This window comes from Oncorhynchus keta, chromosome 19 (assembly GCF_023373465.1).
Source record: "Oncorhynchus keta strain PuntledgeMale-10-30-2019 chromosome 19, Oket_V2, whole genome shotgun sequence".
In the NCBI taxonomy this organism is placed as follows: domain Eukaryota; kingdom Metazoa; phylum Chordata; class Actinopteri; order Salmoniformes; family Salmonidae; genus Oncorhynchus; species Oncorhynchus keta.
The window spans coordinates 56,928,773-57,072,951 of record NC_068439.1 but is presented as its reverse complement, the minus strand read 5'-3'; the positions used below and the strand labels follow the sequence as shown (position 1 = coordinate 57,072,951).

Below are 144,179 nucleotides of genomic sequence, written 5' to 3'. Positions count from 1 at the left end.
GAAACGTCCCCTTGTGGTCATTGAATGTCACATGGATAACTTCCTATCAGAACCAATTAGGAACCTATTCCTAATGTTCCCTAATGGACATCAAAATACCATTTTGTATAACATTATACTGCAACTTAACCGGGACCTGTACTGAACGTCCTCTTGTGGTCCAGAGGTTAACCTCATGTTTTAATGTTCCTAGAACATTCTCAGAACATCAGTGTGATCATGTCTCACCAAAACCCTAAAAGGGACCTAATGGGAACGTTGCCTAAAGTCCTTAGGATGGCCCCTGTTTGCTGGGAACTTACTATGCATGTCTCAAGCCTACCCCTTAGAAAAGCTTTCAGAGGAACACAAGATTTGAACTAGGATTGTGGTAGTGGACAGATACTTTACTCTAGTGACTGATACAGAGCTTTCCATAGTACGCATGTCAGTAATGAAAATTGATGAAGAAATCCAATAGTCAACTGAGTATATCTCACTGCTCCTGTAGCAGGAGAAGGAAATGTGATGAAAGGAAGAAATGTGACAAGGCTGTGGTGAATCTTTTTGTCACAGGCAATGGAAAGCACATGCTGGCATATAAGAGGGGCGATGGCTCCTTTCAGTACATGCCAGAGACAGAGGATCTCCTTTCACAAAGGGACTTTTAACAACACATCTGTCCATAAACCATAAAACCTAACGGATATGTGTATTTCGTTTTATCAATTATCCATAACTCAATGACACTAAACTTAAACAAGGCAATAGTAAACATGTCTTCCCGCACAAATGATGCAGAGCCTCACCTCGGACCAATCAGTGACAATTATTCAAACGTATGATGTGTGGATTAATGAGAGAGAAAACCTTGATAGCTCACAATGGACACGATGTCAGAGAACCAACTCCACTGCTTGATAGGGAGATGCATTACAGGAGAAAAGCAAAGACAACAAACTTCATGGCGTGTGGGGAAATGTATTTATTTCACAGGCAGAAATGTAATCAGAGCGAAATAGTGTTTATACTTTTTGGGTCCAAATCTCAATATCTGTTATCAAAAAATGTAGCTGCAACCAACAATTCCAGGGGCCAAGCACGCTATAGACATATTGAAGCCACCATGTGGTCAATCGGAGTGACCTATCATTGTTCAAAGTTTTGTGACAGAAGTTCAGGCAGCTTTTAAAATAATATTTTTGTAATATACACTACTGTTCAAACGTTTGGGGTCACTTGTATTATACAATGTCCTTGTATTAGAAAGAAAATCACATTTTGTTGTCCATTAAAATAACATAAAATTGATCAGAAATACAGTGTGGACATTGTTAATGTTGTAAATGACTATTGTAGCTGGAAACGGCTGATTTGTTATGGAATATCTACATAGGCGTATCAGCAACCATCACTCCTGTGTTCCAATGGCATGTTGTGTTAGCTAATCCAAGTTTATAATTTTAAAAGGCTAATTGATCATTAGAAAAGCATTTACAATTATGTTAGCACAGCTAAAAACTGTTGTCGTGATTAAAGAAGCAATAAAACTGGCCTTCTTTAGACTAATAATAATAATAATAATATAATAATAATAATAATAATAATAGACTAGTTGAGTATCTGGAGCATCAGCATTTGTGTGTTCGATTAAGGGCTCAAAACGGCCAGAAACAAATAACTTTCTTCTGAAACTCGTCGGTCTATTATTGTTCTGAGAAATGAAGGAGATTCCTGCTAGAAATGTCCTAGAAACAGAAGATCTCATACAACGCTATGTACTACTCCCTTCACAGAACAGTGCAAACTGGCACTAACCAGAATAGAAAGAGGAGTGGGAGGCCTCGGTGCACAACTGAGCAAGAGGACAAGCACATTAGAGTGTCTAGTTTGAGAAACAGATGTCTCATAAGTCCTCAACTGGCAGCTTCATTAAATATTACCTGCAAAACACGTCTCAACATCAACAGTGAAGAGGCGACTCCGGGATGCTGGCCTTCTAGGCAGAGTTGCAAAGAAAAAGCCATATCTCAGACTGGCCAATAAAAATAAAATATTAAAATGGGGGAAAAAAACACAGACACTGGACAGAGGAACTCTGCCTAGTAGGCCAGCATCCCGGAGTCGCTTCTTCACTGTAATAAAATGAATAGAAAATGGCTGAAATATTTTGAGTCTGTAAGTATTCAACCCCTTTGTTATGGCAAGCCTACTGTAAATAAGTTTTTTGGACTCGTTCTGTGTGCAATAATAGTGGTTAGCATGATTTTTGAATGATTATCCCATCTCTGAACCGCACGCATACAATTATCGGTAAGGTCCCTCAGTCAACTTGTGAATGGCAAGCACAGATTCAACCACAAGGATCAGAGAGGTTTTCCAATGCTTCGCAACGAGGGACACCGATTGGTAGATGTGTGTAAAAAAAGAAAAAGAAAAAGAAGACACTGAATATCCCTTTGAGAATGGTGACGTTATTAGGCTTTGGACAGTCCCAGTCACTAGAAAAAGGCACCCTTCCTTACTGTTGGAAGGAAAACACTCAGGGATATCACCATGAGGCTAAAGGTGACGTAATTTAATGGCTGTGATGGGAGAAAACTGAGGATGGATCAACAACAATACTAACTTCAGTGAACCTAACTGAAAAGAAGGAACTCTGTACAGAATAAAAATATTCCAAAACATGCATCCAGTTTGCTATAAAGTAATACTGAATTTTTTGGGGCAGATAAATTATATTTTTGATCATGAACACAAAGTTAAACGTTTGGGGCAAATCCAATACTGAGTACCACTCTTCGTATTTTCAAGCATGGTGGTGGCTGCATCAGTTTTGACTTAAATCGGCTTGAAAATCTATGGCAACACTAGAAACAATGGCTGTCTAGCTATGATCAACGACCAACTTGAAAGAGCTTGAAGAATAATGCGCAAATATTGTACAATGCAGGTTTGCAAAGCTCTTAGAGCCGCACAGCAAAAGACTAACAGCTGTAATCCCTGCCAAAGGGGTCTCTAACATGTGTTGACTCAGGGAGGTGAATACTAATCTAATCAAGATATATTAGTGTTTATTTTTCCTAAGTTTTTAACAAATGTTAGAATTTGTCTTCAACTTTGATATTAGAGTATTTTGTGTAGTTCGTTGACAAAACAATGACAAATCCATTTTAATCCCACATTGAAACACAAAAAATGTAAAAAAAGTAAAGGGGTGTAAATACTTTCTGAAGGCACTGTATGTACGAAAGAGCATGACTGTAGCTCAAACGGGGCAGGAGATAAACTTCTTCAAAGTTTGGTTGGGGACAAAGTCCAATTTTCAGAAAGTATAATGGGCAGTTTATAGGTCCTTATGGGAAACTTGTTTTCTCATTAGGAGATGTGTTTATAACATGTTTTAATTAACTGCAGCTAAAAAAAGGAAAAGGAGATACAAAGTGTGGAATTTCAGATTATTACTATAACGCCCTCCTTGGGCCAATCATTGTAATATTGTAAATGCCGGATCTCTATGGCAAGACGCATCATTCAGCCAAGTGTTGTCAAAATCGGGCCAGTGGTAACGTTTGTACTCACGTACAGTGCATTCGGAAAGTATTCAGACCCCTTGACTTTGTTGAAGCACCTTTGGCAGTGATTACATCCTCGAGTCTTCTTGGGTATGACGCTACAAGCTTGGCACACCTGTATTTGTGAAGTTTTTCCCATTCTTCTCTGCAGATCCTCTCAAGCTCTGTCAGGTTGGGTGGGGTGTGGCTGGGCCACTCAAGGATATTCAGAGACTTGTCCCGAAGTCACACCTGTGTTGTCTTGGCTGTGTGCTTAGGGTCGTTGTCCTTTTGGAAGGTGAACCTTCTCCCCAGTCTGAAGTCCTGAGCGCTCTGGAGCAGGTTTTCATCAAGGATCTCTCTGTACTTTGCTCCGTTCATCTTTCCCCCGATCCTGACTTGTCTCCCAGTCCCTGCCTCAGAAAAACATCCCCACAACATGATGCTGCCACAATCATGCTTCACAGTAGGGATGGTGCCAGGTTTCCTCCAGACATGACCCTTGGCATTCAGGCTAAATATTTAAATCTTGTTTTCATCAGACCAGAGAATCTTGTTTGTCATGGTCTGAGAGTCTTTAGGTGCCTTTTGTCAAACTCCAAGCAGGCTGTCAAGTGCTTTTTACTTAGGACCAAAGATGGTTGTCCGTCTGAAAGGTGCTCACAGAGGAACTCTGGAGATCTGTCAGATCTGAGATCTGTTCACCTTCCTGACCAAGACCCTTCTCCCCTGATTGCTTAGTTTGGTCGGGCGGCCAGCTCTAGGAAGAGTTTTGGTGATTCCAAACTTCTTCCATTCAAGAATGATATGAAATATGTGACTCGTTTCAGGAAACTAGGCATATGCCGAGCATCACTACTTCACAGGAGAGCCATTTGAGCATAAACTTTTTTTTAAATCAAAATGCGTTTTCTGGCAGAAATGCCTTCTGGAAAATGTGAACTTTCATGTGCCTTAATAACAAATTTGTGCCTTAATTTAACAATAACGTGCTGTTTTTAACAACAGCAGAAATAAATTATGCTCAACTGGGACCACTAGCCGAAGTGATTTATTTTGAGAAAACACAACGCATGGAGAGTACATATACATCTGTTACACCCAGTGGGTAGTTCATCACATTAGTTGATCTTTCATGTCTAAAGCGTAACGGCGCATACCACAGTAGCACCAGAGCTTGGACCTCCTGATCCTCTTCAAACTCTGGGGTGTGACTCAACTCAGACCCTGACCCTTCTGACAAAGACCCCACCTGTGGAACTCAACCTCCCAGGCCTATGTGGCTTAGCTACGGGATGTGTGCAGGCTGGCTCAGGAGAGGCAGAGGTTACAGAGGGCCCAACAGGAGGCACTATAAAGGAACCTCCAGGGGGTGCTATAGCCAGTGCTACAGGTGAGATTGCTACAGATGGCCCTACACAGGGTGCTAAAGGGGGCCTTACAGGGGGCTCTACAGTCGATGGTACAGGTGGCCCTACAGGGGATGCAAGAGCAGGAAGTGTGGCAAGTGGCAGCTCCCTAACAGCAGGTCCTGGTGGAGGCAGTACTAGGAAAGGAAGTGCAGTGGTACAGGTAACTGGCAAAATAATGAGAACAATTGAGTAACTGAGATATCCAAAGTATATTGAAAGCAGGTTTTTCCACACAGGTGTGGTTCCTGAGTGAATTAAGCAATTAACATCCCATCATGCTTATGTATAGAAATGCTGGGCAAGCCATTATTTTGGCTACGCCCCATAGGAAGGCAATGCCCCTATCCACAAGCCCCGAGTGGTCACTGAATGGTTTGATGAGCAGGAAAATGATGTAAACTATATGCCATGGCCATCTGAGTCACCGGAAGTCAACCCAATTGAACATTTATGGGATATTCTTGAGCGGCGCCTGAGACATTGCATTTTCCATCACCATCAACAAAACACTAAATTATGGAATTTCTTGTGGAAGAAAGGTGTCCATCATTCCAATAGAGCTCCAGACACTCGTAGATATGCCAAGGTGCATTGAAGCTGTTCTGGATTGTGGTGGCCCAACGCCTTATTAGGACACTTTATGCTGGCGTTTCCTTTATTTTGGCAGTTACCTGTTCCTGAAGGACAGTGATGCTGTCTCATTGCAACCTGATGGGGCTCCACTGGTTCAGCTGGCGGATGTTCTACTTCAGCATGACATGGGCGGAGATTGTTGCGATGGATGGTACCGGTCCGACCCTCCCTCCCTTCAGGGCGAAGTGTATAGCAAGCACTATACCTCAATCATTCATAATAGAGTCTTTGCTCAGTTCATAGTAGGTGATTGTTCGTTAATCAGTTTGTCAAGTTAATCAGTTCTATTCATTCTCAGCCTATGCAAATTAGTTAATCTTTCATATCAGACGGTAAGAGCAAAACAGTAGATGTCATTTGATAAATATTGTTGATTTACCAAAATAGATTTCAATTGCAATATTTACAGTATTTTTTTATGACCACTGTGGAATTTATTCTGATAATTGGGTATATTCCCTTGGAAAGGTGACTTCCATGTATTTCTGATCACGGAAACAATCAAGTATTTTTTGGTGGGGTGGGGAGATAAACTTTTTCCTTAAATATGGGTATGAGTGATCATCAATCATGCAATAGTCCATTTGTCCAGTAATTTAATGGTCCAAAAATTACTAATCGATTGTATTCATTAGGATGTGTAATAATTACATAGTTTCCATGTTTATGTGTTTCCACTTTTATGTGTCCAGCATTCCTGGATAAGTAATAATTGTTGATTTAGAATGTGTGTGTGTGCGTGCTTGCTCTTCACTTCAGACAAACTCCTCATGAGGGCGCCAAATAACTTTACAGAGCGCCAAACTACTATGGCTGACCCTGTAAAACAACACATTTCACAACACCACACAACCCAAACAAGTGCATTACTCATGCAATGTACTGATGGCCCACATTTTTTCAAAAATAATCTACATTGTGTACATCTACATTTTATATTGGAATGTTTGTCAAATTCGATTATGATCAATCATTAGATTAGATTAAAAATGTATATGGTAGAGGCAGACGTTCTAGTCTTGAAACACATCTGAGAAGCAATCCATTCTGTATCCATGATTGAGAACTACATTGTTCGGCATTATAAACTTAGCACGGTATGTAATTACAAAACCTGTCAAGGTAAAGGAAACTAATGATCAACTGTTGATTGACAGATGAACAGCCCACCTTTTCTGCATAATCCATCACATGTGATCCATCCAGTACATATACTGTGAGATATGGGAGTCTGGTTCCACTTCCAGCACAGTGGTCTACTCTGTGAACTGAGGAACGCCACATAATTTAGTATTTATTAGGATCCTCTGACTCTGTCTTTACTAGCTCACAGCTCATTTCAACTAAGTAAGATCAAATCATAACGGTAAGTTAGGAAGCAGACATTTTATATACGTGCATTTTGATATATTGTTTTTAAATGCTCCTCTGTGATTCTCTCCAGTGAATTTTACAGATGATAACACACAATAGATGTGGATTTATGTGACATTGCTGTTGTTTGGTTTTACTTGAGTTGAGTGCAACACATATCTATGTCATTTCACATTCTGGATTGTTTGGTGCAATCTTTATTATGCTGCGCTAAATGTGAATGTAGAGATAACAATTTCATTGCAAATGTGGTCGAATTATCAAAAATTCCTATAATTGCATTCATATAACTGATATATAAATCATACAATTGCATGTGTGGTTGAACTATCATATAATACGTATATGATGATGCCTCAATTAGAGTGTTATATATTTTCTTCCTACCTCGTATGATTCTTGTTATTTGTTGCACTGCACCTTTTCCCCCATTCTCCTTCAAGTGATCAAGTAAAAACAGTTTGAGAAACCATGAAAGGTCAAGCTATTTAGAAACCATTACCTGAAGGAGATTATATGGTAAATCACTCTTTTTTTCTTCCATACAGTAGAATTTTATGGGTTGTTACTATCTTTACAATACATACCTGTGTGTTACCTTTACATCATAGCAAAATACATGGTTTTATTTCACTCCTGTGTGTTACATCTTTACAATACATACCTGTGTGTTACTATCTTTACAATACATGTGTCATCTTTAGCGTTAGTACTATCTTTACAATACTAGTACAATTTTGAAATGAGGACTATCTATTACAATACATCACCTTTACAGATGGGTTACTATCTTTACAATATATACCCTGTTACTATCTTTACAATATATCCCTGTGTGTTACTATCTTTACAATACATACCTGTGTGTTACTATCTTTACAATACATATGTTACAATATACTTTACAATATATCTGTGTGTTACTATCTTTACAATACATACCTGTGTGTTACTATCTTTACAATACATACCTGTGTGTTACTATCTTTACAATACATACCTGTGTGTTACTATCTTTACAATATATCCCTGTGTGTTACTATCTTTACAATACATCCCTGTGTGTTACTATCTTTACAATACATACCTGTGTGTTACTATCTTTACAATACATACCTGTGTGTTACTATCTTTACAATACATACCTGTGTGTTACTATCTTTACAATACATACCCGTGTGTTACTATCTTTACAATACATACCTGTGTGTTACTATCTTTACAATACATACCTGTGTGTTACTATCTTTACAATATATCCCTGTGTGTTACTATCTTTACAATACATACCCGTGTGTTACTATCTTTACAATATATCCCTGTGTGTTACTATCTTTACAATACATCCCTGTGTGTTACTATCTTTACAATACATCCCTGCGTGTTACTATCTTCACAATACATACCTGCGTGTTACAATACATACCTGTGTGTTACTATCTTTACAATACATGCCTCCTGTGGCTTGATTATTCCACCGAGTCGATGATGAGGCTGCTTTAAGATACTTGAGGAGGTTGTTGTTGACCTTCTGTCTTGTCGCGGTGTTCTTGTTCTTTTGTTTTCCTGTTGCCTGGGCCCTAATTCTATCACCAGAAGGTTGGAGAGTCAAGCATCTCCTGTGTCTTCACTGAAGGTTGTGATGCATGCGTGTGTGTGTAAGAGAGGGAGAGAGGAAGTGTGTGTGTGTGCACGCACGCATATATGTGTGTTAGAGACCATCTACCAGGTGCATAGGATTAGGCTCTTGGCAGCCATTCAAAAATGATCAAATCAGCGTTTCGCTTAATTGCTAATTAACTCAACTAGGCTTACTTTGTGCAGTGCACTTGAGTCCGAGCCGGGTCTTTGTGGGGTTATTAGAGGTTGTGTTGTCAGTCATTGGGATCATGCTAACTAAGGTGGCAGTCCAATTGACTGGCAAGTACATGTCCTTCAAGGTGTAATATTTCAAAGGTATCAATCTACTAACCATGTTTAATAGGTCATGTTTATCTTCTGAGGTGGTTAGCATACAAGATTTGCTGTTGTCCTAGGTTTGAATTAGACATTGACTGTTGGATGTACTAATGGACTGAACCAATGCTTACCCACTCACGGGGTGCCGGCGCTAATACTTTGATATTTGTTGGGTTTCTGTCATTGGTCATTCACTTTGTGAATGCCTATCCCCCCTGAAAGAGGTTTTAATACTGATGTTTTAATTTGGTTTCATTACGATAGGAAAGAATGAAAGTCGACTATCTACAGAACGTGCCTTCATCAGATACAACCAGAAGCTACACCTTCACCAGCAATGAGGGGAAGCGCTGTGTGGCATGGAGACGCTATGATGGGTCTATGTATTTCACTGTTGAGCCTGAAGAGTGAGTATGCCTCAACCTTACTATAGTATGTTTCCATATTACAGTATTTTAAGTACACCATAAAGGAGTAATCACCTAACCATGGATCTGTTAAAACTACCTCGACAACATCCGCTGAAAAGGCAGAGCGCAAAATTCAAAAATATTTTGGGGAAATATTTAACTTTCATACATTCACAAGCGCAATACACCAAATTAAAGCTTAACTGCTTGTTAATCTACCCATCGTGTCCAATATCAAAAAGGCTTTACAGCGAAAGCACACCATATGATTATGTTCAGAGCCAAGTCAGAGCCAAGTCACAAAAACACTTACAGCCATTTTCCAGCCAAAGAGAGGGGGCAAAAAAGCAGAAATAGAGATAAAAATGAATCACTAACCTTTGATGATCTTCATCAGATGACATCATAGGACTTCATGTTACACAATACATGTATGTTTTGTTTGATAAAGTTCATATTTATATAAAAAAATCTCAGTTTACATTGGCGCGTTATTTCCAGTAATGTTGTGCCTCGAAAACATCCGGCTAATTTGCAGAGAGCCACATCAATTTACAGAAATACTCATCATACACTTTGATAAAATATACAAGTGTTATGCACAGAATTATAGATATACTTCTCCTTAATGCAACCGCTGTGTCAGATTTCAAAAAAGCTTTACGGAAAAAGCAAACCATGCTATAATCTGAGTACGGCGCTCAGACACAAAAACAAGCCATACAGATACCCGCCATGTTGTGGAGTCAGTAAAAGTCAGAAATAGCTTTATAAATATTCACTTACCTTTGATGATCTTCATCAGAATGCACTCCCAGGAATCCCAGTTTCACAACAAATGTTTATTTTGTTTGATAAAGTCCATAATTTATGTCCAAATACCTCCTCTTGTTCGCGCGTCTAAAAGTTCTATTATAATTGATGTATAGAATCAATCTTTAGGATTTTCTTAACATAAATCTTCAATTATGTTCCAACCGGAGAGTTCCTTTGTCTTTAGAAATGCAACGGAACGCAGGTCGCTCTCACGGGCGCACGGTCAGCTCATGGCCTTCTGCCAGACCTCAGGTTGAAACAGCTCTCATTCTCTCCCCCTTCATAGTAGAATCCTGAAACAATTTTCTAAAGACTGTTGACATCTAGTGGAAGCCTTAGGAAGTGCAATATGACCACATAGACACTGTATATTCGATAGGCAATGAGTTGAAAAACTACAATCCTCAGATTTCCCACTTCCTGGTTGGATATTTCTCAGGTTTTCATCTGCCATATGAGTTCTGTTATACTCACAGACATCATTCAAACAGTTTTAGAAACTTCAGAGTGTTTTCTATCCAAATCCAAAACTAACAATATGCATATATTAGCTTCTGGGCCTGAGTAGCAGGCAGTTTACTCTGGGCACGCTTTTCATCCGAACGTGAAAATGCTGCCCCCTGTCCCAAACAGGTTTTAACTGAAAGTTTCATAGCTACCATAGCACTTAACTCCTCTTGAATACCCAGCCCTACATCAGCAAGGGAGTAACAATTGTCAAATCAATGTTGACGGTCAATCGTCTGTGAACTGAAAAAACTGAACTGAACAAAATTTGCCAGATTAGGTACTTGGCTCTTCTATGAGTGTGAAAGTGTTTGTCTGTGTGCAAATGTCTATGTTATATTCTTTGCATCACTTGTTATTGAATACAACTCAAGTAGAGAACCTGCACATTAATTTTCTCTATTCTCTTTGAGGCTGGTCGACCCGGTCGTCAAAGCCATTAAGGGTGGTGCTGTGGGTGCTCTGACGGAGATGGTGAAGACTGGGAGAAACCTGACGGAGAGGAATAAGTTGGGGTGGCTGCCTCTGCACGAGGCCGCAACCCATGGGAAGAAGGAATGCCTTGATATCTTACTGGAAGGTGAGCCACAACATTTTGGGATTGTGCCAATCCCCATACCATCACACCCTATTAAATATCAAAACTGTTTTTGGGATTCCTGTTGCATCTGTTATTAGTCCCCTTCAACCAGGCATTGAATGTAAATAAATTAGCACTAGTGTCGAAAGAGACCTTTCAACTCACAATACTTACTGCATTAATTTCAAAACGACTTCTTGCTGAATAACCATGAGGGATAGGCTAACGATAATGTATGAAGGTTTACTGTGCTAATCAAGTGCCATGCCAGGTTTTTGACTTGACACGGTCTGATTTCACAGTATCTTCTCAATTCTGCAACGTCTAAATGTCTAAATGCCATGTGATTCTTAAACACCCAAACATTTTAAACTGTCATTATGATCACACTTGCTCACACAACTATTAATCCTGTCCTGTCATTGAATCCAGCCCACCCTGAGGTGATTAACAGGCGCACAATGAAGGACCAGACTCCTCTCTTCCTAGCTGTGGTGGCTGAACATGTGTCCTGTGTCCAGTGCCTGCTGGAGAAAGGAGCTAACCCCGTCATCGCTGACAAGGACAGGGAAACCCCTCTATATAAAGGTACATACCTATGCATAAAGGACACCCGCATGCCATTCTTTGAGACAATGATTGCAAGTTTGGGTAATGTGAAGTTATTAAGTCACATAACCAAATCTTACAGTGTCCATATTAAGACAGCATCAATCAAGCTCATTTCATTTTTTAACATTCAGATTTATAGCCATAGGATGATCGGGCTGTATTCAACAAAACATGTGTTCACTGTTTCTCTCCCTCTCTCGATGACGGGCTCTATATGTCCCGTTCAAAGCTTGCGAGGGAGAGAATGTTGAGATGGTGGCAATGCTTTTGGGCTTCGGGGCCGGGGTGAACAAGCATTGTATTCAGGGCTGGACCGCCCTCCACGAGGCTGTGATCCGCAATAACATGGAGATATGTGTGCTGCTGATGAAGGCGGGGGCTAAGCTCAGTCCAGTCAACATGTATGGTATCACTCCCCTGTTCGCTGCAGCCCAGACTGGACATGCTGAAGTCCTGAACTTCCTCATCACCAATGGTAACCAGTATGCTGGCTTGGGCGTTGATTTGTGTGTTGATTGGCTTAAGTGCAGATAAAAGCTTTTGTCATAAGCTTTATTAGATATGTGATTCCTATCACATTCCAGGTTGAATTTATTATATTTTTTGAAGTATTCTTTCTCCCGCAAGACAATGTGATTGTGTTATTAAACCGAACGGCATGCCACTGAAGTCGTACATCCTAAATGCTAAAGAAATTTCCTAGTGACATTTGTCTCGTGTAAAACGTCTGTGTGGGCCCTTTGATGATACAGGTGCAGACAGTAACAGCCAGGCGAACGATGGGGCAACACCGCTCTATGAAGCCTGTAAGAATGGACATGGGGAGATCGTGGAGCTCCTGCTGTCTCAGAAAGCAGATGCCAACAAACCCACCAAAGCTGGACTTCTGCCCATTCATATCGCTGCCCAACGTGGATATGATGAGTAGGTGGAAATATCATACATTCTCATACAATAATTACATTGTTACGACAATATGAATGGATTTGATGGCAATGAAATCGTCATTCAAAGATTTTGTGGGAGTAACGGTATCTATTATCGTCTCCCTTTTCACTTCATGGTGTTATGTGTAACGCCACTAACGTTTGTGAGGAAAGACCACACCTTGAAACATTTACATCTCCTCCCCTCTCGACAATCAATGGCTGTACATACAGTGCCTTGCGAAAGTATTCGGCCCCCTTGAACTTTGCGACCTTTTGCCACATTTCAGGGTTCAAACATAAAGATATAAAACTGTATTTTTTTGTGAAGAATCAACAACAAGTGGGACACAATCATGAAGTGGAACGGCATTTATTGGATATTTCAAACTTTTTTAACAAATCAAAAACTGAAAAATTGGGCGTGCAAAATTGTTAGACAAAGCAGAATGTGCTGTAGATCGTCACCTTACCACACTAGGATTCTTTGAACCTCTTCGCTAATCTCCTATCCCGTCAACTATTCCCTATGCTTTTCCTATTCAGGATAGTGTCCAGACTGATCCAAGTGACCAGCAAGTCCAGAGTGCGACGCAGTGGCATCAGTCCCCTCCATCTTGCCGCCGAACACAACAAAGACAACACCCTGGAGGTTCTGATCGAGGCAGACTTCGACGTCAATGCCAAGCTGTCCACCGACCGCTCTTCCATATACCAGGATAGACGAACCACTGCACTCTATTTCGCAGTCACCAACAGCAACGTTGATGCTGCCGCCATGCTTCTTGAGGCCGGCGCAAACCCCAACCTGGACATCTTCAACCCGCTACTGGTGGCTGTGAAGCAGGGTTGCGTCCAAATGGTGTGCCTACTGGTGGAGCACAGGGCAGACGTCAATGTTAAAATCCCAACTCACCCCACCTCGTTCCCGGCAAGTGTCATGTTCTGTATGAAGTATCTATCTCTGCTCAAGTACCTCTTGGACAATGGCTGTGACGCCCTATCCTGTTTCAAGTGTGAGCATGGCACCAAACCACACCCACCAATGAGGAATGTATACAAGGATGACCTGGGTCTCTGCCACGAGGAGCCAGGTGTGCAGGTAGGTCGGATTAGCAGAAAGATGGTTATTTTGTGGTTTGAGAGAAAATATGTTTGGGCAAGAGTTAGAACAGGAAATGACGTGCTAGGTGGTTGGTTGGGGGTGGTCGACATGGGAATGTCAATAGTTTGAATCCAGGCATATTTAGTTTTTTACTGTTTTGTTTTCTAACCCTTACCTTAACCACTTGTTTGCATGACAAAGTAGAACCTTACCCTAACCACTCACCAGCATGCCTCAACATAACCTGTTCACCTTGCATGTACATTTCTGTCATTTTGAGATTCAGAGAATGAGCGATTCTCAGGCTCTTAGAATTCTGTGTTTGTTGTGAGATCAAGTTGGCCACTCGTTTATTTAAATTTGATGGTAACGGTAACCACTGCACTGGCCCCCCAAAACCAGAGACTAGGGAGCAGTTTTTCCACAGAATTTGAATAACTTAGTTGCAGTTACGTTTGTGGCATCTTGTGGCATATTGCTTCTAAATGCATTATGTATAGCATTACTAGATTATGTCAAGGCTCAGGAGAAGACCCAGATGCAGACAGTTTCGAAGTAACAAAAGTTTAATGCAAAAACAGGGGGGGCAGGCAAACGACAGGTCAAGGGCTGGCAGAGGTCAGTAGTCTAGAGCAGAGTCCAAAAGGTACAGAACAGCAGGCAGGCTCAGGGTCAGGGCAGGCAGAATGGTCAAAAAATGGGAAAGCTAGAAAACAGGACCTAGAGACACAAAGAGGAGCATTGGGAAAAAACGCTGGTTGGCTTGACGAAACAAAACGAACTGGCAACAGACAAACACAGGTATAAATACACTGGGGATAGTGAGGAAGATGGGCGACACCTGGAGGGGGTGGAGACAAGCACAAAGACAGGTGAAACAGATCAGGGTGTGACAGATTCCTTTTTCTACTCTACTGTCAGTTCTGTGACATGATCTCCAGTCCCTCAATACGTCAGTGGGCAGGACCCATCATAGATGCACTTCTAGACTACGTCGGTAATGTGCAGCTGTGCTCCAGACTCATTGAACATCTGGACAGCTATGAGGCCTGGGCCTGTATCAAGGAGAAATCGAGTGAGTACCTTCTTCATCAGGGTCCAACTGTCTAAACAGGTTAGATATATTTGCACAAGTTTGCAACAACCTTCAAATGTGTCAAAAAGGACATCTAAGGGTGACATTTTCCTAAAGTTCCCCCTCACAGAAATTGTTTGAACAAAGTCACAACATAAATTGCGTTGCAGACTATAATTTCACATAGTTTACAGCGCAGGTGGCTTTGCGACAGGACAATGTTGCCCTAAGACATTTCCTAGTGAGTACAGGATTTTCCTTCTTCCATATGCTTTTATAACACTGCAACTAAAGATTATTTTATGGAGAACCTATACTTGTGCATGCCAATCCTTTATTCAACAGTACCCCCACGGAGCCTTTTGCAGTTGTGCAGGCTGAAGATCCGACAACTGGTGGGAGTCCACAGACTGAGGCAGATCAGCACCTTACCCCTACCGGGAAGACTTGTCAACTTTCTGAACCATGAGGAGTGATCCATAGCACAATAAGGACACTGGCATGGAATTCAATACTGTAGAATTGCTAACATTCTGTGTATGCATGTGATTGTGTCTGGTTAAAGGTAAATTCTATATGCATGCAGCTAATTGTAATATAAGGATTGACAAAGCTCATATGAGTTTACCACATCCTGAATCAATGCAGATTTAATCGTTATTCTTTTACATTTTGGTTTACACACAAACATTTAGGAAACAATGTGGTAAGCCACCGAACGTTCCAAACAAACCCCTATATTCAAAGAACATTTAAGGAGCATGACAGGCCTGGCATTCTATTTAAATGCAGAGCGTGCAATCCAGACTTGTTTGAACAGGAAATCTTGCATTTTGTTACAATTGGTGCTCTTACTTGATTTCACCCTTTTATGAAAAATAGTTTTTTAATCTTTATTTCTTAAAGTAGAAGTGAAAAATGTATGTGTCAGTATTTTGTTTTTGTGTATGGAGTGAAACTTCTATTCAATACTTATTGTGTGAATGCACATGCCTAATAAGCTCCCACCTTTATTTGTCTATCCATGTTACATGTACCTACACAGTGTCACATTATAAATTAGATTTTTGTTGTGTTATTCATAAGTTACTGTTGAATGGCTTGCAGCTTTAAGACTTTTGGTGTAATCAACATTGGGAAGTTGCATATTCATAGGAAATAAATGAACTAACACACATATACATCCCCCTTAAGCTCTACAGCCCCCTCTCCATTCCATTTTCACAACAGAGCCTAGTGTTTTGAACACAACACTCCCTGTGCCCTTTGACCCCCAGCACTTTCATGTCCCCTGCACCTGCCTCCCCTAGCCAGTGTCTCTCAGAAGGTCAAAGGGACTATGAGGCTCACAGTAGATGGAAGCAGCGGCGGATATGCTGGCTTTGCATATCATTGTGTTCCCCCATGAGGACGGCTAAAAATACATGGGCCACTATAACCACCACCTGCCAGAAGAGGCCGGAGCGCTGGTTCAGGGTCAGATATGATTTTTAATCCTCCTGATGGTTAAAGTTAGGATTTGCGGTTTGATAATCTGATCCTGGATCTGTGGTTAAAGGATACTTCTACCTCGAGCGAGTGAGTTTTTGGTACTGATGGGGAGCACAGACGGGATAGTTCGGAGCTCTCTCTAGAACTGAACCAGTCAGAGAATCTGTAAGAACAGAGTTTGTCAATGACAGTCCTGGGTTCCCAATGAGTATGCAGGTTTATGGAAGGGGATTGCTAGTTCAAATCCCAGGTCTGATGGGGAAAATCAGGCAGAATGTAATCAGCTTCCCTCAAACTAAAACCCTTTCTTAGGGCTAAAAATCAAAACAGATTTGTGGACATGGACCACTTCATCATAACAAATGTCACGGCTTGAATGGTTGGATCATAGTGCTTATCAAACTAGCGTGAGGTTATGGGTCTGAAAATAATTGTGGTTAGACTTGTACTGCTTTTTAAATAGTTATGTATGGATTATGAATGTGTTAAGAAGTCCTTATGTTGGTACCATTCATTAAACTGTTACCCAACATGGAATACAGTATGTGTTGACTTTAAATCACTGTGAATGAAAGTTTCTGCTAAATGTACCAAGTAACACCACTGATTCCCTACACTAGGGCTGCCCAAACCTCTTCCTGGTGATCTGCCATCCTACAGGTTTTCAGTACAGCTGATTCTACATATTAGCAGCTCACCAAGACCTTAGCTAGCTGAATCAGATATGTTAGGTTAGGGTTGAACTGAAAACCTACAGGATGCTAGATCTCCAGGAAGAGGGATGGACAGCTCTGTGCTACACCAAGGGAAAACAACCACATGTAGACCTTACTGAATATCTACACGCCACTAGGTGGTAATATAGCTCCACTGCATTTCACAGAGACCAGCAGTAGCATTCAAATTGCTAACTAACAGAATAATATTCAATCTTATATCTGCAAGTTGTGTCGAAATTTAAATTGTTCCTTTTTCCTGATGCTATCTTGATCTATGTTTTAGAAATGAACACTTGGGATGACGAAGTACATAGGCCTAGACCATTCTGAAAATATTGCATTCTTGGATGGCATATAAGCCTTTGCACCTCGTCAAATGAACTATTAATTAAGCCTTTGCCAATTTCATTTGACATATTTGACATAAGGGCACTGGAACAAATAAAACCAAATCAAATGCAACTTTATTTAGGGCTGTAATCAATTCGCATTGCGTCAGCATGCTTCAGCAATACAGATTGAATAGAGCTCTTAAGGAGCATTTAAACATATCAACACACTTTACATTCAAATTAACAAAGTAACACATATATATTTTTAGATAAGACAAACTGTTTTGTTGTAAAAAAGACAGAAAAATTATATAATAAACAACAAAAGAAGACAGTTTGTTTTGGTTCAATTAGCCAGACGAGGAAACTCCTTTTGGCACTCGGTTCAACTGGCCAATCATCTCACAATTCCAACTGTAGGCTGCAGTCCCTTTGTGTGTCCCAAATGACACCCTATTCTCTCTATAGTGCTCTATAGTCCCAACTCCCAGTTGCCATTTGGGACACAGTCCCGACTCCCAGTTAGTCACTTGTGAAGTTGGGCTTGTGTCAGAGAGGTCAAGAAAGAACATGAATTATCTCCAAACCAGTGGTTAGGACGAGGCTGGATTTATTACCCTTTCTTTTGGGAAAAAGACAAATAATGCTGACCAAAGGCAGTCCACTGCAGGGTAGTCTATCACATTCTCCTGAGTGACAACAACACTGTTGTACAGGCCTGACTGTTGAAGTTGGAAAATTGTTTTGTTGAGAATAGACACTTGTCTGTGTCAGACTACAACAGCTTTAGGATTCATTTTCAGCTCTAGGACCAGGGAATAATGGTTACACTTTCAATGAGCCACTTTTTTTGTAATGCATTAAAGATGATACATACTTAAGGATTCATATGGAATGCGCCCAAAATTACATCCATTTCCCTTCATAGTGGACTACTTTTGACATGGGCCCACAGTCCCCACCTCGAGGACAAAATATTTTAGTGGCCCCTCTTGGTGGAGGAGAGAAATTGTGCTGCAATTTTACAAATTTTTCCATGGGGCAGAGAGAACATTATTTCAGGTGATTCTACTCATTTTGCCATGGGATGGAGAAAACGTGCGTAATCTGTGTATAATGTAGGTAGAGGAGCCTCTGATCTTATCTGTAGGGAGCCTCATAGAACTCACGGCCCCAACTGTTCGCCACCTCTGTCACACAATTCCCCCGTCAGCCACACATGACGGAAAAAAACACCCTTGCTAGGGAACATTCAGCACCCTGTCTCTTTCTTGCTTTTTCACACCCGTCCTTGTAACAGAACGACGGATGACACGTGAATTGACAACATGGGGTCTTTCTCTTCTTACACTCAGGAAAAGCCCTCCTTTCTTTCACCCGTCAGCCACACATGACGGACAAAACGCCCTCGCTCGGGAATATTCTGCACCTCTGTATCTTTCTCACTTTCTCACACCCATCCTTTTAAAAGACCGACGGATGACATGTGAATTGACAAAATGCGGGCTTTCTCTTCTTATAATCAGGAAAACCCCTCCTTTCTGCATGTGTTTTTGGTTGTTTTTGCTGTCTTTTGTTTGAATAAGGATGCCGACTTCTGTTGGTTGGGGTGTGTGGTGTATTGGGGGCCGCAAAGGGACCCCCTGTCAGTTGTGACTACTCTGTGGTTGAGTGAGGTAGTGTGGACTGTCAGACTTTGAAAAGTGGCCCGACACCCATTTGACTTATTCACTGACCCGGGCCCACGGCCCACTGCTTCCATGCTGTCAATCACAGGAAGGTGAAATAAGGCTGTATTTTGAGCTACCAAGGCTCTCTCACAAACACGTACTGTATGTATTAGGTATATATACACACAAGCATACATGCTGATGTGAACATTGAAATTCAATACAATAGAGTTCAAATTTGAATACAAACCCTGCGTGGGAATGTGTCACGTGACATCAAAATGATGTCATTTCCTGGTTGTAAACTATTTTTGGGGGTTTCTTTTGCAAACAGCTAAAGATGTATTTTCATGATGAAATTAAAGTTGCAGTTCTCTGCCTCTTCCACTTGGAACAAGTTACAAAATAACATACAATGACAGGAGCTTTGGTTTACAATGGAGTAATGAAGCAACACAAACATAGGCACAGACACATGCATACACACACATGATGACATATGCGCTATACACACACGTACACATGGATGTTGTGTTGTAGTTATGTGGTAGTGGAGTAGGGGCCTGAAATCTGTTATGAATGTATTGTAATGTTTTAAAATGTGTATAACTGACTTAATTTTGCCAGACCCCACGAAGATAAAACTTTCTCGTTGTTATCTGGTCAGACAACCATATAAGAAAATACAGTGCATTTAGAAAGTATTCAGAAAAATGTTGTTACGTTACAGCCTTATTCTAATCAATCTACACACAATACCCCATAACGACAAAGCAAAAACAAGTTTATAGAAATGTTTCCAAATGGATATAAAAAAAAGGAAATATCACATTCATAGAAGTATTCAGACCCTTCACTCAGAACTTTGTTAAAGCAACTTTGGAAGCGATTACAGCATTGAGTCTTCTTGGGTATGACGCTACAAGCTTGGCACACCTGTATTTGGGGAGATTTTCCCATTCATCTCTGCAGAACCTCTCAAGCTCAGTCAGGTTGGATGGGGAGCGTCGCTGCACTGCTGCGTTCGATCGGGTTCAAGTCTGGGCTCTGGCTGGGACACTCAAGAACATTCAGATACTTGTCCCGAAGCCACCCCTGCGTTGTCTTACCTGTGTGCTTAGGGTCGTAGTCCTGTTGGAAGGCGAACCTCTGCCCCAGTCTGAGGTCCTGAGTGCTCTGGAGCAGGTTTTCATCAAGGATCTCTCTGTACTTTGCTCCCGTCATCTTTCCCTCGATCCTGACTAGTCTCCCAGTTCCTGCCGCTGAAAAACATCCCCACAGCATGATGCTGCCACCACCATGCTTCACCGTAGGGATGGTGCCAGGTTTCCTCCAGACGTGACACTTGGCATTCAGGCCAAAGAGTTCAATCTTGGTTTCATCAGACCAGAGAATCTTGCCTTTTGGCAAACTCCAAGCGGGCTGTCATGTGCCTTTTACTGAGGAGTTGCTTCCGTCAGGCCATTCTACCATAAAGGCCTGAGTGCTGCAGAGATGGTTGTCCTTCTAGAAGGTTCTCCCATCTCCACAGAGAAACTCTGGAGCACTGTCAGTGTGACTATTGGTTTCTTGGTCACCTCCCTGACCAAGGCCCTTCTCCCCCTGATTGCTCAGTTTGGCAGGGAAGCCAGTTCTAGGAGAGTCTTGGTGGTTCCAAACTTCTTCCATGTAAAAATTATGGAGGTCACTGTGTTCTTGGGGACCTTCAAGGCTGCAGAAATGTTTTACCCTTCCCCAGATCTGTGCCTCGACACAATCCTGTCTCAGAGCTCTACAGACAATTCTATCGACCTCATGGCTTAGTTTTTGCTCTGACATGCCCTCTCAACTGTGGGACCTTATATAGACAGGTGTCTAATCATGTCCAATCATTTGAATTTACCACAGGTGGACTCCAGTCAAGTTGTAGAAACTTCTCAAGGATGATCAATGTAAACAGGATGCACCTGAGCTCAATTTCAAGTCTGATAGCAAAAGGTTTGAATAACTAAATGTGGAAAAGGGGAAGGGGTCTGAATACTTTCCGAATGCACTGTATGTAATTTTCTTGTTGCAAAAAATATGTTTACAAAACGTCCTGTTACAACTTTGACATCATTGCAGCCATTTTTACCAACTGCGGCTGGGAACAGAAAAAATTACATTGAAAAAGTAGTGATTTCATCCTGCACTGAAGACTGGAAGACTACACATGTCTACACAAGACCAAACACTCCACATATTGATGTAAAATAACAAACAAACTCTTCAGCCATAACACCCCACATGAAAGAAATACTATGGTATATTTATATACTATACTATTCACTGAAGTGTTTTTGCAGACATTACTGTAGTATTCTATAGTATATGCAGTTTACTATGGTATAAATACTGTACTAAATACTTCTTTGACATAGAAGTGGGGGTTTTCTCCTTGAGGAAACCTACTGGACAAATAAGTTTGATACCGGAGCTCCGAAGCATGCATCAAAGCAGCTGACTTCGAAGTAGTGTGCCGGTGCGTGTATCACTTTAATGGAAGTTCTGTTCTGTGAAGGGAGCAGTACACAGCGTTGTACGAGATCTTCAGTTTCTAGGACTTTTCTCGCATGTAATGGCCTTCCTTTCTCAGAACAAGAATAGACTGACGAGTTCCAGAAGAAAGTGATTTGTTTCTGGACATTTTGAGCCTGTAATCGAACCCACAAATGCTGATGCTCCAACTAGTCTAAAGAAGTCCCGTTTTATTGCTTCTTTAATCAGCACTACAGTTTTCAGCTGTGCTAACATAATTGCAAAAGGTTTTTCTAATGATCAATTAGCCTTTTAAAATGATAAACTTGGATTAGCTAACACAACATGCCATTGGAACACAGGAGTTTTGGTTGTTGATAATACACCTATGTAGATATTCCATAAAAAAAATTGCCATTTCCAGCTACAATAGTCATTTACAACACTAACACTGTCTACACTGTATTTCTTATCAATTCTATGTTATTATAAAGGACAAAAAATGTGTTTTTCTCTCTAATACAAGGACATTTTTAACTTTTGAACAGTAGTGTACGTCATCAATGACGTCCAAAGCTTTGTTTGATTACATGCTTTTTCAAACCGTGTGTTGCAAACTCCCACTGATTTTGCTGTGGTCCAGGTGCTTTCACCGTAGGTATAATTCTGATTGTATATTAAAAACTTCTCCTGGTAGCTTAGTAAGTACAGTCGGGAACTACGGAACATTCATGGATGTGAGGGTATGAGGTAGAATCCCGTTGAAGACGCGCTGTTTTGGAAAAGATTTATGTGAAACCACACTTTTTGCACTGTTGTTCAAATTATTTGCTTTATTTAGTATAGTATAAGCTTTCATACCCCCTCCTCTCCCCTGTAACTATTCCCCAGGTCATTGCTGTAAATGAGAATGTGTTCTCAGTCAACTTACCTGGTAAAATAAGGGTAAAATAAAAAAATAAAAAATTCTGTCTTAAGCATCCTAAATAATTCCATAGATTCTGTTATTTTTTTTAAATATTAAACTGAAGGCAAAAAATGGAAGCATGATGTAAGATGCGAACCTACTCTAGCCTTCCAACTGAAAATAGTCTACTAAAGCCAACGACTTACTGCTGCACTACATAGTTTTTCTGAAAACAGTGTATCTGAAAATCACACACCGCTATTTATTGCTGACAAGCAGATGTCACTAATGAAGCTCAAATTAGCCCCAACGCCTTGGTAATCCTATCACTAACAAATACTCAAAGAACACATTTCCCATAACCTGTAGGTAAGTCTGGCATCTGAACAGAGAGTTCAGTACAGTACTCTATAACCTGTAGAGAACACACTATATGGTCTATATTTGGGATGTAGGTTTCTCTCTAATGGGTGGGACAAATTGTGATGATGGGGATGGGTGGGGTATATGGAAAATGAAATACTGTACTGTTAGTATAGTTTTAAAAAACACATTTTGCTTGACACTGTGGTGTATTTGTCGGACTTTAGTTTAGTATTTACAACAGTATTTCTTTCCGGATAATACTCTAGTATTTACTATAGTATTCTTCAGTATTCTACAACATTCAATGGTAACTACTACACAAGATCGAAGAATACCACAGTGTGTAGTATAGTGTTCTACAGTATGCTAAAGTTAACTACCAAATTCTATAGCAAGTACTATAGTATTCGATAGTAAACTGTAGTATTGTTTCATGTGGAACAGTCTGGGGATGGCTTAAAGTGCTATTTGCTTAAGTTGTTGTTAAAGTTATTGTTGTTGATGACTCACCCTGACCAATAAGTTGACCACAACAAACATTAGTGCATTTCTTTTGGTCGGGAACTAGGGGACTGAGATCACACAGATATCCAGCAGATTATTTTGAAAGGGAATTACCTGATGACCATGCTTCAAAGGGGGAAAAATGTCTATAACATCATCATTTGTAAGTGGAGGTTCCTCCAGGTAGGAAATTGAGGGTGGTTCTCCTTAGCCCCCACTGAAGTGCGTACATTATGCTGTAAACTCACAGACCATCATGCATGTACACACACACACACACACACACACACACACACACACACACACACACGCACGCACGCACGCACGCACGCACGCACGCACGCACGCACGCACGCACGCACACACACACACACACACACACACACACACACACACACACACACACACACACACACACACACACACACACACACACACACACGCTCGCACACACACACACACACACACAGTTGTATTTGCCTACATCAGGACATCGTTCCCCTCCTTTTTGGAGCTTCTTTAGATACCTCCCATCTTAGGCTGGAGCTATTTCAGTTGGGTCATCCAGACGACTAGACAAGGGTCTCCCTCTCCCTGCTTCCCTCGGACGATTTAAAGGCTGTCACTTCCCCTTTGGTTCCCGCGCCCATCCAGCCTCCCTGGCAGTGCGACCGATGCATGAGTGTTCAAAATGGCCCAGACCGTCTAATCGCATTATCTTCAAATTGCACATCTGAGTCGAAGAGGTTGGAGCATGGTTCAGAGCATTGCTCATTTGCATTCCTTTGGTCGCTCTTGTTCTCTACTGTAACCCCCCCATCCATCCCTTCATCCCTCTCTCCCTCCCTTCCTGACTCTATCACCACTTGCACATATTTTGTACACTGACTGTGTCACTTGTGTGGTGATAACTTATGCAGTACATCACGTGTGCTTGGTCTGCTTCACCTGATATCAGATATGTGTGTATCATACATTTCTGAAATGTATGATAAATGTCAGTAAATAAAATTACTTCCTGGGTATGATACATTTGTTCCTATTTCCTTCTCTGGTATTGGCTGACTTAGTATAAGTCCATACAATACATGGGTGGGACATACATTTGAAATCCTATTCAAAATCAGTCCTAGGCAAAAAGTTAGCTTTCATTTTTAGAGGGATCCTGGTACACACACACACACACTTTTGATTGGCATGTAGACTCGCAGCTGTCAGTTTAATTGACCTGCGGCGGCCCGTAACAACAAACCATCTTCTTGCCGAAGGCAGCCACATGATTGACAGCGAAGCTATCCTTCCACTGAGGAAGGAGCTGCGGGTATGACCGAGCAATCCATCAGCACTCCACGACTTTTGGGGGAAAGCCACAACGACTAATGAGGACGTGAATATTAAGTCTGGGGTCGGCTCACGTTGTTGACACTTTGCTGATAGGATGCTTGATTTGTTGTGCGAGGCGCAAAGCAGAAACACTGGCTTGGTGTAATTCAAAACTGCATTGCTGTCTCTATTGCTTTGACACAGCTAAATAAAAAAATCCTTTACATCTAGGGAGTCCTGAATAAAAAAAACTGATTTGCCAGTTTTGACCAAAGGCGCGTTGGAGGAAGGAGTATGTTTTGGTTAAGACCATTGGAAGTGAGAACATGGAATGTGCCATTTCCCACAGCATGAAAATATTCTTTCAAATCTAAAAGTATACAGTCAAGTCCCCTGTTTACCCTGCTGAAACATACATCATAGACCAGCATAGGCTGGTGACCAGCCTTCATTGTGTTTTTACTGGTGACCAGCCTTCATTGTGTTTTCACTGGTGACCAGCCTTCGTTGTGCTTTCGCTGGTGACCAGCCTTCATTGTGTTTTAGCTGGTAACCAGCCTTCGTTGTGTTTTCGCTAGTGACAAGCCTTTGCTGTGCTTTCGCTGGAGACCAGCCTTCACTGTGTTCTGGACACTAGGGACCAGTATAAGCTGGTCACCAGCGTACCAGTATATACTGGTCACCCGCAAAACCAGCATCAAGCTGGCTTACAAAGTGATGTCTAATTCCTATTGGAATCCAGCCTGAGTGGGGTAGTGACGTGCAGCTTATGAACAATTTGTTATTTTTGAACCACTCCTTTTACTGACTCGAGAGTCATGATTAGTTTTTTCTGATTGACACATTTTTGTCATTCTTTTGACCTGCTGGCTGCAATGAATTCTACAGCAGGATTAATACGCAATCCTCCACACCGGAGATGTATTCTGACCAATACCTGGCTGTCATATATGCTCTCAAGCAAAATAGATAATGCTGCAGGGAGCATAGAGGAGAAAAATACATGTTCAGAACTGATAATAGATCTCATTAACTAATGTAATTAATGTATTATTGAGTGTTATGATGGAAACATCTTTGTAGAACCAACTAGTCCAGTTGCGGCCACAACTATTTATTTTTATTTTACAGTTATTTTACCAGGTAAGTTGACTGAGAACACGTTCTCATTTACAGCAACAACCTGGGGAATAGTTACAGGGGAGAGGAGGGGGATGAATGAGCCAATTGTAAGTAATCGTTAAGGACTGGGAAGTTTTTCAGGACAAAAAACAACTGAATGGAACTAAGCACATGCAAAATTCTAGCTTTCTACCAGACACTTGGAGATTAATTCACCTTTCAGCAGGACAGTAACCTAAAATACAAGGCAAAATCGACACTGGAATTGCTTACCAAGAAATGGCTGAGTTACAGTTTTGACTAAAGTCTACTTGAAAATCTATGGCAAGACCTGAAAATGGTCATCTAGCAATTATGAACTACCAATTTTACAGAGCCTAAAGTATTTGTAAAAGTCTAATGGGCAAATGTTTGGCCGCCTTTCCTTCCAGTTCTCTGCTGCCAATAACTGGAACGAACTGTAAAAATCACTGAAGCTAGAGACTCATATCTCCCTCACTAACTTTAAGCACCAGCTGTCAGAGCAGCTCACAGATCACTGCACCTGTAAATAGCCCATCTGTAAAATAGCCCATCCAACTACCTCATCCTCATACTGTTATTATTTATTTATTTTTTGCTCCTTTGCACCCCAGTATCTCTAATTGCACACTCATCTTCTGCACATTTATCACTCCAGTGTTTAATTGCTATATTGTAATTATTTCGCCACTATGGCCTATATATTGCCTTACCTCCCTTATCCTTCCTCTTTTCCACACACTGTATATAGACTTTTTCTATTTTATTATTGACTGTGTGTTTGTTAATTCCATGTGTAACTCTTTGTTGTTGTTTGTGTTGCACTGCTTTACTTTCTCTTGGCCAGGTCGCAGATTGAAATGAGAACTTGTTCTCAACTCTGGACGGCTCTGATTTTTACCTGCATCCTCCCGCCTGCCTAGCATCACTACTCTGGACGGTTCTGACTTAGAATATGTGGACAACTACAAATACCTAGGTGTCTGGTTAGACTGTAAACTCTCCTTCCAGACTCACATCAAACATCTCCAATCCAAAGTTAAATCTAGAATTGGCCTCCTATTTCGCAAACAAAGCATCCTTCACTCATGCTGCCAAACATACCCTTGTAAAACTGACCATCCTACCAATCCTCGACTTCGGCGATGTCATTTACAAACAAATTGGATGCAGTCTATCACAGTGCCATCCGTTTTGTCACCAAAGCCCAATATACTACCCACCACTGCGACCTGTGCGCTCTCGTTGGCTGGCCCGCGCTTCATACTCATCGCCAAACCCACTGGCTCCAGGTCATCTACAAGAGCCTGCTAGGTAAAGTCCCCCCTTATCTCAGCTCGCTGGTCACCATAGCAGCACCCACCTGTAGCACGCGCTCCAGCAGGTATATCTCTCTGGTCACCCCCAAAACCAATTCTTCATTTGGCCGCCTCTCCTTCCAGTTCTCTGCTGCCAATGACTGGAACGAACTACAAAAATGTCTGAAACTGGAAACACTTATCTCCCTCACTAGCTTTAAGCACCAGCTGTCAGAGCAGCTCACAGATTACTGCACCTGTACATCTATAATTTAGCCCAAACAACTACCTCTTCCCCTACAGTATTTATTTATGTATTTATTTTGCTCCTTTGCACCCCATTATTTCTGTCTCTACTTTGCACATTCTTCCACTGCAAATCAACCATTCCAGTGTTTTACTTGCTATGTGGTATTTACTTCGCCACCATGGCCTTTTTTGCCTTTACCTCCCTTATCTCACCTCACTTGCTCACATTGTATATAGACTTGTTTATACTGTATTATTGACTGTATGTTTGTTTTACTCCATGTGTAACTCTGTGTTGTTTTATGTGTCGAACTGCTTTGCTTTATCTTGGCCAGGTCGCAATTGTAAATGAGAACTTGTTTTCAACTTGCCGACCTGGTTAAATAAATGTGAAATAAATAAAAAAATCTTTAAAAAAAACTAGCCTACCTGATTTAATAAAGGTGAAATAAAAAAAATGTAAAAAGAAATGTTGCACATTCCAATGACTTACCAAGAAAGACTCACAGCTTTAATTACTGCCAAAGGTACTTCTACAAAATATTGACTCAGGGGTGTGAATACTTATGTAAATGATATATTTCTGTATATAATTTTCAATACATTTGCAAAAATTATATATGATTTGTTTCACTTTGTTATTAGCGGATATTTTGTATAGATGGATGATAGAAAAAAAATATTTTATCCATTTTGAATTCAGGCTGTAACACTACCAAATGTGGAATAAGTCAAGGGGTATGAATACTTTCTAAAGGCACTGTATATCCACACACTCCAAATTTGGGAATGGTTAGGGTACATTGTTTTAGACCATGCCGCCAAATATGCTAATGTGCCCCCACCAGCACATTGTTCCTTCCTACATTTCAAAGTGCAGTGAAAGTAATGTAAACAATCATTCATTTTACAACAATAAAACCTTAATTCAACTGTAAAAATACAGTATTTTTACTGCAACTCAGTAGCTGGTAACTTACTATCAAATTACAGGTAATTGTTTACAGTGTCTGCCATACGCACATATACTATATACTATAAGTATAACTGTAGAACCTGTAAATGGTCTACCTGGAACCAGGGGTTCTTCGTGACAGGGTTGGAACTCAAAAGGGTTCCCCTACAGGGACAAATCAAAGGGTTCTACATGGCTCCCCAAAAGGTTCCTCCATTCGGGACAAATTACATAACTCTGTAACCAGAGAGTTCTTCATGACAGGGTTCTATGTAGAACCCAAAAGGGTTCCCCTACAGGGACAAAATGAAGAACCCACGAGGGTTCCTTGGGAGAGGGTTCTAAAAAAAAATCTAAGGATTCTACGTGACACCCAAAAGGGTTCCCAAATAGAGACAAATGAGGGAATATCTGTAGGTTCTAATCTTTTAATAATCTTTATTATACTTTCCAGCGGTGTATCAGGACATTCAGTTTACTGGCAACAGAGGTTGTGAGGTTAATAATAATAATAATAATAATATATATTATTGTGGTTGTGAGGTTGGCTCCCAAATAGTCCGAATTTTGCTGGTCTGCAAAACCACGGCCATCATTATGTGAACAGGAGTTGAGAAACATGATTTATTCCTTTCATATTCTTAAGAGAATGCGATTGCGCGTTTAGGGACCTGTTGTGTAGCCTAAACATGCAATTTCTTTCAGCAACATGACAGTATATCATTTTCAACCACATAAAATACACCTTCCTAATATTGAGTTACACCCTCTTTGCCCTCAGAACAGCCGGGGGCCCTAATCGGCCGCTTATGTTGCTTATGCCTGGAGCCAGCCCAGATTATACTATATTTAGAAAGCATATAAGTCATTCCAAGCCTTATTCATACAGTTTTGTTGAATAGGAAATACATCAAATGAAATATATCATATTTTCATCATATACAACTTTCACCATATACAACTGTGTACTTGAACTTGTGTCCTCTAAAGTGACTACAACTCAGCAATTTATATTTAAAAAAATGTCCAGAAAGGTTTAAACCTTTCTTAGAGTATGCAGCATTACTCGTTATTGTTTACTGCCTCTCATGATAAATAATTACTTTTGGGGATGACGTACATTACATTTTAGATTACATTTAGTTACATTTAACTGGTTAACTCCTGCGACCTGTACAGGTTTCTTTGAAGTGCTTTAATGCAATCAGTCGTAAAGCAATACAAAGCCTATATTGTACTATGCAAAGGAATAAAGCTTTTTGTTGTTGTTTCCCATGTCATTTCAATGAAGTTACATTGAACAAATGTGGAATAGACGTTGAATTGACTGTCTGTGCCCTTCCAATGTCGTGTTCATCAAGTTTTTCAGGGCCAAATCCCAATTTGAGATTTTTGGGGGGTTTATTAAATCATGCATTGATATCAGTGAGAAATGTGCACAATGCATTTTCAAAGGGTTGATCCCCGATTGATTGGAAACAGTACAATCCCTCCAACAACGATCCACACAGTCTTGGATTCATTGAGGAAGCAATATGGAACAAACTGACAATAGATCATATTCAATAGTACAATTTTATTGAAAACTAAAAAAAAGTCAGCAGGTTGCAATTTAAATTAGTTCAATGCACAATATATATATGTATATATTTATTGTTTTGGTATGTGATGCATACATTGTGCAACAACCTTTTAATTACTCAAATATACATGAATGGCTTGTTCCAGACACACAACAACATTTACTCAACTCAGACTGGTAGCATTTCAACATCTTGTTTCTTAATATTTAATCCTATAAACGTACAGTATTTTATTTACTCTGTACACACGAGAAACAGTCAAGAAGACAAGTCTTAAATACTGATATTTACATTCATGCTATTTTTGTTATACTTATTTTGTACATTATAATACACCACTATGTTCATGTAGTGGAGTTAACTGTAGGTATAGACTGTATGGGCTGTAGGTATAGACTATGCAAATAGTGTGTCCAGTATGATTTCTTTTGTAGCATGAAATGAAGAAGGACGGACAGCTTGGACATACAGACATACATACCTTTGTGTGCAAGATGATGATCTATGAGCTCTGTTATCATTGTGTTTTACTCTTCTTCTGATGTCAATAAATGTTTGATTTTAATGTATGTTGAATTTCAGCATGTTAACCCATTATGACCCACTTCCCTACAGCCCACTAAAGCTGTGTATCCTTAGGGAGAGGGGGATTGGAAGAATCACTCTTCAGAAGAAATATAACTTTTTGATCTAACCACAGGCAGATCATTCGGCAAAAAAAAAGGATACACCTCAAAATGTTCCCAATGTTTACGTAGATTAAAGGGATAGTACAAATAAATTACAAAATGACATGTTTGTTTCCTAACCTTCCTAACCGTAATCAGTTTGCTTATGCATCTACTGACCACTATTGGCTTACAGCATTTTCCAATCAAATGCAATATTAGCAATGGCTTCTAACCAGGTCAATGACTTCTCACCAAGTCACATTTCTACACAATCCCTTTTGGAGACTTTGGGATGATTTGAGCATGACATTTAATTCATGATGATATCGGGTACATTGACTTTGAGAAATAATCAACCATGTTAGCTACAATGCTTTTAGGAAACACACCTTGAAAACAATGCAGTACCAGACATATTGTAGGTGGAGTAATTTACTGTGGTAGCTATTAGGGACTGTTCGAAAATTACTGCATGGGAGGGGGGTTCCAACTCGAGACGTCATTAAAAAACTTTTAAAATGCACCCCCCTCCCCAACGTAAAACATATTTTCACACCCTTGTAATTGAAAATAATTAAATACCCTCCCCCTTCATTGAATTAACTCAAAATAATGATTACAACCACAGTAATAGTGATAAAGTAGTCCTACCTCCTTAATACCATCAGGGGGTGCATATTTGCAGGTCAGATTTTTAAAAAGTACCTTTTAAAAACACATATCATGCAATTCTAGTCAATGTACATGACTGAAGATATTAGCTAAATGTATTTTTTATATATCATTTTTTCTGAGCTAATAGTCGTCGGACCAGAACATAATATAATAGCAGCCCGATTCATAGGCCTACACTATTTTGAACACCATTTTTGAACACATCTTTTTAGTACATCACTAATTCAATGACAATAACATACTCGTTTAGATAAACGTCTCTACTCAATCTACATCGTGGAAGTTCAGCTTTACATCGTGATTGAAATGTAAAGGCAATGTTCACGGTAAACTCTGCATTCGTCAGCTCAATCGGAAAATACCTTTACATTTCTATCGCAGGATCTGTCACGCTTCAGCGTTGATTGGGGAAAAACAGGCAGCCCACCCTACTTTTTATTTGCTCAAAACAATCAGCTTGGTTGCAAGAGAAACTGTCGCTCCCAACATGTCCCAAAAGAAAGGCCGATTTAGAAAATAGAAGTTTCAGGGAAGAATGAACAGAGAGATATGTATTCATTTTTACCACATTTCTCCGATGCTAAACCAGTGTGTCTTGTTTGCAACCAAACTGTCGCTGTTTGCAAATAATTAAATCTAAGATGTTATATGATTCTAAGCATTGTAGCCTACTTGCCACCCCAGACAGAAGCCCGACGCAGAAAAATGTAAGCTTTAACTGCTGGCTGCTCTTCCATGGCTTCACCCAACAAGAGACAGTCACAAGTGCACTCCTAAAAACTGCCTGGGTTTAAAAATCTTCCCTTTTAGAGAAAGTGAATAGCTCAATTGGTAGCGACAGAGTTACACATTGTAGGCCTATTAGATTACTTCCCAAGCAATGTTCTTTTCAAATATTCTCGGCTATAAAACGTCATAGCTCAACCTCTGAATGACAGAGACAAAGCAAAGATATTCCCCATATGCATCGGAGTTGCGTCTTTGGGCATTTTGCAACTTGTTTCTAGCATAAAGCATCGGGGAGAAAAACCTTGTTATAAAGTCACTTTATATATGCAGAATCCGTTTTAATCTCTTCAAAATCTTAACCTAACAAGGGGTATGATTTTGCCAGTTTCTTTAACAAGAAACTAGGCTATGGCATACCCTCACATAGGCCTACTCCTTCAATTCGAGCACTGGTTTTAACTTAACAGACCAAGCCATTCACGGACACAGATGTATTTAAGGAGTGGTGACACTATTGGAGGAATTGGCCAACAAATCTATGGATAGCCTTTAGTTTTGTCTGTTAAAACAGGTAGGCCTACCTTTTATTTCTTAAATAGGAAGAAATCGGCTTCAACACATAGATCTGTTGTTGTTAGTTAATTGGCATAATTTCATCCTCCTGATTGATTGCACCGTGGCTTTCGCTTCACGTTTTTGCACCACAAAGCTTTCATGGAAGCACTCGAAATCTGGCTTATTCTGAAAAACATGTTGTTTTGTGGCCTTTGGAGTGGCAAATATCATGAATAAAGTATATAGGAAAACCTGCAAAACAGCAAATATAAAACAGGGGAAAAATGCAATACCCTCTCCTGTGCCCAATAAAAATCTACACAATCCTCCCCAAAGCAAAAAAAAAGTTACACACCCCTCCCTTATTTTGGAGCGCCCCTCCTGCGCAGTCATTTTACAACTGTCTTTTAGATATGTATCCAGTAGACTATTAGGGTAGAAACTGCAGGTTAGCCATTAATGAAATGCTGAACCCTGGCTTTGTTAAGGGTGGAAAGCCCATAGGCAAAGCTAACATCCAAAGTTTTCAGTGCATTTAAGGTGTAGGTCATTAACCCAAATCCAGAAGACTGAATCCTGGAGCCAAACTTTACAATAGAGACTTTGACAAAAGAGTACAGAATGCAATTTTGGAATGCATTTTCTGGGGAAACATATACTTACAAATAAAAATAAAAAGGTTAATTCTACCTTTCTTAAAGGTAGACTCAGCAATATTGCATCATCATACACAGCGGGGCAATAACAAATGAACAAACTTGAAAGACTGCCGCTATTGGCTCTTCCCAATTTGATCCCCCTCTTGAGGCATGCCCACATTTCTGTAAGCAGGAAGTCGCTCCGCTGTGCATCATGATGTCATATTGCTAAATCCACATTGAATATAGCCCCTGTAAAAAACTCTTTGAGTCACATATGTGTAATTCTATGGGCTGAGTTCTCCCATTGATTAATATAGTCTAGACATACAGATCTGCGTCGGAAAGCACTAAACAGGATCCATAACTGGTCGGCATTGGATACTCTCATGTCCTATTTTCATAATAAGGAAACAACCCTTGGGAACATATCTCATATCCTTTCAAATTGCATAGTCAGAGACCAAAAGCAATACATTGAACTCTTCACGATGACAGTTCTTCTTTTGTCGTATTTTGGTGTACAGACCACTGCAATCCTTGTCCATCAACATGATTTTGTGTTTCAAGTAGAATGTCAATTAACAAAAGGCGTCATCAAGGAACCTTCAGAGGCAGGAGAGGAAGGGGAAGGGGGGACAAGACAATGAAATGTGGAGGTTTGCGGAAAGTGCAGAAAGAGAAAGACAGAAATCATTGCATTCAACAGAAAGTGCATGCGATTTTTTATCCTCTGTATTTCGTGTCGCTTCTGTCCACTTAGGGGTCTCCAAGGTGATGTATGGACTTACAGATTTGGCCAATGTGCTGGCAGCTGTTATCGAGTGCCCGCTAGACATCGAGTCCACACTAGACGAGCCATCCCGTTAAGGCTTCCAGTGCTAAGCCCTCAAGCCCTGCGTGTGAAGGAGTCAGCTACTGAGTTCCAAACCCGGATTAATATATTTATCAATGCTATTCTCTTTCACAGACCTACGGCCAAGCTCTCTTTCATATGGTCCCACAATGGTCTGAAGCATGATTTGCTGTTGGGTTGCAAGTTCATACTCTCCCTCCTACCAGCCCCCCTGCCTTCTCAAAGTCAAGGAGGGCTTCTTGTCATTTCTAGTGGTTTGGGGTTGTGGTTGCCGTGATCCTTCTATCTGGGCACTTCCTACACCCCTGTGTTGTTGGTGTCCACCGTCTTCTTGCTGCGCGAGCTCATGGCGTACTCCCCTCGGCTTGTTCCATTCTCCTCCTTCCGTAGGGGTTTCCTATGACACAGGTGACAAAAATAATCAGATGTCAACATGTGAACAGTACTGCTCCTGTGACTACATCTGATGCATACAGTTGTTCTATGTCTTGCGCCTGTGTCCTTTAACTCCCTTGTTGGTTCATTTGAAATCAATTGACTCTGAAGAGTATATCCACATTCACGGTAGAGAAGACAAGCATTGGCCAATCTGTCGCAAGTCAAAAGTGAAATGTGCATGCACCCTCCACAAGATTCAAAGCATTTATGCTTACGACACAAGTGGGGAGAATATTATTTTGACTGCAGATGGATACAATGAAGCTAGCAATCTAGCTAGATAGATAGGTTCAATTTGTTTAGAATTACTTATAGCTATTAGCTTACTATTACTTCAGCTACAGCAGCTAGCTAGCCTGCCAACTTAGAGACATTACTGTGCAGCCGTCTTCATCGACCTGGCTAAGGCTTTCGACTCTGTCAATCACAACAATCTTATTGGCAGACTCAACAGCCTTGGTTTCTCAAATGATTGCCTCGCCTGGTTCACCAACTACTTCTCTGATAGAGTTCAGTATGTCAAATCGGAGGGCCTGTTGTCCGGACCTCTGTCAGTCTCTATGGGGGTGAGCTTCAATGCCATACAACTCTCCTTCCGTGGCCTCCAACTGCTCTTAAAACTTCTTAGGGCTGAGATTCCGCTAACGGGATTGATATGACAACAGCCAGTGAAAGTGCAGGGCGCCAAATTCAAAACAACAGAAATCCCATAATTAAAATTCCATACATAGAAGTATTTCACACCATTTTAAAGATATGCTTCTTGTTAATCCCACCACAGTGTCCGATTTCAAATAGGCTTTACAGCAAAAGCACCACAAACGATTATGTTAGGTCAGAGCCAAGTCATAGAAAAACACAGCCATTTTTCCAGCCAAAGAGAGGAGTCACAAAATTCAGAAATAGAGATAAAATGAATCACTAACCTTTGATGATCTTCATCAGATGACACTCATAGGACTTCATGTTACACAATACATATATGTTTTGTTTAAAAAAATCTAAATATACATTGACGCCTTATGTTCAGTAATTCCAAAAAAATCCCGTGATTTTGCAGAGAGCCACATCAATTTACAGAAATACTCATTAGAAATGTTGATGAAAATACAAGTGTTATGCATGGAACTTTAGATACACTTCTCCTTAATGCAACCGCTGTGTCAGATTTCAAAAAAGCTTTACGGAAAAAGCAAACCATGCTATAATCTGAGTACAGTGCTCAGACACAAAAACAAGCCGTACAGATACCCGCCATATTGTGCAGTCAACATTAGTCAAAAATAGCTTTATAAATATTCACTTTGATGATCTTCATCAGAATGCACTCTGAGGAATCCGTTCGATAATGTCCATAATTTATGTCCAAATAGCTACTTTTGTTAGCGCGTTTTGTAAACAAATCCAAAGTCACGAAGGAGCAGACGAAATGTCAAAAAGTTCCGTTACAGTCCATAGAAACATGCCAAACGATGTATAGAACAAATCTTTAGGATGTTTTTAACATAAATCTTCAATAATATTCCAACCGGAGAACTCCTTTGTCTGTAGAAAAGCAGTGGAACAGAGATCGCTCTCACGTGTATGAGCATCACGAGTTCAAAGCATTCTGCCAGACCTCTGACTCATTCCCCTCTCATTCGCCCCCACTTCACAGTAGAAGCATCAAACTAGGTTCTAAAGACTGTTGACATCTAGTGGAAGCCTTTGGAAGTGCAACATGACCAATATCCCACTATCTTCAATAGGGAATGAGTTGAAAAACGACCAACCTCAGATTTCCCACTTCCTGGTTGGATTTTTTCTCATGTTTTTGCCTGCCATATGAGTTCTGTTATACTCACAGACATAATTCAAACAGTTTTAGAAACTTCAGAGTGTTTTCCATCCAAATATACTAATAATATGTATATATTAACAACTGGGACTGAGTAGCAGACAGTTTACTCTGGGTACCTCTGGGCACTGCAAAAATCACTAAAGCTGGAGACTCTTACCTCCCTCACTAGCTTCATGCACCAGATGTCAGAGAAGCTCACAGATCACTGCACCTGTACATAGCTCATCTGTATATAGCCAATCCAATCTACCTCATCCCCATACTGTATTTATTTATTTATCTTGCTCCTTTGCAACCCAGTATCTCAACTTGCACATTAATCTTCTGCACATTCTACCATTCAAGTGTTTAATTGCTATATTGTAATTACTTCACCACCATGGCCTGTTTATTGCCTTACCTCTCTTATCCTACCTCCTTTGCACATGCTGTATATAGATTTTTCTACTGTAATTATTGGTTGTATGTTTGTTAATTCCATGTGTAACTCTGTGTTGCTGTATGTGTCAAACTGCTTTGCTTTATCTTGGCCAGGTCGCAGTTGCAAATGAGAACATATTCTCAACTAGCCTACCTGGTAAAATAAAGGTGAAATAAAATAAATATTTAAAAAAAATAGTTTGCCAGCAACACTCGTCTTATTAGACAATGCTAGCTAGTTGGCTAGCCATGCACAGAATACTACATATTGCCTATCAAGCCATTAGCATTCTAACAAATGCTAGCAAGGAAAGTAGCCAAACTGGATGGAAGTGAGCAAACCTCAGTCAACCAATCATACCATCTGACACTCATTTCAGAAATGAGGAGGTGTGTAACATCTTCCATTGCCCTCCACTAAAGCCAATGCGTACATCACTTGTCTTTTCTACCAAAAATCTGTCTTAAGCATAGGTAAAAGATCTGAATATCTTGAGATCAATAGTTAATAGACTCCAAGCTACTGTATACCTACTATTATGTTGAAAAGCACTGTGATTAAAAGAAAAAGCACAAAGGAGTTGGTTATGGAAGCCATTTGATATTATGATTGTAGAGGAAGGTCTATCTAAACCATAAACATACTATTGGGGAAGTTACTGGCTACGCACAAGGATTTAGTCAGAGTTTAATGCATGTGACACATTAAACTCATCTAATAAAAAAAGAAGAAGAATGGAATCTAAATGGAAAAAGTGACACTTCTCCCAAGAGGTATACTTCCCTACAGATAGATAAGATGTAAATCCACACAACAGCTTTAATTTGTAATTGTGAATAAAAAATGGCCACCAGCGTTTAAGAGCTTAGACCTGGAGAGAGCTGGGCCTGGTATAATGCAGCCAGTGAGCAGTATATTGCATTGGCTGATTCACAGCTGCTGAGGGTCATCAAAGTGAGTTATCCTGTTCTCCAAATGACTTTCTGCCGCCTTTAATGGCCCCGTGAGCGAACACAGTGGCCTCCTTCCCTAACTCAACCTACCCATCCTGTCGCTCCCCTAATTAAGAGATCCAAGATATGTGACCCTTTCAGGCAAGGACCCAAATAACTCAATTATGGGTCCCTGCAGGGATGGCAAGACTGGGCTTGATCAATGTGCCCAGGAGGTCCTGGGAGGGCTCTGTGTTTGTTCTCCCCATAATGTCACTTTTAGATGATGTGGACCGTCGTGCTGTGTCCATAATGGTAACAGACAAATAAGATGGACATACAGATCTCTATAAGATCTCTTGGCTTTTTCAACCAGAATAAAGTCTGGATATGCTGTCTGCTTTTTCAGGGAAAGACACTGAAAATGGCTATATGCTCCTCATACGTAGCTGTAGTGTGAGACAATCCCCTTTGTTGGCATTATCATTTTTCGCCCCATACTTAATCAGCATATCAGCATATGAGGTATCTCAACTTTGCATGGTGACGGTTTTGGGATACAAGGCCTCTGTCTGTCTGAAACTCTTAAAAACAAACAAATGGGAAACTTTCTCAGTTCTGAAGCCACTCAGCCCATACACATTAATCCAGTCACTTTCCCCAGAGCCACCTCTCTCAAAGTTTCAGCAATGGTCGGGAATGCTTTTGCTCATTTGTGGTGATACTGTAAAAACAATCTGGGTCCCTCAAAGATGGGTGGATGAGACACATCCTGTAGCCAGGCCATCTGTCCTCCAAACATGATTTTGATTGAATATGGCCCATCCTCAAGGACTTGAGGATGTGCACTCATGAGGGGCATAGTACCATTTTCTGTTTATCATTGAACATCACATTCGAGTAATGTGCGCACATCCCGACATCAACAAGCTCTGTAGCAGGATAGCTAATGCTGGGAACTTGACAAACTTAACAGTGAGCGAGTGATGACCATGAAAACATGCAAAACTGATGGCTATAGCTATGTTCAACAATTATATTATTCTTCTATTACTCTATTTGTGATATTTCACTTTGCCTCGCTGGATTTCTAGGTAATCAATCCTCTGATGACATCTGTAATGTTGTAGACGATAAGCATGTGATTACGTGTTTGTTAACTTGCACGAGCTGCATTTGAAATTGCATGTGATCATATCCACTGCTAGGTACACAAAGAGGTTTTGGAGGTGCACGTGGAACTTTTCATGATACGGACAGGAAATGGGTCTGTACGAAAGAGCATCCTTTATGATATCAGAAGAACATTTTGTTCAAATGCAGTAAGCTCAGTCAGCCATTTAAAAGGTCAAATCTTTTGTGAAGAGACAATCTTTGCAGACCGCAACAGCCTCCTACCCTTCACGCCCTTCTTCACACACCGATTTCAGGCATGGTACAGTACCAGAGACTGACAGCAAAGAAATTCACAGCACACGAATTGAGGGCCCCAGATGCTTTCAAACATAGTCTGCTGCTACAGGCTACCAGCCATCCAAGGGTCATTACCATAATACATACAGTACACCAGGGTCTATCAGAGAAGACAACATGGATCATTGCTGAATATGAGTCAGGGCACGAAACTCCCAGTCTTTCATTGTCAAGGCTAACGCTAATTCCTTATGCTGACCATATAGTCATTCAGTGGCAGAGGAGTCAGTGACACAACCACAGAATAAATATTCTCAAGTAGAAGCCATGGGTCTGTGATTCATTTACTATAATCACACCATCACTCCTGTCCCTCTGCTAGTAAGCCCTCTGTCTTTTTCAAGGAGTCATCCTGAGCAAGTGAGCGACTGAGAACTATCAAGCCCCAAAATGGCTTTTGGGGGGGCCAAAAGCCACTCCTCTATTGGTTGTCCCTTCTTCAGTTACAAAGTAGTGAGTCAAATGTTGTAGGGCCTATATCATAAGTTGAAAGTCACTGTGCCTCTGTTAGAAGTAGACTAAACTGCCTGATCTGTTTCAAAAGAAGCCATTTATGATCCAAGTTCCTTCTCAAGATGAGTAGGCTATAGGCAGCAGTAGAAGTTATGTAGTTATTTTGATGGCTGTAGTAGTCTTTGTTGTTTTGGCCACTGGTCAAGCCATACTCATTGTAACTGGCAGCTCTGTGGTGGCTCTGCTCAGGGCCTTGGGGCCTTACATAATGTGCCAGGGGGAGAGTGAAGAAATTAGCTTTCAGCAGAGTCGCTGTGTCACTCCTTTCATTTCGGCTGACTCAGCTGGCAAACACACACAAACACGCGCGCGCACACACACACACACACTCAAACCTTCCTCTCCTCCTTCTCCTGATGGACAGCAAAACCTTGAGACTGAGGTCTGAGCAGCGACCAGACCCTTTCCCATGGTCCTTAAGAGGACTTGGCGACTGCCTGGGTTGACTGTGTGTGTGTGTGTTTGTTTGTGTGTGTGTGTCTTCACAGGGAAGTGGTAAGGCAAACATGTCTTCCAGTCACAGCAGTGACTTCAAACACCATTACCAGCAAATGGAGATCAAGTAAACATTTACAAGTACAGCACTTCTTATCTCTATGTACACAATGATACACTATGCAGTAAATACTACTGTGACCCAAAACAGAGACTAATGTTTCCTGGAGCTTGAATGTATAAACATTTTCATTAATTAAACAGATGCAACTTTGAGCGTTACTCAAATATATATTTTATTTACAGCAGCATAAAAAAAGAAGCATAAAAAAACCTGACAGCATGACACATTCAGGATAATAATTGAAATGTAATCTTGGTTAAACCAGAACTAAAGTCTTGTGTAATTGGTCAGATGCTCAATTAAGTTCTGGGTCCATATGTGTTAAGAGAAGAGGAACCGTAACAAAGAGCACCACCCTCTCCCTTTGCGATTCACGGGCAAGTCTATGGGCCAAATGTCCCCTCCCCTTTCCGAAACTCAAAAGATGCTAACACCTGTGAAATCGTGATTTGTCCAAAGCACCGAAACTAATGCTGCTCGTTATCACACGCATCCCGTTGTATCATGACAGATCTACGGTACCATTTATGTACTGTAGGACGTCCACCAGAGATGAGCTGAAATTCAAATTGGGATATTGATATGGGTGAACTGTAAAACACCTCTCAAAGTGTGAGTTCAGAAAACGTTCAGGAGTTCAGTGGCATGTTTTTTGCAATGTAATGGTAAGTTCCCATGGTTCTGGTGAATTCCAGAACTTCCAGATGAACTTTTATGACGTGGGTGTCCACATTTAAATACATTTTTGAGCAGACAAACTGTTTAAGATGGTTTTCTTGTTGAGAAAACATAATATAATCATATTTACAACCAACTTTACCAACCAACCACGGAAATATGTCATATTATGGTTGTCTATTTTGATCAACCAAAAATTACATCAATAAGATGTGTCAGATTTGCCTATTGGGCTAGATCCCTGCCAACAACACTTCATACTCAAGGAGTACAGTCCTACCACTGACCTAGAAAACCCAGTGAACTTCTAGGTCTCAGGGCGGGTGACGTCGTCACCACACAATGTCTGCTACTAACGCACACAACGCTAACTACAGATAACTGGGAAAAACTTGATTAAATTAGGGATAAAAAGAATACAGTACCAGTCAAAGGTTTTCCATTATTTGTATTATTGTAGAATAATAGTGAAGATATCAAAACAATTAAATAACACACATGGAATCCTGTAGTAACAAAAAAAGTGTTAAACAAATCAAAATATATTTCCTATTTGAAATTCTTCAAAGTAACCACCTTAATGACAGCTTTGCACACTCTTGGCATCCTCTCAACTAGCTTCACGTCCAACTCATCCCAAACCATGTCAGTTGGGTTGAGGTCAGGTGATTGTGGAGACTAGGTTATCTGATGCAGCACTCCATCACTCTCCTTCTTGGTCAAAAAGCCCTTACTAGGCCTGGATGTGTGTTGGGTCATTTTCCTGTTGAAAAACAAATGATAGTCCCACTAAACGCAAACCAGATCGGATGACGTAACTCTGCAGAATGTTGTGGTAGCCATGCTGGTTAAGTGTGCCTTGAATTCTAAATAAATCACAGACAGTGTCACCAGCAAAGCACCCCCACACCATCACACCCCCTCCTCCACGCTTCACGGTGGGAACCACACATGTGGAGATCATCCGTTCACCTACTCTGCGTCTCACAAAGACACAAGTGTCTTCTTCTTATTGATGTCCTTTAGTAGTGGTTTCTTTGCAGCAATTCGACCATGAAGACCTGAGTCTCTTCTAAACAGTTGATATTGAGATGTGTCTGTTACTTGAACTCTGTGAAGCATTTATTTGGGCTGCAATCTTTAGGTGCAGGTAACTCTAATGAATTATCCTCTGTAGCAGAGGTAACTCTGGGTCTTTATTTCCTGTGGTGATCCTCATGAGAGCCAGTTTCATCATAGCGCTTGATGGTTTTTGCGACCGCACATGAAGAAACTTTCAACGTTCTTGAAATGTTCCACATTGACTGACCTTCATGTCTTAAAGTAATTATGGACTGTTGTTTCTCTTCGCTTATTTGAGCTGTTCTTGCCATAATATGGACATCGCATTTGACCAAATAGGGCTATCTTTTGTGTACCAACTCTACTGTCACGAGTCCGACCGAGGGTGGCTTCCCTTCCCGGTCGGGTGGCGCTCGGCGGTCTTCGTCACCGGCCTATTAGCTGCCACTGATTGTCTTTCCTCCCCCTCCTTGTATGTTTATTGGTAGCACCTGTTTGTGTTGATTAGTTGGGCTTCTTTAGACAGCCGGCCCGCCTGTTTGTTGTGCGGGATTAATTATTGTAACCTTCGGCTCTGTAGTAGAGGAACGTGTTTGTTCCTGGTCGTGAATTTTCAGTTGTACATTTTCATTCCCCGTGTTTGGGGCCGTTATTATTGTGAGCACCCTGTGGTGCGTTGGTGCAATTAAAGAGCACAGCATTGCACTCTCTGTCTCTGGCGTCTGACTCCACACCCACGACACCCAGAGCATTACACCTACCTTGTCACAACACAACTGATTGGCTCAAACGCATTAAGAAGGAAAGAAATTCCACAAATTAACTTTTAACAAGGCACACCTGTTAATTGGGGCAGCAGGTAGCCTAGTGGTAAGAGCGTTGGGCCAGTAACCGAAAGGCTGCTAGATCGAATCCTCGAGCTGACAAGGTAAAAATCTGTTCTGCCCCTGAACAAGGCAGTTAACCCACTGTTCCTAAGCTGTCATTGTAATTAAGAATTTATTCTTAACTGACTTGCCTAGTTAAATAAAACATGTAAATGCATTCCAGGTGACCTCATGAAGCTGGTTGAGAGAATGCCAAGATGTGCAAAGCTGTTATCAAGGCAAAGGGTGGCTACTTTGAAGAACCTCAAATATGTTCGCACACTTTACTATATGATACCATAAGTGTTATTTCTTAGTTTTAATGTATTCACTATTATTCTACAATGTAGAAAATACTACAAATAAAGAAAAACCCTTGAATGAGTAGGTGTGTCCAAACCTTTGACTGGTACTGTATATTGTAGAAAGCAGGTGCTTCCACACAGGTGTGGTTCCTGAGTTAATTAAGCAATTAACATCCCATCATGTAGTGTATAAAAATGCCCAGTTGCCCAATAGAGATCCAGACACTTGAAGAATCTATGCAAAGGCGCATTGAAGCGGTTCTGAAGGCTAGTGGTGGCCCAACGCACTATTAAGAGACTTTATGTGGGTGTTTATTTTATTTTGGCAGTCACCTGTAGCTAGCAATTATAGTTAGTGAGTTTCTTTCTGCCCTTTTAGTCTGTAATTTACTGTGTGGGTGTACACTCACATTTCCCATTACCTACAGAGTATCCCTGGACAGGGAACTCCTAACCAATAAGGCCACTCTAGTATTTACATGTATATGTCCCCCATCCTAGCCTGGCCCAGTTTGGAATGTGCTGTACTAGCTCTTCCCCTTCTCTTTAGAAATGTATTCGCTAGCACCTGCAATCCCCATCCATCCACATAAGACTTGGAATGTGTGTGTGTGTGTGTGTTGTACGGTAGAGTGTTGTGCGTGCATGGTGGCACCATGGGGATGTTTCATTGCGGAGCTGAGTTCGGGGAGAAAAATATGCCCCCCCCCCCGTAGGGCCGCACACAGACGGCCCCTCAATGGGCCCTCGGCACACATGACAGGTGGTTCGTAACACATTGCAGGAGAACATAAATATTTCAAGACCCTTTTACGCAAGCCTCTCCCTTTGTAGAAACCGGATGGACTGTGTTTGTGGGATATTTGTTTTTGTACATTTGCAAAAGTACTGTCATTGGCGGTTGCTCCGGTAACAAGCAAGCTCACATAAAATAAGTACTACAGTTTACTATAGAATACTATAGTACTTACTATATAATTATATAGTACTCTGCAGTAAACTGTAGTATACTGTAGAAAACTACACTACACACTGCAGTATCCCTGGATTGCGTAGTGCTTAATAAATGTTTTTGTAGTATACTGTAGAATACTATACTCACACTGTAGTATCCCTCGATCGTGTAGTGCGTACTATAGTACGCACTGTAGTACACTGTAGTACCTTTCAGTCAATACCGTTTTTCTCAATCGCGTACAAGCAATCTGTGGATCTTTGTTGAAACGTATCTATAGCAGAACAGCACTGTTCAAATGCTCAAATACATTTACAGAACTTCTGATAATTTTCTTGCTTTAGTGAATACAAAATTCACTGTTAATTAAGTGTTCTGTTCACAGAATATAACACATCGCTTTCATCAAAAGAGAAATATGTGCAATTGTGATCAATGCTACAGAAAATCAGTAAAATATTACTGCACAACATTCTAAATCATTGCTGCACAACATTCTAAATCATTCTATCAGTGTCATATGTACAATATATGGAAAGAGGGGATTGTCACTGTTATGATTTCATACAATATTGCGGAAATGCTGAGATGCAGAGAATGCAGTTGGTCACTTCTAAGTAACTTTGGATTACTCCTAAGTCATCATCTTCAACATTGTGGGTACTGTTGCTGTGCACCAATGGAAAGTCTAAAGAACAATGAGCAAACCAGCCCTTGTATTGAATATATGGAATAGGATTGTGATGATACTGATGAATGAATCCTGCAGACAATGTGCAATTTGTAAGTCGCTCTGGATAAGAGCGTCTGCTAAATGACTTAAATGTAAATGTAAATGTTTAATTGTAAAAAATGATCAGGAACACAACTTAATTTGATGTGTATGAAATTGTTTGTTTGACTTTGCCCATAATTCTGTACCTTTGAATAGTTATTCTTCCAATTATGATCATCATGATTTAGTGACTGCAAAGAAAATGTATTAAACTACTGGAAATTTTGTCTGCTTGAACTCAAGCGATAAGCATGATTGCATTCATCTTTTCGCAGGCAGTCATGTTCTTTTGTTAAATCTATTTGTAAGTTTGATGGTATAACGTAGTTTTGATGAATGTATTTATGTTTCGAGAAGGCAAAAACATTTTGAAAACACATTTACTGTTTTGCAAAAGGCCACAGAATTATGTGTCGTGTGGACTCTGTTGTGAAAATTGACAACATTGTTCCAAAAATAATGCTTGTACCCAATTGTGAAAAACTGTAATACCACTCACTTACCATAGCATTTTGTACTACACTTCAATAATGATAAGTGAGAAAGTTACAGCGGGTCAAAATCCTACCCCCAAGACATTCTATCCTCCCCTGTTATTGGTAATGGTGAGAGGTTAGCATGTCTTGGGTGTATGATCGTTGTCCCTGATTGTTGTCCCTCTGTAACTTTCTCACTCATCATTATTCACAATTTATTCAGGATTATCCGTCATCATGGTTACATCCACATTCATGTAGAAGTGTTTGAAACATATTATATACAGTACTTATTTACAATGAAAGTGACTCCAAACTGATTTATTTTTCCCTCTACCTTTTTGAGAGGAAAAGATATTACTTGTTAAACAACATTTCTTTCTCTGAGCTGTTGAATTAGTGCACTCTTAGAAAAAAGGGTTCCAAAAGGAGTCTGCGGCTGTCCCCGTAGGAGAACTGTCACGCCCTGATCTGTTTCACCTGTCCTTGTGCTTGTCTCCACCCCCCTCCAGGTGTCGCCCATCTTCCCCACTTATCCCCTGGGTGTTTATACCTGTGTTTTCTGTCTATCTGTGCCAGTTTGTCTTGTTTGTCAAGCTTACCAGTGTTTTTTAGAATGTGGGGTTCGCATCCCACATCCTACTTAACCTTTTTACCTCCAGGGTCAAAAAAATGTAGGATGCTGAAGACAAAAAGATTATCATAGGCTATACTAAATATAAGGAATTATTTGAACAAAAATGGAAAGTTAGTGTGGCTTCACAAGTTATTTTACAACCATAGCCCGGATTCAATTTTGTGCCTATGCTGGTGTCTAATCTCAAATCCCGGTCCCTACCTGCTGAGCTGTTGTTCAGGGAACCCTGCCGATCCTTCACGACTGGACTACGACATAATCTGCTCGAGGGGATATGCCCATCTGCTAGCCGCAGCCCACTAGCTGTCTAGAGCATATTGGACTGTTAGCTGTATAGATCCATCGGCCAATTTCTTGGGCCACTATACCTATTTTGCCAATTGAAATTGGACCCCTCTGCAACTTGAAACCCTACTAATCCATCACGACTAGTCTATCGACGTCACCGCATGCGGAGGCTAAAACAAACTTTCCTCCTTTCGGCCTGCTAGCTGTCTGAATCGCCGTGTCTCCAGCCAGCCCAACCACTCACTGGACAACTATTGATCACCCGGCTATGCATGCATCTCCCTAATATCAATATGCCTTGTCCATTACTGTCCTGGATAGTGAATTATTGTCTTATTTTACTGTAGAGCCTCTAGCCCTGCTCAATATGCCTTAACAAACCATGTAGTTCCACCTCCCACATATGCAGTGACATCACCTGGTTTAAACGTCTCTAGTGAAAATATCTCTCTCATCATTTCTCATTGCCTAGGTTTACCTCCAATGTACTCACATCCTACCATACCTCTCTGTCTGTACATTATGGCTTGAATCTATTCTATCGCACCCAGAAACCTGCTCCTTTTACTCTCTGCTCCGAACGCACTAGACAACCAGTCCTGATAGCCTTTAGCCATACCCTTATCCTACTCCTCCTCTGTTCCTCTGATGATGTAGAGGTTAATCCAGGCCCTGCCGTGCCTACCTCCACTCCTACTCCCCAGGTGCTCTCATTTGTTGACTTCTGTAACTGTAATAGCCTTGGTTGCATGCATGTTAACATTAGAAGCCTCCTCCCTAAGTTTGTTTAATTCACTGCTTTAGCCCACTGTGCCAAACCGGATGTCCTAGCCTTGTCTGAATCCTGCCTTAGGAAGACCACCAAAAACCCTGAAATTTCCATCCCTAACTTTAACATTTTCCGACAAGATAGAACTGCCAAAGGGGGCGGTGTTGCAATCTACTGCAGAGATAGCCTGCAGAGTTCTTTCTTACTATCCAGGTCTTTACCCAAACAATTCGAGCTTCTACTTTTAAAAATCCACCTTTCTAGAAACAAGTCTCTCACCATTGTCGCTTGCTATAGACCACCCTCTGCCCCCAGCTGTGCGACATGCTTAACACCCCGGCCATCCTACAATCAAAGCTAGATGCCCTCAATCTCACACAAATTATCAATGAACCCACCAGGTACAACCCCAAATCCGTAAACACGCACACCCTCATAGATATCATCCTCGCCAACTTTCCCTCCAAATACACCTCTGTTGTTTTCAACCAAGATCTCAGCGATCACTGCCTCATTGCCTGCATCCGTAATGGGTCTGCGGTCAAACGACCACCCCTCATCACTGTCAAACGCTCCCTAAAACACTTCAGCAAGCAGGCCTTTCTAATCGACCTGGCCCGGGTATCATGGAAGGATATTGACCTCATCCCGTCAGTAGAGGATGCCTGGTTATTCTTTAAAAGTGCCTTACTCACCATCTTAAACAAGCATGCCCCATTCAAAAAATGTAGAACCAGGAACAGATATAGCCCTTGGTTCTCTCCAGACCTGACTGCCCTTGACCAGCACAAAAACATCCTGTGGCGTTCTGCATTAGCATCGAATAGCCCCCGTGATATGCAACTTTTCAGGGAAGTTAAGAACAAATATACACAGGCAGTTAGGAAAGGTAAGTTTAGCTTTTTCAAGCAGAAATTTGCATCCTGTAGCACAAACTCAAAACAGTTCTGGGACACTGTAAAGTCCATGGAGAATAAGAGCACCTCCTCCCAGCTACCCACTGCTCTGAGGCTAGGAAACACTGTTACAACCGACAAATCTACTATAATTGAGAATTTCAAGAAGCATTATTTTACGGCTGGCCATGCTTTCCACCTGGCTACCCGGACCCCAATCAACAGCCGTCCACCCCCACAGCAACTCACCCAAGCCTCCCCATTTCTCCTTCACCCAAATCCAGATAACTGAATTTCTGAAAGAGCGGCAAAATCTGGACCCCTACAACTCAGACGGGATAGACAATCTGGAACCTCTCTTCCTATAATTATCTGCCAAAATTGTTGCAACCCCTGTTCAACCTCTCTTTCATTTCGTCTGAGATTCCCAAAGATTGGAAAACTGCCGCGGTCATCCCCCTCTTCAAAGGCGGAGACACTCTAGACCCAAACTGCTACAGGCCTATATCTATCCTACCCTGCCTTTCTAAGGTCTTCGAAGGCCAAGTTAACAAACAGATTACCGACCATTTCAAATCCCACCGTACATTCTCTGCTATACAATCTGGTTTCAGAGCTGGTCATGGGTGCCCCTCAGCCATGCTCCAGGTCCTAAACGATATCATAACCGCCATTGATAAGAGACATTACTGTGCAGCCGTATTCATTGACCTCGTTAAGGCTTTCGACTCTGTCAATCACAACATTCTTATTGGCAGACTCAACAGCCTTGGTTTCTCAAATGATTGCCTCGCCTGGTTCACCAACTACTTCTCTGATAGTGTGAGTTCAGTGTGTCAAAGGGCCTGTTGTCCGGACCTCTGGCAGTCTCTATGTGGGTGCCACAGGGTTCAATTCTCGGGCCGACTCTCTACTCTGTGTACATCAATGATGTCGCTCTTGCTGCTGGTGATTCTTTGATCCACGTCTACGCAGACGACACCATTCTGTATACCTCTGGCCCTTCTTTGGACAATGTGTTAACTAACCTCCAGACGAGCTTAAATGCCATACAAATCTCCTTCCGTGGCCTCCAACTGCTCTTTAAATGCAAGTAAAACTAAATGAATGCTCTTCAACCGATCGCTGACTGCACCTGCCCGCCCGTCCAGCATCACTATTCTGGACGGTTCTGACTTAGAATATGTGAACAACTACAAATACCTAGGTGTCTGGTTAGACTGTAAACTCTCCTTCCAGATTCACATTAAACATCTCCAATCCAAAATTAAATCTAGAATCGGCTTCCTATTTCGCAACAAAGCATCCTTCACCCATGCTGCCAAACATACCCTCGTAAAACTCACCATCCTACCAATCCTCAACTTCGGCGATGTCATTTACAAAATAGTCTCCAACACTCTACTCAACAAATTGGGTGCAGTCTATCACAGTGTCATCTGTTTTGTCACTAAAGCTCCATACACTACCCACCTACCCACCACTGCGACCTGTACGCTCTCGTTGGCTGGCCCTCGCTACATACTCGTCGCCAAACCCACTGGCTCCAGGTAATCTACAAGTCTTTGCTAGGTAATGCCCTGCCTTATCTCAGCTCACTGGTCACCATAGCAGCACCCACCCGTAGCACGTGCTCCAGCAGGTATATCTCACTGGTCACCCCCAAAGCCAATGCCTCCTTTGGCCGCCTTCCAGTTCTCTGCTGCCAATGACTGGAATGAACTGCAAAAATCACTGAAGCTGGAGACTCATATTTCCCTCACTAGCTTTAAGCACCAGGTGTCAGAGCAGCTCACAGATCACTGAACCTGTACATAGCCCATCTGTAAATAGCCCATCCAACTACCTCATCCCCATACTGTATTTATTGACTTATCTTGCTCCTTTGCACCCCAGTATCTCTACTTGCACATTCATCCTCTGCACATTCTACCATTCCAGTGTTTAATTGCTAAATTGTAACTACTTCGTCACCATGGCCTATTTATTGCCTTACCTCAATTATATTTGCACATGCTGTATATAGACTTTTTCTACTTTATTATTGATTGTATTTTTGTTTATTCCAAGTATAACTCTTTGTTATTGTATGCGTCGAACTGCTTTGCTTTATCTTGGCCAAGTCGCAGTTGCAAATCAGAACTTGTTCTCAACTAGCCTACCTGGTTAAATAAAGGTGAAATAAAAAATGAATAAAAGAGCCACCTGCCAGGTGAGAAATACTGTAGAGTATTTAATATGTCGACTAAGCCTGGAAGTAGTATCCAGAAGAAGTCAAAGCTTTGTACGTCATTTATCATGTAGTAACTGCTTGTCAACTTTGGGTTTAAAGTAAACATTTTCAAATCACTTTTACATATTACCAAAACACTTTGGATCAATAATGTGATAACTAGGGACTGTACGTTATTTACAGTGCCTTCAGAAAGTAATCAGACCCTTTTACTTTTTCCACATTTTTGTTACGTTACAGCCTTATTTTAAATTATTTACATATTTGATTCCCTCATCAATCTACACACAATACCACATACTGACAAAGCAAAAATAGATTTGTAGAAATGTTTGTTCATTTATATATACTTATTATATATATATATATATATATATATGCTACAAGCTTGGCACACCTGTATTGGGGAGTTTTTCCCATTATTCTCTGCAGATCCTCTCAAGCTCTGTCAGGTTGGATGGAGAGCGTTGCTGCAGAGCTATTTTCAGGTCTCTCCAGAGATGTTCCATCGGGTTCAAGTCCGGGCTCTGGCTGGGCCACTCAAGGACATTCAGAGAGTTGTCCCGAAGAAACTCCTTCATTGTCTTGGCTGTGTGCTTAGGGTCGTTGTCCTGTTGGAAGGTGAACCCACACCCCAATCTGAGGTCCTGAGCACTCTGGAGCAGGTTTTCATCAAGGATATCGCTGTACTTTGCTCTGTTCACCTTTGTCACCTCCCTGACCAAGGCCCTTCTCTCCCAATTTGCTCAGTTTGGCCGGGAGGCCAGCTCTAGGAAGTTTTGGTGGTTCCAAACTTCATCCATTTAAGAATGATGTAGGCCACTGTGTTCTTGGTGACCTTCAATGCTGCAGAAATGTTTTGATACCCTTCCCCAGATCTGTGTCTCGACACAATCCTGTCTCTGAGCTCTACGGACATTTCCTTCAACATCATGGCTTGGTTTTTGCTCTGACATGCACTGTCAACTGTGGGACCTTACACAGACAGGTGTGTGCCTTTCCAAATCATTTCCAATCAGTTGAATTTACCACAGGTGGACTCCAATCAAGTTGTAGAAACATCTCAAGGATGATCAATGGAAACAGGATGCACCTGAGCTCAATTTCTAGTCTCATAGCAAAGGGTCTGAATACTTATGTAAGTAGGGTATCCTTTTAAAATGTTAATACATTTGCAAAAAATTCTAAAAACCTGTTTTTTTTTATTTAATCCATTTTAGAATAAGGCTGTAACTTAACAACATTTGGAAAAAGTGAAGGGCTCTGAATACTTTCCGAAGGCACTGTGTAATGTGTGATACCTGGAGAAAATCAGACCTCTCTGAAATAAAAATGGATAGCCCTCCCTTCAGTAAAATATATTTTTACCTGATCCTCCCTGAACGCTTGAAATAAACAAGTCACCCTCCCCTATACCCAAAATAATAATTAAAACAAAGTGGATAACAGAGAACATGCTTAACGTTGACCCTCACTCCTAGGACAGACCAGATCCTTAGATATGCAGTTTTAGAAACTGTTCTTCGTTTTGTAAGCATTACATGGCAAAGTAGCCTGAAGGTTGTGGATTCGCAGACCACCACGGACAACGATAGAGGAGAAAAGATATAAAAGCACTGCATGAATCCATAATCTAATTTGCGCTCCGAGAAAATATAATTTAATCTGTCAAATAGGTAGGCCTACCTCTTATTTCTTGAATAGGAAGAAATAGCCTCCAACACAAAAAGCCCTCTTGTTGTTAGCAGCCTAAACCCAAATTAAAATGAAGATTGTTTAAATGGATTATGCCTTCTCAAATTAGCCTACATTCAGCACCCATGCTCTGTCCATCTCCGTGGCTGCTGCTTGATAGTAATGTCAATTATGTAAATTACGAGAATATTTCTTATTGTGAGGTCAATAAGTGTGATAAATAGCTTCATTATGGGCAATGAAACATATTGTTTTTATTAAAATCAATTATAGCAGGAGCAAGCTTACCTCTGGTGCTCCTTCTCATCTTTGCGTTCTCCCTCTCAAACTAACCAGGAAATTAGTAGGCCTAGTCCACTGTATCTTTGGACAAATAAACAAATATTTTTGACTCAACTCCTGAAGTCATTGCTTAGGCAGCAAAAAAGTGTTTACATCAGCTAGAGCAGTGCAGGCTGGGGCTCATGATTAAGAACACCTATTCATTACAGTGTGTAATGCAGTGTAGCCTAGTTTCAATGGCGCCGGAGGGGATGGCTGCCGTTTTATGGGCTCCTAACCAACTGTGCTATTTTGTGTGCTTTTGTACATAATGTTGCTGCTACCATCTCTTATGACCGAAAAGAGCTTCTGGATATCAGAACAGCGATCACTCACCTCAAACTGGACAAATATTTTTTCTTTAATGAGTCCGACACGAAGGATATACTGCTTCTCCGAGGCCAAGCCCAAATCCCTGTAATTCGCGTGAAGACGGAAATACAAGGGGCGGAGATTGGGGTGCCTTGTTAGAATTCGAGACTATCTTACCAACGGGACATTAAACACTGTAATATCTTTTGTTTCACCGAGTCGGGGCTGAACAAAGACACAGATATATACATTTGGCTGAGGGTGGCTACTTTCAAGAATCTCAAATATAAAATATATTTTCATTGTTTGACACTTTTTTGGTTACTACATGATTCCATATGTGTTATTTCATAGTTTATGTCTTCACTATTATTCTACTATGTAGAAAATAGTCCAAATAAAGAAAAACCCTTGAATGAGTAGGTGTGTCCAAACTTTTGACTGGTACTGTATTTACTAGGTGGTGTCAGAGAAAGAATTGTCAAAGACTCCACTCACCTGTCATAGACTGTTCTCTCTGCTACCGCACGGCAAGCGGTACCGGAGCGCCAAGTCTAGGTCCAAAAGGCTCCTTAACAGCTTCTACCCTCAAGCCATAAGACTACTGAGCATTTTACAATTTACATTGACACCTCCCTTTTTGTTTTTACACTGCTGCTACTTGCTGTATTTATCTATGCATAGTCACTTTACCCAAACCTACATGTACAAATGATCTTGACTAACCTGTACCTCATTACAGCCTCATTATTTTATTGTGCTACTTTTTATTTTATTTTTGACTTTAAGTTTATTTTGTAAATATTTTCTTAACTCTATTTCTTGAACTGTGCTAGCATGCTCTTCATATATCCTAGACCTACAGACTATAGTATAGGCTACGGATCATTTCATTGAGACCACACTGGCACACTTGATGTTGCATGACCCTCCCCCATTTTCCTCCAGGTAAGAATTTTGTACATTTCGACCGCTCCATTAACAATAACAACTACTAGAGCTGTTTCATTTACAATCACTGTTGGAGAAAGAAAAAACATCTAAATAGGATCTCTCAGGAGTCGATACTAGAGTGCTGCGGATTTCCGGATAGATTACTCCTCCTTGTGACAAAAAGCTTCCAGCAGAGGCCGGCGCTCTGTTACAAGTTCGACACCTGTCAGATGGTAATGTGAATTGTTACTTTGATGCAAGCATTGATACGTTGTGTCAAATCAGTAGTGCTTTGAAAACTGCATCAGCGTGTCTGAGCTCTGGTATCAATCATCCCATCACTAGTGAATACTATAGTTAATACATATATTAATACTACAGTATTTATACCATAGACAGTAATTATACAATAGCATTATTTTATGTGGGAGAGTATCTCCAAATACCTTGATCAACATAGATGCTTAGATCATGGGTTCAATTAGCTCTAGGGCCATCCATACGAAACCTGTATGCATGATTGTAAGGAGCTTTGGATAAAAGCAACTGCTAAATGACAAATATTTGAAAAAACCATGTGAAAGGTTTGACCGGTTTAACCATGTATTAACGAAACCATAACCCTATCCAAATCAGGCATGGGCAATCCCTGCGAGATCAGGGATCGAATGTACTTGTCCTCTTGCTCAGTTGTGCACCGGAGCCTCCCACTCCTCTTTCTATTCTAGTTAGACCCAGTTTGCGCAGTTCGGTGAAAGGAGTAGTACACAACGTTGTACGAGATCTTCACTTTCTTGACAATTTCTCGCATAGAATAGCCTTCCTTTCTCAGAACAAGAATAGACTGACGAGTTTCAGAAGAAAATTCTTTGTTTCTGGCCATTTTGAGGTGGTAATCGACCCCACAAATGCTGATGCTCCAGATACTCAACTAGTCTAAAGAAGGCCAGTTTTATTTCTTCTTTAATCAGCAGAACAGTTTTCAGCTGTGCAAACATAATTGCAAAAGGGTTTTCTAATGATCAATTAGCCTTTAAAAATGATAAAATTGGATTAGCTAACACAACGTGACATTGGAACACAGGAATGATGGTTGCTGATAATGGGCCTCTGTACGCTTATGTAGATATGCCATTAACGATCAGCCGTTTCCAGCGACAGTCATTTACAACATTAACAATATCTACACTGTATTTCTGATCAATTTGATGTTATTTTAATGGACAAAAAAAATGATTTTCTTTCAAAATCAAGGACATTTCTAAGTGACCCCAAACTTTTGAACGGTAGTGTATACTTCCGTCCTTCTCCAGTCAGCAATCCATCTCCAGTCAGCAACAACTATCCATCATGTTGTTCATCTGCAATTTCACTGAATTCTGCAAAGCAAAGGTGGCCAGCGCAGGGACAGAAGGACAGAGCAGCATTGACTCATTCTTGGCCACCATAGGAGTCCATGTGCACAGCCAGGGCCCCCCCCAGGCAGAAGGCCATAACAGAAGCTATACTGCAAGACCTGATCATTTCCTGCAACCTGCCTATGTCCTTAGTGGACAACCCTCACTTTAGGCATTTCATGTCAGTGGTAGATGACAAATATAGGCCAGCAAGTAGGCCCACATTGACCAGGCGCCTGCATGACTTAACACCGAACACAAAGGCTACAATAAAAGTGCCCTAGAGAAAACAGAATCTGTGTCTGTCACTGTAGATACAGTGGCAAGAAAAAGCATGTAAAAAATATTTTTGCATCTTCAAATAATATTTTTGCAGGAATCTCCTTGCGAATGACTTTGCAGAAGATTGTATCTGAAAAGTATCTTCAAATAATATTTTGGCAGGAATCTCCTTGCGAATGATTTTGCAGAGGATTGTATCTGAAAAGTATATTTGAAAATACTTTGATTTCTGCATAAATTGTTCCTAAAATTTGATCTGTTCTTCATCTAGGTCACAACAATAGACAAACACAGTCTGCAATCAATTATACGTTTTGATGTCTTTATTGAACACACCGTGTAAATATTCACAGTGCAGGGTGGGAAAAGTATGTGAACCCTTGGATATAATAAATGGCTGACCCTCCTTTGGCAGCAATAACCTCCACCAAATGTGGACTGTAGATGTGGATCAGACCTGCACAACGGTCAGGAGGAATTTTAGACCATTCCTCTTCACAAAACAGTTTAATTTCAGCTGCATTCCTGGGATGTCTGGTGTGAACTGCTCTTGAGGTCATGCCACAGCATCTCAATCAGGTTGAGGTCAGGACTCCATAAGGTGGATTTTCTTCTGTTGAAGCTGTTCTGTTGTTGATTTACTTCTGTGTTTTGGGTCGTTGTCCTGTTGCATCATCCAACTTCTGTTGAGCTTCAATTGGCAGACAGATAGCCTTCTCCTGCAAAATGTCTTGATAAACTTGGGAATTCCTTTTTCCATCGATGATAGCAAGCTGTCCAGGCCCTGAGGCAGCAAAGCAGCCCCAAATCATGATGCTCCCTCCACCATAATTTACAGTTGGGATGAGGTTTTGATGTTGGTGTCCTGTGCCTTTTTTTCTCCACACAGTGTTGTGTGTTGCATCCAAACAACTCAACTGTAGTTTCATCTGTCCATAGAATATTTTGCCAGTAGCGCTGTGGAACATCCAGGTGCACTTTTGCAGACTTCAGACGTGTAGTAATGTTTTTTTTGGACATCAGTGGCTTCTTCCGTGGTGTCCTCCCATGAACACCATTCTTGTTTAGCGTTTTACGTATCGTAGACTAGTCAACAGAGATGTTAGCATGCTCCAGAGATTTATGTAAGTCTTTAGCTGACACTCTAGGATTCTTCTTAACCTCATTGAGCATTCTCCGCTGTGCTCTTGCAGTCATCTTTGCAGGGCCGCCACTCCTAGGGAGAGTAGCAACAGTGCTGAACTTTCTCCATTTATAGACCATTTTTTCTTACTGTGGACTGATGCACATCAAGGCTTTTAGAGATACTTTTGTAACCCTTTCCAGCTTTATGCAAGTCAACAGTTCTTAATCTTAGGTCTTCTGAGATTTCTGTTGTTCGAGGCATGGTTCACATCAGGCAATGTTTCTTGTGAATAGCACATTTTTTATAGGGCAAGACAGCTATAACCAACATCTCCAATCTCGTCTCATTGATTGGACTCCAGGTTAGCTGACTCCTGACTCCAATTAGCTTTTGGAGAAGTCATTAGCCAAGGGCAGGGCTGCGCAACCCTCTTCCTGGAGATCTACTGTCCTGTAGGTTTTCAGTCCAACTTAATTTAGGGTATCTGATTCAGATAGTTAAGGTCTTGTTGAGCAGCTAATTAGTAGAATCAGGTGTGTTAAATTAGGGTTGGACTGAAAATGCCAGGCCCGTAGATCTCCAGGAAGAGGGTTGGGCAGCCCTGGCCTAAGGGTTCACATACTTTTCCCAACTTAAATTATTTATTCAATATATTCAAGAAAAATACAATAATTTGTGTGTTATTAGTTTAAGCACACTATGTTTGTCTATTGTTGTGACTTAGATGAAGATCAGATCAAAATTGATGTCCAATTTATGCAGAAATCCAGGTAATTCCAAAGGGTTCACATACATTTTCTTGCCACTGTAAATGGACTGACAGGGCCATGAGGGGCTTCATGGGAGTAACGGCCCATTACATGGTCCATGGAAGAGAAAAAACTTCCAGACTGGAGTCAGTTCTGTTGAGCTGTTTGTTATACTGGGGAAAGAATCAGTGATGCATGTGAAGTAATCTGTGATAAGGTTGGCATAGTACATACATTTGATTATATCATATGTGATAACGCTGCAAATATGAAAAAGGCCTTCACAGTTTGTTTCCCCAAAGCAAGCAATGACCATGATGATGATGATGATGTGGATAAACCCAGCCTATGGGAAGAAATAGGTGAAGAGTACAATGCTGATGTAGAAGCTATCCAAACCAACTGCAGGAAACAGTGCTTACAGTGCTTTGCCCATTCATTACAACTGTGATTTAGAGATGGACTAAAGGAAACAAAAAACATAAACTGTGTGATGGCTAAGGTAACTAAACTTTGCAGCTTACTACATACTACCTGTGGTCTGAAAGAAGCATGTGAAGCTGAGTTCGGAGCCAATCGTAGTATCCCTGCTGCTGTGTCTAACAGATGGAATTCCATCCTCCAGCTTGTTAAATCAGTCACCAATCTGAATCAACAAAGCCTCAATACTCTACTTGAGGCCCAAGGACACAAGGAGCTCTGCTTATCACCAAGGGTATGGAGACAGCTATTGGAGCTAGTGGACATTTTGGACCTTTTTTGTCCAGGCCACCGACTTTACTCCGGGGGAGAAAGTGGTGACTCAGTGCTGCCCTTCCTTGTGTACTGTCACTCAACTATCATCTGCAAAGTATACTGAGCACAAGTCGTCACCTAGTCAGTCTAGTAAAAGCACTGCAGTAGTCACTCAAACAACGATTCCAGGGGGTGTTTGTGAATGTCAGAATGGTACACTTGGATGAACAGGCATCAAAACTTCCATTTGGTGACAAATGTACACTACCGTTCAAAAGTTAGAAATTACCTTGTTTTTGAAAGAAAAGCACATTTTTTGTCCATTAAAATAACATAAAATTGATCAGAAATACAGTGTGGACATTGTTAATGCTGTAAATGACTATTGTAGCTGGAAACGGCAGATTTTTAATGGAATATCTACATAGGTGTACAGAGGCCCATTATCAGCAACCATCACCATCACTTTGAGAAACAGACGCCTCACAAGTCCTCAACTGGCAGCTTCATTAAATAGTACCTAGTGCATAGAAGACCAGCACCCGGAGTCGCCCCTTCACTGTTGACGTTGAGACTGGTGTTTTGTGGGTACTCTTTAATGAAGTTGCCATTTGAGGACTTGTGAGGCGTCTGTTTCTCAAACTAGACACTGTAATGTACTTGTCCTCTTGCTCAGTTGTGCCCCAGGGCCTCTCACTCCTCTTTCTATTCTGGTTAGAGTTTGCTCTGTTTGCTCTGTTCTGTGAAGGGAGTAGTACACAGCATTGTATGAGATTGCAAATGGGTTTTCTAATGATCAATTAGCCTTTTAAAATGATAAACTTGGTTTAGCTAACACAGCATGCCATTGGAACACAGGAGTGATGGTTACTGATAATGGGCCTCTGTACGGCTATTTAGATATTCCATAAAAAATAGTCATTTACAGCATTAACAATGTCTACACTGTATTTCTGATCAATTTGATGTTATTTTAATGTACAAAACATTTGCTGTTCTTTCAAAAACAAGGACATTTCTAAGTGACCCCAAACTTTTGAACGGTAGTGTATACATAATGGCTGCACTGTTGGACCCATCTTTTGCCTGTTCTGGCTTGATCATGATGTCCTCATACCACATGGAGATAAAGCTGAATTGAAGGAGTCTGATTGTTAGGTACAATGCATTGCAAAATGCAACGTTTTCTATGTCACTTGCATTCAACTAATAATGTTATTTTTTCATGTATAATGTGTACTGTTATATTCTTGATCATATACATATATTTTTTTTGTTCAGTCCTTGTTTTGGCTGAGGCACGGAAAGTCACCGTTACGGAGAGCAGCAGTGGAGAAGAAGAACAACAACCTGCCAAAACCTCCAGAATATTCTCTGGCTACCGCAACAAGATCAGCAAGAACAAAGGAGACATAAAGGCATCTGTCAGAGCAGAGATTATTCGCTACATTGAAGTATCTTCTGATGAAAAGTTGATCGCTTGGATTTTTGGAGAATCTATGCAAAAGACTTTGGCTCAAGCAGGTAGCAATGACAGTGTTGGCTGTACCTGCCACCAGTGCCCCAGTGGAGAGAGTGTTTAGTCATGGAGGCCTCATCATGCACCCTCATCGTGCCAGGCTCTAGGCAAGAACGATGACAAACTTGATCTTTTTGAAATGTAGCCTGTCTGCAACATACATGTTCTCTGTCTTAGGGCACAGGAAGTAATTTGCTACTTGTTACAGGAAATTGTATTTCTGTTAAGTGTCCAGGTCAGTAAGTATATTTTAGGGATATAGGTCATTACTTTTGATATGTAGGACATTTTAGTAGTGTAGTTATTGAACAGTTGTCAGTCATTTTGGTTTACATTCATGCTTGTCATTTAACTTCCCTCACCTACAGATTTTCTGTTTGTGTGGCAGAATGATGTGAAATATAGACATGTCTGCTACAAAATACCATGCACTTTAAAATGTTATGTCTGCTTTTTTTTCATATCCGGTACAATTACTTTTATTAATGTAAACTGTCTACATTTTAAAAGGACATTTATTTGGATTTAAATAGTGCCTGATGTGCTTTATTTCATTCAAGTGTGAACCAATGAACAAGGAAGTCTCTTCAAATAATTTACAAGGTTTATAGACCTAACCCACAGCAGGAAGAAAGCCATTGCCAAAAGGGACTTGAGACTTGACTTAGACTTGGTCCTAAAAGACTTGAGACTTGACTTTGGACTTGGACAAAAGTAAAAAAAATTGTCTTGGCACTCCTGTGTCCCTTTTCTATCTCTCTCCTATCCCTCAACCTCTTTCAATGAAACATAAGTCAACGCCAGCACAACAACAACTGCTTTTCAGAGGGGGGGTGGGGGCGGCAGCGATTGCTTATGCCCAAGACCACTGCCTGCCAACAAGAGGGATGCCCTAATGCTCGGCACCCTTTGGATATATTTTATTTGTGCTGATATCAGTCTTCCAGGAGCAAGCGTCTCTACCCTCCACCCCCCCATCTACCTATCATCACCCCATCCCCATTCCATCTATCCCCCCCTCCCACACACCCCCAACCCAACCTCTTTGTCTCTCTAGCAAACGATGTAGGGGTATACTTTCGAATAAAAACCTATCCCTTCTCTTCTTCCTCCTCTGTGTCATCTTTGCCCTCCATCAGGACAGGAGTCTCTCCCTCAGGCACCCTGACAAGGCGATAGCCAAGTACACTTGGAAAGCCCATGGTTGACACTTCTGCAGAGTTATATAACTCCGTTATTTCTCCCATGGCCAAACCTTTCACATATTGTTATTGATTGAGCCAATCCATATGACTGGCCCAATACAATTACAGAGGGTAGGACACAAACTATACATTCAATGCCACACGCACATGCACGCACACACACACACCCACACTGTTTTTGATAGCCAAATGCCCTGGTGCTAGCCTCCCGATAAGGAAGTGTCTCACCAAAACAAACAATGGACCACTGACCAGCACTTCCAGATTCATGATTCAATCATTCTCATGTCACGACAACACAGTGCAAGCCTTCCCCCCCAAGGCTGCCTCTGCTCTCTCTCACCAGTCAGCATTTCCTTTAACGGCATGTCGTTACCGTAGCGGTTCTCCTAAGCTTTTAGAGTATGGCGGCCGTAAAACGGTGATAAGGTAAATGGTCGGTGTGTTTTTTGAGATGGTGTGCTCTTTGTTGGGAGAGACTGAGCCCCGTGGTACTGTTTTTATTCCACTGTTCACTGAGCGTCACTGAATAATGGGTCTAAATGCCCACAAAGAAAGACATAAAAAATAAAAATAAACTGACTCTGCTAGACTTAGCATGCTCATTAGGGAGAAAATTGCTGCCAGCTGGGGTTCCCATCCTGAGTTTATTTGCCCCCACTCAAATTCTCAGGCACAGAGAAAGAGAGAGAACAAGAGGGGGAGGGGAGGAGGGGCAGACTGCACATGGGAAATGAGTGCACCCTGGCACATTTCCAGGAACGCCACTACAGGCGTGACAACAAAATATACAGTTTATTTACAGTAGCCATACAAATTGGATATATTGTATATTGCATAATGGGGCGGCAGGGTAGCCTAGTGGTTAGAGCAGTGGACTAGTAACCAGAAGGTTGCAAGTTCAAACCCCTGAGCTGACAAGGTACAAATCTGTTGTTCTGCCCCTGAACAGGCAGTTAACCTGCTGTGCCTAGGCCATCATTGAAAATTGTGAAAATGTATTCAAATTTAGCATTTATGACAAAAAGTTAGATTTTTTGTTCCAACCGCTGTGTCGTTGAGAGACGCAGAGTAGGTGAACGGATGATCCCCGCATGTGTAATTCCCACTGTGAAGCATGGAGGAGGAGGTGTGATGGTTTGGAGGTGCTTTTCTGGTAACACTGTCAGTGATTTATTTAGAATTCAAGGCACACTTAACCAGCATGGCTACCACAACATCCTGCAGCGATATGCCATCCCATCTGGTTTGCGCTTAATGGGACTATAGTTTGTTTTTCCATATGACAATAACCCAACACACCTCCAGGCTGTGTAAGGGCTATTTGAACAAGAAGTAGAGTGATGGAGTGCGGCATCAGGTAACTTGGTCTCCACAATCACCCAACCTCAACCCAATTGAGATTGCTTGGGATGAGTTGGACTGCAGAGTGAAGGAAAAGCAGCCAACAAGTGGAAATTATATGTACGAACTCCTTCAAGACTATTGGAAAAGCATCCCAGGAGAAGCTGGTTGAGAGAAAGAGTGTGCAAAGCTGTCATCAAGGCAAAGGGTGGCTACTTTGAACAATCTCAAATATAAGATATATTTTGATTTGTTTGACACTTTTTTGGTTACTACATGATTCCATATGTGTTATTTCATATTTTTGATGTCTTCATTATTATTCTACAATGTAGACAATAGTAAAAATGAAGAAAAACTCTTGAATGAGTAGGTGTGTCCAAACCTTTGATTGGTCTGTATATCCCACATATATAGCTTATATGCATTTTCTCAATTTCAGGTGCTTCTACTATGTTGTTGTGAGAAAAGTGCAGCAAGTTTGCAATCCAAAAACTGTGGCCTACTACAGTACATCAAACAGGATGCTAAAAATATCAACAGAAATCTACTTTGAGTCTGCTGAGACCTAGAAAAAGGAGATATATTTAGAATCCTCCTGACCCTTTATGGGAGGAACAAGCTTATGACTAACCATAACAAGCCACAGTAGTAGGTACCCTGCCACTGGATGACTCAATCATTGGAAAGTAAAATGAGCCCAAAACACATTATACACAAAGGTTTACTTAGAGGATGTTTCTCGAGGAATTATTATCAAGAGAAAAGTTTGGCAGAGGACAAAGATAGTTAGAAAGGTGTGGGTGGTTTGATATCCTCTTTTTTTTGGGGGTGTTTGTAAGTACGCATTTCACTGTAAAATAAAATTGGTCTTCATTGCCTTTCTATGTTTGTGCCTCCCTCCATTTCTTCCCCCTGTTCCCTCCAGTCTGTCACAACCTCATTGTTTGCCTCTGAGGGAACACAACAAATCAGATACCCTTCTCACAAATAAGATACCCTTCTCACTCCATTTCCCTGAACTATGGCATTGCCTCAGAAAGAGAGAGAGTGGGAAAGATAGAGAGAGGGGGGTGGAGAGAGAGGTGGGGGAGAGACAGGTGGGACAGGTAAAAGAGAGAGAGAAAGAAAGATGGCGGGATGGAGAAAAGGAGGGGGGGTGACAGAGGGAGAAAGGGATAGAGGGATTTGATAAGAAAAATACATTTGCCAGGCCTGAATATTTGGGATAATAAAATCGAGTGATGTGGTGATATGGGGACAGCAGCCAATTCCAAAAAGCTCCAGTGGATTCCTGGGGAAAGCCTTAAAACTGGCACATACCTTTCTGGTTCTGTGCGAATGAATGAATCCGTCTGTCCTCCGATCAGCCAACTTCTATGCCTGAGCAGATCAGGCATACATAATAACGCACTCAATCCAAATCCCAGGAGTCTCCTTCGATTTTGACTGCTCTGATGCATCTGTTTGGGGCCATTTCCCTTGAAGCTCTTTTTTTGGAAAGTCTTTTATCTACTTCCCTAACGGTAACGGTATGTCAATGTTAGGTAGACTCAAGTGCAGCTCAGGACACATAGGCACTGACACACACACACCACTCTTCTGGCTCCTAGCTCACCTCAAAGAGTAGCTGGATCAGGCTGACATACTGTAGCTCAATCAGGCTGACGTACTGTAGCTGAATCAGGCTAACATACTGAAGCTAAATCAGGCTGGCATACTGAAGCTGGATAAGCCTAACATACTGTAACTGAATCACGCTGACATACTGTAGTTGGAACAGGCTAACATACTGTTGCTGGATGGAACATACTGTAACTGAATCAGGCTAACTGTTCAGGCTGGCATACTGTTGCTGAATCAGGCTGACATACTGTAGCTGGATAAGGCGGACATACTGTAACTGAATCAGGCTAACATACTGAAAAATCAGGCTGGCATACTGTAGCTGGATCAGGCTGAGCTCAATCAGGCTGACGTACTGTAGCTGAATCAGGCTAACATACTGAAGCTTCAGGCTGGCATACTGAAGCTGGATAAGCCTAACATACTGTAACTGAATCACGCTGACATACTGTAGTTGGAACAGGCTAACATACTGTTGCTGGATCAGGCTGACATACTGTAGCTGGATCAGGCTGTAGCTGGATCAGGCTGACATACTGTAGCTGGAAGGCTGACATAATACTGACATACTGTAGCTGGATCAGGCTGTTGCTGGATCAGGCTGACATACTGTAGCTGAATCAGGCTGACATACTGTAGCTGGATAAGCCGAACATAATGTAACTGAATCAGGCTAACATACTGAAGTTAAATCAGGCTGGCATACTGTAGCTGGATCAGGCTGACGTACTGTAGCTCAATCAGGCTGACATACTGTAGCTGGATCAGGCTGACATACTGTAGCTGGATAAGGCTAACATACTGTAACTGAATCAGGCTAACATACTGAAGCTAAATCAGACTGGCATACTGAAGCTGGATAAGCCTAACATACTGTAACTGAATCAGGCTGACATACTGTAGTTGGATCAGGCTGACATACTGTAGCTGAATCAGGCTGACATACTGTAGCTGGATAAGCCGAACATACTGTAACTGAATCAGGCTAACGTACTGAAGCTAAATCAGGCTGGCATACTGAAGCTGAATCAGGCTGACATACTGTAGCTGGATAAGCCGAACATACTGTAACTGAATCAGACTAACATACTGAAGTTAAATCAGGCTGGCATACTGTAGCTGGATCAGGCTGACATACTGTAGCTGGATCAGGCTGACATACTGTAGCTGGATCAGTCTGACATACTGTAACTGAATCAGGCTAACATACTGAAGCTAAATCAGACTGGCATACTGAAGCTGGATAAGCCTAACATACTGTAACTGAATCAGGCTGACATACTGTAGTTGGAACAGGCTAACATACTGTTGCTGGATCAGGCTGACATACTGTTGCTGGATCAGGCTGACATACTGTAGCTGGATCAGGCTGACATACTGTAGCTGGATCAGGCTGACATACTGTAGCTGGAACAGGCTAACATACTGTTGCTGGATCAGGCTGACATACTGTAGCTGGATCAGGCTGACATTCTTCCCCAGCTGTCAGCTGTGATCTTTTCACCCATTTTGAGGATTGAAGAGGAAAATATTCTACTGGAGAGCCACATTCACTGAGTTGATTGACATCCACTGAGGTTCGCTGACATTGAACTCATCTCCAACAGCTTGAGGTGTCAGCATGCTCACTTTGAAACTATCACTCTGATAACCATGTTAGGGCTAGCAACATGATAGGAATGGCTCTGAGTATGTCTTTGTAGTGTTGTATGTTGATATGAATTATTTTTTAAAGACAAATATCAGGTTCAATACGGATCAAATCACAGGAGAATAAGTATTGGCAGGGGAAGAATGGACAAAGCTAACTATGGACCAATCACCCTCATGAAAGCTGATCATAAGATCTTTACAAAGGGTTTACAAATACTATATATAAGGGATTACCCACATGATCTGTGGAATCATGTTGTATTACACTAAGGCCCCTTCTATAGAAGTAGAAGACAATGTTACCTGGGTCAGACTGAACATAGATGATCCTAAATGCATCCCAACATGTTTGGCATGACAAGGAGTGGTAAGGAAAGGAATGTTAGCACTAAACAGACTGGATTTCTCCAGACTATCAAGTTATAGATTGTGTCCTAAATGTTTACACAGTGTCTTTGTTCACAATCTCCTGCCAGTGCACGCACACTTCTTCTGAAAACTTGAAGCATCAACCTGTGAGGTGGGTTTACCTGGTAGGATTATATATACAGTGCCTTGCGAAAGTATTCGCCCCCCCTTGAACTTTGCGACCTTTTGCCACATTTCAGGCTTCAAACATAAAGATATAAAACTGTATTTTTTTGTGAAGAATCAACAACAAGTGGGACACAATCATGAAGTGGAACGACATTTATTGGATATTTCAAACTTTTTTAACAAATCAAAAACTGAAACATTGGGCGTGCAAAATTATTCAGCCCCCTTAAGTTAATACTTTGTAGCGCCACCTTTTGCTGCGATTACAGCTGTAAGTCGCTTGGGGTATGTCTCTATCAGTTTTGCACATCGAGAGACTGACATTTTTTTCCCATTCCTCCTTGCAAAACAGCTCGAGCTCAGTGAGGTTGGATGGAGAGCATTTGTGAACAGCAGTTTTCAGTTCTTTCCACAGATTCTCGATTGGATTCAGGTCTGGACTTTGACTTGGCCATTCTAACACCTGGATATGTTTATTTTTGAACCATTCCATTGTAGATTTTGCTTTATGTTTTGGATCATTGTCTTGTTGGAAGACAAATCTCCGTCCCAGTCTCAGGTCTTTTGCAGACTCCATCAGGTTTTCTTCCAGAATGGTCCTGTATTTGGCTCCATCCATCTTCCCATCAATTTTAACCATCTTCCCTGTTCCTGCTGAAGAAAAGCAGGCCCAAACCATGATGCTGCCACCACCATGTTTGACAGTGGGGATAGGGTGTTCAGGGTGATGAGCTGTGTTGCTTTTACGCCAAACATAACGTTTTGCATTGTTGCCAAAAAGTTCAATTTTGGTTTCATCTGACCAGAGCACCTTCTTCCACATGTTTGGTGTGTCTCCCAGGTGGCTTGTGGAAAACTTTAAACAACACTTTTTATGGATATCTTTAAGAAATGGCTTTCTTCTTGCCACTCTTCCATGAAGGCCAATGCAATATACGACTGATTGTTGTCCTATGGACAGAGTCTCCCACCTCAGCTGTAGATCTCTGCAGTTCATCCAGAGTGATCATGGGCCTCTTGGCTGCATCTCTGATCAGTCTTCTCCTTGTATGAGCTGAAAGTTTAGAGGGACGGCCAGGTCTTGGTAGATTTGCAGTGGTCTGATACTCCTTCCATTTCAATATTATCGCTTGCACAGTGCTCCTTGGGATGTTTAAAGCTTGGGAAATATTTTTGTATCCAAATCCGGCTTTAAACTTCTTCACAACAGTATCTCGGACCTGCCTGGTGTGTTCCTTGTTCTTCATGATGCTCTCTGCGCTTTTAACGGACCTCTGAGACTATCACAGTGCAGATGCATTTATACGGAGACTTGATTACACACAGGTGGATTGTATTTATCATCATTAGTCATTTAGGTCAACATTGGATCATTCAGAGATCCTCACTGAAGTTCTGGAGAGAGTTTGCTGCACTGAAAGTAAAGGGGCTGAATAATTTTGCACGCCCAATTTTTCAGTTTTTGATTTGTTAAAAAAGTTTGAAATATCCAATAAATGTCGTTCCACTTCATGATTGTTTCCCACTTGTTGATGATTCTTCACAAAAAATACAGTTTTATATCTTTATGTTTGAAGCCTGAAATGTGGCAAAAGGTTGCAAAGTTCAAGGGGGCCGAATACTTTCGCAAGGCACTGTATATATATATATAAATATTAAGTATCATACTGTATCACTCATGTTTAACCATTGTGTAATTTTCTGTGATCATTGGAGGAAAGAGCTAACGCGTAAATAGCCCAATGCAAATTCAATGCAAGGGTATGTGTACGAGTCAGAAAGAGTGAGGCCTACCTCTTTATGGCCTTATAGCAGATGATGACCATCAACAGGAGGAAGGCAACCGAGGCACAGCCCACTGTCCCCAACACCACGATCTCCTTCCACCACGGCTTCATGGGAGGCACTGTGGAGGGAGCCACTGCAGAGAAAGGCAGAAGTGAGGAAGAAAAAGAGATTACCTTATTCAAGTTTAAGTTAATTTTCGTTCAAGTTCCATTTCACATCAAACACATGGAGGAGATAGTAGGACCCAGTGAGTCACATAACCAGTTTACAACCAACTGTTCTCTGTTACAACCAGGTAAAGCTGGCATTTTTATGAGGAGATAAAGACATCATGGGGAAAGCCGTCCTATTTCGGTTGTTATCTGGTCAGTTAACAAGATCACAACCACATAAAGTTGCATTATATGATGAAAACAAAGATAGATGAGATAAAACAGTAGACAAAAATATGAAACAGCCAGATAGTCTAACAATAAAATCACCTGATGGCTTGCACGGCTCAATAGTAAAGACATGGCGCCCCACTCCAGATCATCCATCATGAATTACCCCGAGAGAGAAATTCTATAGGATCATTACACCACTAACTCAGCCAGCAACCTATTAGCGCTATTGCGGGTCCTGGACTTTGCCCGTGCCAATTCAAAGTTTGGATTAGTTTCTACTTTTTCAGTGTGGGGACATTATGAGCAGCAGTGTTTTATCGAGCATGGGTTTGAATGGAACCATAAAAGGCAGGATCATCCAGAAGGGGACGGCTCATTCACGGCTTAATCGCCCGGAAGCATCAGATGGGGGAGCAGCCTGTTCTGTGGGCCCACCGAGGGCCTTTCTGAATGGATGTATGGCGTGGTGTGCTAGCTGTTTTATTTTGTCTGTTCTCAGTGTGGCTTTGGGTCTCAAACTCAAGGTCTGGGTGCAACATCTGGCTTAAAACCAGGTGTCTTATGGCCCCGCACTGATATCTGAATCAATCTATCTACATACATACACGCACACAAACACCTCCTGTTGTGCAGGAGCATACACACACACACACGCACACATAAATTCACACAAACAAACCAAGTCTCAATTGTCTCAAGGCTTAAAAATCCTTCTTTGACCTGTCTCCTCCGCTTCATCTAGACTGATTGAAATGGATTTAACAAGTGACATCAATAAGGGATCATAGCATTCAACTGGATTCACTTGTTCAGTCTATGTCATGGAAAGAGCAGGTATTGTTAACGTTCTGTATACACAGCCTACAGTACAATCTATAGTATATGTTTCTTTCTTTCTTTTAATAATGTTTCCTTGCACTGTCCAACAATGATTTAAGGTGATACAAACAACAAGGCCAAAAATAACTTGAGTTGTCCTTGGGCTGTATTATAAATGTAGAATTGATTTGGGAGGGGGAATCTGAGATGGATAGCCAGATGATCCCCTACCCCCCTCCCCATTTGGGGTTAATTGTTTCCGGGAACACTCAAGCCTGGTTCTCCGGCTGATAAGCACTTCTCCGGATGGATAAGTAATGCATCTCTGTCTCCTCTGTGACAGCCGATAAGATTCCTCGGATAAACCGTCAAAAGGGAAATGGAGGGAACACCTTAATCGAGTCTGTGACGAGGCCCACCTGTTGTTCACTTGCGTCACACCACTCCAACTCCTGGCAGAGGCTTTTCAAAACTCTGTGGCTGATTTACTGTGGGATGTGTGTGTGTCTGCTCGCTCCATGTTGATTCCAGATCATTGCAACATTACATCATCCTGAGCATAAGACCCTGCACATCCCTGCAGGTCATCTTCAACACAAGGTTTGAACGTTCCCATATTAGGAATGGTTTAAATAGCCAAAAATAAACAAAACTTTGCAACGGTAATCATTTTCAGACTAATATTATTATTGGGGGAGAGGGCAGTGTTTTTCAGTGTTTTCCCAAACTGCTACAACAGTGTAGCTCCATCAAGGGCATCAAATCCGTGATGCATTGAATGACGGGCTGATCTTCAAATAATAATGAGTAGTTATTTATCACGCAAGGTGATGTGTAAACCAGTCAGTGGACAGTCGCCGACTGCAATGCAGTCGATGTTAAACAAGCCCATAGACAGACCAAGGATGGATGCACAATGCTTCCAGAACTTTCATTGAATCACCTATTGCACAATACTCAGGACGACACGATCTCTCTTAAGGCACCTGCATGATTCCCATCTGAAATGGTTCGGAACAGTTTGTGCATATAATATATATTATGACAACATTTTGTGACATTTTGTTAGTTTTTCGGCTGTTCGTGCACACAAATTTTTCTTGAGGCAAGCCACAGTTCGGAAGCCGAATTTTACGCCCCTTCGTCGGTTATTGGTCAGATTTTTTGATTAAGTGTTTGTTGTCATTCAATGATAGACGTTTTTTTATGCACATTTTTTCACTTGCGAAATACTGCACCAAACATCTTAGTTAGATGTAAAACTGTGCAACTAAAATCTCCTCGGCAAAAACATCAACATTAATGACAGATTTCTTGAGTTATCTTAGATTAATTCTGACTATTTTGAGGAAGTCTATACTGGCTATGGCGTCTCAAGATGGACAAACAGTGCTACTGCCGCTTTTAAGGGAGTATGTGAGCACACTAATTCGGTTTGCCTAGCTGAGTTCGGCCTTTAGTGTAAAACAACGCATCCCCCATTCCATCTGTATGAAGGAAATCACCAGATGGCTCTGATCCCAGGTGACTAAAACACACACGTACCCAAACACAAGTACCACAAACACTCAAAAACACACACACAGGCCCACATACACGCACACACCACACACACACACTTACATGAGCATGCAAACACATACACACAATTATAGGCAACTGCACTCATAAGGTGCAGACACACTTGGATTTATTAGGTAAGAAACCCCAAATTTGCACAACCCAAAGATAGGGTATTTATTTCCAGCATTAGGCAGAGAGAGAGAGAGAAAGAGAGAGAGAGGGGGAGAGAGAGACAGACATATACATAAAGAGGGGCAGTGGGGATGCCAAAAGGGAGAGTGCATGGGCTCGCTGAGCTCCCTGCCACCACATCCCCAGTCCCTTAGACAAGCAGGGATGTCACTGTCCATCTCATCCCTAGTGCTGACCAATAAAAACAACACCAATCCTCAATCACTCACAAGCGTGCACAGACAGACAAACACGATCACACACACGGCACATGCACATAAAAACAAGCACACAAATGCACACACGATCACACAATCACACACACACACAAGGACTCATAAAAAAATACTGTTTGATCCTTCCACAGCAACATTCTTCTGATGTTTGATTCTTACACTTATTTGGAGAGACTTGTGCATATTTTATGGCTGGGGTGAGGACGGACCCAGAGCGAGGACTGACGTGAATAATCTCTGGTTAACAAGGGTGCGAGGCCGAGGGCCCCTAAGGCTCCTGCTGCAGCCTCAGACTGCTACAAACGACACGCAGCCTGTCCTCGGAAGACTCCTCAACCTCAACTGCCCCAACCAACGCAGTTCAGCTGCCACCAAAGCAATATGTCTGCCTCCACAGTGCCCTGCAGGCCTCCGGGCTAAAGAACCCGATAATTGGACTGTCATACGTTTCCTGGGAGGGAAGTAACAAAAGGAGAGATACCAAGGGAGGAAGGGAAGAGAGTAGGGAAGAGAGGCACCCACCGTCACGGCTTCTTCAACGTCATTGTAATACATTGGTTAAACAGCTGGGATTACTGTCCCTGCTGTGCATTCAAACTATTTAATGTGTGTCAACATGAGTGTCTACGTACGAGTGGTACAGGGGGAAAAAACACATGCAAACGCCATGCTCTACCAACTGAGCTACAGAGAACCACCCGAGTACCACCTTTGGACGAAACCAAAGACCATCAGCTTACTGGGTAACGACTGGTGAATCATTGGCATTTCAAAATGTTGCACTTACAATTACATCACTCACTATCTGACGCCGTTTCCTTTCCCTTCCCTATAGTGACTAACATAAAATGAGAGAGAAACTTTTCATTTCATAGCTAGAGATGGGAAAACAATAAATAGTACATTATTTCTTTGTTGAGCACAAAAAAAACTTGCTCTCTTGATGGCACTGTCATCATTATAAGGACCAAGCTGGGATCTGGCATGGCAATGCGATTCATCTATAGTTCTGCAAGGAATACAAAGGCCTCAGTCAGTGAGTAATAGAGATAAAGCTGTAATAGTCAAGGACCAGGATGTAGGACCTGTACTGTTGCAATATGATCTGTCTCATTTAACTATAACGTCACATGGGGTCAGATGTGGGAATTGAACCATAGCCTCCACTTGACTCACATCACTCTGCATAATCCATACAACTGTAACGTAACAAAGAGCTGTGTAATAGGCCGTAAAAGGCTAGTTATGCAGTACTTATACATTTGTTGATGCTTTACTTGGAAAACAACATTAGCAGTGGTAAGAAGGGTTGCAAAGGGTCGGAAACCATCTGGTAAATTTCCGGAATTGTTACAGAAATTTTCGATGGGAAGTTAATTAAGCCTGGGAATTTGGGGAATTTTGCTTAAATTAATCAAAAAAGTTAGCTTATAACAGTGAACCTTTTTTGCGGGATACACATAATACAATTCTAGGTCTTGTGACATATTTTGGTTAAACTATCCCCAATTCAATGGAATTGCAACCCTCTGCATGCACAGTGCATTCTTCCATCACATGTACAGTGCACTCTTTCCATAACATGTACAGTTGATCCTCAAGATCTTGCACACTAATGAGATCCTATTGAGCCCACACTACTACACTGTCTGAGCCAAGGACTACATGCTTGAATATATTTTATATGACATACATGCTTTTTTGTTAACTAGTTAATAGTAGCCTACAGTAAAGTGTGTTTAAATAATGTCTAACTTGTTAACAATTTCTGCTAGTTAGTTTTTGCTACCATGTGCGTTTTAGCTTGCTTGAATCTGCTACCTGAGGAGTGTTAATTCACCTGTTTCCATACAGGGTTCAGCTTTTCTTTTCTTAGTCAACCTTGTGTTATTTTCCTTTGTTCTTGAACGTAGCACTGCTTCTTTGTGTTATAGAACGTAGCCCTGTCTTTCATTTTTGTTCATTGTTTTCACCTGTGTTCGTTTCTCACCTGGTTTCATCAGCTCCCTATTTAGTTCAGTTCTATCTGTTTGTATAGTTGTGAGGTATTCTTTGTTTTTGTCTGCCTGCATGTGACCACGATTCCTGCCTTCTGCGAAGGTTTAATAAACATCTGTCACGCTCTGTGCGTGAATCTACACTTTTTTGTCCCTGGGTATTCATTACACTTTCATTTTAAAACATGTATCTTACAAATGAGTTGTTTAATCTAACTACTTATCTGTACATGGAATTGTATTTGTGGTTTTGTACACATTTTCTTCTAATCTTTACAGGAAAATGCCTCGGCCCTATCTGATGTGTGGAGACAATTCACTGCAGCTAATGTGAAGAATGCAACGAAGATGCAGAATCATCTGGCCAAGTGCATAAAGTTCCCTCGGCGCTCACAACAAGCAACCTCTGACAAAAGTCCCTCTACTTCTATTCGAGGTGAAAATCATGAATCAGACACCTTATCGATAGCAACAGCTCATGGTCCTCCTGGAATCAGAGTTTATTTTGACTCAATGGAGGAACGTAGTCAGAGAAATGCTGATGAATGTCTTGCTCAAGGTGTGTATGCAACTGGTTCACCTCTGGTGCTCACAGGCAATGTATATTGGAAGAGATTGCTGAATGTTCTTCGCCCAGTGAACATCCCTCCAACAAGACATGCTTTATCTAGTAATTCGCTGGATGCAGATTTCAACAGAGTTCAAGTGAAGGTCAAGCAAATCATAGAGAAAGCAGACTGTATTGCAATCATCTCTGATGGGTGGTCGAATGTTCGTGGGCAAGGAATAATTAACTACATCATCTCCACCCCTCAACCAGTATTCTACAAGAGCACAGACACAGACACACCGGGCTCTACATTGCAGATGAGCTGAAGGCATTCATCAATGATCTTGGACCACAGATGGTATTTGCACTGGGTGACAGATATTGCTGTGAACATGAAGGCTGCTTGGTCTAAAGTGGAGGAGTCCTACCCTCACATTACACCCATTGGCTGTGTTGCTCATGCATTGAATCTGTTCCTCAAGGACATCATTGGCGCTGAAAACAATGGATACACTCTACAAGAGAGCCAAGGAAATGGTTATGTATGTGAAGGGTCATCAAGTTATAGCAACAATCTACCTCACCAAGCAAAGTGAGAAGAATAAGAACACCACATTGAAGCTGCCCAGCAACACCCGTTGGGATGGTGTTGTCATCATGTTTGACAGTCTCCTGGAGGGGAAGGAGTCTCTCCAAGAAATGGCCATATCACAGTCTGCCGATATGGACAGCCCCATCAAGAGGATCCTCCTGGATGATGTATTTTGGGAAAGAGTGGTAAGCAGCCTAAAACTCCTGAAACCTATAGCAGTAACCATTGCACGGACTGAGGGAGACAATGCCATCCTGTCTGATGTTCAGAAGAGAATCTGTACTGCCCTGCCCACTTCACTGTTGCTCCAAGCAGAGGAAACTGCAGTTCTGAAATACACCAAAAAGCGTGAAGACTTCTACCTGAAGCCCATACATGCCGTAGTGTACATGTAGTGTACAGTATGACGGCAAGAGCATCCTGTCTGGTGCAGAGATCAACCAGGCCTATGGTGTCATCACTACCGTGTCTCTCCACCTTGGCCTGGATGAGGGCAAGGTTCTTGGCAGTCTGGCGAAGTACACTTCCAAGCAAGGGCTTTGGGATGGAGATGTAATATGGCAGTCGTGCCAACATATCTCATCAGCCACCTGGTGGAAGGGACTTTGTGGATCTGAGGCTCTTTCCCCTGTTGCCTCCATCATCCTCCAAATCTCACCAACATCAGCCTCCTCAGAGCACAACCGGTCCTTGTTTGGGAACACACACACACACACACACACACACACACACACACACACACACACACACACACACACACACACACACACACACACACACACACACACACACACACACACACACACACACACACACACCAAAGCACGCAACTGGTTGACCAATACAAGGGTTCAGAAATTGGTGGCCATTCGGGCAAATTTGAGGCTTTTTGAGACTGACAACGAGTCATCCTCAACAAGGTTGGAAAGTGACAGTGAAGATGAGGCCTCAGAGTCTGATGTTCAATAGGTGGACATTGAGGAGGTCCAGGGAGAAGACATGGAAGCCCTAGAGCAAGACAACCAAAGCTTTAGTTTCTAGACTATCATTTTAAGAATGTATGTTGAAAATGTTTTTGGGAGATGCGATGGATCATTGGGGATCATTCAATATTCCCTTTCTTTTGTTGTTCAGTTAAATCCTCCCATGTGAATAGTCAACTCATTTAGCTAAAGTTCAATTCGTAACTAAATTGTTTTTAAAATTACTATTGGACGGATTTAATCATCTGTAATTATGTCTCCATATGATATGGTAAATATATTCAATGCAAAAAACATCTACATTTATATGGTATTAATAGGAATTTGCATATATTTCCGTTAATGCCCAGATATTCCTGCTAATTCCCATGGAATGTTTCCACCTCTGAATATTCCCCAAAACGTGCAACCCTAATGTTAAGTAGCACAACAGCATTCATACAGTAACTCCCTTCTTAAGTGTATTCCCTTATAGACTATAGTCTTCTTCTACTGCTGGCTGACAAGACAACCACAATTTCCCTCTCTGGGGATCAATAAAGTTTACTCAAAATTCTAATGTAATGCGTTGCCAGCAGTTCCTCTCATGAAAAGCTCTGAGGACATTACCAATCCCCGTGGGTCCATTCCAAGAAACCATGGTGTAAACACAGCTGAGAATTTCCTGTTAACGCTAGCTATCATCATGAGCCCTTTTACCCCGGAGCAAGACCCCAGAGACATTGACTGGTGAAAACAACATCCCAGAATACATAACCCATGGGACCTTGACTTCACACTGCTGTGGGTTTGTTCAATGTTTGTAAAAGTGTGTTAGAGAGTGAGTGTGTGTGTGTGTGTATGGGGGGATACTGTGTGTGTCTGAAGTGTGTGTGTGTGTGTGTGTGTGTGTGTGTGTGTGTGTGTGTGTGTGTGTGTGTGTGTGTGTGTGTGTGTGTGTGTGTGTGTGTGTGTGTGTGTGTGTGTGTGTGTATGCTCCTGCACAGCGAATACACATTACATACTTCACCGGGGATGACTGTGATAGATTACCGTATGTATACTTGTGTTGTTCCTGTGTGTGTGTGTGTGTGTGTGTGTGTGTGTGTGTGTGTGTGTGTGTGTGTGTGTGTGTGTGTGTGTGTGTGTGTGTGTGTGTGTGTGTGTGTGTGTGTGTGTGTGTGTGTGTGTGTGTGTGTGTGTGTGTGCTCCTGCACAGCGAATACACATTACATACTTCACCGGGGATGACTGTGATAGATTACCGTATGTATACTTGTGTTGTTCCTGTGTGTGTGTGTGTGTGTGTGTGTGTGTGTGTGTGTGTGTGTGTGTGTGTGTGTGTGTGTGTGTGTGTGTGTGTGTGTGTGTGTGTGTGTGTGTGTGTGTGTGTGTGTGTGTGTGTGTGCTCCTGCACAGCGAATACACATTACATACTTCACCGGGGATGACTGTGATAGATTCCCCCTCTTCTCTCTAAGACAGGAACAACACAAGTATACATACGGTAAGGAGCCAGGGCAGCACCATGACTTCAGCAAGGGAGCAGGGCTATTAGATTAGGCTATTTTTATACCTGCCCTGGACCTTAATGGAGTTATGAGGCACTGCATTGCCAGGCCAAACTGATTGCAGAACTGAGGGAACTGATAGCATGCAGGATACAAAAACAAACAACAGTCCTCGGCCAACAAGGCTTTTTACATTTTCAATATGGAATGCAAGGCCCTACTATTTCTTAATGTTGCTGGACCCCAGGAAGGGTAGCTGCTACCTTGGCAGCCACTAATGGGGATCCTTAATAAATAAAATACAAATAAAATACAAATACACATTTCAAACTTGTCGTGTTTGGCCCGTTGTTCTAGTCCAGCTCTGTCTGGCGAAGTTCTCTTTAAGACCGAAATCCCAGTTTGAACTGTACTAGGCAGTTGACAGACGGCCTGTATGGAGTCTTGTGGGCAAGCTATTTGCAGATGTCAACATTGTGAACAGAGTGGCCCATGGTGGAGGTGGGGTTATGGTATGGGCAGGCATAAGCTATAGACAACGAACACAATTGCATTGATGACAATTTGAATGCACAGAGATACCGTGACGAGATCCTGAGGCCCATTATCGTGCCATTCATCCGCTGCCATCACCTCATGTTTCAGCATGATAATGCACGGCCCCATTGTCGCAAGGATCTGTACACAATTCCTGGAAGATGAAAATGTCCCAGTTCTTCCATGGCCTGCATACTCACCAGACATTTTTGTAAATTTATTTTTATTTTACCTTTATTTAACCAGGCAAGTCAGTTAAGAACACATTCTTATTTTCAATGACGGCCTGGGAACAGTGGGTTAACTGCTTGTTCAGGGGCAGAACGACAGATTTGTACCTTGTCAGCTCAGGGGTTTGAACTCACAACCTTCCGGTTACTAGTCCAACGCTCTAACCACTAGGCTACCCTGCCGCCCCATGTCACCCATTGAGCACGTTTGGGATGCTCTGGATCGACGTGTACGACAGCGTGTTCCAGATCCCACCAATATCCAGCAACTTCGCACAACCATTGAAAAGGAGTGGGACAATATTCCACAGGCCACAATCAACAGCCAGATCAACTCTATGCGAAGGAGATGTGTCATGCTGCATGAGGCAAATGGTAGTCACACCAGATACTGACTGGTTTTCTGATCCACCCCCTTACCTTTTTTAAGGTATCTGTGACCAACAGCATATCTGTATTCCCAGTCATGTGAAATCATAGATTAGGGCCTAATGAATTTATTTCAATTGACTGATTTCCTTACACGAATTCTAACTCAGTAAAATCTTTGAAAGCATCACACTGTAGCTAAGTAGCTCAGTTTGTGGAGGTAGTGGCAACAATATCAAACATAATATATAATAATATATGCCATTTAGCAAACGCTTTTATCCAGAGCTATTTAAAGTCTTGCGTGTATACATTCTAGGTGGTCCCAGGAATGAAACCCACATCGCCATGCTTTACCATCGCCATGCTCTACCAACTGAGCTACAGAGGACCACCCGAGTACCACCTTTGGACCAAACCAAAGACCATTAGCTTACTGGGTAACGATTGGTGAATCATTGGCATGAAGTAGCACCTCCCAGGCACTAGGAGTGCTGGTGAGCTGTGACCACTGTCTGCCCCGGGACTTTGGGGTGGACAGTGGAAGAGCTGGACTGGGCGGTTGCTCATCAAGCTGACAGGCCTCCAGCCCAGAGACTGAGTCACTGCCACAGGGGTGTGTGTGTGTGTGTGTGTGTGTGTGTGTGTGTGTGTGTGTGTGTGTGTGTGTGTGTGTGTGTGTGTGTGTGTGTGTGTGTGTGTGTGTGTGTGTGTGTGTGTGTGTGTGTGTGTGTGTGTGTGTGTGTGTGTGTCATCGGCCCAGTAAACAGAGGATGTTTGCTTAATATCAGGTGATATTCTCTTCAGTGGTTTATTTATTCCATTAATTTTCAATTCAGCCAATTCAGGAACTGAATTGAAATTGTAATACATTGAAATTCTAAAAGAATGAAACTATCCTCATAAATAGCTATTTTCAATGTGGAATTTCAAATAATCTTCTGAATTGACTGAATAAAAATGGAGTTTACCCGAACACAGTTACAAAGGTTATAGCGTAACATTAACAATGTTAACTAAAAAACATTCTGAGAACATTGTCAAACAGATTTGGTACCAGTACTAAGTCAATGTGCAGGGGTATGAGGAAATTGAAGTAGATATGTACATATAGATAGGGGTAAAGTGACTAGGCAACAAGATAGATAATAAACAGTAGCAGCAGCTGGTGTGGAAGCGTGTGTGGCGAATGTGTGCCTGTGTGTATTTGTGAGCGAGTGTATGTGTGAGTGTGTGGGTAGAGTCCAGTGTGTGTGCATAGTCAAAAAGTGTTAGTGCAAAAAGGGTCAATGCAGAAGGTCCGGCTAGCTATTTTGTTAACTATTCAGTAGTCTTATGGCTTGGGGGTAGAAGCTGCTCAGGAGCCTTTTGGTCCCAGACTTAGTGCTCCGGGATCACCTGCTGTGTGGTAGAAGAGAGAACAGTCTATGACTTGGGTGGCTGGAGTCTTTAACAATTTTTAGGGCCTCCCTCTGACACCGCCTGGTATAGAGGTTCAGCCCCAGAGATGTACTGGGCTATACACACTACCCTCTGTAGTGCCTTGCGGTCGGATGCCGAGCAGTTGCCATACCAAGCGGCGATGCAGCCAGTCAAGATGCTCTCAATGGCACAGCTGTATAACTTTTTTAGGATCTGAAGGCCCATGGAAAATATCTTCTCCCTCCTGGGGGGTTGTGTTTGGACCATGATAGCTCCTTAGCAATGTGGGCCTATCCACTACAGCACCATCGATGGCCCTCCTTTTACTGTAGTCGACGATAAGCTCCTTTGTCTTGCCCACGTTGAGGGAGAGGTTGTTGTCCTGGCACCACACTGTCAAGTCTCTGACCTCCTCCCGATAGGCTGTCTCATCTTCATTGGTGTTCTGGCTCACCGTCGTTGTGTCATCTGCAAACTTGATGATTGTGTTAGAGTCGTGCGCAGCCATACAGTCGTGTGTGAACAGGGAGTACAGGAGGGGACTAAGCACACACCCCTGAGGGGCCCCTGTGTTGAGGGTCAGTGTGGCGGATGTGTTGTTGGCTACCCTCAGAAAAGATAACTCGTTGTGTGACTGTGGTTCCCACATAACGGGGGGTTGGTATTGTCTTGTAGGTCGCTCATCCACATGCTCGCCTGCCAGCGTGCAGCAGCTTCAAAGGTCATCTCAGCACTCGCTGCTCCACAGCCAGCTAGCCTCCCCAGTCCACACTCTCTTACTCATCACAGAGAGAATGAGAACAACTGGTTCGCGACTATCACCATCTCCACAATCCACCAACAGCAGCATAACATGAGCTGAGGCCATTTTCAACTCACATCAAAGACAGTGGTCCCCTCAGGACTAGTTTGGAGTTTTTTCCTGGACCATCTATACAGTGTCAGATGTTTTGTCCTCCTGATAATGGTTAGAGTTAGGAATGGGAGTAGGGTAATCTGATCCGAGATCTGTGATTAGAGGTGACTTCAACCTGGAGCATCCTGTTGTCATGTAGCATAAATTGAATTTGTCGAATCACGGCCAGCTTTTCTCATTAATGTTAAAGAAAGTTCAAATGAGCAAAATGGCAAAGAACTGAGGCAAAGAACAGAGAGCTGCCTATACATGGTGGAGGGAGGAGTGTATGTGTGTCTGTACTGGATGAGCAAAGACACAGAAGAGGTCTATATTGAGAGAAATATTAGCGTCTAGGCGCCTACCAATGTAACCAATGAAAGCTTCCTGGGGTGCCGTGGTTGGCTGGGGCAGCAGAAGAGTGATCTACAGTCGATGGCTCAGTCAAATCCCTGGCCCACCTCTTAAATCCTCCTTTAATTAAAGTGGAAGTGCTGGAGCAGGTCCAGAGAGGGAGCCTGCATACCAGAAGGATACTCGCACTGGTATCCTTTTAACCACAGATCTAGGATCAGGTTCCCCCACCACCGATACTAACCGTAATCATTAGGGGGATTAAAATATTTATGACCCTGGATCAGTGGTTAGGTTAGGAGAAATTCTGACCTGCTTTCATGGAGTTTCAGGAATGAGGTGAACACCTACAGTACACTACCCTCATTACGCCAGACAGTTAGAACACCAGGATTTCCCCCATTCCATCCCTTATCTCCCATCTCCCATCCTATGAGGTAGGTAGCTGAGGCAGGTCACAGTGCCATCAGGGCTGTGACAGTCATGGAATTTTGGATGACGGTTATTTGTCAGCAAAATGTCCGCTGTCACCATTATAGTCGTTTGAATAGCAAATATATATATATTTTTAAACAATAACTGTATGTGCTGCTGTTGCTGCAGAGAGGGGGGGGGGGGCAGTTTTTCTACAACACCTTGCTGATATAAGGAGCAACAGCGTTTCATCATGTTGTACAGAGTCCTTGTTACAGCGGCAACGCGGACGTGCCATCTTTTTGAAAGCCCGACCATCACAAATCAAATCAAATCCAATTTTTATTTGTCACATGATTGATAAACAACAGGTGTAGACTAACAGTGAAATGCTTACTTCTGGGCCGCCCTTCACAATGACGCATAGAGAACAATAGAAAAATAATAATAACACAAGGAATGTGTAACGATAACTTGGCTATATACAGTACACGTGGTACCAGTACCATCTTCAGTCAGCTGTTCCACAACACAAAATTCTAGAACTGGCTAGTTTGGCATCCTTATGTTGTCTGTTAGATGTAAACCAGGCTTATTTACACTTTGCTGCTTTTGGGTAAAGTTTTTAATGAAAGTCTTCATCCATATTCGTAGGCTACATGAATATGAAATTACTGTGCCATCTAAGTGGCACACGTGTCCACACACACACACACACACACACACACACACACACACACACACACACACACACACACACACACACACACACACACACACACACACACACACACACACACACACACACACACACACACAGTAGGATTAATCAACAGATTGTAAACAAGTGGTTGACAAAGCCCTCACACTCATTCACATTATCAAGCTAATTAGCCTTAAATTAGCCAGCAGGTATGGGTACATAAAGAAATAATTTCACATTTCCAGGCCCCTCACATTCGCTTAACCTGTCCTCCATTCACTCACTTACCGACTGACTTATTTACTTTCTTACTTATTGACTGACTGATAAAATGTACCTTTGCCAATAACTGCCAATCTTCTAATGCCCCACATTACTAATGGGTGCTGAATAAACTGGACCTGAGCTCAAGATCAATCTGGGGGTCCCATCAACAAGATTGGCTGCTGGATAAATCTGAACTCGAGGAAGTGTGTGTGTTTGTGTGTGTCTGTGTGTGGTGTGTGCATATGCCGTGGGGGTGGTTAGGCACTTCTATATTCCTCTGGCTATAATGTATTAGTTATACGCATTATGACAGTTTGTATTATGAAGATGTGTTCTCAATGACTTCAAAGATGAAATAAATAAGCAAATGGGTTCTGCGATCAGTTTAGAGGGAAGGAGCCCAATCAGACAACTACTTTAGATAAGAACTTTAAAAGCTTATTTGGCTACAAATGGAACCAATGCTACCAATGCTATTACATGTTGCTGCACTTTTCTGTAGTTACTGCACTTTTCAGTACTGCACTTATCAGCAGTAACTGGCAAATATAAATCAATAATACAGTGCTCTTTGTTGCGAAAACAACTACGATGCTACATATTGCAAGAGCAACTTAGTGCTAAGTGCTACTAACAAGCTAGTGTGGCACAACAATATCCTGGTACTGGGTAGTGGGTACTGTCTGACATGTTTTTCCCTTTATTTCAAATGACAGCTCTACGCTGAAGGCACAGAGACACTTGCTACCTTCCAAAAAGGCACCCTATTCCTCCCTATGGGCCCTGGTCTAAATTAGTGCATTATAAAGGGAATAGGGTGCCATTTGGAATGCAGAAACTGTAGAAACAAGAGGCATCTAATGCCAACCGCAAACTAAACCCAGCACTATCAGAGATGGGTTACTTTTGTACACCTTAGGACTTATTATGCATTTATGTAACTTGGCCCGGGAGAGATGGAGAAGTTACTTTACACCTTGCTTTCAGCGGTGCTGCTATGAGAGACTTCTCATCATCAGTATGTACAGCTACATGGCACAGCCCACATCAGCTAACCACTTCAGTGTTGTGGGGGCCGCATGTCAACATACAGGCCTGGACTAGTAAGCCACGTGGGCTCACTTCAGCAAACACTCCAGTGCCGAAATACTTCACGATCTAACTTACACAGTTGCGTAACGCCACGCTGATGCGGCATTTAAGTGTGACGGTGTTAGCTTGTTATCTCCGGCAAATGCTAATGCGAGACCATTCCACTTTTGATTTCGCAATCTTTCCCACTTTGCCGCAGGTGGAGAAAGGAAACAGTATCGTTCCTGTACACGTTCCTGAATAATTATACAAGGAGGATGATAGGGGAAATAGATTGTTTTATGTTCTGACCACGACAGTCGGCAGCACCTGATTGATTCGGCTCGGAGACAGCTGAGCCAAATGGCGCAACAACACCCCTCCCCTCTCTCTCTCTCTCTCTCTCTCTCTCTCTCTCTCTCTCTCTCTCTCTCAATACAATTCAAGGGGGTTTAGTTTATTGGCATGGGAAACATGTATTAACATTGCCAAAGCAAGTGAGGTAGATAATATACAAAAGTGAAATAAAAATAAAAATCTCTCTCCCTCCCTACATGAACCGGCTGCCTAATTACTCTTGACATGGTCTGAATTAGCATAAACAGGCGTATGAACTCTACGCTAGCTAGCACACTCACTCGCAAAGCCCCTGCGGATTGATAGCCCGGCAGGCTCGATGGGCTCTCAGTCTTTCTCTCCCTCTCTCTTTATCTCTCTCCTCCCTCTCAACTGTAACGTTGATTGGCAGGAGGGGGAGTCAAGCCGACAGGCCTCCAGGGAGGAAGCTGACACGTAAAGAAGAGCCCTTGTCATATCAAAGCGGTGCGCGTCACACCGTTACTTACTCACACGCGCACTTCAAACCTCATCATGTCTCGTCATGGACGAAGGGACGGGATTCAGTTTTTCGGATGGGTCCGAGACTAATTGAAAATGAACAAGGGCTGAATAGTCACCGGGCTTTTTTCAACAGCGGCTTTATTTAGCAAGGGTGAACAACAAACGCCCCAAGGAAAAGCCGGGGGGATAAATAAAGATAGCCTACATATCTGTTCACGGAACATCATTCATCTTCAAATTGCTGGAAAGATGAGAGCGATAATACGTTTGTGATCCGTGTGCTTTGAGATAAATCTTTGCTCCTTAAGGAAAAGAACACCCTGGATTGAATATGGCTGTCTATTTATAACCTCTAAATCCGGGACTAAATCTTCCCAACAGGATAGTTTGATAAAACCCTGTTATTTAAGTAAATTCCTTGATGAATTAAGGTTGCTCAGACACCCAATGGTCCAAATGCCCACTGTATGTATGAATAATGACTCCTTATAGATATGACGATTGTTGCAATGGCTCAGTGGGTTAGAGCATGCTGCTGGCAATACCAGAGGGGTATACTACAAATCTAGCTAGATGTACTTTTCTGAAATTAGCCAGCTTCAGTTACCTTCACATTCCGGCTCAGGCTTCATCCATGTTACGAAGGTTGATTTTGGTTGTGTACCCGTCGCTTACTTGACCACTCGAGCCGGGCTTGTAATTGCGTGTTGGTGCCTCACTGCTTCCACTGAGCCGGGAAAGGGAGGTGGTGGGGGGGTTAGTGGGAGATGGGGTGGCCGCCACATGTTAGACCCACTCACGTTTGTTTGAGTCGGAGCGCTGCTGAGCTGAGGTTTCCCGTGGTCACCCAAGGGGATACACTCACTCTGCAGTCGGTGGTTCTCTCAGACCTCGTGCATGACAAGGCATCAGCAAGCGGGGCCTCACTGTGCTGCACCGGCAAGTCACTTTGGATGTTAAAATTTACTGCAGCCTGAGCCAAACTTCAGTTTTAATCCTCAGTTTTTGGGGATGGCTGTAGGCTTGAATAAAATCAGGGCTAAGTAGACCAGGTCGCTGAACGTTTAAAACGCCTTTTTGTTGTTGAAGCTACTCTTTTTTTTACGATTCTTTCTCTCCTTTAAATCTTTTATCACTCTCTCCCTCTCCGTACAGACAGGTGCAGGAGGCTTTGTTGGCCCCCTAACTTTCTCATGCATATTTGAGGCATTCATTTTTAGATATACTTATGTTCTTACCCCTAAAAAGCCTACTAGATTTTCTCACCAAAAAGCCCTCAAGTCGAACCTTCACAACAATACCATTCAGGCCATATCATTCAACACACCCTCATTCCTAAATGCATCCACACAAGCTTAGTGAGAAGTCATACTTCTGTGGAGGAGGTGTTTCGAGATGGATCTCACAGAACCATGTTTGTTTATGTCACAAAGTAGCAAGGCCTCAAAATCCCAGGTCATGTCAACAGAGTAAATCTGAACACCAGAAATGAATGTTTCCTTTTACTTACCAGAGAAATTGAATGAAAGACATGGTAGAGAGAGACATTTAGAGAGAAAGGGAGGATGATAAAAGCCCTCTTCTGACTAGAGCAAGGAACCAGACACACTATATCAATAAAACAAACCCCAGCTTCTCCCTCACTTCTCACTGGCTTGTTTTCTTTTTCGCTCTGTCCATCGCCCAAGGTTTAAACAAAAGCCTGGAACGAATAGCTGTCAAAAGCATTACAGCAGATTGATGGCGCAACCTTCACCGTGCCATACCCGCGAAGTATCACTGATCAATAGTCTCTCAGTGCATGAGGCCAGGCTAGCTAGAGGCTCAAAGACAGATCTAAGATATAAACTTCTAGATGGGATGGAGCTGCCAGGCTGTCACCACTAACAGCCTCATACTTTACGGCCAGGTCCACAATTCAAACCCGAGAGGCCAGTTCTAGGAACATTTGAATTGCGTAAAGAAGGAAAGCAATTTGCTAATCTGTTGACTGGCCAAAATGTAGGTGCATTCAATGCTATTCTATGGGTTTAGACCTTAGCTAATGTTGATGGTGATGGCTAGCATTGGCAGGAGTGGAGGAAGGAATAGCTATGATATGAATACTTAGTGACTTAATTTAGTGATCTCCATTTTCAGAAAACCTGATCATTCCTGAGTCGGATAACATATGGTGTATGTTACCTACATGTCGACTCAGTGACACTGGGCTGTGGGGCTGGACTCCTAGTTCAATCAATTGTGGATAACGGAAACTGCACTGCGGGTTTAATCTCAGTGTTTACGCTGTGGGGCCAAGAACTTAGACTATGATGGTCTTTGGCCTATATCACAGACTGGGGAAAGGTGAATTCACTCCCCACGAGGAAACAGAGAGCCATGCTGTGGTCACACAGACAGTGCTGCTGGCTTCTGCTGGTTGACACCATCCTGCTCAGGTCCAGATTAGCATAAAATTGGGTATTTGGCATTTGAGCCTGAAAATACAGTATAGCATGCTAAGAGGGTAACATTTACATTGTTTTTTGGGGGGGTTAGAAAATGACCTAAGCAGTTGATGGCATTGGTTTGTTTAACAAATTGAAAGTGTGAATTGCAGTCTCTCGTTGCCCATATAGTGCTTTAGAAGTTATGAAACAAGTACATTTGTAATTTGGCTGAACTATACATTTAATCTGCCCATAGACCAAGCTGTGATAGTAGCATTTAGTATGCACAGCCACATTGACGCATAAGAATATATCTCATTCAGAACAAATGAGCATAGACAAACAGGGGCCTTCTAGACATCCAGGGGTGAGATTACTTATCCGTTTGCCTGCAATAACGATCTGCTATTGGTGAGGCAGTGTAGTTTGTGACCACAGGCAGTTCACAGCTCCAGTTCACGAATCGTCCCCACTTACTAATTTTCAATGAGTTCAACTGATAATTGACTTAAAAATATAGACATTGGCAAATGTTTGATGTTTTCAAACTTCAAAAAGGGTTTGTAGTTGAGACTAACCCCCATCCCAACCCATCTGTTGTGTAGCTCCATCCAGCTACCACTTGAACTCTGAGTATGTGGTGGGTTGATTTGGGTGAGACTTGGCAACAACCTCTGACCCCCGCAGAAAAGTATCAAGGCTGGAAGCACCTCACGAGTCATGTCACCTTTCAGGAAGTGATACCAATGCTCTGCCTTGCGGTAGTAGGCTAGTAGGCTATCAATCAAGGCCAGTCATCTAATTGCTGAGGGTGGAGTGAGCGGGGGCGGGATGTTACTTTGCAAACCAATCAGGCCAATGGCAAAATCATCATATAGGAAAGTCCAATACTTACCAGTGAAGACCAGAAGTCTGGGGGGTGGAGGAGGTGGGGGCGGGGGCGGCAGGGGAGGGTAGGGTCTACATTGGCACGCCAGCTGGCAGCTCTCACCCGCCCTCTCTGCAACGTTCCGCGCACATGAACTCTGGGGCTCTCCCTGAGTGAACTGCACAGCAGAAGGAGAGAGAGTGGGAGAGGGAGAGAGAAGGAGAGAGAATTCAAGCCAATTGGTAAGGCAACACCATAGTATAGCAGTGCTAATTTAACAAAAATAGTAATTAGTAAGTATTACGGAATTACCATATCACCATTTCATTCGTAAGTAAAATGTAAGTAAATAGTAGCTAACAGGTGGACTGTTAAATTAAGGGTATCTATTGTCCTGGCTAGTCTAGGACTGGATAATGTGGATGGATGGGAGCAGGTTGAAACGGGGAGGAATCTCTTATGACGTTCAAGAATATGTATTTGGTGCCCTGGTTGGTGAGAATTCCACAAAACGCATACTTAAGAGGGGTGCACTATAAAAGGTGCTTGGTGAAAGTCTACACACCCCTTGCACTGTTTTCACATTTTTCTGCCTTAAAATGAAATCTAAAAAGGATAACAATTTATTTTCTCTATGTATCTAAACAAACTGCTTCAGAATTTTAATGTGAAAGTAAAATTATATACATTTGTCTTAGTTAATAGAACATTTAAAACGAAGATGTCTTGATTGAATATGTCTTTCACTTGGTGAAAGCCCCTTCGGGCAGCCATTGCAGCTGTGTAAGATTTTACCAAATCTGCACAACTCTTATTAGGGAAACATATAATTATTGTTTTTGTCAAAACAAAAAACTCTCCTGCTGGTGACAAGCATACACATAAAACGATGCTGCCAACACAATACTTGAAAATACAGAGGGTTTCACAACATTTCATTCACTCCACATTACTGGCCTGTATGACAAGGTGAAAAGAAGGAAGCCGGTGTTAAAGAATCCATTCCAAATCATGCATTATGTTTGCAACAAGGCCCTTCAGTAATACTCCAAGATAACATGACAAATACATATTTGTTTTGTCTTAAATTGAAAACTTCAGGTTTGGGTCAAATCCAATACAACAAATCACAGATGTGTATCTTCAAGTATTGTTTTGACAGCGTCATGTTATGGGTATGCTTGTTATGCAGGGACGGGGAAGTTTGTCAGGATCAAAGTAAATATGAAAGGAGCAAAGCTAAAGCAAAAAGTTACAGGAAAACTTGCCCCAGTCTTCTGAACACATAACCTAGTTTTATTTTTCAGCAGAACAATTACATACATTTAAATACCAAAGACACACCAGAATGCCTTTTCAAGAGGTGTTGAGTGTTCCTGAGTGGTCCTGGCTTGAATCTGCTTCACAATCAGAGACGAGGCTTGAATATTGCTGTCCATCAATGATTACCAACTAAATTTACTGAGCTTGAGCAATTTTGACAATGGATATACAGTATGTATCGCTAAGTTGTAGAAAGTTGTTAGAATCTTATTCATGATGTTTCACAACTGTAATTGCTGGCAGAGGTTCTTCCACCAAGTTTTCACTCTGTTGTGTGAAGGCGTGCAATCAAGACATCTTTGGCATATTTTTATTAGTTAAGATACAGTACATTTCTATAATGTTTCTTTCACTTTGAAAATGTTGAGCAGGTTGTGTAGGTATGTATGAAACAAATCTAATTCAATTCCTTTTTGGATACAGCTTCAAGGAAGCAAAATGTGAAAACTGTGCACTAGACTTTCACTAGGCAGTGTACACTAAAATAACATGATGCTAGCATACCAACTTGTTTACATTGGGCAGAGAGTTCCTGGAAACCTCACTATACTGCAACACAGCACCCAGTACTTGGGTCCTAACGCAGATCAGGGTACCCTAACACCAAGAACTTTGATTTCCACTTTTCTAATGAGTGAAAATGAGTCTATGAAATAGGACAAAATGGGAGAGACTAGTGCCCTTTTCACACGGAGCCAAGCCGTGCAGAACTGAGCTATACTGTGCTTACCTGGTCGTATATCAGTGATTTGCAGTCAGGGTAGGCAGTGCTTACCCAGTAATAATCTAATATGAAAAGCTTTTAAGAAAAAAATATATATACAAAATTGTCATTCTTTTTTGTTATCTACTGTTTTTTTCTCAACGATTATGGTGTTTTTTTTGCTCAAAATCTTATCCTGGGATAACCTTTCCATGCATTCAAATCCATTCAATCGTTGACACGTGCAGCAGTTCCTGACTCCAGTTAATGGACAGGGTTAGCATATAGGCACCTATAGGCGTCGCTGCATTGCGGCTTTGAACAGAGCTTGAAGTAGCTTCATTTGTTGCAGCTGAACAGTGAGTACTGGACTGTCCACTTGTCTAAAACATCATTACCAAATAATACTTTTTACCCAGACTTTTACACATATTGGACATTTACAGTGCATTCGGAAAGTATTCAGACACCTTCACTTTTTCCACATTTTGTTGCATTACAGCCTTATTCTAAAATTGTTCCTCATTGAATCTACACATAATACCCCAAAATGACAAAGCGAAAAAAAAAAATTGGGCAAATTTTTGAAAACATTTAAAACAGAAATACTTATTTACATAAGTATTTGGACCCTTTGCTATGAGACTCGAAATTGAGCTCAGGTGTATCCTGTTTCCATTGATCGTCCTTGAGATGTTTCTACAACTTGATTGGAGTTCACCTGTGGTAAACTCAATAGATTGGACATGATTTGGAAAGGCACACACCTGTCTATATAAGGTCCCACAGTTGACAGTGCATGTCAGAGCCAAAAACCAAGCCAGGTGGTCGAAGGAATTGTCCGTAGACCTCTGAGACAGGATTGTGTCAAGCCACAGATCTGGGGAAGGGTACCAAAAAATGTCTGCAGCATTGAAGGTCCCCAAGAACAATCATTCTGAAATGGAAGACGTTTGGAACCACCAAGACTCTTCCTAGAGCTGGCCGCCCAGCCAAACTGAGCAAACGGGGGAGAAGGGCCTTGGTCAGGGAGGTGACCAAGAACCCAATGGTAACTCTGACAGAGCTCCAGAGTTCCTCTGTGGACCTTCCAGAAGGACAACCATCTATGCAGCACTCCACCAATCAGGCCTTTATGGTAGAGTGGTGAGATGGAAGCCACTCCTCAATAAAAGGCACATGACAGCCGCTTGGAGTTTGTCAAAAGGCACGTAAAGGACTCTCAGATCATGAGAACCCAGATTCTCTGGTCTGATGAAACCAAGATGGAACTCTTTGGCCTGAATGCCAAGCATGTCTGGATGAAACCAGGCATCGCTCATCACCTGGCCAAATCCATCCCTATAGTGAAGCATGGTGGTGGCAGCCTCATGCTATGGGGGCGTTTTTAAATGGCAGGGACTGGGAGACTAGTCCGGATGGAGGGAAAGATGAACGGAGAAAATTACAGAGAGATCCTTGATGAAAACCTGCTAAGGAGTGCTCACCTTCCAACGGGACAACGATACTAGAACATGAATAAACAGTTTGGTACTGGAATTGTTGTTACTTTCGGTACTTCTGTCAAATGTGTCACATGTCGTCTACTGATTGAGAGAAGATCAAATCTGTCTATCAGCGCAGCTTACTCATTGCTTGCTTTAGCCTGCCATGAGATACCACTGAACTCACTTGGAGTCTGGGCTGCATCACCATTTATGTCATGCTACACAGAAGTTAACACACTTGAATAATCATCAAGATCATCTTTGCTCAAGCCTGGAATGGACTCTGTGTGTGAATGACCTCATGGTCATGGTCATGTGTGTGAATGACCTTAAAGAGAAGGCGCGCACTTATATAAAAGAAGAGATTGCTTCTTCTATGCAAATGATGTTGCTCAGAACAATAAAATAAGTCCCAAATGAAAGGTAAACAGATTGTTTTGCATCTGTCGGCTCATGAAATCAGCCAAAACAAGCTCAAGAACTCAATGCATGCAAACACTCCTATTCAATACGCATTCACCTGTATTGTGGATAGGCCTAGGCTACATCTTGATTTACCCAGTTTATCAATAGAGATTTACCATTCAAATAAATTATAACCATTATGTTGTTATGTAGTTAGATTTGTTTTAAAAACGTATTGTATAATTGATTCATTAATGCATACATAAAATAATTTAATGTAATGATATTGAACTGAAAAGATCTGTCTGGATCAAGTGCCATTCTGTGACTTTGGCTATTATGCCTTCTTTTTTTGCCGTGATATCATTTTCATATCATTTAGGTATCAGGTATCGTGATGGTATCGATTATCGTGCTACTAAACCTGGTATCGGTATCGAAGTCCAAATTCTGGTATAGTGTGTGCTGCGTGGGAGAACTGTGCTACCAGCTACTGTTTGTGTGTCTGTGACTTTTTATGTCAGTGTGACAATGAAACCAAAGGAGACCTTGGGGATGCATCTCCCACACGACCATGGGCCTTCAGTGTGCATGCAGAATAAAATAATGGACATGGGGTTCTGCTGTGACTTCCTCAACGCTATCACAGAGAGGTTCACCCTGAAGGACAGACAAATGGACTAAGGTACAGTAGGCTAAATGCATTTTCCTTAACAATTTGCAGGTTAGACTACTGTTGAATGAACATTAGAAAAGACAACATCCCTTTGATACATTTGATTTATCAAGCTAGAATTTCATTTTGCTTAGAATTTCTATTTTTTATTTTAAACTGTATTTTTCGGTCATTTCAATTGTTGATATGGACATTTCATTATAACCTTTTATTATTTGTGTGGGTGTAATAATATGGTTGGTTGTAACTGTGGATGCTACATCGGTCTATGGCTGAGCTGAGTTGAGCAATGTGTCATTTTGTTGGAAGATGTGAAATATTCCACAATCTGTGGCAACGTTGGTATTTACGTTTGGTGACTTACATTTCAGTTATTAGCCCATGTCACTCTGGTGGAGCTATCTGTTGTATGGTGAACTTGGGCTTCACCAGGGTTTATTTGTGAGTAAATCTGGCTTTGATAATAGCCCGTGCCTATCCTGCCACCGACCACATGTCACTGTCGTACATCAACCAAAATTGTATGCACAGGCATTGGATAAAACACCTGCTCAATAGCATTCTCTATACTTTTACATTCTATTATAACCATAGTTGCTGGAACTGCACCATTTGAAATGAAACAGAACAGTATGGTTTGCGTCGTCATGATAGTATGAAAAGGGTATAAGATACCAAAGGCTCCATCCAGTATCTGAGACAGACGGCACTATGTGAAAAGACCCAAAGTCAGACTCTGATGGCGTTTCATTAGTATCCATAGGGCCCACTGTGGAGATCCCATCCTCAGTGCAAGGCAGCCATGAGGCCAGCTTTCCACCACAGATGAGACTCCCACCTGAACCCCAAGGCCACTCACACTCTCTGTTACACCTTCATGCACACATTCTCAATCCCTCACACACACACACATCTGCACACAGATATGCCCGGCAACCACCCAAATACTTAGTCCCACACACACATGCATGTATGCACAACATACACTCCATCACAGTTCACACACATACATGCATGCAGGAACACATACACACTCTCTCGCTCTTCACACACTAATGATCGAGAGAAGAGATTCCCACCCACTTACAAGAAGGGTAGGAGAGAAGAAAAAGGATAAGGGCTTGTCTAGGAGAATGCCTACCCCCACTCCCTCCCTCCCCCAACCCCCGGAGGTGAACCCTGACACTGCCTCCCCCAGCAGTGAGCCTGGTGGGCAGCCCCGTGGATGGGAGAGGAGAGCGGAGCGCTGAAGAGCTCAGGGGCTCTGGAGTAGAGATCTAGTGCATGGTGGGTAGCAAAGCTCTTTGCCTGGGACACTTCAAGCTGAAGCTCCCTCCTGCACCCACGCCTCTGAGTGAGCGCCTAGCATTAGACACGCGCCCAGTTGAATGCGGCATCTAAACGCATTAGCTCTCTCGCCACTGATCCAAATCCAAATACAATCGCCCGCACCCCTTCCCCCGCATTGTGCTTGTCATAACTGTGAACAGGAGCTAGGTATTCTACCAACGTGACCATTCCACTGAGTATCAAACTTGGATTGTCCTCGTAAATTATCCTTTATTAGCATGCTGAGTTTATGCCTAGGCATTAGCTCAGAGGCTAACAGGTCTCAAATAATGTTACCTGTCACATAGTTTCGGAACACAGGATGCTGCTGAGGGGAGGACAGCTCATAATAATGTGAATGGCATGGCATCAAACACATGGAAACCATGTGTTTGATACCATCCTGCCTACTCTTCTTCAGTCATTACAACGAGCCTATCCTCCCCAATTAAGGTGCCACCAACCTCCTGTGTTCAGGAACCTCCTCTGTTACACATCCTACATAGCATGATAACAGAGAACTTGTGACAATGGTATAGTGTGTATGTGTGTCTGAGAGAGAGAGAGAGAGAGAGAGAGAGAGCGCGAGAGAGAGAGAGAGAGAGAGAGAGAGAGAGAGAGAGAGAGAGAGAGAGAGAGAGAGAGAGAGAGAGAGAGAGAGAGAGAGAGAGAGAGGGGCAAATAAATAATAATTAACACATGGCTCAATGGCCAACTTGGTCAAGTATACATAAGCATATTTTGTCAGGTCCGGCAACCCCTCTCTACAGTGCCTATACCCTCTCTCACCCACCCACTCCCTTTCTCACAAACACCAAACACAGGCACTAACTCAAGAATGAATGCACCCTAATTTACACATGTTATGCATACACATTTCCATTTTACTCAGTGAGACAGTGGAGTTGCATCATCAATCAACTGACATTAATTACTTCCAGATTATCAACTCCAAAAATTGGTACCATGATAAGTGGCAGTCAACTGTAAAGCGACTATACTTTAACCACTGATGCAGAGTATCTTGTCAGTACAATGTACCCACTCATTTCATGGTGCATGAACCGATAACTTGGCAATTTACCATCATTATTCCCATTACACAAACCCCCTTCCCAACATCACATAGACAACGCTTAGTGGTATAAGAATGGTGCGTAAAACTAGTACGGTGTGCTACAATAGAAAACGTAATTAACCCACCTGGAAAAAAAGTAAAAACGACGTTAGAAAGCAGTGACCAAAAACAAAATGCGAAAAACCTAAAATGAGCGGCAATATCTCTCGGACAAGCATTCCTCCTTCGCTCTCACAGCCCTCGTGTAAAGGAAACAAGCATGAGACGCATAACACTCGTCTATTTTCAAGAACTTAATCCAGTGTCGACTCGACAACGAAATCTCTGTTGGACGTTTCCAAAAAGTGATTCTGCCACATTCTTGTCCTGTTTTCACAATTGTTGGTGGCATGAGAGAGCTTGAACAACCATCCGTCCTGCATCCACAAACCTAGTTAATTTAATTAGGCCTTTCTAGAAAGTTGGAATCACCGCGCAAATGTGCAGCGCTTTTTGGTTGGTATCCACAGCTGAAAAGTCCAAAGTTCTCCAATATAAAATCAGCGGGCCGTGATGTTTTAGGTGGTAGTCGCAGTTTGGGAGTCATCCCTGCCCTTGCATTTAACTCGAATGACGGCCAGGGATGAGCCACGAAAGTTAGACATGCTGAGAATAAGCGCACACCGCCTATCCCTATAATTTATAATTCCGTGTACATGTGTACTGAATGAGCTACGCGGCTCTTGGTAATATGTCTTGGTTTATTGAGGCAAAAATTGTGGAGGCATCTTCAGAAGCCTGAGAGTGAACATTGCCTGTACACATAGGCTACACTTGGGTTAAAGCGCATTAGGAAAAATACCGTCAACATTGGTCCCGCGCGAAATTCGGTGGTGAAAAAGCAACAATTCTGCCTATAACGGCTCTAATGCATTATCATCAAATCAATGCACATTCACTCTCTGCAAAGTGTCACTGAACATGTTAAAAATATCTGTGTAGAGAAGAGCGACGGTGCGCGAGTATCAATATCAACTCCGCCTGTAATGATGGGCATCAACAATTGCTTGGGTAAGTCACAGCGTAATTTCAGTCAGCAAACACACACACACATTCAGCGATTTGAGCGAAACAGACAGATATGTTAAATTAGAATATACTGTAAGACCGCGTTGGGGGAGTGAGAGAGATCTGTGTGTGTGTGTGTGTGTGTGTGTGTGAGAGAGAGAGAGAGAGAGAGAGAGAGAGAGAGAGAGAGAGAGAGAGAGAGAGAGAGAGAGAGAGAGAGGCAGAGACAGAGACAGAGACAGAGAGAGACGGAGAGAGAGAGAGAGAGACAGAGAGAGACGGAGAGAGACATTTCTCATGTCTCTATATAGGCTTATCTTGGTTTTCTGCAGTTAGTGTGAGATGTGCATGCTCCTTACATATACATCTTGTATAGTTCTGTAGATACATAACTTGATAAGAGCAGAGAAGAAGAAAAAGAATCACCTCCGCACTCTCCCATTACTAACAAGGCATGGTGACTGTCGACTGAGGTTTATTTATGTGTATTGTTAATGCCTTGTAATGCAAGTGTAGTGGAATTGCTAAGAAGGGGAGAGGAGAATGCACCACCCCAAAGTTCATGCAAGACAGAACTGTTTTATTTAACCTTTATTTAACCTTTATTTAACTAGGCAACCTTTATTTAACTTCTGTAACTACTAACTAGCACTAGGCCTATCTGTTGAATTTCCTTCCTAGACAAGTGTATGCTTTTGTAACAAGGTTGGTTATGTTTCCACTTGACAGTGCAGAAATATGCATTCAATATTTATGTATTTATATTGGTTGGTTCAAGTCATGACATGCAAGTGAAAGGTCATGTTCTGAAATAGTGCATTCTATTTACGTATTTACAATGGGTATGAGTTCACCATGTACATTTCCTGATAGATAGATAGATAGATAGATAGATAGATAGATAGATAGATAGATAGATAGATAGATAGATAGATAGATAGATAGATAGATAGATACTGACGGCTTCCTGGGATGTCCTTTTGTATGTTATTGCGAATTAGCTAGCCTGCTCTAATAGAATGTTATTGCTGTAAGAGCAATAGCTAGCATGTTCTAATTGTACTGGCCGCATTAGCTCCATGCTAATTCACAGTTATTTCCATGCTAACAGAGGAATCTACAGCCATACTGTTGTCCTGCACATCTAATGTGCTTCCTTGTGTCTATCGTCAGGTACTTACATTTATTTTATACTATTTTTGTCATTGTTTTGATGTTTGATTACAAAATACAGAGTCTGATATTGACATGCAAGTGACAAATCACGAATCTACAGCCATCAAAGTACTGTTGTCTGGCACATTTAATGTGGTTCCTTCTACCGTCAGAATAAACACCAATCAACTGGGATCGCATGCAGAGCAGTTCTTTATTTAAAAACACAACGCAAGAGAGTTACGAAGTACGATCACATCTGCTACACTGGTCCGAGACCCATGTTCTTGTCTTTGTGGGATATCTGTTACACTTTGGTGTTTAAAACCCTACAATAAAACACAGATAAACATTATTTTGTTCTTACACATGTCAAACTGTGCGACCATCACATCACAAATTGTCTGGCATTACAGTGTGGTTACTACATGATATGGCCCTACAACTCACGTTACACACACTTCACATACTGGCTTGCTCCACTTGTCGGCACATCTAACTTGTAAAAAAACAAGTGAGTCCAGGACAGGGTGTAGCCAACGAGTACCCTTGATGAGACTCTCACACTCAGAGAAGTTCATCATTCATATTGATGGTGATAATAACAAACCATTCTGATAGTATTCACAATTTGTTACATCAATGTATTCTTTCAGAATGAGTGGCCCAGCATTTGAATTGAAAGTGTCCATACTATATCTTGTAGTGGTGTTAGTCTATAGGGCTCGTAGTGTCTCATTAGTGTAGTATAAGCTATTGCCAGGAGAGGCGCTGTGGCTTTTCATCACTCTAAGGTGGCGCATGTTCCCCAACATCCTCGTATGCCACAGATAATCTCCTGGAGCTGCCACAGCTGCAGGCCTGCAGCCATGAGCTAATTAAAGTATACACTTGCCAGCCCAAAGTATACACTTGCACACTGTCTATTTAGAAACGGTGGATATTCCCTTCAGCCAATGCTTACACCAATCTTATGCTTTAAAACCCTCCATATATACCACACCATTTTTTTAAACAATGAGCCTTATCCCACTCTAGTAGTAAGTTGAGGTGAAGGGTCACTCACCGTCATTAGCCAATGGCATCCATGACGTAACGTTATGTTAGATCAGTGCTCAAAAGGAATACACGAGAAAGACAAGTGGTCCATAAGTTACGATATCGGCTAACGATAAAAGTGCCAGTCGTTTGTTTCTCGCTCTCGAATGGAATATTAATGGATTTAGTTAGCCTGAGAGATTTATCATAAGAAGGAGACCTCCCCCCACACATATTTCTGCCAAGGCACAGCGGCAGCGAGTTAATGTAGACAGCTGAAGTTTTACTGCACCGGGCAGGGCTGCAACCTGTTTCCCCTTTTATTTGAATTAGTCAGAGGCGCCCTTCAATGTGATTATCCCAGACGAGGTCTCTCCATTAGATAGCAGTGGCGGTAAATCTTGTCAGGAATACATATTATATAAATGCATTGGCCTTGTTCTATGGAACGAGCAGTGAAAGCTGCCTACACACACACCTAAAAGAAAAACATCTTGGGAATTGGTTGTTTCTGCTATCATTAAGGGATGGATTTACAACGGCTCCATGAGAAATTCACTTGCACCGGCTGCTCTGCTGGACAGAGTTGTCGAGACTATAGCCCCAAGCTTAGACTCAGACTGAAGCAGTGGGGACAAATCATTTAGCACTATTCCCAAACTTGCCAAGGCTGGTCTAAGTGAGAAAGTTTTTTTTGTTGCCGTTGGTTTCTGCTCTCTTCAAATGTAAAGCGTCAAAGACACTAGACAACCTGCTTTGCTTTGCTTGGACACTCCCCCGGGTGGAAGAATAAAGGGGAAGCTGCTGACCTTCATCAAGGCGAATGAGGGCCTGCCATTAGTGATAGGCAAGAGGCCGAGTCAATGCCATTTCATTAGGGGAGGCATGGGGGGACTCCGGGGGAGATTAAAAGCTGGCAGTCGAGGAGGGAGACGTAGAGGAGATGGGCAGCTTGGCGCTGCTCAATGCTGCCAGGAACCCAAGACAAGCTTGGGTCTGCATCGAGGGCCCTTTTTTATCAAGCTCTTCCTCCCATATTCCCTCCCTCTGTCTGGGGTGCTGACCCAGCTGAAAGAGTGGCATAATCTGATTGTGCATTGAAACTGCAATATCTAACGTTTTGGGCAAGCTGACCAAATTCACATAGAATTTGTCATTCTCATTGAAAACAAGTTCAAGAAGCGGTAGATCTGTTCTACGTTCGCTATTTATAAGCTTCCCGTTGATAAGTTTTGTTTTGCATCTTTCATTTTCGGTTTTGTACACCAGATTCAAACAGCTGACAAAATCATATTTTTGGTTATGGAAAATATAGTTCACAGTAGTTTAGAAGGTACAATGATTCTCTACTCAATGACTGCTTGTTTTGTCACATAAACTAAAATTAGGCGAAAATTTTAGCAACCAGGAAATGGCAGAGCGATTTCTGCATATTGCACCTTTAAGGTAGATTTGACTGACAGTTCATTCAATTGAGTAGAGACCATTAGGCCATGGCTCAATTACGATCGGCGTCTCTTTTCCTCTCATTCCTTCCTCCACCCCTCTCTCTCTCTCTCTCTCTCTCTCTCTCTCTCTCTCTCTCTCTCTCTCTCTCTCTCTCTCTCTCTCTCTCTCTCTCTCTCTCTCTCTCTCTCTCTCTCTCTCTCCTGCTTGTCAATGTTGATACTTTATCTCCCTCTCTCTCCTTAAAATGTCCCTTGACATCCCTTGGAAGGTACGAGTTAAGTTTCCTCCGAAACCGATGATGGCGCAGAGGGTGACTCTAGGTGATACAGATGACGATGGGGAGAACTGTATGGCACCAATTAAGTATATGCGTGCCACGGCATTGGCGCCATCCTTATAGCTATAAAGCTGTCGGACAGACCTTTTAAATGTCTCCTCAGGTCTGTTTTATGAGAGAGAAGTCCAAATGAAATCATTGCCGTAACTCCTGTGATGACTGTCCTGAGACCATAACCGTCAACCATGTTTACAGACAGTAAATATATCATTTTAATGACACTGATAATGCCAAAATGATGAGGTGAGAGAGAGAAGTGGATTTAAGGCGATTAAATATTTCACCGTCTCAATTGCTCCCCAATGACATCATTAGCTGTAAATGAGGTCTGGTCGACCAAGATGTCTTTTAGTACACTATGGAGAAGTGGTTTGTCTTCTCTTACGTTATAATAACGTTAGGAGGTATTGTCACATGACAACCTTCAGTCTGACCTCTCTTTCACTGGACACTACTGTGGATATTACTGTGAGCTGACTACATTACAGTTTCATCTAGTGTTGTCCAGATGTACTACATTACAGGAAGACTTGTTAGTTTCAGGTCTGACTGGTGCTAGCTCTGCAGACTGCTGTTTGGAAAGTGTTGTTATGTTACCAGATAATTTGTATTTCTTTTTTAATCTACTGACAAAGTAAAAACTTTTTCAAAAACACCTGGCTGCTAGAGACACGCATCTGATTTTCCTTGAGACTTTGTTACAGGAAACTGAAATCCCACAGTTGACAGTGCATGTCGGAGCAAAAACTTGGCCATGATGTCGAAGGAATTGTTTGTAGAGCTCAGAGACAGGATTGTGTCGAGGCACAGATCTGGGGAAGGGTACCTAAAGGACTCTCAGACCATGAGAAACAAGATTATCTGGTCTCATTAAACCAAGATTAAAACTCTTTGGCCCGAATGCCAAGCGTCACGTCTGAAGGAAACCTGGCACCATCCCTACGGTGAAGCATGGTGGTGGCAGCATCATGCTGTGGGGGTGTTTTTCAGTGGCAGGGACTGGGAGACTAGTCAGGATCGAGGGAAAGATGAACAGAGCAAAGTACAGAAAGGTCCTTGATGAAAACCTGCTCCAGAGTGCTCAAGACCTCAGACTGGGCTGAAGGTTCACCTTCCATACCCAAGAAAACTTGTGGCTGTGATCGCTGCCAAAGGTGCTTCAACAAAGTACTGAGTGAAGGGTCTGAATACTTACGTTAAAATTATATTTCAGTTTATTTTGAATAAATTTGTAAAACCATTTAAAAACCTGTTTTTGCATTGTCATTATGGGGTATTGTGTGTAGTTAGATGAGGAAAATAAACAATTGAATCCATTATAGAATATGGCTGTAAAGTAACAAAATTTGGAAAAAGCCAAGGGGTCTGAATAGTTTCCAAATGCACTGTATGGTCCTGTGTGGATCAGTTGGTACGGTAGAGCATGGTGCTTGTAATACCAGGGTTGTGGGTTTGATACCCACAGGCAACCCGTATGAAAAAGTATGAAAAGTATGAAAAAGCAACTGTAAGTTGCTTTGGATAAGAGCGTTTGCTAAATGACTAAAATGTCAATGTAATCAATACTCCCACTCCATGTCCACCTCGGCTACGGGTTGCCTCTCCTTACAGCTGGCCATGTCTGTAGTGGAAGTATGGGCAGCTCAGGCCTTAAATGGCAATCTGATGGCTGCTCTGTGAAAAGTAGGCTGCTGGAGAAAAAGAGTGCCATTTTAGGTGCTACTGAACTGCATTATAAAATAATAACACACCTTTTCTGTCATATATTGTCTCGCCAAACCAAACATTTGCATATTATTTTGTCTTTGAAGAGCATTTTTCTCTTCGACTCAAGCTTGTCCTGATGTGGAAGACAGAAAATGAAAGAAAGAAAGAAAGAAGCACCATGTTGATGCACACTAAGCTGGAATGCTGAGGAGAAATTACTTTATGTTATCACCTACACTCATACAATTGGTTTGACCACCCATGCAAGACTATTGCCAAGTCTTTCATTTTCTCTTTCTTCTCGGAATGAAATGTAATTAAAACTTGTCCGGTGCAAACTGGGAAGACTAGAAGAGAGCTTAATTTAGTCTGAGGACAAAGCAAGGCAGTTATCTATCAAACTCATCTTAAAAGGAGCAGCCAGACGTCGTGTGTAATTCTGAAGTGCAGTTAACTGGGAAACCAATTGTTAGAGACCTACGGTTCAATTTATGTTATTTATTATTTTTGGGTGCTGTCATAGGAGCCGGAGTGGACTCTGCTTCAGCATAAACGTTCCACAGTTGATAAGATTACATGTGCCTTTAGCAGTGCTACCCTCCACAGAAATGTTTTGCTTTTTTGCTCTCTGAGAAAAAGTAGAGAGGGGAGTTGGCTTTCAGTGGCTGCTGGGCTGTCTGAGCCCCTTCTGCTCTCACCTTGGTCGGAATCGATTGCCCGAATGAGGCCGTAAATCACAGAGCTGTTGACCTGCCGACTCACTCTTAAGTCCACGACTTGACAAAAAGCGTGTGAGAGAAACGAGGACCTGTCACAACACCATCTATCACCTTTCCTCTGGACATTTTCTCCCATCACAGCTCCTTCACTGTCCTCTGAGGGTTTACACAGTTGGCAGGGGCTCGCTGCCTCTACCCAGATAAGCTATGGGTCTCCGTGGGCCACGACAGGCCGTTCCATCAGTGAATAATGGAGTGTGCAGCTAAGACTTACAGCTGTATTTTGGTATCCATTACTAGAAGTGAAATCAGCTGACAGTTTTATGTACATTGCCTTCGGAAAGTATTCTGACCTCTTGACATTTTGGTAGGTTACAGCCTTATTCTAAAACTGATTATACAGATTTTTTTTCTCCTCATCAATCTACACACAATACCCCATAATGACAAAGCAAAAACAGGTTTTCGTAAATGTTGCTTATTTACTCAAAATATAAAACTGAAATATCACATTTAGTTAAGTATTCCTTTACTCAGTACTTTGTTAAAGCACATTTAGCAGTGATTACAGCCTCGAATCTTCTTGGGCATGACGCTACAAGCTTGGCACACCTGTTTTTGGGAAGTTTCTCCCATTCTTCTCTGCAAATTCTCTCAAGCTCTCTCAAGTTCGATGGGGAGCATTGTTGCACAGCTATTTTCAAGCTACTCTAGAGCACGGTCAGAGTGACCATCGGGTTCTTGGTCACCTCCCTGACCAAGGCCCTTCTCCCCCGATTGCTCTGTTTGCCCTTGCGGGCAGCTCTAGGAAGAGTCTTGGTGGTTCCAAACTTCTTCCATTTAAGAATGATGGAGGCTACTGTGTTCTTGGGGACCTTCAATGCTGCAGCAATGTTTTGGTACCCATCCCCAGATCTGTGCCTCGACACAATACTGTATTGGAGCTCTACGGACAATCCTTCCTCCTCATGGCTTGGTTTTTGTTCTGACATGCACTGTCAACTGTGGGACCTTATATAGACAGGTCTGTTCCTTTCCAAATCATGTCCAATCAATTTAATTTACCACAGGTGGACTCCAATCAAGTTGTAGAAACATCTCAAGGGATGATCATTGGAAACAGTGGATGGATGCACCTGAGCTAAATTTTGAGTCTCATATTAAAGGGTCTGAATACTAATATAAATACGGTATTTCTGTTTTATATTTTGAATATTTTGAATCATTTTGAATTTGCAAACATTTCAAAAACTTGTCTTCTCACGTCATTGTGGGGTATTGTATGTAGATTGCTGAGGATGATTATTTTTATTTTTAAAACATTTTATAATAAGCTGTAAGATAACAAAATGTGGAAACAGTCAAGGTGTCTGAATACTTTCCGAAGGCACTGTATCTCACTTAGTTTGCTCTCATAGTGGACGGGCGTCAATGGGAGTTATATACTCATAAAAACACATGAAGGTAGTAGTAGAATTTGGGGATGAAGTGTTATTCAAGGAAACAAAATACATGACTATAAAAACATACATATCATGTCTCTTCTGTAGCTCAGTGTGGTCCTCTGTAACTCAGTTGGTAGACCATGGCTCTGACAACACCAGGAAAGTAGGTTCAATTCCCAGCACCACCCATACATTAAAACTGTTAGTCTCTTTGGACAAAGTGTCTACTAAATGGCATATATAATTACAATTGAAGTTGGAAGTTTACATACACCTTAACCAAATACATTTAAGCTCAGTTTTTCACAAGTACTGACTTTTAATCCAATTAGAAATTCCCTGTCTTAGGCCAGTTAGGATCACCACTTTATTTTAAGAATGTGAAATGTCAGAATAATAGAAGAGAGAATGATTTATTTAAGCTTTTATTTCTTTCATCACATTCCCAGTAGGTCAGAAGTTTACATACATTTAATTAGTATTTGGTATCATTGCCTTTAAATTGTTTAACTTGGGTCAAACGTTTCGGGTAGCCTTCCGCAAGCTTCCCACAATAAATTGGGTGAATTTTGGCCCATTCCTCCTGACAGAGCTGGTGTAACTGAGTCAGGTTTGTAGGCCTCCTTGCTCACACATGCTTTTTCAGTTCTACCCACAAATGGATAGACTTAGGACTTAGGATATAGGACTTAGGTCAGGGCTTTGTGATGGCCACACCAATACCTTGACTTTGTTGTCCTTAAGCCATTTTGCCATAACTTTAGAAGTATGCTTGGGGTCATTGTCATTAAAATATTTTGCTAAACATTTAAATACTCTCCTGCAACACGCCTCACCCAATGTGGCGTGGATCTGCTTTTTTCCCCTAACGTATTTATATTTACTTCGGATCCGGAATCCCTCAACTGAAGCTAGCCAGATAACTACCAGCTATCAGTCAGCAAACCATTGCCAGCGGTCATCAGCTAACCTTCAGCTCGGAAAACTCTCGTCAGTTCGAACAACGTTACTCTAACCAGAGCATAACGGACCTGTTATTTTTATCCCCGGATTCCTACCGCAAACTGAATATTTTCATCTGGATCTTCACAACTAACCACAATCCCGGATGACTACTCCTGGCTAGCGTTTCCAACCCAGAGAAAGCACCAATTAGCTTGAAGCTAGCCCGGCCAGGGCTCCTGTGCTACCACCGAAGTATACTCGTGGGCTACAATATCCGGACCCCTTCTACAGCCGGTACGGGGCATGGAACCCCTCAGATTCCCTTTCGACCGGAATACCGACATAATCTGCCCGAGGACTCCAACAGGCCCCTCAGGTGCGACGCCCGCTGAAGGACCATTATGCTAACCAGCTAGGCCTGCTAGCTACCTAGAGCTACTTGGAACCCTACTAATTCCACGACTGGTCTTTTGATGTCACCGCACGAAGAGGCAAAAACAGACTTACCCCCATCGTGACGTCCCCCAAAGGCTAGCTTTCTAGCCCCTGCTATCTGCTTGCTTGCTAAACCGGTCTGCTAACTGCTAGCTTGCCGGGCCGGGCCCGGTCTGCTAACTGCTAGCTTGCTTGCCCGGTCTGCTAACTGCTAGCCCCTGCTAACTGCTTGCTAACCCGGCCTGCTAACTGCTAGCTTTCCCTGGTCTACTAACTGCTAGCTGCCGGCCCCGGCCTGCTAACTGCTAGCTTACCTGCCCGGTCTGTAACTGCTAGGCCATGCTAACTGCTTGCTTGCTAACCTGGCCTGCTAACTGCTAGCTTGCCCCGGTCTACTAGCTGCTAGCTTGTTTAGCCTGCTAACCGTCTGAATCGCCGTGTCCCCAGCTAGCCCAACCACTCACTGGACCCATATGTTCACCTGGCTACGCATGCCTCTCTCTAATATCAATATGCCTTGTCCATTACTGCCCTGGATAGTGATTACTGTCTTATTTCACTGTAGAGGCTTTAGTCCTGCTCAATATGCCTTAACCAACCATGTTGTTCCACCTTCTACATATGCGATGACATCACCTGGTTTAAACATCTCTAGAGACTATATCTCTCTCTTCATTACTCAATTCCTAGGTTTACCTCCAATGTACTCACATCCTACCTTACCTTTGTCTGTACACTATGCCTTGAATCTATGCTATCGTGCCAAGAAACCTGCTCGTTTTACTCTCTGTTCTGAACGTGTTAGACGGCCAGTTCGTATAGTCTTTAGCCGTACCCGTATCCTACTTCTCCTCTATTCCTCTGGTGATGTAGAGGTTAATCCAGGTCCTGCAGTGCCTAGCTAGACTCCCACCCCCCAGGTGCTCTCATTTGTTGACTTCTGTAAACGTAAAAGCCTTGGTTTCATGCATGTTAACTTTCAAAGCCTACTCCCTAAGTTTGTTTTACTCACTGCTTTAGCACACTCTGCCAACCCAGATGTCTTAGCCGTGTCTGAATCCTGGCTTAGGAAAACCACCAAAAACCCTGAAATCTCCATTGCTAACTATAACGTTTTCCGCCAAGTTAGAACTGCCAAAGGGGGCGGTGTTGCAATCTACTGCAAAGATAGCCTGCAGGGTTCTGTATTACTATCTAAGTCTGTACCCCCAAAATTTGAGCTTTTACATCTAAAAGTTCACCTTTCCAGAAACAAGTCTCTCACCGTTGCCGCTTGCTATAGACCTCCTTCTGCCCCCAGCTGTGCCCTCGATACCATATGTGAATTGATTGCCCCCCATCTATCTTCTGAGCTCGTGCTAATAGGTGACCTAAACTGGGACATGCTTAACACCCTGGCCATCCTACAAACAAAGCTTGATGCCCTCAATCTCACACAAATTATCAATGAACCTACCAGGTACAACCCCAAATCAGTAAACACGGGCACCCTCGTAGATGTCTCCCTAACTAATTCACTCTCCAAATACACCTCTGCTGTTTTCAATCAAGATCTCAGCGATCACTGCCTCATTGCCTGCATCCGTAAACACTTCTGCGAGCAGGCCTTTCTAATTGACCTGGCCGGGGTATCCTGGAATGACATTGACCTCATCCCGTCAGTAGATGATGCCTGGCTATTCTTTAAAAGTGCCTTCCTCACCGTCTTAAATAAGCATGCCCCTCTCAAAAAATGTAGAACTAGGAATAGATATAGTCCTTGGTTCACTCCAGACCTGTCTGCCCTTGACCAGCACAAAAACATCCTGTGGCGTTCTGCATTAGCATCGAATAGCCCCCGTGATTTGCAACTTTTCAGGGAAGTCAGGAACAAATATACACAGGCAGATAGAAAAGCTCAGGCAAGCTTTTTCAAACAGAAATTTGCATCCTGTAGTACTAACTCAAAAAAGTTCTTGGACACTGTAAAGTCCATGGAGAATAAGAGCACCTCCTCCCAGCTGCCCACTGCTCTGAGGCTAGAAAACACTGTCACCAATGATAAATCCACTATAATTGAGAATTTCAATAAGCATTTCTCTGGGTTCAATTCTCGGGCCGACTCTCTTTTCTGTATACATCAATGATGTTGCTCTTGCTGCTGGTGATTCTCTGATCCACCTCTATGCAGACGACACCATTCTGTATACTTCTGGCCCTTTCTTGGACACTGTGTTAACTAACCTCCAGACGAGCTTCAATGCCATACAACTCTCCTTCCGTGGCCTCCAACTGCTCTTAAACGCAAATAAAACGAAATGCATGCTATTCAATCGATCATTGCCCGCACCTGCCCGCCCGTCCAGCATCACTACTCTGGACGGCTCTGACTTAGAATACGTGGGCAGCTACAAATACCTGGGTATCTGGTTAGACTGTAAACTCTCCTTCCAGACTCACATTAAGCATCTCCAATCCAAAACTAAATCTAGAATAGGCTTCCTATATCGCAACAAAGCATCCTTCACTCATGCTGCCAAACATACCCTCGTAAAACTGACCATCCTACCGATCCTCGACTTCGGTGTTGTCATCTATAAAGTCTCCAACACTCTACTCAACAAACTGGATGCAGTCTATCACAGTGCCATCCGTTTTGTCACCAAAGCCCCATACACTACCCACCATTGCGACCTGTATGCTCTCGTTGGTTGGCCCTCGCTTCATACTCGTCGCCAAACCCACTGGCTACAGGTTATCTGCAAGTCTCTGCTAGGTAAAGCCCCGCCTTATCTCAGCTCACTGGTCACCACAGCAGCACCCACTCGTAGCACGCGCTCCAGCAGGTATATGTCACTGGTCACCCCCAAAGCCAATTCCTCCTTTGGTCGTCTTTCCTTCCAGTTCTCTGCTGCCCATGACTGGAACAAATTGCAAAAATATCTGAAGCTGGAGACTCACATCTCCCTCACTAGCTTTAAACACCAGCTGTCAGAGCAGCTTACAGATCACTGCACCTGTACATAGCCCATCTGTAAATAGCCCATCTATCTACCTACCTCATCCCATACTGGTATTTATTTATTTTGCTCCTTTGCACCCCAGTATCTCTACCTGCACATTCATCTTCTGCCGATCTACCATTCCATGGCCTATTTATGTCCTTAACCAACCTCATTTGCACTAAAAAATAAATAAAATTGTCCATTTGGAAGACCCACTTGCGACCAAGCTTTAACTTCCTGACTGATGTCTTGAGATGTTGCTTCAATACATCCACATCATTTTCATCCTCATGATGCCATCTATTTTGTGAAGTGCACCAGTCCCTCCTGCAGCAAAGCATCCCCACAACATGATGCTGCCACCCTCGTGCTTCACGGTTGGGATGGTGTTCTTCGGTATGTAAGCCTCCCCCTTTTTCCTCCAAACATAACAGTGGTCATTATGGCCAAACAGTTCTATTTTTGTTTCATCAGACCAGAAGACATTTCTCCAAAAAGTACGATCTTTGTACCCATGTGCAGTTGCAAACCGTAGTCTGCAAATTTTTTATGCCGGTTTTTAAGCAGTCTTCCTTGCTGAGCGGCCTTTCAGGTTATGCCGATATAGGACCCTGTGGCTATAGATACTTTTGTACCTGTTTCCTCCAGCATCTTCACAAGATCCTTTGCTGTTCTTCTGGGATTGAAATGTTTGCACCAAAGTACGTTCATCTCTAGGAGACAGAACGCTTCTCCTTCCTGAGTGGTATGATGGTTGCGTGTTCCCATGGTGTTTATACTTGCATACTATTGTTCGTACTTATGAACGTGGTACCTTCAGGCGTTTGGAAATTGCTTCCAAGGATGAACCAGACTAGTGGACTCCTTTTTTTCCTGAGGTCTGTGCTGATTTCTTTTGATTTTCCCATGATGTCAAGCAAAGAGGTGCTGAGTTTTGAAGGTAGGCCTTGAAATACATCCACAGGTACACCTCCAATTGACTCAAGCGATGTCATAATTTTCTGGAATTTTCCAAGCTGTTTATAGGCACAGTCAACTTAGTGTATGTAAACTTTTAACCCACTGGAATTGTGATACAGTGAATCTGTTCGGAAACAATTGTTGGAAATATTACTTGTGTCATGCACAGTAGATCGACTTGCCAAAACTATAGTCTGTAAAACAAGAAATGGAGTGGTTGAAAAACAAGTTTTAATGACTACAACCTAAGTGTATGTAAACTTCCGACTTCAAATGTATATAAATCTTCATGGTGGGCTTTAACTAGACCATCTTAGTTTTATGGACCAAACTGTGTCATGCCATTTGGTTTATTTTTACCCTTAGCTCCTCCTGAAATAATTTAAACAGGAGAGAAAGATAATAATATATTTTAATATATTAATACTAGTAATATTATCTCCCCCTCGCCGTTTCATCATCTCTCTGAAGTCTGAATTCATTACTCATCCCAGAAAGGTACCTAAAGCCACTGAAGTGAGCTATTTAAAAAAAAAATCAAGCCTAGCCTCATTCCTCTCTCTTGCGCTGTGTAAAGCAAATGCAAGGATGCAAAGGGCCTGGAACATCAAAGTACCCCATCCAAATAGAATTAGGGGCCCTGGAAGTGAGACTGAGTGGCCGGAGGCTATGGGACCGTAACAGTGAACATATCTGCTGACTGGATGGCTCCTTGGGGCGAAGATGGAGCATAAAGACTGGTGCAGGGGGAGCCTGGCCTGGGACACAGTTGAGCTTCAGAGCATGTTAAAAGGGATAGTTCTTCCAAATTACAAATTGTGACAGTGGCCAATGCATGAATTGCTGTCTTACCTTGTCCATAGACTGCTTATGTAGTGGACGTCACGCTGCTTGCTTAACGAGTACCGCTTCCTCCTGATTCAGCTCACACCGAGGCTCAAACCAGGAACTTTGCCTTGCTAACATGTGATCACTCTCCCAAAGTGTCTTACCAGTTTGCGCCACGTGAAAAGCTAGCTATTTGGTGGCGCAAGTGGGAACACTTCAGGCTGACACACATCCCCATGCGCCACATTCACCCACCAAACTTACTCCACAGCGACCCCAGCATTGTGCTGAGCGCAACTGCAGTCAAGGCACCATTTGTAACGGATGTAACGCTGCTTGCTAAGCGAGGTCCACTTCCTCCTGATTCAGCTCCCACATCTGTTGTGTATATCCTGTGCAATGGCAACCTGCTCTTATACTGGCTTATGTACAGTTGTGGTTCTGCTTGTTGACTTTATTAAGCAATTACAGACTCTACTGAAGTGGACTGCCTGTCAGACTGCCTGTCTCATCTTGGTGAATCCCTCCTGTCAGGTTATTATGCTCCCCTATATGAACACCGTGGCTAGGCCCTGGATTGGGTTTATCTATTTATTTAAGCTCCAATGTCATATTTAAATTACATCTGGGTAGAAAATGGCTTGTAAGTGCTGCCACTAAAGCCCTCCATGATCAAGTTGTGAACAAGAGACACGGATAATGGCTCATTACTGACAATGGGGACCTGAGTGCTTTTAGAATTATTATGGGGGAAAAGGGTACCCACAACACTTTCCAGGCACCACCTCTCAAATCGAAGTCCTTACATTAGTTTCTGACTCTCACACAGAGTGTAAATTATACTGGGACATTTGGGGGTCTCTCTTTTTTTCACTGGACTTCCTATTTGTGCCACCCCCCCAAATGGTCCTAATAGTAAAGATGTATTTTAACGGTAAACATGTATTACCTTTTAATGTGACATGAACCCCACCAGTCATTATGTTTTAATCTGATTGTCAAACAAATCACTTAAAAAAGCAGGCTACCTGCACACATTCGTCCACTCCAAAATAGGCCTAATTCCAGCATCCAAACAGTGCACTGTGCAATTTGATGAAGAGAAAGACATTTGTTAAAAAACACCCAAAAATGTAATGACATTCTTCGATTGTCATGAGGCCAAAATGAATTGACGAGTCTTGCTGACAAATGGTAATTTTTTGTCAAAGGAAAAGTCGGTACACCTGAAACGGGGCAGACATACGGGACACAAATGCAGCTGTGTTGGTCTTGAGCTCATGAAACTTTGCTGCAAGTTTGCTAGCGGGCTGCAATCTATATTGCACTCCACACTGCCCTTTCCCACCTGGACAAACAGAACACCTATGTGAGAATGCTTTTCATTGACCACAGCTCAGCGTTCAACACCATAGTGCCCTCAAAGCTCATCAATGAGCTAAGGACCCTGGGACTAAACACATCCCTCTGCAACTGGATCCTGGACTTCCTGACGGGCCGCCCCCAGGTGGTAAGGGTAGGTTCAACGGCTCAGACACAAGAGGCATGTGGCAGGGTCTACAGTCAATCACGGACTACAAGAAGAAACCCAGCCCAGTCACGGACCAGGATGTCTTGCTCCCAGGCAGACTAAATAACTTTTTTGCCCGCTTTGAGGACAATACAGTGCCACTGACACGGCCTGCAACGAAAACATGCGGTCTCTCCTTCACTGCAGCCGAGGTGAGTAAGACATTTAAACGTGTTAACCCTCGCAAGGCTGCAGGCCCAGACGGCATCCCCAGCCGCGCCCTCAGAGCATGCGCAGACCAGCTGGCCGGTGTGTTTACGGACATATTCAATCAATCCCTATACCAGTCTGCTGTTCCTACATGCTTCAAGAAGGCCACCATTGTTCCTGTTCCCAAGAAAGCTAAGGTAACTGAGCTAAACGACTACCGCCCCGTAGCACTCACTTCCGTCATCATGAAGTGCTTTGAGAGACTACCTGACACCCTAGACCCACTCCAATTTGCTTACCGCCCAAATAGGTCCACAGACGATGCAATCTCAACCACACTGCACACTGCCCTAACCCACCTGGACAAGAGGAATACCTATGTGAGAATGCTGTTCATCGACTACAGCTCGGCATTCAACACCATAGTACCCTCCAAGCTCGTCATCAAGCTCTAGACCCTGGGTCTCGACCCCGCCCTGTGCAACTGGGTACTGGACTTCCTGACGGGCCGCCCCCAGGTGGTGAGGGTAGGCAACAACATCTCCTCCCCGCTGATCCTCAACACAGGGGCCCCACAAGGGTGCGTTCTGAGCCCTCTCCTGTACTCCCTGTTCACCCACGACTGCGTGGCCACGCACGCCTCCAACTCAATCATCAAGTTTGCGGACGACACAACAGTGGTAGGCTTGATTACCAACAACGACGAGACGGCCTACAGGGAGGAGGTGAGGGCCCTCGGAGTGTGGTGTCAGGAAAATAACCTCACACTCAACGTCAACAAAACTAAGGAGATGATTGTGGACTTCAGGAAACAGCAGAGGGAACACCCCCCTACCCACATCGATGGAACAGTAGTGGAGAGGGTAGCAAGTTTTAAGTTCCTCGGCATACACATCACAGACAAACTGAATTGGTCCACTCACACTGACAGCGTCGTGAAGAAGGCGCAGCAGCGCCTCTTCAACCTCAGGAGGCTGAAGAAATTCGGCTTGTCACCAAAAGCACTCACAAACTTCTACAGATGCACAATCGAGAGCATCCTGGCGGGCTGTATCACCGCCTGGTACGGCAACTGCTCCACCCTCAACCGTAAGGCTCTCCAGAGGGTAGTGAGGTCTGCACAACGCATCACCGGGGGCAAACTACCTGCCCTCCAGGACACATTTACATTTACATTTAAGTCATTTAGCAGACGCTCTTATCCAGAGCGACTTACAAATTGGCACCTACACCACCCGATGTCACAGGAAGGCCATAAAGATCATCAAGGACATCAACCACCCGAGCCACTGCCTGTTCACCCCGCTATCATCCAGAAGGCGAGGTCAGTACAGGTGCATCAAAGCTGGGACCGAGAGACTGAAAAACAGGTTCTATCTCAAGGCCATCAGACTGTTAAACAGCCACCACTAACATTGAGTGGCTGCTGCCAACACACTGACATTGACACTGACCCAACTCCAGCCACTTTAATAATGGGAATTGATGGGAAATGATGTAAATATATCACTAGCCACTTTAAACAATGCTACCTTATATAATGTTACTTACCCTACATTATTCATCTCATATGCATACGTATATACTGTACTCTATATCATCGACTGCATCCTTATGTAATACAGGTATCACTAGCCACTTTAACTATGCCACTTTGTTTACTTTGTCTACATACTCATCTCATATGTATATACTGTACTCAATACCATCTACTGTATGCTGCCCTGTACCATCACTCATTCATATATCCTTATGTACATATTCTTTATCCCCTTACACTGTGTATAAGACAGTAGTTTTGGAATTGTTAGTTAGATTACTTGTTGGTTATCACTGCATTGTCGGAACTAGAAGCACAAGCATTTCGCTACACTCGCATTAACATCTGCTAACCATGTATATGTGACAAATAAAATTAGATTTGATTTGATTTTTAGGTAACAACACATCTGTCATGCTGATCCTCAACACAGGGGCTCCTCAGGGGTGCGTGCTCTGTCCCCTCCTGTACTCCCTGTTCACTCATGACTGCACGGCCAGGCACGACTCCAACACCATCATTAAGTTTACTGATGACACAACAGTGGTAGGCCTGATCACCAACAACGACGAGACAGCCTATAGGGAGGAGGTCAGAGACCTGGCCGTGTGGTGCCAGGACACAACCTCTCCCACAATGTGATCAATACAAAGGAGATGATTGTGGACTACAGGAAAAAGAGGACCGAGCACTCCTCCATATTCATTGACGGGGCTGCATTGGAGCAGGTTGAGAGCTTCAAGTTCCTTGGTGTCCACATCACCAACAAACTAAAGATTTGACATGGGTCCTCAGATCCTCAAAACGTTCGACAGCTGCACCATCGAGAGCATCCTGACTGGTTGCATCGCTGCCTGGTATGGCAGCTGCTCAGCCTCCGACTGCAAGGCACCTCAGAGGGTTGTGCGAACGGCCCAGTACATCACTGAGGCCAAGCTTCCTGCCATCCAGGACCTCTATACCAGGCGGTGTCATGGGAAGGTCCTAAAAATTGTCAAAGACTTCAGCCACCCTAGTCATAGACTGTTCTCTCTGCTACAGCGCGGCAAGCGGTACTGGAGCGCCAAGTCTAGGTCCAAAAGGCTTCTTAACAGCTTCTACCCCCAAGCCATAAGACACCTGAACACCTAATCAAATGGCTATCCAGACTATTTGCATTGTCCACCCCCCCCTTTTATACCACTGCCACTCTCTGTTATTATCATCTATGCATAGTCACTTTAATAACTCTACCTACATGTACATATGTACATACCACAACTAACCACTCACATTGATCCTGTACCGGTACCCCCCTGTGTATAGTCTCTCTATTGTTATTTTACTGCTGCTCTTTAATTACATGTTACTTTTATTTCTTATTCTCATCCATATTTTTTTAACTGCATTGTTGGTTAGGGGCTCATAAGTAAGCATTTCACTGTAAGTTGTATTACACCTGTTGTATTCGCCGCATCTATCTATCTATCTATTCGGCGCATGTGACTAATAACATTTGATTTGATTTGATTTGACAGCGGCAGACATGCGGAATAGACAGAGATTAATGTGATTGAAAGAACCTGAACCCACTGTCACTGGTTTAAACCATGAAAGAAAAGCGGGGTCTGTTCATTTAATTGGGAATACGCTTTTGGGGAAGGACTGCCCGTTCCATGATCTCGCCATCACGGTTGACAACTCCATTGTGTCCTCCTCCCAGAGCGCTAAGAACCTTGGCGTGATCCTGGACAACACCCTGACGTTCTCAACTAACATCAAGGCGGTGTCCCGTTCCTGTAGGTTCATGCTCTACAACATCCGCAGAGTACGACCCTGCCTCACACAGGAAGCGGCGCAGGTCCTAATCCAGGCACTTGTCATCTCCCGTCTTGATTACTGCAACTCGCTGTTGGCTGGGCTTGCCTGTGCCATTAAACCCCTACAACTCATCCAGAACGCCGCAGCCCGTCTGGTGTTCAACCTTCCCAAGTTCTCTCACGTCACCCCGCTCCTCCGCTCTCTCCACTGGCTTCCAGTTGAAGCTCGCATCCGCTACAAGACCATGGTGCTCGCCTACGGAGCTGTGAGGGGAACGGCACCTCAGTACCTCCAGGCTCTGATCAGGCCCTACACCCAAACAAGGGCACTGCGTTCATCCACCTCTGGCCTGCTCGCCTCCCTACCACTGAGGAAGTACAGTTCCCGCTCAGCCCAGTCAAAACTGTTCGCTGCTCTGGCCCCCAATGGTGGAACAAACTCCCTCACGACGCCAGGACAGCGGAGTCAATCACCACCTTCCGGAGACACCTGAAACCCCACCTCTTCAAGGAATACCTAGGATAGGGTAAGTAAGGGTAAGTAATCCTTCTCACCCCCCTTCTCCCCCAACAAGATTTAGATGCAAGTGGCTGTTCCACTGGTTGTCATAAGGTGTATGCACCAATTTGTAAGTCGCTCTGGATAAGAGCGTCTGCTAAATGACTTAAATGTAAATGTAAATGTTTTCATATTATTCACTGTAGCAGTACAAAATCACATTTTAAACAAAAAGGAGAATGGTTAAATTAGAGACCCCCCTAAAGTTTGACTTTTGTTGCATTGAGAGGAGCTCATGTCTCATTCGGTGGCGGCTGAGTCCCTCCAGCCCCCCTGTAATTCGTACATTGCCGCACCAGTTCAAACAGGATACAACAAGGTGGAATAACAGAGAAATATGTGCCACATTTTTTGTCAATAAGACAACGTATTGAACAGGAAAATAATTCACTTGGAAGCCCACCCAAATTATCCCTTGTAGCAGGCCTTTCAGGATAGCTTCTCTCATGACAAGATTTTATTTGACCTTTATTTAACTAGGCAAGTCAGTTAATAACAAACTCTTATTTCCAATGACGGCCTAGGAACAGTGGGTTAACTGCCTTGTTCAGGGGCAGAACAACCGATTTTTACCTTGTCAGCTCAGGGATTCAATCTAGCAAACCTTTCGGTTGCTTGTTTACCTGTCGCCCCTGATATGCCAATTATGATTCAATAATAATAATATTCATAGTACATGGGACTTATATAGCACCTTTCAAGGACCCAAAGTCACTTTACAATTGTAGAATTTGTTTGTTATTCAGGTGTAAATTACCAAAATTACATAGGTTTCCATATAGGCCTATTACCTGTTTATTAGCCAAATTCTGGTAACTTCGATAAATTACCGATAGTTTTGCAACCCTAATGGCGACATCTGCTCAGCCAGAAGGCAAGATGAAGCTGTTACCAAAATGCTTAAACTTATCCAATCCTCTCAGATCTAAAGGGTTACCTAGGATAAGGTGTCAATCAGCTACAAGTGGTGTTTCCACCATATTGCTTCCACCCATCCAGTCACTGCAGTGTAGAATTAGGATTTTGAATTAGCTTCCCTTTTAACTGTGACTCTGAAACACAATCTGTCAACACTTCAACACTGTCTCGCATTACTTACCTTTTCATCTTTTTTTGACTTCATCTTTTCAATCTAGACTTTATTTGTTGCATTTAATATTCTGTGCTTGTGAAGTGTCCTTGGTGTGCGTAAGGTGCTACATAAATGGAGAAAGGTTCTATTCAGGTCAGCGTACTTGAGTGATGATGTACTTTTAGGTCAAAGGACACCAGCGTTTTTCTGCCTCAATGCTCTGCGGCATTGCCGACGACCATTATTGTTCTGCCAGGTCAACTTGCTGTGTGGTATTATCTTTATAGGTCACTGTTTGGCATTAAAACATTGTCACTGGTCAACACTGCTGCTAAGCCCTATTCTATAGATGACCTACAAAGGAGAACTTATCCGACCATGCAGGCATACAACTGGACTCCATATAGCTGGTTTAAAGCCACAATATTCAACCTTATATTTTGAGTTATAATAGGGTAAGACAGTTGTACTAAGCTCATAAGGCTTAGTACAACTTAAATTCAAGAACAAAAAAATCAATTGGTATATATGTATACCTGTGCAGCCGTATTCATTGACCTGGCCAAGGCTTTCGACTCTGTCAATCACCACATCCTTATCGGCAGACTCAACAGCCTTGGTTTCTCAAATGATTGCCTCCCCTTGTTCACCAACTACTTCTCCGATAGAGTTCAGTGTGTCAAATCGAAGGGCCTGTTGTCCTGACCTCTGGCAGTGTCTATGGGGGTACCACAGGTTTCAATTCTTGGGCCGACTCTCTTCTCTGTATACATCAATGATGTTGCTCTTGCAGCTCTTGCAACTGTTGCTGCTGGTTTGTCTCTGATCCACCTCTACGCAGACGATACCATTCTGTATACTTCTGGCCGATTAATTAGGGCCGATTTCAAGTTTTCATAACAATTGGAAATCGGTCATTTTGGATGCCGATTTTGCCGATTATTATTTTTTTTTTACACCTTTATTTAATCTTTATTTAACTAGGCAAGTCAGTTAAGAACACATTCTTATTTTCAATGATGGCCTAGGAACGATGGGTTAACTGCCTTGTTCGGGGGCGAACGACAGATTTTTACCTTGTCAGCTCAGGGATTAAATCTTGCAACCTTACGGTTAACTAGTCCAACGCTCTAACCACCTGTCTCACGAGGAGCCCGCCTGTTAAGCGAATGCAGTAAAAAGCCAAGGTAAGTTGCTAGCTAGCATTAAACGTAATCAATCATAATCACTAGTTATAACTACACATGGTTGATGATATTACTAGTTTATTTAGCGTGTTCTGCGTTGCATATAATCGATGCAGTGCACATTCGCGAAAAAGGACTGGCGTTGCTCCAACGTGTACCTAACCATAAACACCAATGCCTTTCTTAAAATCAATACACAGAAGTATATATTTTTAAACCTGCAATTAGCTAAAAGAAATCCAGGTTAGCAGGCTATATTAACCAGGTGAAATTGTGTCACTTCTCTTGCGTTCATTGCACGCAGAGTCAGGGTATATGCAACAGTTTGGGCCGCCTGGCTCATTGCGAACTAATTTGCCAGAATTTTACGTAATTATGACATAACATTGAAGGTTGTGCAATGTAACAGGAATATTTAGACTGATGGATGCCACCCCTTAGATAAAATACTGAACGGTTCCGTATTTCACTGAAAGAATAAACGTCTTGTTTTCGAGATGATAGTTTCCGGATTCGACCATATTAATGACCTAAGGCTTGCATTTCTGTGTGTTATTATGTTATAATTAAGTCTATGATTTGATAGAGCAGTCTGACTGAGCGATGGTAGGCACCAGCAGGCTCATAAGCATTCATTCAAACAGCACTTTCATGCATTTTGCCAGCAGCTCTGCTGTTTATGACTTCAAGCCTATCAACTCCCGAGATTAGGCTGGTGTAACGATGTGATGTGAAATGGCTAGCTAGTTAGCAGGGTGCACGCTAATAGTGTTTCAAACGTCACTCGCTCTGAGACTTGGAGTAGTTATTCCCCTTGCTCTGCATGGGTAACGCTGATTTGAGGGTGGCTGTTGTCGTTGTGTTCCTGGTTCGAGCCCAGGTGCAAGGAGAGGTACGGAAGTTATACTGTTACACTGGCAATACTAAGAACATCCAATAGTCAAAGTTATATGAAATACAAATGGTATAGAGAGAAATAGTCCTATAATAACTACAACCTAAAACTTCTTACCTGGGAATATTGAAGACTCATGTTAAAAGGAACCACCAGCTTTCATATGTTCTCATATTCTGAGCAAGGAACTTAAACGTTAGCTTTCTTACATGGCACATATTGCACTTTTACTTTCTTCTCCAACACTTTGTTTTTGCATTATTTAAACCAAATTGAACATGTTTCATTATTTATTTGAGGCTAAATTGATTTTATTGATGTATTATATTAAGTGTTTTAAAATAAGTGTTCATTCAGTATTGTTGTAATTGTCATTATTACAAATACATTTTTAAAAAGCAGCCAATTAATCGGTATCGGCTTTTTTTGTCGTCCAATAATCGGTATTGAAAAATCATAATCGATCGACCTCTACGCCAGACGAGCTTTAATGCCATACAACTCTCCTTCCCTGGCCTCCAACTGCTCTTAAATGCAAGTAAAACTAAATGCATGCTCTTCAACCTATCGTTGCCTGCACCTGCCCGCCCGTCCAGCATCACTACTCTGGACGGTTCTGACTTAGAATATGTGGACAACTACAAATACCTAGGTGTCTGGTTAGACTGCAAACTCTCCTTCCAGACTCACGTCAAACATCTCTAATCTAAAATTAAATCTAGAATTGGCTTCCTATTTCGCAACAAAGCATCCTTCACTCATGATACCAAACATACCCTCGTAAAACTGACCATCCTACCGATCCTCGACTTCGCTCTCGTTGGCTGGCCCTCGCTTCATATTCGTCGCCAAACCCACAGGCTCCAGGTCAAGTCCCTGCTAGGTAAAGCCTCACCTTATCTCAGCTCGCTGGTCACCATAGCAGCACCCACCCGTAGCACACGCTCCAGCAGGTATATCTCACTGGTCACCCCCAAAGCCAATTCCTCTTTTGGCCACCTTTCCTTCCAGTTCTCTGCTGCCAATGACTGGAATGTACTACAAAAATCACTGAAACTGGAGACACTTATCTCCCTCACTAGCTTTAAGCACCCGCTGTCAGAGTAGCTCACAGATCACTGCACCTGTACATAGCCCATCTGTAAATAGCCTAACCAACTACCTCATCCCCTACTGTATTTATTTATTTATCTTGCTCCTTTGCACCCTAGTATTTCTACTTTGCACATTCATCTACTGCAAATCTACCATTCCAGTGTTTAATTGCTATATTGTAATTACTTCTCCACCATGGCCTATTTATTGCCTTACCTCCCTTATCTTATCTCATTTGCACACACTGTATATAGACTTGTTTTTCTACCATATTATTGCCTGTATGTTTGTTTACTCCATGTGTAACTCTGTGTTGTTGTAAGTGTCGAACTGCTTTGCTTTATCTTGGCCAGTTTGCAGTTGTAAATGAGAACTTGTTCTCAACTTGCCTACCTGGTTAAATAAAGGTTAAATTAAAAATAAATGTATATGGGAAACTATTTCAGATTGTGCCTTTAACATGACAGACCGTAACATACGGCCTGATGGGAAAAATGTCTGCTGCTCAATGATTGGTATCTCTTGCGACACAATTTCAGCAAAAAACGTCCCAATAATTTGAGATTGAGTGTATAAGATGCTCGTGGAATGCACTTCACCATTGCTGTTGGTGTTGGCCTTCCCTGACTCAACACATTGTCAGCAGTGTGTGTGAGTGGAAAGGTCACAGACGAGAAAAGAGATGAGACACAGGAGTAATATGCTGAAATGTCAAAGTGACCTGACCGCAAATAACTTATACACCCTGAAGGACAGTAGAACTGATGCAAGACACAAGCACACACCCACACAGTAAGGAGTCAAACACATACTCATGAATATCATTGGACACAAATACAGGCTACTTTTTATCTGCATATGCCTGCAAATTAACATACACTTCGATTTTAGTCTCTTATGTCAAGGTAAGAAAACAAATCATGAATGTACATTTGTAATTTGGGTGAACTATCCCTTTAAATGTGGACAGACTACCAATGACTTACAAAGAGCTAACCTTAGAACAGTGCGCCCAGCTGGCAAAACTGGTCGCAGTGACATCATTCTGACGTATTTTATGACATTAGAGGTGAGTTCAACAAGAGTTGTGTTTGCGGCGAACATGTTACTTAATAACAATTTCAGTTGAAGGATTTTATTGAAAATTCCTAAATGTTACAGTGAAGCACCAAATAGCTCCTTTCAGTAAGCAACAGCACCAGCAGAATACCCGTGAAATTGCTATAACTATCAGGAGACATAATAAGGTTTGGCACATCCTGACAGCCATTGCAAAACATAGCTGTCCTTATCACAAAGTAGAAGTTGCCCCACAGATCTAGGATCAGATTCCCTCCACCACAAACCTAACCATTAGGCGGAGGAGAAATCTGACCATGGATCAGTGGTTAGAGGAAAGTACCTAATTCTTGTCATGGGGCTGCTGCTGTAACTTTAATGTATCCAGAGGATACTGGTGAAGCCAGTGCCATCCTGGATGACTGAAGCTTATGGTCCTCTCTCTCCTTTCCTCTTATTTGATCCTGTGGGTTCAAATCAACGAGAAACAAACCTTTTAACCGAAAGGCCGTCCAAGTTTTTGACCCAAGGCCAAAACGAAAGGAACCACAGTGAGACATTTATATCCCCCTCAGTAGGACTTCAATGCAAAAGGACAGATTTGCTTGTTTGACGACGAGAACTCATGGAAGATGTTCAGGATCAAAGCTCTATCTATGTTTAAGGTTGTAAAATATTCTACCAATTAACTACCATTTGCATCACAGAGGAACAACAGAATCAATACGTCGTCCATCGCCAATTCATAAAACTGAAACCAAAACATCAAACCTTAGCTTGATTAACATTTAGATTAGGAACGGTCCAATTTCATTTTGAATTATGGTGCTATTATGGTGCTATTATTCAAAGGTGTGACCCTTTTACTTGAATTAGATTATTCATTGGGGTTTGTCATTTGTTCTCTTATTCAGAATAATAACCTTCAATCAATAGTTCTCTTTGGTGACAAGTAGCCTTGTCTAGGCCAGAACAACCTATAAAGCAGGAGCCTACAGTATCTCCTGTTTCTGTAGCGTGAGGCATCTTGAAATACAAGTACATCCCCTGGACAGGACGCTAGTCTATCTCAAGACATTTGGTGACACACACTAGCTAAATGCAGATGGACCAGACTTTTCTCCTAATGCTGCTTTGTAATGAGGGACTCAGGTCCTCCGACTTTTTACCAATGCTGATGATAAGCATTTCATACATCTGATAATACATCTGGATAGCACTTTTTAGGAAGTCATGAATGATTGGGAAAGCAGATACAGAGAAGACATGAAGGTAGTGATCACTGGGATCGAACTCTCTGCCGCTAATCTAGAGTTAGTCCGGAGTCTGCAGTGCTAACACTAGACTAGAAAGGAATAAGCTCCTCTTTTGTCACGCATGTCCCTCTGTTTCCTCCATTCCTTGACTGGAAAAAAAGTGAGGTATGGTTAGTATAAGATCTCCTGTGTTCAAATAGTATTTCAAATCTTTCAAATACTTTGTGTGTTTGATTGGGCCTGCCTGAAGTACAAATGGGAAGACAAGTGAAGTGCCAAATTGCACCAGACAGGCAACCTCAATCAAGCACAGCTAAAGTGTGAACCCAGACCTGGCTAGTATTGTATAATAGAATAGATACAAATACATTGAAATTGATGCCAGAATCTTCTAAAATTCCAAATGCATGACGCCCCTGTATTCCTTTCGCCTTAATGGTTAGATTAGCAATCTCCCCTCCTTACTTAACATTTCTTCTGAGCGATAGCACTGAGGGCAAAACTGCTTTTCTTCCCCATTCAGGCCGCCAACTTCCCCATTAACAATGATGGAGTGTGTTTTTGGAACAGATTGTGTTAATCGTTCCAGAGTACCCCACTTCTCATTTGTTTGTGACAGGACAACAGGCCATAAGGCTCACACAGGGACAATGACAACCCACCGCCTCAACTTCATCACTTTGTCTTAATTTTGGTGTCTGCCGGGACCCGATCAATGAAACCCGGTATTGGGGAGGTAAATTACAGAACACACACACACATACGCACGCACGCACGCACGCACGCACACACACACACACACACCATTGCTCTCCAGGGTCCAGGGGAGTTTACCTTGCATGGCCTAATATGAGAATTTATCAACATTTTCTCCCCCTTTGGATGGAGAGAGTGAGCACAGGCAAGAGGGAGGGGTAGAGAATTGTTACTGAAACAGAGAGATATGTCATTGTTAGCTGATGTGTATCACCCATCTCTCATCTCTCTTGCAAACACCATCATTGAGTTAAAATGGGGATCAAAAGTTATTTTTAACATTTCAGTCTTTTTACACATCTACATAAAATAATTACTTTTGTTATCCCAAAGCCTGCGTTGTCATGATGGAGATACAGGACTACTCTATGTTACCAGCAGCACAGCATTCTATAAATCCCTCAAACTCAACTGTGGAGCTCGAAGCCAGTTCCACTGCAATTTTTCATTATTCCCCTCTGGATTTAGGCCTGTGACACCAGCTGAGTGCAATTCATTATCAGGTAGAACAGAAAACTAACAGGCTCCGGACCTCGTAAAGTAAGAGTTGAATACCCATGCTATATACTGAAGCATCATTACATTTAAACTCTTTATGGCAATACATTAAATATTTAAAAAGGCCTTATTTTGAAGCCTAGTTTTACCCTAATACAGCGGCCTGAAACTCATGTTTTACAGAACACATCAGGCCTGCAAGTAGGGTTTACAAATTCCCGTAACTCCCAAAACTCCCCGATTTTCAATAAATACTAGTTGAAAGATTTCCTGCTTATTCCCTCCTATTTCCAGGAATCTTCCAACCAGGATTTCTGGAAAACTGGGAAATTTGGGAAAGTTACCTGAATTTTTCTAAACTACCTGCAAGTCACATTCTGCTGGTTTGCAAAGTGTAATTGCTATTGGAATCCAGCTAGAGTTTGTATATCCAACAACTGGAATGTGTATTCACCTGCAAACTGCATTTAAAATGACTGCCAGGGTTAGTAACATTGTGAGGAGACTACCTACTGAAGAAAAACATTTCAGTAACAAACGGGTGCAATAAGTCAAACTAACTAATCGGATTAGTTTAGATTTGTATTTATTTATCTTTGCAAAGCATAAGATTAATCAATCAATCAATCAAAGTACATGCAAAAACACAGATATTAAAAACAATTAGACATTTTAGGGTACCAGCCCGGTGTCAAAGACATTAGTTCCTTTTAGGGGGAAGACATTCATCATTGTAACTTATGGTGGGTATTCAGGGCATTGAGGATACACAAAACATTTGAGAGTGAGTATGTGATTATTGTACCTTCATGTTCAAAATATTGGGTACCATTATACCATGTGAAATCATTATGTGTACCTAATGAAGGTGCATCATATGTATTTTTATATTTTTATACCCCAGGGAACAATACTGTACCCTAACCGTACCCTTATTTCTAAGAGTGAAGCACCAGCCACTCCCTAGAAAGGCAATGGGTCTCCACTAACATTTGACAGCTAGGTTATTGGAAAACACTTTAACTGCTCTTTCTCAAATTCTATTTTAGTCCCAATAATTGGTAAATTAGCAAATGAGACTCATAGAAAGAGCTGGACTCTTTTCTCAAGACTTCATTAACTTGCCATACTTAACTGCTGAACAAATGAGGGGGAGAGTGAGAGTCGGCTTACCATAAAAATGGCTGTCCAAAACAAGAAAAAACAAGCCTTTTTTTCGTCTTTTCCTCCATATTCCTAACAGAACGTATCCCTACAGATTCCTACACTAACCTACACATTTTTTATTTGATTTTTTGTCCCTGCTGATGATGAGGATGCGTGGCCTTCGTTATTTCAGTAAACCATTTTTTCTCAGGTGGTTTGTCCCCAGGCTGTGCTGTGTGAGCTAAAAAAGACAGCATCTCACTGCAGCCCCAGCCCTATCTGATTCTTAAAGGCCCCGTGCAGTCCAAAAAAACGTGATTTTCTGGGTTTTCGAAATATCTCCACACTGTGTTGTTGACTAATACTGTGAAATTGTAAAAAATGATGATAATGCCCTTTTAGTGTAAGAGCTGTTAGAAAAGACTGCCTGAAATGACAGCCTGTTTTGGTGGGATGCAGTAGTAAATTAGTTAATAGACTAATAAGAAAAGGAATTCCAAACTTCTCTGCCAATAACAGCTATTTTTCAGTTTTCCAAACCACTCCAAGACAGTCCTAAATAAATTCTTGCTTGAAAAATTGCACTTTGCTAAGAAGCTATTTTTTTTTTTTTTACTCTTTTCATTGAAAACAATCACAGCAAGGTACTTAATTGTCACCCGGAAATGATTTGATATTGAAAAGAAATAAAGGCTGCATTGGACCATTGAACAACCAGGTGGAATAACCCTGGTGCCCAGTGCTTTCAGGTCCCCTTCAGTTATCTTGACAGTTTCAGCGGCTGCCAGTCTGACTGCCAGTCTGTCTACCACACTGTATACAAAGGAGGATGCAAGGGGGGTGGGTGGTCTGGGTGTTCAACAGGGGAGGGAGGGGTGCAGACAGAGTACCTCCCATGACATTGATTACATAAGATGCAGATTAATGAACCTATGAGCAGATGCCACCCCAGCTTTGGGACCAGAGGACAGCCCAATGGATGGAGCAAAGAGCAAAGGCTGATGAGTACAGGAGGAGGGCTGTGCATGAGAGGCTGATGTCCTCTGGCATTATTAAAAACATAAGGTAAAAGTTCCTAACCACAGATCTAGGATCAGATTACCCAGCCCCAAATCCTGTGCTTCACCATTACAGGGAGGGACCAGTGGTAACAGCTCAATTCTACCACCTTTTGATAAGACCTGAGTATCATGGGATAGGATGATGGAGATTGTGTATAGAGACACTGGGTGCATTCCAATTTTCTACCATTCTCCAGAAGGGTGCACTCATTCACTCCCCCTCGGGCATTTAAAAGCATCTGATCGATGCAAGCATGGCTGAAAAGAATTTCCACCATATTCCACACAGCAACCCATTACTTTTAAATCCATGAGGGGGAGTGTAGAAGTATACACTTTGGGATAATGGGAACGTAGCCACTGATCTAAGGTCATTTTTGTATATCCCCCTAACGGTTAAAGGAGGGAGGGTTGAAGAGTAATCTTCTCATTATAAAATATTGTTGTTCTTGTTGCAGTGATTTGGACAGCACTGGACTGTATCAGCCTGTTTCATATCCAATTAGAGATGTTGTTGTTGGACGTCTGGTTTATTGGTTTGGGGATATTTATGAAATTGAGTCACCGAAGCTTGGCAAATAACAGAGATCAAATTCTGGGCCGGGTCTCTCTCGTAAGAAAATACGTTATCTAAAAAAACTAAACTGGATGAATAATGGTTAATAAATACAGAGGGACCTGGTAAAGGGCATCCACATTTGCCTTGGCTTATCTTCCATCTCCCTCTCTTCTTGATAAATGTCACTGGGAATCCTATTTGACAAACTCTCAAATTATATCTGTTGTCCATCCATCCATACAATAGGCAAAGAATGGAGAAGCACTCGGACAAAGCTTCAGCTTGCAAAAGGCCAGATCTGAAAGTCATCACCGATGTGCGGCAATGTCATGCAAATAGCAGCAGACAAGGGGAGAGGCATAACGAAATGAGGCCCAGATTCCATTCAATAGATATATAGCCTGGCCGGAATGTCTTCCTCCCTGGGCTACTCCGATCTAAATGAAATCTTACAAGCAGGTTTTATCAGGGCTAATGAAATCAGGCTCAGAAGTCATGGCGGCCTATGGTCTTATAACTGTTGCTGCAAGCAGAGGGATGGAGGGATGGAGAGAGAGGCTGACAAGGCTGTCTTCTCACATTGTTTGTTTACCCAGCATCTGTCCTACTTATTGGGTTTATACTTGCCACCACTGTGGACCAGGGTAAGGTATATTATACAGAGAGAGGGTACGACAAGTATGCCCATTTTTATGTCCAATATTTTATGTCTAAATTCTTAATTGCAATTGTCGGATGCAATTAGGCACTTGAGTACATTTTAATAATGTATTCATAATCAAAAGATAAGCCATAGAGACCTTCAACAATAGCATTTTCCAAGTGTAATCCATTGCCCAAATTTAGATTTTGCCTGTGGTGGAGCAGACAATCCTAATTGTTTGAGTACTTTTTGGGGTGAATCCTTTGCAAAATAGGACATTGGACCCTGATCAAAAGTAGTGCACTTAATAGGGAATAATATGTAGTTTGGGACATGTCCATAATGCCTGTTCTGAATACTCTGATGACAACATCACTAGAACTGAGTTCACTATTATATATTGAAACACATCTCGGCTAAAATTAGTAAGGGATTTGGTATCTGGTGTCTAGTTTGTTTGAAAATGCCAACTTTTGAAATACTCAAGGTATAGGTTATATAGATGTTCAACTGAAAGGCGTCTATTTTCTTTGAAAGTCAAAAACAGGTTTCAGAAAAACAAATAATATTTTGAAAGTATTTTGAATACCTCTCAGAAAACCAAATAATTTTTTTAACGTTTTTGAATATATGCAAGTTATTGGATGGCTGCCAAATATTTTATTAACTGCATCCAAAAACTACAACAGTTAGTTGAATTAGTCTAAATATATGATCATAAGCACATGGTTTGGAGGGCTCTTAGATATTAATCGTAATATATCCTGTAGCCTAGAATTAAATACATGACGGACATGGAATCACCTCAAAATTAGAGTAGACTGGCAACAGACAAACAGAGAATAAACAGGAATAAATACCCTGGGAATAATGGGGAAAACGGGTGACACCTGGAGGTGGGTGGAGACAATCACAAAGACAGGTGAAACAGATCAGGGCGTGACAAACACATATACTAAGTATACAAAACATTATCATTTCCATTTCAATAGACTGACCAGGTGAATCACTTTTTAAATCCACTTCAATCAGTGTAGATGAAGGGGAGGAGATTTAAGTTCCTTTGAACAGGGTATGGTAGTAGGTGAAGGGCGCACCGGGTTTGTGTCAAGAACTGCAACACTGCTGGGTTTTTCACGGTCAACAGTTTCCCATGTGAATCAAGAATGATCCATCCAACCATAGGACATCCAGCCAATTTAACACAACTGTGGGACGCATTGGTGTCAACATGAGCCAGCAGCCCTGTGGAACACTTTCGACACCTTGTAGAGTCCATGCCCTGACGAATATTGAGGATGTTCTGATGGCAATAAAATGTTGATCCAAGAGTAATTACAGTTTTATTACACAGGCACAAGAGCTGTTGGTCCCGCTTTAAGTGAGGTGCAGCTTATAAAGGCTTCACAAAGCCTTCATAAACAGTACATAAATGTGTCACACATCCTCTATAACTGTATGTCATGCTCTATAAAGGGTTCATAAATTAGGCATACCTGCATAACCTAATATGTCAAATATGACATAATCTGTGCTTTATAAAGGATGGCATAAGCACCACTCAATAAAGGCTTAATAAATCATATTAAATTGAGGCTTCACAAAGCATGTATAACCTTGTCATGCATATTCGTAGAGCATTGCAACGCAACGATAGTGGGTTCGATTGCCAGGACCACCCATACATAAAAATGAATGCACGCATGACTAAATCGCTTTAAAATAAAGCATTTGCTAAATTGTATTCATTATATTACTCTAAAACATTTATAAGAATGCCCAACCTCTTTCCCTTTTCGGTGCGTAGCCAATTTTGGCTTAACGTTGGAAGGCCTTTTACATGTATTTATTTTTTGTCTAATTATGCTTTTTTTTCTTCCAAATTCCCTTTTGTCAGTTTTGTTTTTCCAGGTTTCAGATTTCCCTTAATTAGTTTTTTTCCCCAGTTTTATCACACTATAATAGAAAAACAACCAAATTTGATGTTCTGTGTTTACAGAAATGCTTTAATTAACCACATCAGGGGATGCCTTTTGAGCTATGGGAAAAAGGGAGTGAAGTTGCCCTTTAATTTAATTGTTTGGTTAGTGGTGTTTCTGTTTCGCTGTGATGAGTTTGCAAATCAAATGCCCACGCGCTCTCACCACTGGTGTCCCCCAGGGCTCTGTTCTAGGCCCTCTCTTATTCTCGCTATACACCAAGTCACTTGGCTCTGTCATAACCTCACATGGTCTCTCCTATCATTGCTATGCAGACGACACACAATTAATCTTCTCCTTTCCCCCTTCTGATGACCAGGTGGCGAATCGCATCTCTGCATGTCTGGCAGACATATCAGTGTGGATGACGGATCACCACCTCAAGCTGAACCTCAGCAAGACGGAGCTCCTCTTCCTCCCGGGGAAGGACTGCCCGTTCCATGATCTCGCCATCACGGTTGACAACTCCATTGTGTCCTCCTCCCAGAGCGCTAAGAACCTTGGCGTGATCCTGGACAACACCCTGACGTTCTCAACTAACATCAAGGCGGTGTCCCGTTCCTGTAGGTTCATGCTCTACAACATCCGCAGAGTACGACCCTGCCTCACACAGGAAGCGGCGCAGGTCCTAATCCAGGCACTTGTCATCTCCCGTCTTGATTACTGCAACTCGCTGTTGGCTGGGCTCCCTGCCTGTGCCATTAAACCCCTACAACTCATCCAGAACGCCGCAGCCCGTCTGGTGTTCAACCTTCCCAAGTTCTCTCACGTCACCCCGCTCCTCCGCTCTCTCCACTGGCTTCCAGTTGAAGCTCGCATCCGCTACAAGACCATGGTGCTTGCCTACGGAGCTGTGAGGGGAACGGCACCTCAGTACCTCCAGGCTCTGATCAGGCCCTACACCCAAACAAGGGCACTGCGTTCATCCACCTCTGGCCTGCTCGCCTCCCTACCACTGAGGAAGTACAGTTCCCGCTCAGCCCAGTCAAAACTGTTCGCTGCTCTGGCCCCCAATGGTGGAACAAACTCCCTCACGACGCCAGGACAGCGGAGTCAATCACCACCTTCCGGAGACACCTGAAACCCCACCTCTTCAAGGAATACCTAGGATAGGGTAAGTAAGGGTAAGTAATCCTTCCCACCCCCCTTCTCCCCCAAAAAAAAAAAAAAAAGATTTAGATGCAAGTGGCTGTTCCACTGGATGTCATAAGGTGTATGCACCAATTTGTAAGTCGCTCTGGATAAGAGCGTCTGCTAAATGACTTAAATGTAAAATGTAAATGTGGTGCCACTGGACAGAGAGAAATTGGTAAGTTAACCTTTATTTATTGAATTTGTAATTAATTTGTAGTAGTTACATGTTGAGTTAGATTACATAGCTACCTCAATCATTATTTCAAATAATTTTGGAGTCTTCACAGCAATCACAGGATATTGAAGATGGCGCCGACAGAGATAGTCGCCTCGCTTCAGGTCCTTAGAAAACTATGCAGTTATTAGACTTTTTTATGTATTATTTCATACATTTGTTAGCCCAGAAAATCATAAATGTTATTACATACAGCTGGGAAGCACTATTGGATATAAAAGCGATGTCAACTTACCGTCATTATGACCAGGAATACGTCTTTCCCGAAGCGGATCCTTTGTTCGGAACTCCACCCTAGACTTGCGGTCTTATCTCAGAGGCCGACCCAAAACAGCGCGACACCGCAGGAGATGCAGACGGAGCGGCCTACTGGTAAGACTCAGAAGGCGAGCACACCATCCACCGCTTCCGAGCATATTACTCACCAATGTCCAATCTCTAGATAACAAGGTGGACGAAATTAGGGCACGACTTGCCTTCCAGAGAGATATCAGAGATTGTAACGTTCTCTGTTTCAAGGAAACATGGCTCAATCGGGATATGTTGTCAGAGTCAGCACAGCCACCCGGTTTCTTCACGCATCGCGCCGACAGAAACAAACATCTCTCTGGTAAGAAGAAGGGCGGAGGTGTATGCCTTATGATTATGACATTTTGAAAAGAAGGTCGACGACATCCGATCCTCGTTTGTTAAGTCAAACGACACCGCTGGTTCTGCTCACACTGCCCTACCCGGTGCTCTGACCTCTTTCTCCCCTCTCTCTCCAGATGAAATCTCGCGTCTTGTGACGGCCGGCCGCCCAACAACCTGCCCGCTCGACCCTATCCCCTCCTCTCTTCTCCAGACCATTTCCGGAGACCTTCTCCCTTACCTCACCTCGCTCATCAACTCATCCCTGACCGCTGGCTACGTCCCTTCCGTCTTCAAGAGAGCGAGAGTTGCACCCCTTCTGAAAAAACCTACACTCGATCCCTCCGATGTCAACAACTACAGACCAGTATCCCTTCTTTCTTTTCTCTCCAAAACTCTTGAACGTGCCGTCCTTGGCCAGCTCTCCCGCTATCTCTCTCAGAATGACCTTCTTGATCCAAATCAGTCAGGTTTCAAGACTAGTCATTCAACTGAGACTGCTCTTCTCTGTATCACGGAGGCGCTCCGCACCGCTAAAGCTAACTCTCTCTCCTCTGCTCTCATCCTTCTAGACCTATCGGCTGCCTTCGATACTGTGAACCATCAGATCCTCCTCTCCACCCTCTCCGAGTTGGGCATCTCCGGCGCGGCCCACGCTTGGATTGCGTCCTACCTGACAGGTCGCTCCTACCAGGTGGCGTGGCGAGAATCTGTCTCCTCACCACGCGCTCTCACCACTGGTGTCCCCCAGGGCTCTGTTCTAGGCCCTCTCCTATTCTCGCTATACACCAAGTCACTTGGCTCTGTCATAACCTCACATGGTCTCTCCTATCATTGCTATGCAGACGACACACAATTAATCTTCTCCTTTCCTCCTTCTGATGACCAGGTGGTGAATCGCATCTCTGCATGTCTGGCAGACATATCAGTGTGGATGACGGATCACCACCTCAAGCTGAACCTCGGCAAGACGGAGCTGCTCTTCCTCCCGGGGAAGGACTGCCCGTTCCATGATCTCGCCATCACGGTTGACAACTCCATTGTGTCCTCTTCCCAGAGCGCTAAGAACCTTGGCGTGATCCTGGACAACACCCTGTCGTTCTCAACTAACATCAAGGCGGTAGCCCGTTCCTGTAGGTTCATGCTCTACAACATCCGCAGAGTACGACCCTGCCTCACACAGGAAGCGGCGCAGGTCCTAATCCAGGCACTTGTCATCTCCCGTCTGGATTACTGCAACTCGCTGTTGGCTGGGCTCCCTGCCTGTGCCATTAAACCCCTACAACTCATCCAGAACGCCGCAGCCCGTCTGGTGTTCAACCTTCCCAAGTTCTCTCACGTCACCCCGCTCCTCCGCTCTCTCCACTGGCTTCCAGTTGAAGCTCGCATCCGCTACAAGACCATGGTGCTTGCCTACGGAGCTGTGAGGGGAACGGCACCTCAGTACCTCCAGGCTCTGATCAGTCCCTACACCCAAACAAGGGCACTGCGTTCATCCACCTCTGGCCTGCTCGCCTCCCTACCACTGAGGAAGTACAGTTCCCGCTCAGCCCAGTCAAAACTGTTCGCTGCTCTGGCTCCCCAATGGTGGAACACACTCCCTCACGACGCCAGGACAGCGGAGTCAATCACCACCTTCCGGAGACACCTGAAACCCCACCTCTTTAAAGAATACCTAGGATAGGATAAAGTAATCCCCCCCCCTTAAAAGATTTAGATGCACTATTGTAAAGTGGCTGTTCCACTGGATGTCATAAGGTGAATGCACCAATTTGTAAGTCGCTCTGGATAAGAGCGTCTGCTAAATGACTTAAATGTAAATGTTATGATTACCGACTCATGGTGTAATCACAACAACATACAGGAACTCAAGTCCTTTTGTTCACCCGACCTAGAAGATCTTACAATCAGATGCCGATTCATTATTATAAGGGAATTCTCTTTTATTATAGTCACAGCTGTGTATACCCCCTGGGGATTTTAACAAAGCTAACCTAAGAGCCACACTTACTAAATTGCATCAGCATATTGAATGCGCGACAAGAGCTGGTAGCTTTCTGGATCATTGCTACTCGAACTTCCACAATGGATACAAAGCCCTCCCCTGCCCTGCCTTTGGGAAAATCTGACCATCTCCATTTTTTTGCTCCAAGCCTATAGACAGAAACTAAAACAGGAAACGCCTGTGTTCAGCTCAATACCACACTGGTCTGACCAATCAGATTCCACGATTCAAGATTGCTTCGATCACGTGGACTGGGATCTGTTCCGGATAGCTTCAGACAATAACATTGACGTATACGCTGACTTAGTGAGCGAGTTTATTAGCAAGTGCATCGGAGATGTCGTTCACTCTGTGACCATTAAAACCTTCCCTAACCAGAAACTGCTACCAAAGCCTGTGGGCTCTCCTTCTCCATGGCCAACGTGAGTAAAACATTTAAACTTGTTAACCCTCGCAAGGCTGCCGGCCCAGACGGCATCCCTAGTCGTGTCCTCAGTGCATGCGCAGACCAGCTGGCTTGTGTGTTTACGGACATTTTCAACCAATTCCTATCCCAGTCTGTTGTCCCCACTTGCTTCAAGATTGCCACCATTGTTCCTATTCCCAAGAAAGCTAAGGTAACTGAGCTAAATGACTATCGTCCCATTGCACTCACTTTTAGTGCTTTGAGAGACTAGTCAAGGACCATATCACCTCCACCCTACTTGATACCCTTGACCCACTCCAACTTGCTCACCGCCCCAATAGTTCCACTGACGATGTAATCGCCATCACACTGCACACTGCCCTATCCCATCTGGACAAGAGGAATACCTATGTAAGAATGCTGTTCATTGACTACAGCTCAGCATTTAACACCATAGTACCCTCCAAACTCGTCATTAAGCTTGAGACCCCGGGTCTCGACCCCGCCCTGTGCAACTGGGTCCTAGACTTTCTGACAGGCCACCCCCAGTTGGTGAAGGTAGGAAACAACATCTCCACCCCGCTGATCCTCAACACTGGGACCCCACAAGGGTGCGTTCTCAGCCCTCTCCTGTACTCATTGTTCACCCATGACTGCGTGGCCACGCACGCTTCAAACTCAATCATCAAGTTGGTAGGACCAAAGGTGTCTCACTTCAAACAAAGTATTACAGGACACAACACGAAGTGTCAATAAATAGGTTATTAACGTGTTGCTGATTTATGTAGGTTCTCTCATGAACCACAAGTTATTGTAGGGTGTGTGAGGTATTTAAATGGGTTGATGGACCTGCAAAGATTGTGTTTGTATTTATATGTGTGTGTGTGTGTGTGTGTGTGTGTGTGTGTGTGTGTGTGTGTGTGTGTGTGTGTGTGTGTGTGTGTGTGTGTGTGTGTGTGTGTGTGTGTGTGTGTGTGTGTGTGTGTGTGTGTGTGTGTGTGTGTGTGTGTGTGTGTGTGTGTGTGTGTGTGTGTGTCAGAGCCTGAGACTACCACACCAGGTATTCCTCTTCTGTTCCCATACTGGAGACCGGGGATTGATTACTACCTGTTACAAGGATGCCCAGCACTCCATGGTATGACTTGTTATATTGTTGTGTCGAAGACCTGACTGGGCCCGCACCGCGCCATATAGTCTGTTATATTGTTGTGTTTGTTTACTGAGGAGCATGTAACTTGGTTCCAGAAGAAAGACACTTTCAATTTCCTTATGTTTGGGGCTTTCATCAAGGTAAGTGTTTCTTGGCGTAATGTTGTCCCGAGGCTATTGTACACACAGCACATATAAGCCTGGGAAATCAACCATTCAACATTGGCCTTAGTGGGAGTGAGCATAGAATTCTATGGTGTGACCTTACTGAGTAAAGGTATTTGTCATCAGGCTGTCCTTTGCTAGCAAAAACATTCCCCATGGTAGTCACTAGTTAACATAGCCACAAAGTCATAATTATGACCATGCACTTCTACAATTTCTCTTCTTAAAATTTGATTTTCAACCTAACCCTAACTAATGAAAGGCAAATTTGATGCATTGGTCCACCAGATCTTCCACACATTTGGGCGGAAGTGTCTGGGAACAAGAATAGGTGTAATATGACTAACAGGACTTCACTTTAGAGCGTGTGCCATCCTTCAGCACAACATGTCACCCTTTATAAAGCACATGTTTATTTCATATTCGACAAAGTAGCCTATGTCACATTTAACATTAGTGATTATGTCACTAACGAACCCTTTATAAAGTGTTACATACTGTTATAGATGCTTTGTAACACATGCATGTAGTGCTTATGAAGGCTTTATGAAGCCAATATGAGCTCAGGTGCATCCTGTTTCCATTGATCTTCCTTGAGATGATTCTCAAACCTTGATTGAAGTCCACCTATGGTAAATTCAATTGATTGGATAGGATTTGAAAAGGCACACACCTGTCTATATAAGGTCCCACAGTTGACAGTGCATGTCAGAGCAAAAACCAAGTAATGAGGTCGAAGGAATTATCAGTAGAGCGCAGATCTGGGGAAGAGTACCAAAACATTTCTGCGGCATTGAAGGTCCTCAAGAACACAGTGGCCTCCATCATTCCTAACTGGAAGAAATTTGGAATCACCAAGACTCTTCCTAGAGCTGGCCGCCCAGCCAAACTGAGCAATCGGAGGGAAGGGCCTTGGTCAGGGAGGTGACCAAGAACCCAATGCTCACTCTGACAGAGCTCCAGAGTTCCTCTGTGGAGATGGGAGAATCTTCCAGAAGGACAACCATCTCTGCAGCACTCCACCAATCAGGGCTTTATGGTAGATGCCATTATTGCTTTTTGTGCTGAGTTTCACTATTTATCAAGGCCACTTGATAGGCTACTGATGTTTTCATAATTTGACCGCAAGTCGTGACTATGTGTCTTGGTAGTCGTGGTGTTTTTTTTTTGTCATTGTAAAAATAAGCTGTTACCGTGTTCCAACACATATGCTTTCGGTTTCATAATTGTAAGAAAGGCACTACACAGATAAAATTGATTGACAACAACCTCTCTCTCAACGTCAGCAAGACAAAGGAGCTCATTCTGGACTACAGGAGGAAACAGAGGACCAAACCCGCCCCCATCCACATCGACCAGGCTGTAGTGGAGAGGGTCGAGAGCTTCAAGTTCGTCAGTGTCCACATCACTAAGGAATTATAATGGTCCACACCACCATATTCGTGAAGAAGGCATGACAAAGCCTCATCCCCCAGGAGGCTGAAAAGATTTGGAATGGGCACTCAGATCCTCAAAAGGTTCTACAGCTGCACCATGCTTGGCATCCGACCATAGACTGCTGTTACTATTTATTATATATCCTGTTTCCTAGTCATTTTATCCATATCTACCTCGATTACCTCTTACCCCTGCACATCAACTCATTACTGGTATCCCAAGTATATAGCCAAGTTATCGTTACTCACTGTGTATTTATTTATTCCTTGTGTTATTATTTTTCTATTATTTACATTTTTCTCTCTCTGCGTTGTTGGGAAGGGCCCGTAAGTAAGCATTTCACTGTTAGTCTACACCTGTTGTTTATGAAGCATGTGACAAATGCAATTTTATTTGATTAATTTAATGACCTGGCTCCTACCTTCCCCCACAGAGTGGCATAGTTATGAAAGGATTGGATTGGTGAAAGCAATATGAGGGTAGCTCCACCTTGCTCTCTGATACGCTCAATGGAATTTTTGCCATGTTGCTTAACCTATTGAACCCTATCAGATCTATCAGAAAAATTGGTATTGGGTATCTAGGGTGTCAGTCATGAAGACTGTGGCCCACAGTTAACACAACACAAGGCCCTTTACTAGACACATTTGAATTGGGAGAGCTCTCCTCTCCTCTCTCCTCCTCTTGTTATTGAGGGAACAGTAGGACGTGTGCACCAGAAGTTGCCACAAAGATGTAGGATCAGGTAACTTTACCCTCAATTCCAACCCTGACATTTAATGGAATGGCAAAATATCTGACCCTTTGTTAGTGTTTAGGTCAACATCTACACAACTCACTTGTAAATAACCCAATATTATACTGCCCTCTAGTGGGGCAATATAAGTACATTTCTTGTCCTGAGCTGAATTTACACTGAATGAGCATTCTGTATATATTTGCCTATGGTTGATATTATTTTAATCTCTGGTGCAGAATTTGATGTCTTTACAGATTACACAAATCAAACAAAATGGTCTGAACAAGTAGTCAGAAGACGCAGATGCTATACAGGACTGTTATGCTAGCACAGACTGGAATATATTACGGGATTCATTGAGGAGTATACCACCTCAGTCACCGGCTTCATCAATAAGTGCATCAACGACGTCGTCCCCACATTGACCGTACATGCATATCCCAACCAGAAGCCATGGATTACAGGCAACATCGGCACTGAGCTAAAGGCTAGAACTGCCACTTTCAAGGAGCGGGACACTAATCCGGATACTTCGAAGAAATCCCGCTATGCCCTCAGATGAACCATCAAACAGGCAAAGTGTCAATACAGGACTAAGATTAAATCCTATTACACTGGCTGTGACACACATCAGATGTGGCAGGGCTTGCAAACTATTATGGACAACAAATGGAAACCCAGCCGCGAGCTGCCCAGTCACACAAGCCTACCAGTCGAGCTACAGTGGCAAGAAAAAGCATGTGTACCATTTGGAATTACCTGGATTTCTGCATAAATTGGTCATAAAATTTGATCTGATCTTCATCTAAGTCACAACAATAGACAAAAACAGTCTGCTTAAACTAATAATGCACAAACAAGTATACGTTTTCATGTCTTTATTGAACACGCTGTGTAAACATTCACAGTGTAGGGTGAAAAAAGTATGTAAGCCCTTGGATTTGACCCTCCTTTGGCAGCAAGAACCTCAACCAAATGTTTTCTGTAGTTGCGGATCAGACCTGCACAACGGTCAGGAGGAATTTTGGACCATTCATCTTTACAAAACTGTTTCAGTTTAACAATATTCTCAGGATGTCTTGTGTGAACCGCTCTTGAGGTCATGCCACAGCATTTTAAATTGGGTTGAGGTCAGGACTCTGACTGGGCCGCTCCAGGAGACGTATTTTCTTCTGTTGAAGCTGTTCTGTTGTTGATTTACTTCTGTATTTTGGGTCGTTGTCCTGTTGCATCACTCAACTTCTGTTGAGATTCAATTGGCGGACAGATAGCCTTACATTCTTCTGCAAAATGTCCTGATAAACTTGGGAATTCATTTTTCCACCAATGATAGCAAGCTGTCCAGGCCCTGAGGCAGCAAAGCAGCTCCAAACCGTGATGCTCCCTCCACCATACTTTACAGTTGGGATGATGTTTTGATGTTGGTGCGCTGTGTCTTTTTCTTGTCTTTTTTTTCTCTTTTTTTCTCACAGTGTTGTGTGTTCCTTCCAAACAACTAAACTTTAGTTTCATCTAAACACAGAATATTTAGCCAGAAGCGCTTTAGAACATCCAGGTGCTCTTTTGCGAACTTCAGCCATGCAGCAATGGTTTTTTTCGACAGCAGTGGTATCTCTCTAGTACAGTCGTGGCCAAAAGTTTTGAGAATGACACAAATATTAATATCCACAAAGTTTGCTGCTCCAGTGTCTTGATATTTTTGTCAGATGTTACTATGGAATACTGAAGTATAATTACAAGCATTTCATAAATGTCAAAGGCTTTTATGGACAATTACATGAAGTTAATGCAAATAGTCAATATTGGCACTGTTGCCCCATCTTTTTCAAGACCTCTGCAATCCACCCTGGCATGCTGTCAATTAACTTCTGGGCCACATCCTGACTGAAGGAAGCCTATTCTTGCATAATCAATGCTTGGAGTTTGTCAGAAGTTGATGGTTTTTGTTTGTCCACCCGCCTCTTGAGGATTGACCACAAGTTCTCAATGGGATTACGGTCTGGGGAGTTTCCTGACCATGGACCCAAAATATCGATGTTTTGTTCCCCGAGCCAATTAGTTATCACTTTTGCCTTATGGCAAGGTGCTCCATCATGCTGGAAAAGGCATTGTTCATTACCAACCTGTTCCTGGACGGTTGGGAGAAGTTGCTCTCGGAGGATGTGTTGGTACCATTCTTTATTCATGGCTGTGTTCTTAGGCAAAATTGTGAGGGAGCCCACTCCCTTGGCTGAGAAGCAACCCCACACATGAATGTTCTCAGGATGCTTTACTGTTGGCATGACACAGGACTGATGGTAGCACTTTTCCGGATGCCCAAACAATCGGAAGAAAACATCAGAGAAAATGACTTTACCCCAGTCCTCAGCAGTCCAATCCCTGAACCTTTTGCAGAATATCAGTCTGTCCCTGATGTTTTTCCTGGAGAGAAGTGGTTCTTTGCTGCCCTTCATGACACCAAGCCATCCTCTAAAGGTCTTCGCCTAACTATGTGTGCAGATGCACTCACACCTGCCTGTTGCCATTCCTGAGCAAGCTCTGTACTGGTGGTGCCCCGATCCCACAGCTGAATCAACTTTAGGAGACAGTCTTGGCGCTTGCTGGACTTTCTCTCGGCGCCCTGAAGGCTTCTTCACAACAATTGAACCACTCTCCTTGAAGTTCTTGATGATCCGATAAATGGTTGATTTAGGTGCGATCTTACTGGCAGCAATATCCTTGCCTGTGACGCCCTTTTTGTGCAAAGCAATGATGACTGCACATGTTTCCTTGCAGGTAACCATGGTTGACAGAAGAAAAACAATGATTCAAGCACCAACCTCCTTTTGAAGCTTCCAATCTGTTATTTGAACTCAATCAGCATGACAGAGTGATCTCCAACCTTGTCCTCATCAACACTCACACATGTGTTAACGAGAGAATCACTGACATGATGTCAGCTGGTCCTTTTGTGGCAGGGCTAAAATGCAGTGGAAATTTTTTTTTTGAGATTCAGTTCATTTGCATGGCAAAGAGGGACTTTGCAATTAATTGCAATTCATCTGATCACTCTTCATAACATTCTGGAGTATATGCAAATTGCCATCATACAAACTGAGGCAGCAGACTTTGTGAAAAATTATATTTGTGTAATTCTCAAAACTTTTGGCCACGAGTCTAGTATTCTTTAACCTCCTTTAGCATTCTGCACTTTCCAGCTTCATGCAAGTCAACAATTATTAATCTTAAGTGTTATTAGTTTAAGTATACTGTGTTTGTCTATTTTTGTGACTAACACGAAGATCAGATCCAATTTTATGACTAATTTATGCAGAAGTCCAGGTCATTCCAAAGTGTTCAGATACTTTTTCTTACCACTGTAAATGGCTTTTATGCTCACTTCGAGGCAAGCAACACTGAAGCATGCATGAGAGCACCAGCTGTTTCTGGATGACTATGTGATCACGCTTTCCATAGCTGATGTGAAGCATGACCTTTAAACAGGTCAACATTCCCAAAGCCGCGGGGCCAGACGGATTACCAGGACGTGTACTCAAAGCATGCGCGGACCAACTGGCAAGTGTCTTAACTGACCTTTTCAACCTCTCCTTGACCGAGTCTGTAATACCTACATGTTTCAAGCAGACCACCATAGTCCATGTGCCCAAGAAAGCAAAGTTAACCTGCTTAAATGATTACTGCCCCGTAGCACTCACGTCGGTAGCCATGAAGTGCTTTGAAAGGTTGGCCGTGGCTCACATCAACACCATAATGCCAGAAACCCTAGACCCACTCCAATTCGCATACTGCCCTAACAGATGGCGCAATCTCAATTGCACTCCACACTGCCCTTTCCCACCTGGACAAAAGGAACACCTATGTGAGAATGCTGTTCATTGACTACATTCAACACTATAGTGCCCACAAAGCTAATCGCTAAGCTAATGACCCTGGGACTAAACACCTCCCTCTGCAACTGGACCTGGGCTTCCAGACTGGCTGCGCCCAGGTGGTAAGGGTAGGCAACCATACATCTGCCACGCTGATCCTCAACACTGGGGCCCCTCGGTTGAGGGTGCTTAGTCCCCTCCTATACTCCCTGTTCACCCACGACTGTGTGGCCAAGCACGACTCCAACACCATCATTAAGTTTGCTGACGACACAACAGTGGTAGGCCTGATCACCGACAACAACGATGAAACAGCCTATAGGGAGGAGGTCAGAGACCTGGCAGTGTGGTGCCAGGACAACAACCTCTCCCTCAATGTGAGTAAGACAAATGAGCTGATCACGGACTATAAGAAAAGGACGGCCGAACAGACCCCCATTAACATCGACGGGGCTGTAGTGGAGCGGGTTTAGAGTTTCAAGTTCCTTGGTGTCCACATCACCAACAAATGATCATGGTTCAAACACACCAAGACAGTTGTGAAGAGGGCACGACAACACCTTTTCCGCCTCAGGAGGCAAAAAAGTTTTGGTAGGGGTCTCCAGATCCTCAAAAAGAGCTACAGCTGCACCATTGAGAGCATCTTGACTGGCTGCATCGTCGCTTGGTATGGCAACTGCTCTGCATCTGACCGTAATGCGCTACAGAGGGTAGTGCGTATGGCCCAGTACATTACTGGGTCTGAACCTCTATACAAGGCGGTGTCAGAGGGAGGTCCTAAATATTGTCAAAGGCTCCAGTCACCCAAGTCATAGACTGTTCTCCTTGCAACCGCACGGTAAGCGGTACCGGAGCGCCAAGTCTAGGTCCAAAACGCTCCTTAACAGCTTCTACCCCCAAGACATAAGACTACTGAACAATGAATCACATGGCCACCCGACTATTTACATTGACCTCCCCTTGTTTTTACACTGCTGCTACAAATACAATTAGATTTGATCTGAACTACAACCCCCGTTCAACCCACAGTCTTTTTTCCGAATACTTATAATGGATCCTTCCTTCCATCCATCCTTGAGGAAATGACTGGTCTGACAAGGTTTAATAGACAAAAGTAATACTTAATACATTGTTTAATATAGTAATAATGCTATTAATAATAGCTGCTTTTGCTTAACACCTCATACACATTGCAGCCCAAAGTGCTACACAAATGATAAAATATGATAAGTGATAAAAGAACAAAATATAAAACAATATGATAAAAACACTTTAATAATGTAAATATTATATAAATATATTATGTAAATATAAAAGGAAATAATTATGAGAAAATCAACATATTTAACTTCAATTGTCCTACAATAATTGCTGAATATCTTTCAGGCAAATTAAATCCAGACATGACTTTGTCTACCCAAACAGCACAGTTTATCTAAAAATGCTAGTGGGAATCTATTGTTAGCTAGCTCTAAATTTAGCCTTCAGTACTGTATAAAACATCATAGAGCACGGTTCTTAAAATGCACTCTAAAAATAGGGATCTGAATGTTTGATAAACACAGGTACAAATCTGTATAAAAGGATCCTCCTACCGTAGGGTCAGATTATTTTTAATTAATCGCCTGATTCTCTCATTCTTTCTCTTTTCCACTCAATAGAGTATAATATAAATGAATAGAATATAACTTTATTTCAGAAGAAACTCCAGTTTTGGTAAGTGTGTTAAGATGTAAATAGATGTAGATGTATAGAAAACATATAACAGCTAAATGCACACATAACAGACACAAGTGCTATTCAAGGTCACATAAGTCGCAAACATTTCATTTTAATTTAAAAGCCGTACTGATGTCGGTACAAAACTGTTAGTGGCTCTCTTGTTTTGAGAGATAAAGACCATCTCTCCCACTTTCCCATAATTGTTTCCAACAGCAATTGCGTAGAACCACAATTGTAATTGGGTAATAATGCATGGCAACTTCTCCTGACTGACCTTAGCGCACTATGAACATTTTCTGCAAATCTCTTTTGTATTGTAGGTAGTAAAACACATCAGATGCAACTGAAAGGTGCTTAAAGTATAATAAGTCCATGCATCAAAATAGAGCTTCCAAATGTAAAAGTTAGGTGTAATAAATAGACCGTCAAGTATCAAGTCAAGTCTCAAGTCAAGTCTCAAGTCCTAAACTTTGGGGTTTGACTCCTAAGCAAGTCATAATGTGCTCTTCACCAAATGTAATACCATTTCATATTTTTAACAAGAGTAATATTATATTAAATTTACGCAAATCATGAATGCTTTTAAAAATATCAATATATTTATTACTTTTCGAATAAACTTTATATTTCCATGGACCATGAGCCATGAGAAAGACCCCCCCCAATAGTGATCGACTATCGCGGATCAGATCGCTATGGGGCACAATCGGGCGATGTAGGCTTGTACACAATCGCCCAACCTTCACACACACACACACACACACACACACACACACACACACACACACACACACACACACACACACACACACACACACACACACACACACACACACACACACACACACACACACACACACTCTCTCTCTCTCTTTGTGGTTACAGTGGGCTAACGTATGTAGTTTTAGGAACAGCAGTAACATCAGGCATGGTTTAGGCTACCAACTGCCAAGCCAGTTGTAGCTCAATCTTGGGTGCAATGATTACGTTCCCGCACTGACTGACTGTGTGGAGGCTCATTTATTTAACGTTACGTTCGCCTACATGATACACCAGTAAAGTAATAAAATATAGCTGTCAGCTTTATTAGCCACAAAGTATTGTTCTTTGTGCAGCTTCAAATGTCGAACAAAGTTGGAAATTGCTGCGCCTCTGTAATTTTCTTCCCGCATGTTTTGCAAGTTGTAATCCGTTTTTTGTTGATACAGCGTCATCTTTATATCCGAAAATAATAATTTTGGGTATCATCTTTCCAAGGGCTCCATCTGAATTCACCCACCGATGTTCCTCTGCACTGCCACGCACAACTTTTTCTCAGCTGGCACAATTTGATTGGCTGCTGTCCGATTCAAACTGTAATCCGTTAAATGAAGAGTTGATGCGCTGCACACTTTTTTTAACAGCATCATTTTTTATATATTTGGGCTTGACGAGGGTATCAAGTCAAGTCGAGTCATAAGGCTCAAGTCCAAGTCAAGTCATTGGTGTTAAAGTCAAAGTCGAGTTGCAAGTTGTCATATTTGTGACTCGAATCTGACTTGAGTCCAAGTCATGTGACTCGAGTCCACACCTCTGATTATTTGTGTCACGGAACCCCCCGGTACTGCTGCTCATTCCGTTCACCAGCTCCGGAGGTCTACGTCACTGGCCTTCTAGGTGTCACTGAACTGGATTCATTACACCAACCATTACACCAACCCCCGACTGTCTCATTACGGACACATGGTTCCCATTCCCCCTGATTAGTATGTTATATATGTTCCCCTCTGTTCCCCATTGTCCTTGTCAGTTATGTTTACCATGTCCATTGGTCCTGTGAGTACCTGTGCTGTTGAATTGGTGTATTTGTGCACTTGTTTTATGGGACTCATCCTGTGTATTATTTAGAGGTTTACACTTCGCTCTTTTGTTTGGGTGGAGAAAATAAAAGCCCTTATTACGTATTCCTGCGCCTGTCTCCAATCATTAGACAACATGACAGAATAACCAACCCAAATAAATGGAGATAACAGGAAAGACCGAGCTATCGACCAGCATCACGCTGGAAACCATCATGCGCTTGGAGGAGAATGTGCAGTCCCTCCAATCTCCAGCACCGGCTCCGGCACCGGCCCCCACACCATGACCTGCCTCCGGCCCACCTGAGCCGGCCCGCGGAGGAGGTACAGATGGAGTTAGCATGCTGTGATGACAACCTGTCACTATGGCGATTCGTTTGGACAACCTCCTGGGGTCCCGAAGAAGACCTGAGCAGAATCTGGAGCCCATGGCTACACCTGCTCCGTGGCCAGAGCCGATGGAGGTGGGCTCTGCACCTTTGCCCGAGGCAGAACGTAGGAGAAGGAGGAATCTGGGCCTCTGCTCCTATTGTGGGGAAAGGGGTCATTTCTCCCCGACCTGCCCTCTATCCACTAATATCCACTAATCAGGGGATAGACGTGTCCTCTCGGGAGGGCTGCGTCAGACAGCAGGTCAATGGCACAGTCCCAGGGGCGATGAGGAGGCATGCGTGTAGCCTGGGTCTTAGAGAAAACCCGGTTATGATCCTGGTATTCCTCCGATAACTCCACTTGACGTGGTCCGGACTTCCCACCGTAGTGGTGTTGACAGACACCCCCAGACACCTCCCCTGGCACTCCTCCTATGCGGAGACCGAGGCCATGGAGACCTACGTACAGGAGAGCCTCCAGGCGACCGGGTCTGGCTCTCCACCCAGAACCTGCCCCTTCGCCTGCCCTGCTGGAAGCTAAGCTCGCGGTTTGTGGGGCAGTTTAAAGTCCTGAGGGTTAATGAGGTAACGTAGCGTTTGTAACTCCCTGCTGATTACCGCATTAACCCGACTTTTCATGTCTCTCCTCAGGCCAGTGGTGCCTGGTCCCCTCGCTGAGGCTGGGACCTAGTGACGCCCTATATCCTTGGTCCTGTGAGTACATGTGCTGTTGTATTGGTGTCCATGCTGCGTGTATTTGTGCACCTGTTTTACGGGTCTTGTATTATTTAGAGGTTTACACCTCGCTCTTTTGTTTGGATGGAGAAAATAAAACCCCCTATTACAAATTCCTGCGCCTGTCTCCAATCATTAGACAACATGACAATTAGTAGTAGAATTGACTGAGTTACAAGTGACTTTATAAGCAACCAGTCAAAGATAGAGAGAGAAATGTTATAATCACCATCCTCATTCACAT

General features: G+C 42.5%; 2 protein-coding genes across 2 annotated transcripts; one reads left to right on the top strand and one right to left on the bottom strand.

The window, feature by feature from the left end:
* The first annotated feature begins 9,188 nt into the window (after positions 1-9,188).
* On the top strand, positions 9,189-16,957 carry LOC118397788 (ankyrin repeat and SOCS box protein 2-like). The gene is made up of 8 exons (XM_035792662.2): positions 9,189-9,318; positions 11,058-11,224; positions 11,657-11,812; positions 12,066-12,311; positions 12,589-12,760; positions 13,309-13,864; positions 14,789-14,942; positions 15,288-16,957. Exons 1-8 carry the CDS (start codon positions 9,293-9,295, stop codon positions 15,416-15,418), a joined length of 1,608 nt encoding a protein of 535 aa, XP_035648555.1. The 5' UTR covers positions 9,189-9,292; the 3' UTR covers positions 15,419-16,957.
* A 13,005-nt stretch (positions 16,958-29,962) lies between these two features.
* On the bottom strand, positions 29,963-94,685 carry prima1 (proline rich membrane anchor 1). Its single transcript, XM_035793971.2, has 4 exons — positions 93,753-94,685; positions 86,654-86,804; positions 67,447-67,573; positions 29,963-34,499 (listed from the first exon to the last, which is right to left on the bottom strand). The coding sequence occupies exons 1-4, from the start codon at positions 93,843-93,845 to the stop codon at positions 34,400-34,402; spliced, it is 471 nt and encodes a 156-aa protein (XP_035649864.1). The 5' UTR covers positions 93,846-94,685; the 3' UTR covers positions 29,963-34,399.
* Between the last annotated feature and the right edge of the window lie 49,494 nt (positions 94,686-144,179).

What these genes read in the sequence shown, in the direction of transcription:
- LOC118397788 (XM_035792662.2), top strand. Translation starts at nt 9,293, where the DNA reads ATGTATTTCACTGTTGAGCCTGAAGA. An exon ending in GGAAACCCCTCTATATAAAG is followed by an intron (nt 11,813 to 12,065) that starts GTACATACCTAT and finishes TCCCGTTCAAAG; the next exon opens with CTTGCGAGGGAGAGAATGTT. An exon ending in GAACTTCCTCATCACCAATG is followed by an intron (nt 12,312 to 12,588) that starts GTAACCAGTATG and finishes TTGATGATACAG; the next exon opens with GTGCAGACAGTAACAGCCAG.
- prima1 (XM_035793971.2), bottom strand. Translation starts at nt 93,845, where the DNA reads ATGCTTGTCCGAGAGATATTGCCGCTCATTTTAGGTTTTTCGCATTTT. An exon ending in CAGACTTCTGGTCTTCACTG is followed by an intron (nt 67,574 to 86,653) that starts GTAAGTATTGGA and finishes CTTTCTCTGCAG; the next exon opens with TGGCTCCCTCCACAGTGCCT. An exon ending in TGCTATAAGGCCATAAAGAG is followed by an intron (nt 34,500 to 67,446) that starts GTAGGCCTCACT and finishes CCTGTGTCATAG; the next exon opens with GAAACCCCTACGGAAGGAGG.